Genomic DNA, 121,896 nt, shown 5'->3' on the forward strand with positions numbered 1-121,896 from the left:
CCCCAAGACAGTTGATGATGCACCTATTCCTGCGGGCATACTGGCATATACACAGCGTAGTGGTGCATATTCAAGATCAGCCGAGTCTGGGGGTGCACATCTTATCCATGAACATTGGCCCTCACAGATTTGGTTTGCTACATGTAGGGATGCACCGATCTGACTTTTTCAGTCCCGATAGCGATATGGGCTTTGGGTATCGACCGATACAGAGTACCGATCCAATACCAGTGTTTAATTAATAAGCTGTATGCCTCACTGTGTGGAAGAGATAGAGATCATTCTTTCATGTGTAAGGCAGTGCCCAAAGTGGGCCGGCCCTCAGGGGTACGCAATACCGGCACTTCTACATGTAACTCCTTGGCGTACTATTTCTTGCGTACCGGCACAAGCTACCAGTACTATATTCTGCCCTCCCCATATCAGATTCTCTGGGCGATTCACAACGCTGCTCCTGGAGCCGTATGAACAAAAAAAACAATGTGGATAGAATCTAGATGAGGCAAGGGACAGCACACTATATGTCACACTAAAGGAAAGGGGAAAAGCACGAAAGGGTAATAGGTCCTCTTTAACCTTTCATAAATACTTAATTAAGATGAGTCAAAATCAGGTCATGCATAGTATTTAATGCAATTCCCATTAATTGTATCTGATAACAATATTTTTCATTTCTGTATCCCAGGGCTTGGAGGTCACGTGTCACAGTACAGCCTCAGCTGGCTGGCTGAGAACAGCTATGAAGGACAGAAGCAGAACACCATCCAGCCACGCGTCCTCTGGAATTCAGACATCTATAAAAACGCAAACATACCCTCTGCCAAATGTGACATTTTTATGAGCTGCGATGTTGAAGTAAAGAAGTTTCTTCAAAACTATCTTCTGTACGGGGTCGCTTTTGTCGATGATGTCCCGGCTACAGTGGAGGCCACAGAGGCAGTGACCCAGAGAATCGGTCTCATCAGGTATTAAGAGCTTCTCTTGGGCTTTTTGCTACTGTGAAACTTGGTCTCCTTCTAATGACATTCATCCCTGTCCACTTATTCCTAATCCACTTGTGTTTTTTTGTGTTACCGAACCACAAGGGAGACTACATATGGAAGAATATGGACTTTAACTTCAGATTTCGCCAGAGGAGACGAGGCCTTCAGCCTGGTGGCCCTGGACCGTCACACTGACACCTCGTACTTGCAGGAACCATGTGGGTAGGTGCAGCAGAGATGAAATGAGCAGTTTTAATCTGGATATATTTTAGAACTGCGGTGGCCTTCAGGTAACCTGAAAATGCGAATGGCTCGCGCTACAGTGTTCGGTTTGACCGTTCGGTGCTCATGTGGAAACATATCATATTCCATTTCTGCTAACGGATCCTCCAAAATGTTACACACTAGTCGTTTAAACAAAACTCAAGAAAAGTTGCATTTTCTAACTCATTTTCTAATTGCCTGTTGCAGAATCCAGGTTTTACACTGCCTCAAGCATGAGGGAACTGGGGGAAGGACGCTATTTCTGGATGGGTTCTACGCCGCAGAAAAAGTACGCCAGCAGTCTCCAGAAAACTTTGAGCTGCTCGCCAGCGTGCCCATCAGGCACGAGTTCATTGAAAACTTGGACAACCACCAAAACCACCTGATAGGCGTCAGCCCCGTGCTCAACGTCTATCCCTGGAACAATGAAATGTACCTGATCCGGTATGTCAGAGCTATTTAGTTATTCATTGCTACCCTTGCGTAAATGTAATATCAAGGTTATTTTTAAATTCTGTTTTTAAAGGAATATTCTGTCGTTTTAAAGGTATGATGAAATGATGGTATGGATGATGGTATGATTTTTTCAACAGATACAACAACTATAAACGATCAGTGATAAACACAATGCCCCATGACCTTATTCAGCGATGGTATGTTGCGCATCGAGAGTTGACAACAGAACTAAGGCGGCCAGAGAATGAGCTGTGGGTGAAACTGTCTCCAGGGAAAGTAAGTAAAAGGAGTGCATTCAGAAACGCCCCCAAGCCACAAAACAAAAATTTATAAATGCTTCTCCATATGTCATTTTCAATCAATTCATTTGACAGCTTTAGGACAATTGAAAAGATACTGATGTAATTCAGTATAATCTAAGGATTTTATCCTCTCTTTTCTTCATGAGGTGATTTTCATAGACAACCAGCGTGTCTTGCACGGGAGGGAAGCTTACACCGGCCTGAGGCAGCTCTGTGGATGCTATCTGACCAGAGACGACGTCCTCAGCTCTGCACGCAGCTTCGGTCTGCAGGCCTGATCCTGGACATGAAGGTCCCTTCACCTCTGTGCCGTATCAGTTAGCCTAAAGGTTCACGGTTCATTTATTGTCACTCTACTACTGGGCAACCTCTGGGTCTGAAAAGTGAAGCCAATGCGGAAGTGCCTTAAACTTGCATTCTTTCTAATAGCCAGCAGGGGGCGACTCCTCTGGTTGCAAAAATAATATAATAATAATACATTTTATTTAGTGGCGCCTTTCTGGACACCCAAGGACACCTTACAAGAATCAATTAAAACATAGACAGATAAAACAATATAAAAACAACAGGACATGACAGAGACATAATTGTACAGACACATAGGATGGGTGATGATGAGTACTAGAGAGAGTAGGCCAGTTTAAACAGGTAGGTTTTGAGGAGGGATTTGAATGATGTGATATTGTCAGACTGCCGGATGTGTGGGGGGAGTGAGTTCCATAACCTGGGAGCAGAGCAGCTGAATGCCCTGGCTCCCATGGTGCTGAGGCGTGAGGTGGGGGTGCTCAGAAGTCCGGCTGATGATGAGCGTAGGGAACGGGAGGGGGTGTACTCCTGAAGGAGGTCTGTGAGGTAGGAGGGGGCGAGGTTATGGAGGGCTTTGTAGGTGAGCAGAAGGTTTTTGTAGTCGATCCGGGATTTAACAGGGAGCCAGTGCAGTTGGATGAGGATGGGGGTGATGTGGTCGGAGGATTTGGTGCGGGTGATGATCCGGGCGGCAGAGTTCTGAATGATTTGGAGTCTGTTGAGTAGTTTGATGGGAATGCCAGAGAGGACAGCGTTGCAATAGTCGATCCGGGATGTTACAAAAGCGTGAACCAGGATTTCAGTGCTGGAGTGGGACAGGGATGGGCGGAGTCTGGAGATGTTGCGGAGGTGGAAGAAGGCAGTCCAGGTGACGTTTTTTATGTGGGATGTGAAGGAGAGGGTGCTGTAAAATAGTTTTTTGCTGCGATATTAATGTTCAAAATGTCATATATAGAACCTTTAAGTTCCCTTCAGAAATACAGCCGTTTCTCAGCTTTCTTAACCATGGTGGAGATGTGAGATGACCATGTCGGGTTCTCTGTGATGATCATGATGTCTCCATTGATGTAGACAGGGCTTTGTGTCTTTGGGTTAATTATGTTTGCCCTGAAAGCGTTCTTTGTTCAACAATCAACAACTCTCACTCCTGCTGCGTGCTGTATTTCACTCATCTTTGTTATTTTGTAATTAACCTTGTTGATTGTTTTTGTATCTGTATCAAGTTGTGAATGTCTTCTGAATTACACTTGAAACAAATAATGTATACGTTATCAAATCACAGTAAGTTACAGCTAATTAGCACTAAACGATGTAAACGAATGTCAGTTGTTTTTCAAGTACTTTTGACTTGAAGTCATCGTCTGGGTATCATGAATGTGTGTACACAATATCACGGCAATCCATCCAGTAATAGGTGAGATATTTTGATCTATGTGGTGGACCGAATGAGTAAGTGAGTACGTTGACGGACAGCTCTGTAACGTCAACAACGCTTCAATTTAACTGCAAGTATAAAATTTCACTTTGCTATAGGCGTAATATATAATTTAAATGAACTCAGACTTTGATTCTCACAAACCGTCGTTTTGGTCAAATGAGGTTGGCACGGGTTACCATGGTTACACGTCGTAAATTACAGTTCAGTGCGTCCGAAAAGATTCATACTACTGTATATTCACACTAAAGTATGTGAAACGATAGTACACCTATTGACGACATAAACATCTAAATGATTCCCTTTGTATTTTCTGTTGCAATGTGTGTTAATGCAGTAGCTGACAGGAAGTGAACATGGACCAAGCAACAGAATGGAAATGAAAGTGTCTTTAACAGTGTTATACTGATGATTACTTCATAACAAATCATAATACTCGTGATTTATGCATGATGTATTCTTGTTTTATTAAACTTACTGGTTTATTTTGGATACCCCGGTGTGCAGTATTGGCTATTCTGTACAGACAGCTGTGCCCCACTGCTCTTCATTGTGAAGCACAGACTGGCAATTGAAGGAGAATGAAAGCGGTATTCAGCCAGGTGATGAGTGTGATAAGCAGCCAATTTCCAGAGAGGACTCCAGAGGGAGCCAGCATGCAGGTTTGTATCAGCCATCCCATCCGCCACTAACAGCACGGCCCAGCAGCCTGCTAATGCATGGCTCCTCGTGAATAGGCTTAGCAAGCTTTTGGCTTCACTTCGGCCTCTAATTCAAATAGTCGTCAGGTTCCTACATGTTTTCTAATTGAGGTGGGGCACCTCACCTGAAACAAAGATCACTTCCACTGACATAAAACATGTCAGCTTCTTTGTTGCTGAGTGTAAACAAGAGTTTAAACCAAGGGCCCCACACCACACTCACATGGGTGTTTTCACTTATTTTGGCTGCTTATTAGACCTCCTCGTTGGATTGTGGGGGCAAGTAACCTACAAATTAATAATATTGTGTTATAGGCCAGTGGTTCCCAACCTTTTTAACGTCAAGGACCCCGAAACTGTCATAAAATTAGAGGACGGATCCCCATTTAATATGATTTTCACCTATAGGGTCCCCCATTTGATAGGATTTTTGCTTTTAGATGTTTTATTACAGAAAGTGTATGACGAAAATAGTCATACATTCTGTGTTACTTATTGATGGAATTATAGTGAAATCAAATTATTCCCCTTATTGCTGGGGACCCCCTGGAATCCCCTCAAGGACCCCCTGGAGGTCCCCGGACCCCACTTTGAAAACCACTGTTACAGGTGACAGGTGCTTCTATTATTTTGTCTAAACGCTATAGGCTAAATAACAGAAACACCTCTCTTTATAATATAATACAGTTCAACAGCACCCCCAAAAAGGACCATACAGTTAAATCACCTCTGAAACACACTGACACCCTTCTATGTGAGCTGTACATCCGGGTATTGAGGTCAGGGGAACCACGCATGTGCAAAACTACTCCAGCAGCACTAATAAACTCCACGGTCCTTATATGGTTAATCCTACACTGTTAGTTTACTTTTTAACAGACAGCCCAATCCACTAGAGAAACTATGATGTGTTTAATAATTAATCTCGGCATGTCGATGAACGTTAGATTAAGATTGAAGAGGTGAAACGTTAAAGGAGGTGCGACGGTTCTCGGACGGCTCGGTGCTGCTCTTCTGGTGGCTATCATTGTGAAGTTTGGGGGTTTATTCTGTTTTGGTTCATCACGCGTTGTTTTCATGATGTTGGGCGCGTTGAAGAGGACATTAGGACTTGCGATCAGACAGGCTCAGCCTCAGCTGCTGTCTGGAGGCAGAAGCTCACAGCTGCCATGGAGACACCAGACCCGCGCCAGTACTGCGCGCTCGGTAACTTTCCAGTCCCTGGAAGACTGCCTCGGTGAGTTTCACTACATTGTAACTCAATGGATGCGTATTGGTGAGGCAGTATTAACCTCATGCATATGAAATCGCCATGCAGTGCTCAACTATGGAGGAACGCGGATGCATCTGAACTACGTGTGGCTGCGGGATCACTGCCGCTCTGCGTCTGAATACAACTCCAAGACTAACCAGAGGAACCTGGACACCGGCAGCATAGACCTCAACATCCGTCCTGCTAATACTACCGTGCAAGATGGCCATCTTGTCCTCACGTGTAAGTTAAGTTCAGTTCTACCAAACTGAACATCTGGAAATAAAAAGGCTCTGTTCAGGCAAAGCATTTTAAATAGGGCTGTCAATCCATTCAAATAGTTAATCACAATTAATCGCATGATTGTCCATAGTGAATCACGATTAATCACATGATTGTCCATAGTTAATTGTGATTAATCGCATGATTGTCCATAGTGAATCACGATTAATCACATGATTGTCCATAGTTAATTGTGATTAATCGCATGATTGTCCATAGTTAATCACGATTAATCGCATGATTGTCCATAGTTAATTGTGATTAATCACATGATTGTCCAATCATGATTAATCGAATGATTGCCCATAGTTAATCGCGATTAATCGCAAATTAATTGCAAATTTTTTTTATCTGTTCAAAATGTACCTTAAAGGGAGATTTGTCAAGTATTTAATACTTGGGCAAATATGCTTGCTTTACGCAAATGTATGTATATATTTATTGTGTTAACGCGTTATTATCTCGTTAACTTTGACAGCCCTAATTTTAATGATTTGTCCAGTCATATTCCACTGTCAGCAACTCAGAATAGATCATCCAACAATGTCAATTGAGGCGGACCTGCAATATTGCATGATCTTGTGTTAAAAGCTGCATTTAGGACTATATATGAGTTTATTTTGTGCTCATCTGGTGCATCTTCTTAAATAAATGTTGTTTTTTCAAATTGCCCCCAAATGAACTGACACAGAAAACCCTGGGTCAGTATATTACACTGTTTAGCAGTACTGGTTGGTTTACAATGTAACACAGGAAAAACACGTTTTACACAATGAATCCGATCCAATGTTATGCTCCATTGCACCTCTGACAGGAGTCGACTGCACATCACACAAAGTTAGAACAAATGAAACTATAAAATATGAAATAAGGCAACATGTAACCTTATATGTAGGTCAGATTCAAATTTACTTTTAAGTTAATGAACCAATAAATTTCATCTACAGTCTCTAGGAATATTCAGTCGCACACAACACAGGAGGGAGGAAACAGCTGTGAATGAGTCAAACATTAGATCACATGATCATCACAAGTGAAGTGGACTTTTCCCTCTGGTTGTGGTGGTGTTTGGAGTTCAGATAGACCGTGTTGTCAGTTAATCAGTTAAAATTCCATAATAACCTTTCAGCATATGGTAATTCAAGTGTTCTGACAGAAAACTATACTTTTGCACCTCCACATGGCTCTGTTTTCAGGCTTTAAAAAATCTAGCCCTTGACGGGAGACTTTAGCCAATCACAGGTCATTTCAGAGAGAGAGAGCGTTCCTATTGGCTGTTCATTCAACGGAGGCAGCCGTCTCATAAACTCCGATCAAATGGTCAAACTAGGCAGCGCTGATCAAGTATGAATTAATATTCTGTTACTGTAATGCGTATTTCTCACGTAAAATGTTTTCAGAAACATCTTGTAGTGTACTGTTTAGCTGTAACATGAGAATATTTTCTCAGGCTGGTGGACGGTGCTTGGTATTTGCTCTCAACACAAACTTTCTCGTTTTACAGCTAAACAGTACACTAAGATATGTTTCTGAAAACATTTTACATGAGAAATAGCCATTATAGTAACAGAATATTGATTCATATTTGATCAGCGCTGCCTACTTTGAAGATTTGATCGTAGTTTGCGAGTGATTGACAGCTGCTCAGAGACGGCAAGGCTCCAGTTCCAATTCTACCTACTGCTGCTTTACCCAGCACCAATCCCAGACTAGCCGGAGCCATCCCTTATTCTGTCTCAAGTACACACCCTTGCACACAAAGGGAAAAATAAACCACGAGGAATTAGGTTGCCTCACAATAATCAGTCCCACAGCAGCAGCCAGGTGTGGAAAATGAAACAGGTTTTAGCCAGTGAAACCTGCTGGATTCATGTGCACACCAGGCTCTCAGCCTCACATTTCCCTCTGCCTTGTGTGACCCCCAGCTTTAATCTCTGCGTCCCCTCAGCCCAGTTTGTTTCACGTCTGACATGAGCATGAAGATTATTACAGTGCTGGAACATTAAGTTTTTAAAACAGGGAGCACAATATGGACAGGGAGATACCATCGCTATGAGCTTTTAATATCATAGCTGTGCAGCTTGGAGATGCTCGTGCTTTCTCGCTGTGGACTGTGTCTGTCTGGCTTATGCTACTCAGAGTGGTCCCAGACTGACTGACGCCTCCCTGTGGGCTCCTGGGATGTTACAGTGTTTTTATTTATACAAAAGAGTGGCATTTAATCTTACGTAAACGGACAAATAGGGACCTGCCAGCCCCAAGACAGTTGATGATGCACATATTCCTGTGGTCATAATGGCATATACACAGCGTAGTGGTGCATATTCAAGGTCAGCTGAGTCTAGGGGTGCACATCTTAACCATGAGCATTGGCCCTCACAGATTTGGTTTGCTACATGTAGGGATGCACCGATCCGACTTTTTCAGTCCCGATAGCAATACCTGGGCTTTGGGTATCGGCTGATACAGAGTACCGATCCGATACCAGTGTTTAATTAATAAGCTGTATGGCTCACTGTGTGGAAGAGACAGGGATCATTCTTTTATTTGTAAGGCAGTGCCCAAAGTGGGCCGGCACTCACGGGTACACAATACCGGCACTTCTACATTTGACTCATTGCCGTACTGTAACTATTTCTTGCGTACCGGCACAAGCTACCAGTACTCTTTTCTGCCCTCCCCATATCAGGTTCTCTGGGCGATTCATAAAGCCGCTCCTCAAGCCGTATAAACATAAAAAACAATGTGGATAGAATCTAGACGAGGCAACGGACAAAACTTAAATTTTACATGAAGAAAAACACTATATATCACACTAAAGGAAAGGGGAAAAGCACAAAAGGGTAATAGGTCCTCTTTAACTTTTCATAAATAATGATATATAACCTTTATTTAACTAGGAAGTCACATTGAGATTAAAACCACTTTTACAAGTGAGACCTAGCCAAGACAGGGTCAAATAGCAGCATCCAACAAATAAAGACAACATTAAATCACAACAGCAACAATAGGTACGACAAAATACATTACATCATTATACAGTGTATTAACAAGGCAGCATGTTGGTTCTATGTTTAAAATCATTTGAAGAGATAAGGGTCTCAAGTCTACAGGCAAACCTGTAAGTAGTATCATAAAAAAAACAATCTGAGTCAAGATAAGGCCAGTAACTAAGCGTTTTCTTTTTGCCATGGAAAAACAGGACTTTAGCCTGTACAGAAACCCAGTGTGAATTTGAATTTCTTTGCAAGATGGATAATGTATGATTTAAAATTTTGTCCATCCAAATTCCCAAGTATTTGTAATTGTCAACAGACTGAATAGAGACACCATCAAGAGTGTTTATAGAAAGGTTTGGAACTTTTGTTCGCCCAGGACAGAAAATAATAGTTTTAGTTTTTGTTGAGTTTAAAAGCAATTTCAGATCCGACAGAGCATGTTGCAGGGTGTTAAAGTCAGTCTGTAGATTAGAAAATGTTGTCTCTGCGGTGGGGGCACAGGAATACATGATTGTGTCATCTGCATAGAGATGGTACTTGCAGAAAGCTTATCACAGATGTTACTAATAGAAATTACAAAAAGCAAGGGTCCCAAGACAGATCCTTGTGGAACACCCTTCTCAAGAGTGACCAGGTCAGACATGATGTTGTCGTGTTTAACACTCTGAGAACATTAATTCATTAAGATGAGTCAAAATAAGGTCATGCATAGTATTTAATGCAATTCCCATTAATTGTATCTGATAACAATATTTTCCATTTCTGTATCCCAGGGCCTGGAGGTCACGTGTCACAGTACAGCCTTAGCTGGCTGGCTGAGAACAGCTATGAAGGACAGAAGCAGAACACCATCCAGCCGCGCGTCCTCTGGAATTCAGACATCTATAAAAACGCAAACATACCCTCTGCCAAATGGGACATTTTTATGAGCTGCGATGTTGAAGTAAAGAAGTTTCTTCAAAACTATCTTCTTTACGGGGTCGCTTTTGTAGATGACGTCCCGGCTACAGTGGAGGCCACAGAGGCAGTGACCCAGAGAGTCAGTCTCATCAGGTATTAAGAGCTTCTTTTGGGCTTTTTGCTACTTTGAAACGTGATCTCCTTCTAATGACATTAGTAAATTGCATTCAATGACATTCATCCCTGTCCACTTATTCCTAATCCTATTTTTGTGTTTTTTTGTGTTACCGATCCACAAGGGAGACTACATATGGAAGAATGTGGTCTTTTACTTCAGATTTCTCCAGAGGAGACAGCGCCTACAGCCAGCTGGCCCTGGACCGTCACACTGACACCTCGTACTTTCAGGAACCATGTGGGTAGGTGCAGCAGAGATGAACTGAACCACGGTTTAGCACTCGGGAGAACTACGGTGGCCTTCAGGGAACCTGAAAATGAGCCAGTGTTTGGTTTGACCGTTCGGTGCTCATTTGGAAACATATATTCCATTAATGCTAACAGATCCTTCAAAATGCACACTGGTTGTTTAAACAAAACCCAAGAAAAGCTGCATTTTCTAACTCATTTTCTAATTGCCTGTTGCAGAATCCAAGTTTTCCATTGCCTCAAGCATGAGGGAACTGGGGGAAGGACGCTACTTGTGGATGGGTTCTACGCCGCGGAAAAAGTACGCCAGCAGTCTCCGGAAAACTTTGAGCTGCTCGCCAGCGTGCCCATCAGGCACGAGTACATTGAAAACTCCGACAACCACCGAAACCACATGATAGGCGTCGGCCCCGTGCTCAACGTCTATCCATGGAACAATGAACTGTACCTGATCCGGTATGTCAGTGCTATTTAGTTATTCATTGCTTCCCTTGCGTAAATGTAATAACAAGGCTATTTTTAAGTTCTGTTTTTAAAATAAATATTCTGTCCTTTTAAAAGGTATGATGAATTGTTTTAAGTTTAAAGCAAGATTATTGTGTCTTTTTTCAACAGATACAACAACTATGACCGATCAGTGATAAACACAATGCCCCATGACCTTATTCAGCGATGGTATGTGGCGCATCGAGAGTTGACAACAGAATTAAGGCGGCCAGAGAACGAGCTGTGGGTGAAACTGTCTCCAGGGAAAGTAAGTAAAAGGAGTGCATTCAGAAACGCCCCCAGGCCAGAAAAACAAAAATGTATAAATGCTTCTCCATATGTCATTTTCAATCAATTCATTTTACAGCTTTAGGACAATTGAAAAGATACTGATGTAATTCAGTATAATCTAAGGATTTTATCCTCTCTTTTCTTCATGAGGTGATTTTCATAGACAACCAGCGTGTCATGCATGGGAGGGAGGCTTTCACCGGCCTGAGGCAGCTCTGTGGATGCTATCTGACCAGAGACGACATCCTCAGCTCTGCACGCTGCTTCGGTCTGCAGGCCTGATCCTGGACATGAAGGTCCCTTCACCTGTGTGCCGTATCAGTTAGCCTAAAGGTTCACGGTTCATTTATTGTCACTCTACTAGTGAGCAACATCCGGGTCTGAAAAGTGAAGCCAATGTGGAAGTGCCTTAAACTTGCATTCTTTGTAATAGCCAGCAGGGGGCGACTCCTCTGGTTGCAAAAAGCAGTTTGATTGTATAGAAGTCTATGAGAAAATGAGCCTACTTCTCACTTGTTTATTACCTCAGTAAAGATTGTAACATTGTGAGGTTATGGTCTCAATCGCTAGTTTCAAGTCTTCTTCAATACAGCATGATGTTCATTTAGTAAATTATGGTCCCATTTAGAGTCAAATAGACAGTGTGTTTTCAGTTCATGAAAGTTAATTATAACAATTTGGTCGCCTAGAAATGTCTTATTTAGCGTTCAACCTCTCGTGTCAATTCTGGTTGCAAAAAAACAGGATGGCGACGGACAAAATGCCAAATTCGAGGTTTCAAAATGGCAGTCGACAAACCAATGGGTGGCGTCACGGTGACTATGTCCACCTCCTATATACAGTCTATGAATTCTACAGCTACCAAAATAGCTTTACATAGAAAATATTTTTTTGCTCCGATATTAATGTTCAAAATGTCATATATAGAACCTTTAAGTTCCCTTCAGAAATACAGCCGTTTCTGAGCTTTCTTAACCAGGGTGGAGATGTGAGATGACCATGTCAGGTTCTCTGTGATGATCATGATGTCTCCATTGATGTAGACAGGGCTTTGTGTCTTTGTGTCGGCTTTGGTTAATTATATTTGCCCTGAAAGCCTTCTTTGTTCAACAATCAACAACTCTCACTCCTGCTGCGTGCTGTATTTCACTCATCTTTGTTATTTTGTAATTAACCTTGTTGATTGTTTCTGTATCTGTATCAAGTTGTGAACGTCTTCTGAATTACACTTGAAACAAATAATGTATACGTTATCAAATCACAGTAAGGTTCAGCTAATTAGCACTAAACGATTTAAACGAATGTCAGTTGTTTTTCAAGTACTTTTGACTTGAAGTCATCGTCTGGGTATCATGAATGTCTGTACACAATATCACGGCAATCCATCCAGTAGTAGGTGAGATATATTGATCTATGTGGTGGACCGAATGAGTAACATATTAGAAGTTTTTGGCAGAAATCTGCATTCAAAGTTCAACAGTGAGGTGTGTGCATATAATAAAGCTTATTATATGTGTGTAGTGAGTTGTATCTCTCAGTCGAAATGCAAACTTATTTGAACATGATGATTTTTAAAATTAAATTATTAGATAAGAATCTATTTGCTGAGATGCTTATTTATTTACAAATTAATATATTTTTCATTAAGTTGGTGATTTGGCTTTTCATTGTATTTGAGTTCTACTACGGGTTGTGGTACAGTATGTGTGAAAGCACACTCTGATTTATTTTCAGTTAAAGTTTAACCTAAGGCTTGTTGGATTTATTATGTACAAGAATGTTTACAATAACCTGACTGTTGGATTTGTTATGAATAGAGTGATTGTGAGGAAAAGGGAGGTGGCAGGTGCTGTTTTCTTTTGCAAGGTCAAGGAGAGGACGGAGCCAGAAGGAGATAACGAAGAAGAAGACATGCAGCAGAAACATCACGTGCCATAACTCATGAATATTAATATTGTGTAAACCATAAAACGCTGGATCAGGGATAGCTCGGGGTTCAGACTTCGCGAACTGACCCATGCACTGTATGTTGTCAGGGACACGTAGGTTGGATCCAGATATCTGTAAACTCTTTATTTTTACTTGTGCAACATTGATTGTTCGGAATAAATTGTATTATTATGCTTTAACCCGTCTGTTTGGAAAATCTCTTTGTCACACAAGATTAACCAGCACGTAACTGGGCCTTGACCTCTCGGAGGTAGAAGGCCAGTTCCTTCAGGCTTATAAAAATGAAGGTGGAGCATCATTAGACAGTCTGGGTGTTGTCTGTGTTTTCGTCTGAGGACTTTAACCCTTTCACAGTGTTTTCAGTTCATGAAAGTCAATTATAACATTTTTGGTTGCCTGAAAACATCTATATTCAGGGTTTGGTTGTTCTTAGCTCCACCCTCTCGTGTCACTTCTGGCTGCAAAAAAACAACATGGAGACGGACAAAAACCAAGATGGCGATGGCCAAAATGCCAAACTCGAGGCTTCAAAACAGCAGTCCACAAACCAATGGGTGACGTACGTCCACTTCTTATATACAGTCTGTAGTTGAAGCTTGCCAAGATGGATTTTCGCGTGATCTCGTGACATCACCAGAATCCATCTGCCATGCAAGGCTAATGTCAAGCAGCTCAGTTAAAGGAAACATATTGAAGGTCTCTGTGCTGCCTCCGCTCTTGCTCTTGGATACTATAGCTTAGCATTAGCAGAGGCCAGAGGGGTATCCAATTTATGGATCTGGTTGTGCCAAAGAAGGAGCTGTTAAATATTTGCTTTTATTAAAGGGGAGATAAATAATATTGACATGACTATAAAATGTCCATAATTCATCTGCAGCTGTTAATAGAGTTGGTTTTCAAACCAGTGACTCAGTGATTTCTGGCCTTTACTCTCTCCTCTGGAATAAAGAGGTTTAGCAGGGTTATTATAGTAAACTAAAATGAAAATAAGCAGTGAAAAATAGTGTTAGTAAACTGAAACTAAAAACTATATCCTTTCAGAAAAACTAAAATTAAATGATATTGCCTGGTTAAAAAAATCAAATAAAAATGAATGGAAATTCATTTCAGTTTTATTTTTTTTTAGCTGTAATATATCACAAACGAAAAAAAGGAGACGGCATGATTTTCCGTCAACTCTCGTGACACTGAACCACAGAAATTGAACGGACTTGACATTCCAGGAGATGGCGCTATGTCAGCGTGAAGATGTAACGTTATGACCATTCCAACACACTTCTCCAACCATGTACTTTGTGTGTATATGTACCTACTTATGAGACATTATACTGTAACACGAAAATTAAACCGCTCTTAAAAGGGAACACCACCCAAATTAAGAGTTCCAATATGTTATTTCCATGGTCTAGTGAAGTTCAATCAATATGTGTGAACATGAGCTCCTCTCTCTCAAAGCCCGAAACCAGAGTAGTAAGTTTCAAACTTGTGATGTCATAGGGTATAAAGTGTGGAGCTGCTCAATAGACAATGAATGGGAGACTGATTTTGTGGACCAACAGAATGTTTTTCTTTTGCATATCCAAATGAGCTTTATTCTATTGTAGTGTTGTTAGTTGTGAAACAGAAAACTCAGAACATTCCCCTGGGTGCTCTCAGTCATCTATAACATCTCTCCCTATTCATTGTCTATGGAGCAGTACCTCACTTTATACCCTATGACATCACAAGTTTGAGTTTTAACACTCCAGTTTTGGGATTTAGGAGAGAGCTGTTCATATTTACAAATTTTTTTTGGACTGTCTTAGACCATAGGAATAACATGTATGAATTTAAAAAATGGGTGTAGTTCCCCTTTAAAAACACAAAACAAAGACACAAAACCAAAACGAGCAAACACACACTGAAAACTCACTAAAATTAAATCGAAAAGTCAAAACTAAAATAAAATAGAAACAAACTGAAAATTAAAAACTATTATAACCTTGCACCATTGCCATTCTAACCATTATGAGTGAATAAAAAACCCCGAAAACCTGTAGAATAATCTGACGACTAGATAAGTCTGTTCTTGATATGTAAAAGTAGGATCTCTGTCTAGTTGAGAGGTTAAGCCTTATCTTGAGAGAGAACAGCATCTAACACAGAAATCTGAACTGTAATATCCAATAACTGTAAAAAAAAAAAAAAAAAAAGGATTACATTTTCTATAGAAATTGTAATATTTAAAGGTACAGTGTGTGGGATCTGGCGGCATCTAGTTGCGAGGTTGCAGATTGCAACCAACTGAAACGTCTCCTGTGTCTCAAACATGTAGGAGAACTATGGTTTGTCCATTCTGGGCTACTGTAGAAACATAGCAGCCAGCTCTGTGAAGAGGACCCGCTCCGCATGTAGATAGAAACGGCTCATTCTAAGGTAACAAAACCACAATGATTCTTATTTCCAGGTGATTATACACTAAAGAAAACATTATTAATACTATATTACATTTCTGCCAATAGATCCCCTTAAATGTTACACACTGTTCCTTTAAGATATCTTATCATTTAAAAGACTACATTTGAATGTAGGACTATAATTTGTGTTATAAACAAAATAAAGTCTTATTATATAAAAAAAAAAGGTAATATACTGATTATTTTCATAATGCAGATTGTACTGAATTTTTTAATGTCCTATTTCATACAATAATTTTAAGTATTTGTTCTAAAATTATGTAACTTCCAATGCAGGACTCATCAAGATGGTTTGAATGGCAAATAACTAATATGAAATGTTAAAAGAAACAAAAGCACTACCAAAATTGTCTACATTCAAGCAAATGTTTAGTAAAAAAAATAACAAAACGCAGGTTCAAACATGTCATATTGATTACATGTGAGAATGACGTGTGTTAGGAGACTGAACATCCTGTTGTTCAGCAGAGTGACGTCGCTCCAGTTGTTTTCAACAGGCCTTTTTTTAGGCCTGTGGCTCATCTCCCTCAGCATGGAGGTTGCCGCCTTTGGTTGTCACGGCAACGCTATCTGAGGCTTCCTGGGCCTGACGAGTGCTCCTCCTAGTGGGCAGAGAGAGAGTTGGTATCACACAGTTGGAAGCAGGAATGACATGATGAAAACGTGAAGAAGCTGAAGTCTCACTTCATCTCGTTGGCCTCTGACACTTTGAGCGCTTTGTATTTGTGTTTCTTCACTTGGTGAGCGATGAACCACACGACCAGGGCGATCAGGACACACCCGAGCAACGCTCCGATCACTGCTCCGGCAATCACTCCGTCTCCCACTTCTATACAAATATAAGTGGATGCCTTTTTTCAGTATTTGTATTGATGTACATTTTTTGTACATACTCTCATAAACATATAAACATACCAGGATCCAGCTCTATAGTGCAAGTTGAAAATCCAACCGCATTCGTAGCGTTGCACTGGTACTCCCCAAACTCAAACTGGGATATGTTTCTGATTTCCAGTATTCCAGTTTTGGTCACTGAAGAAACAAGTGCACACATTTTCATAATTTTTTTTTTTGAATGTGCGCATGTCAACAATTGTATCACAACACACACACACATAGGCAGTACTGACCTCTTCCCAGTACAGGCCTCCTTGTCTTGGTCTGATCCAGTCTGATCCAGGTGTATGTCGGGTTGGGGCTCCCACGCTCACTGTGGCAGGTCAGAGTGACCAGGTGACCCGACTCCACATCACCGTGGACGGAGCAATAAGGAACAGAGGGCCTCTCTGACGGAGCACAAGCAGGATGCATGTTGTGTTTATTTCCCAACATTGACCGGCTCGCTGTTCATTATCCTGCTTATTACACTGCTGCTCAGTTAAGAAATTAACAATTTGAAACAAAAACGGTCCTCCAGAGTCTGAGATCAGAACTGCGTCCATAGCACAGTCTCTTACACATAGCAACGGTTAAAGAAATAACAGACTGCCGTGATTGATCAATCAGAATCAAGTATTCAACAAAGCCATGTAATAATGCATTGGATTTTATAAGCTTATTATAAGTCTTAATCTGAAAAGTCACTATGTCTTTCAAATAAATGTAATGGAGTAAAAAGTGCAATATTTTCCTCTGATATGTGGTTTGTGAGTTACTTTCCCCCACTGCTTTAAGATTGGCTCATGCTATCCTGTATATTGAATACTATCCAAGAGTGTCTGCTAAGCAATGTGATTGGTCAAAGTCTACATCAGTATGGTTGTTAATGCTGCCAGCTGATCTTATCTTATTTGTACAGTATAATCACAGCCATCCTTTCAGAAAGCACATGCATGTTTTTTGCTTTACACTTTGTACCACACCTTGTATGTATGTATAAATCTGTGTGCCTTGTAACAAAGACAACTTACAGATTCGTGTTTGTTAAAATTATAAATCTTTTTCTTGTTGTTAACCAAACATTGCGTCACGTGTCTGTCCATTGTGATGAGTCATCATCACGAGGCAGGAAGTGTGTTGGGAGTGGCCTTACTGTACACTCCACGGTGCCTGCCTACTAATCATCAGGCTTTTCAGTATATTGATTGGACAGTTCTGCTAAAACACCTTTAATAGGACATAACTTTATTTTTTATATCTACTTTGTTTTCACAATAAGGGTAAAGCTTACACGCTCATTTGTAATTCATGATAAGCTACTCACTCTGCTTAAAATATTACCATAATTCTATGTAACAGTAAGTGATGATGAACATCTTTGATCCCATGATAATGAGCCTGAGACCATCCATACATATTCATAAAGCTCTTAAGCATCCATCACATTCAATAAGTAGAAACTGTGAACTGCAAACGTTTCCATAAAGCTTATGAAATACAAGACGTGTGTTTAGCATGCAGCGGGCGCTGATATATATTCTGTATGCGGTACAAGGATGCAGTCACAGTCCTACTCTAATTTCCAACGCTGACAATGAGGAGACTGCTGCAGTAACCATGGAAACTACTGAGGATACTGAGGCCTGCGAGGTTGTCCCTGGTAACTCAGTGAATGAGGGGATTCAAACTGAATGTAATTCACTAATCACACTATTCAGGGCCACTGTTTTAGTAGATTTGTTAATGTTGCAATGCTGGTAATGGATACAGTAATCTCAGCACTGAAATATGACATTGAAATCAAAGTACTTTTGCTTTTCCTACAGTAGTTCACACTGGGATTTTATGTTAGAAACAACTCAGGTGAAAGTGAAAGAGTAGCTCACTCAGACATGACTAATGTAGCCCCACATTCACATGAAAAATAGTGATGAGGACAAAAAAGAAAAATGAGGAAGCAGAATGGATCCTTTGAGATTACAAAATAGCCTACAATTTAAAATCAAAACTTAAAGGGGAACTACGCCCATTTTCAAAATTCATACATGTTATTCCTATGGTCTAAGATAGTCCAAAAATATAAGTAAACATGAAAAACACTCTCCCTAATCCAAAAACTAGAGTGCTAAAACTCAAATTTGTGACGTCATAGGGTATAAAGTGTGGAACCGTTCCATAGACAATGAATGTTGAAGAGATGTTGTAGATGACACTGAGAGCTCCCAGGAGAATGTTTTGAGTATATGGGAACATTTTCTGTTTCATAACTGTGAACACTACAATAGAATAAAGCTCATTTGGGTATAAAAAAAGAAAACAAACATTCTGTGGGTCCATAAAATCAGTCTCCCATTCATTGCTTACGTAGCCAAAACATTCTTAGTACCAACTCGTCAAATACTACCGCTTGGTCAGTGCCCTTCGGCATCGGAGACCGACGCACGGGGTACCCCTCTTGTGTTACTTTTGACGGAGCAGGGATGACGTGTATATATTACTGTCGCTAAAGGGTGTCTCCATGCGTCGGTTTCCGAGGGGTGCTGACCAAACGGCGGTATTTGACAAGTTGGAAGTGAGAACGGGTTGGAGTAGCTCATGTTCACAAATATTGATTGAACTTTCCTAGGCCATGGCAATAACATACTTGAATTCTTAATGCAAGTGGGGTGTTCTCCTTTAAGTGTCAGTTCTTTTTTCTCTCAGGGACCAGAAACTTCAAAGAGATGATGGTGTGCTTCGGCTCTCCCATTTCAAACAGCCACACCTTTACGAGCAGCAGAATAATGGCCGAAACACCAGCACGAGGTTCAGATTTGTTCTTTTCTTTTCTCTGTCTTACTGGCGGTTTCAAACAGCACCAGCACCTCGTGCTGTCAGACTACACCCTGGTCCAAGTGTGAACACCGATATGAAAGCAGAACATGCGGACACAAAAGCAATCGGCTACTTCTGCTTTCTCTCATAATGCAAATAATCAGCCGATACTGCTAACGGGTGTGGCTTAGTATGAAATCCCCTACACACCCATTGTACACTCTCGCAGTGTTTTGCCTGATTAGACTGTAAGGATGTGTACAGATCATTATTGCTATTATATACTTTATTACTCAAACTCAGTTATTTGACTACTTTTCCTTCTACTTGAAGTAACGACCAATGGGTGAATAAACTCATAGTTTTCAGAGTAAGAGTAAGAGTTGTTTTTTTTACACTGTGTGGCGTTAACAAAACTTACCGAGAACATTCACAATGATGTTGGCCTCAGACTGTCCGACCACATCAGGGATGTTGTGAACCTGACAAGTGTAGACTCCGGCGTCTGACGACTGCATGTTCCTTATCAATATTGAGGCGTTTTTGGTCGTGGCGGGAGAAGAGGGAGGCTGGATCCTACCTTGATAAGATTTTGTGATGACATCTTCTCCTGACTGATAGTAATACACCTGGAGGCAGATGGCAACAAGTCAGACACGATAATGTTTCTGTGTACTGTTATGTTGTAAAACCTTGTTAAGCTGGTTTGATTAAGAGGTCCAGATGTTAGGATGCTAATTAATGTAACATTGTTACAATTTATAGATATACTGTAGATACTCAATGATACTCAAATTCACACTGGAGTTGTGCTTTAATCAGAGTATGGTGTCTTCTCAGAGACGTTTCATTCAGCCTCTGCTCCCTATTTACAAGGCACCACATACATTCCTTATTTCAAAGCACTTTTAGTTGTATGAAACTGTACATTTGTAAGGCAATTGGTTAAATTAGCATTGCCATAAAAGAGATTTGTCAATAATGAAAAAGAAATAAATAAATATGTTCTTAGGCCTAAATTTATGACTTTTAGTGTATACGTCCAATGGATGGTTTCCATTTTATTCAAAAAGTAACTTGAGTTTAATTAGTGATAGCTAATTAAACCTTAGTTGTCCTGTTAAAAAAAACAACTCTGAATAATAATCACACTTTTGCAATCATTCAGAATGGTGTTGTTTATCTGATTTCGTAGTCGCAGGCTTTGTTGTCTCAGTGAGGTGTGTCTCCTGACGGTTGGTCAAGAATAGGCGGCATACTGAAAAAAAAGGCGCTAACCTGTGCACAAAATGTGTTTTTGGTGAATGTTCAAGCTTTGTAATGAAGTTAATTTAAAAAATCAAAAACTTTGAATGTCTTCCAAAATTTCGAGTCCTTTCATTAGATTCCACTCAACTGGAGTGTTTCATTTCAATAACCAAGTTAAAACGATAGAGCAGTGATTTTGTCCCGCATTTGCAAACCTGAAAGAAACACAAAATGACTGATGTCTTTACAGTATCACTCAAAGCCTCGTGGAGTCATTAAACAAACACTGTGAGCGACTGGACTGAAACTCAACGTAGAGAGAGGGGAAAGGGTTGCTTTTGTGCTCAATGACGGAAGTCACTAAACCAGATGTTACAGTATAAAGCAGTGGATAATACTTAACATTTTAAGCACATTTGGTGCAAAGGTGTGTCTACCTGCTGTGGCATCAAGGAGGACGATGAAACAAAGTCCCACTGGATGTTCAGGCCGGTGGTCTCTGCAGTGGTCTCGAACATGCACTCGAGAAGGGCACTTCCACCCATCGTAACATTGACATATTTCTTCGGAGTCTTGACTGAGATCAGTTCAACAAGTCCTACAAAACAACAAAATTTAATCCAAAATGACAAAAAGCACCATCAAACCTACATATAAAAAAACCACAGAATTAAAAGAAGAAGAAGCAGAATCGTAGTTACCTATTGTGCTAATAAGCACCAACAAGCTCAGCGTGGAACACATCTTCACACAATGTCGGAGAACTCTCACAGATCTTCTTGAGAACTGAACTTTCTGGCACTCTCCACCGCCGACTCTTGCACGCAGCACCGGAAGAGAGGATAAAAACGTTAGTAGGCCTATCATGGGCAAGGTTACAGTATGCTTGGTAATGGACTGGCTGATACTGTGCATGTTGATAACACAATGTTTGCATATCCATGTTTGCCAGACTGGGTGTGTGTACTCTGTTGTTTTTTAAAAAACGAAGATTTAGCCGTTACTAATTTTGGGTGGGGGCAGATGGAAACTAGAAGAAAACTCACCTGTTCACATACAGTATATGAGTAAATACAGGGTGCATTTTAACCCTCTGAGAACTACAATAGACCCGTTTTTGTCTTTTTTAGGGGAGTACAGGTGGAGATAGCAAGTCAACAGTAGATGTCCAATAGAAGGTGGTGTACATCATCTGAAAGCTGGAACCTAAAGATTAATTTGAGATGCAGCTCAGCCCTGTGTGTCAAGTTGTTCTAGTTGTTAATCAGAAATAAACATGAATTAATTAATTCACTAAAATAAATTTTAAAAGTGTATAAGGGTTTAGTACATTATGATAGAAGTATATGATTTGTTGTAAAGTTTCATGAGGCTGTGATTATCCTAGAGGTCACCACAGCTCATTTTATACAGTGAGGTCAAGTTTAAAAAAATGGTCTCACAACAATGAAATGGCTACTTTGGGGACTAACATCATCACACATGAATACCGTTGGGCTCATTTGATCCACAAGAGTCTCAGCTTTACAGTGATACCAAATTTATGCAATTCCAAGACTGTTTAGGTACCCCAGTATGCAGAAATATTCAAACACACCATCTTTAGAATATAGGCCAAAATAACACATTTATACTGCATTCAAAAAGTGCATGGTTTTTGCCCCAAACTGTATGTGACTATCGTAAAGTGGGCATGTCTGTAAAGGGGAGACTCGTGGGTACCCATAGAAGCCATTTTCATTCACATATCTTGAGGTCAGAGGTCAAGGGACCCCTTTGACAATGGCCATGCCAGTTTTTCCTCTCCAAAATGTAGCCCAACTTTGGAGCGTTATTTAGCCTCCTTCCTGACAAGCTACAAATTAATTCCTTCAGTTTTCTAGTTTCGTCTGCTGTCTGAAACTTCACTCTAGCTCTGAAACTGCACCTGCTACAGCCTAGAAAAGACAGTAAAGTGGGTCGGGATCACGGGTCTCAGGGGGTTAAATTACAGCAAATAAAGTAGCCTAGTGTGTGTGTGTGTTTGAGGTTGTTGACTTTATAAGGCAGGTTAGGACCACAGTGTGTTGTGACACCGATGGTTAATTCATTTTTCAGCACTTTGGCAGTAGTTTCACTCCAGCTCATCACTCCATCCTCCTTGTCTTGTAAGTCATTCTGGGTCAGGGCTTCTGGCGAAGGAATTAATGTAATTTAATCTCCACCTGGCCTTTATCGCTCGCTTTGAGGAAGTGTAAGCCAAAGCACTGCAACACGCTGCTTATCATTGGGGAGTTCACTCCCTGGCGCTGCCTACTTAATAAAGGCAGTTTCACCTTTGTCGTTTTTCGCTCACACGGCGTAGAGCGCAACGCTGACGGAGAGAGAGAGAGAGAGACGGTGAATCACACATGATTAATTGTCTATAATTACCAGAAGCTGACATAAGCGATTAACAATGTGAAAAATGTTGATCAGGGGTGACTGGAGGGGTGAGGGAGGGAGGGGGACGGGGTGGATAAGAAGTGGATGGAGGCATGTGGAGCCTATTATCCGGAAGACACTAACATGATAGGATGGGAAGTGAGACGATCTCAGAGTCTCAGGACTTTGTCTGAAGAAAACAACATGCGTTGGCAGCTGTTTGCTTGGGCCTGAACTGTACGGCGCAACAACAAGAGGCAGTCTTTAAATAAATGAGCATGAGTCATGAGCGACTGATCAGAATCCAAGAAACATTTTTGAAGAATCAAGCTGCCAGCGTGAGTAAATAAGTGATAAGATTGAAAGGATGAAAGTCAAGCGGGAAAACCAAAAAGAATGAATAAAATAATAAATAATGCAAACCCGTGGTTACATTTTGGAAAAGCTGATTATCCATTCTGACATAAGTTGCTCAATAAATGATCCACTATTGGTATATGGTGGCATTTTTATTTCAAGGCAGTTCATACTTCTGATCATGGGACAGCGTATTGATATCTATCTATTATCATATTCCAAACAGATTCAAAGAAAAAAGATTTAAAAATGAAACCGTCTACCTAATTGAACATATTACATTGATTAAAGGGGACCTATTATGCTTATTTTCAGGTGCTTACTTGTATTTTGGGTTTCTACAAGAACATGTTTACATACTTTAATGTTCAAAAAGCTGTATGTTTCTCATACCGGCTGTGGAGCAACACCTTTTTTCACCCTCCATCTGAGATGCTCTGTTTGAGCTCCTCCTCCCGCATGCCAAACTAAGCACTAAGTGTGTTACTTGGTGACATCACCACGTTACGGAAAAAAGGCGGGACTTCAAGCAAGGTGTTTCAGGCTGGTCAGTAGCAGTGTTTCTGTGGGGGAGAGTAACTCCCTTTGGCGTGGACTTCGGGGTTTGTACCTTTGCAAAGATTTTACATGCACCAAAAACCATATAACAAATTAAAGGAAGGGGAAAAAGCACAAAAGCATAATTGATCCCCTTTAAATGCTGTATGTCAGTATACAATTTTTTTTTTGGTTTCCTATTTATGTGCTACATTTTCCCATTTGTGGTGTATAATTTGCTTGCACATCACATTACACAATTTTTCCAAAATAAAAAAATGATCATCTCAAAATAACAATTTTGTAGGTAATTTGTCATAAACCAAAATTATTGGACAAATTGAAAATTGATTCATCCTCTGGGCACCATGAATATCTGTGTAAAATGTCATGGCAATCTATCCAATAGTTTTTGAGATATTTCAGTGGACCAATGTGGTTGACCGACCAACCGACCAACCAACCAACCAACCAACCAACCAACCGACCAGTATACCAACAGTATCATCCAGAGAGCCATGGCTAAAAAGGTTGCTTAGAATTGGAGACAACAAATAATCTAATTGTTCATTAGATTGTTGCCATCATAGATATAAAACAGTATTGGTGTATTGTTCGAAAAATACAAGGATTATAACGACAACATCTTTTACCATAGATTCCAATTACAACAAGTGTAAAACTGGATCCAGTTAAGATGGCCGCCATTTGGTTCCATCCTGGAATGACAAGTCATTAGAACATCTACTGGTTTATATATGGTTGCCAATATCTGATTGATCACCTCTTAGCATATTATACCCTTAGTTACATTCCAATCACATTAAAGCTGGGGTCGGTAATGTTGAGAAACTAGCAAGAGTACGCAAGATTTTTTAAATTATCCAACCGAGAAACCAAGCCCAGTGTTGGTGACTATTTTCCAATGAAAGTAGCTAGCAGCATTAGCTCCAAAGGCTAATTTAGTCAGCGACACTGACGGCCCGTCGCTTTAGGCCTCCCTCCAAAGCCATTCCCCCAAAATTATCTGAATGAACGTAAACATGGTTATTGTTAGTACCCACAGCTGTCAAGCTAACAGCTTGTGGAAGACTCCGGTGACGCGCAATGAGTGCAAGGGCGGAGTGCGCACATGTATAGGCAGGTAGGCTTATTACAGTCCTGCAACAGCCACAGATACCAGATTTCTTTCTTTTTTTTTGGTCAGAGTATTTGATTTATTGATTACTGTCAGGATGTAATGAGAATTTCAATAAATACAACAATGTTTTTGTAGAAGATTACCAACCTTAGCTTTAATAGTTATTAGTAGTTACTAGTTTGAATGTGAGTGGAGGGCCGATGACGCACAAACCCAGAGAGCTGTCTCACACAGTGAAATGGTTGCTGGGCCTGGAAGTGTGTCCCACACAAACCCCCAGCAGGATTCAGTGAAATACCTCCACACACACTTATTCATCCACCCACTACTGTACAACCAGTGTTTCCCTGTCAGCAGACTGAGAGGAGGTGTGAATCAGAGCTTTGGCTCTGAAAGAGCGAGTACTCACCGGAGGTGTGGTGTTTGCTTTTCCTTTTTCGACAGACCTATCTGAAGATAGCTTTTACATTACAACAACAACAACAACAACAACAACATACAATCAAATATTTAATAGTTGATTATTGTAGTAATGCATTTATTTACAGTGTATATGATAGCAGTATGGTTTGGTTGAGATACTGTAACTGCTGTTGTGTTGTTATTATAAGGCATGCATAACAGGCATGCAGTTCAGAAGTTGGCCAGCAGATGACAGGCCAGGCTTTTAGATGTTGAGAGTGTGTGTGTGTGTGTGTGTGTGTGTGTGTGTGTGTGTGTGGTGCAGGGAGCTGGAGACAATTGATGGCAACAGAGCCAAGAGCGCCACACACTGGCCTCCCTCCTCCTCACCCTTCTCTCCTGCTCTTGGGAAAAGAAAAAAATGTAATACTCTTATCAACATGGGAGTGGGCAAATATGCTTGCTTTATTCATATCTATGTATATATTTATTATTATTCTAACACAAAAAAAAAGACTTTTTGACTATGACTTGCCCAAAACTGCATGTGACTATCATAAAGTGGGCATGTCTGTAAAGGGGAGACTCGTGGGTACCCATAGAACCCATTTTCATTCACATATCTTGAGGTCAGAGGTCAAGGGACCTCTTTGAAAATGGCCGTGACAGTTTTTCCTCACCAAAATTTAGCGTAACTTTGGAGCGTTATTTAGCCTCCTTTGCCTCACTGTAGCTTTAAAACTGAGCCCGCTACAACCTAAAAATTCCACGTTGCGTTAATGTGTAAAAGAAATTAGTGGCGTTAAAACAAATTTGCGTTAACGTGTCATTACCGCGTTTACTTTGACAGCTAACCAAACCACCCTTAAGAATAGTGCTGGTACAAAGCCGAATCATATGCGAGAACAAGACCACACAACCACAAACGATCGTGTGAAACATCATCTGACTCGCACAGAAGAAAAGGTCTCCTTTGCATTGCTTTTTTTCTCCTCCTTGGCACTCAAAGCCAAATGCAGTGACACTGAACTATCATCTCACATTGGCATCAAATGCAAGCATGAAACGCTGCTTTCACAAAGATAGACACATCTACGCAAATAAACCTATATATATATATATATATATATATATATTAAAAAGAAAACTGGAGCAGTCAGAGGTAACGTTTCCTGACACTTTTGTCATCTCTGAAGTCTGATATTGGAGAAGGTGACCTGTCACGAATGTGTCTGCGGAAGTGAGCGTGAAACAAAGGGCAGAGGAAGGGAGAAAGTTTACGTCAGCAAACAGTCTAATTGACAGCCCGTCAGTGTTGCGCTCAAGCTATAACTTTCATAAAGTGCCGGCAGTAAAAAAAAAAGAAAAAAAAAAGAGCGAGAGTTGACCCTTATTGGCATAAAGGAACATTACGCTTCCCTAAGACACATTATGTTCCCATATCCACACTGTCTAATGGCATTTCTGATCATCTAAAATCTGTCCTTCAGTGACTGACTTCAATCCAGGGAAAATGCCAAAATAAATTGAGAAGCAGGCTGTTGAGATTTGCCAGGAAAGTATAATTTTATGCGTTTGACTTTGTGATCTTAATCACAATTTGACTGAAAGATTCCACTTGGCAAGTTTGGGTTTTCCACGCAGCCTACCAAACTAATGTTTTAAAATGATTCTCACGGTGCTTCCTCTATATGGCTGATGTAAAAAACTGGAGAGAGATTTCAGCGTCTTAAAATGAGATCTTGTCTCTCGCTGATTGATATTCATGGGATAATGCAGATGTCGGAGGGCAATGACGAGCTCAAACAACGGCACGCAGTATCAATTAAAAGCGGAAATTGACTTTGACACCGATGGCATGTGCACCTCCTTAGCTACATTCATCACATAATGTGCAGGGTTTGCATTTTCCCCAGCCCATATATTTCATTATAATCTCACCTTTAACTGCACCGCAACCACCACTTTTTTCTGCTATATACCCTCGGATGTTCTAAATGATGCCCCTGAGGGGGGTTTGGATTCGGCGGTTCAGCCGTGGTCACATTGCATAAAAGAGATGTGTCTTAATATTTTATTAGACACATTATGTTTCCACTCTTCTTCATCTCTTCACTCTCTTTTCAACCCCCCAAACAAGAACTCCATGGCAACACCGATGAACATCCTGTAAGAGGAAAATAGACGGACGCACGGCGCTACAGGAGAAGCATGCTTGACATTTTATCATGTCAAAGATGATGCTTAAAGAATTCTTGTTTGGGGGGTAAAACACCAGCAGATTTAACTGTTTATTGACTGAATAATTGATGATGTTAGTGGATGTTATCTATCCAGCCATTCCAAGAAACAATCTGTTCCAGTAAATCCCTTGGAAACTGTATATCTTGCTCCTGAATCAGTGGCACCACGATGTTGTAAAGTCTACAGTAATGTTCTGGATTGGATTTAAGTATTGCACAGCTATTGCAATCATGACTGTATTGACCTATTTTATCATTTCTAAATGCTCCAAATATTCCATGAAGACCGGAGGTCAACCTTAATGCATCGGTTAGAATCAGTACAGACGATTTATTAAAAGCACATACGTGCCAGAAAGCATTCTAGGCTACAAGGCCAAAGCATCCGTTGCTTTTGGACCACTTTCCGTTTTTTTTTTTCTCTCCTCCGCAGAGTAACTGCCATCAATTCCTGACCCATGTTAATGCACCCTTTCAATATTTTATGTTTTTATATGGAGTGCTGACAATAGAACACAGAAATGGAAGGCGCATTTCGCCGAGCTACTTCACTGACTCCGTATCCATCTTCTCAACAGAGCTATGCACTCTGATGCAGAAAATACAGGCAAATTCAGTAACCGCACAACCAGCAAGATTGTACGTGTAATCTTTAATCCACACTAAACAAAAGCGTTGAAATGAAGCAGTGGTTTTTATACATTCTTCTTTTTGTTGTTGTTTTCCAAAGGTGACTTAAAGGACTTTTGTAATGAGCTGTAAAGGGTATAATTTGATCTTGATTTAATAGGTTGATCTCTGTGCATCCTTTCATGTTGGACATATTATTTATATACCTTAGCTCCTCTCAAGGTGAACTCACTTAGCAGTGTAATCAACTGTCAAAGTGCCCGGTGGAGGCGACTGAGAGTAAATTAAAAGAAATCAATTAGGTGAGACAAACCTGTGCATTAAATCTGCCTTGTATCTGTAGGAGGACATGCCAGGAGAGGATAATTACACTGGTCACAGCTACTGGAGGAAGCTAAGCATGATGAAATACACCAAACAACAACAAGAAAAGAGCTTAAACACGGAATATACCCCGTGAAAGTTTAGGCAAATAGATCTTCAGCCACTTTGGCATTAGCAAAACCCATAAACTTTAGAAGTCTAATCTATTTTGTCTCCCATCTCTCTGCTAGTATTAGTTTTAATGATACATTCAAGCGTTGTGATCAGATCACATTTAAAACAGATGCAGTAGACATTTCAGGATGTTGTTGCAATAACCTCATATTCCAAACAAGCTGCTCCACCACTAATGTTTATGACCCGGTCACATATTAGCGGCATTGATTCTGTCCAAATGGTTATATATTGGGCTTTTAGTTTCCTTGGAATAAATATTTGACCTCTGACCTCAAATCAGTCTTGTTAATATGTGTAAGTTCTGGTATTAACAGGGTTCTCCAAAGAGTAATTGTAGTTGCTGACAATGACAATTGACAATGGAGCCTCTTGTCATTAGATTTATAAAAGAAAAAAAAAAAATAATGACGCACATTATATATGCACATGGTGTATAAGAGCATGCTATATGTTGTACATTTCTTGAAAAAAAATAATAATTCAATATTGCTTTAAAAAATAATTTTCTTTTCAAGTATTAAAGTTGAGAAAGAATTCTGAAACACCACGAATCTGACTACGCATTTTGAACATTTTGTGTACATTGGTACATACTGTGTACTGTATAGACTGGAAATTTAGAGAATGATTCTCTCCTCTCTTAACTGTGCTGCTGCATGCCTTTTCTTGCCCCTATGCATTATTTATAGTAAAACAGCCATGTCTCAAAAAAGAACTGATATGGAGCAGAAAAAAGCGGAACTGGAGAAAAACAAGAGCGAGGTAGGCTGCAGCTATTAATGGCTCTTATGCATGTTTGAGGTTAGGCCTACAGCTGCTATCCAGCTTAACCAAAACGTAGTCCTTTTTTCATCATTTTTTTTTACATCGACGGCTTGTTTTAAATCCCTTTTTGAATACCTTAAAAGATTTTCAAATGAATTTTTATTCAAGACTTGACACAAAATAAAAACAACTATTACAGTTAACTCGAGCAACAATATTATTTGGCATTCTGAGTTAAAAAGCTTCAGTAGGCAGAAAGTTTTTGGCATGGTTGGACAAAAGTTCCATAATAACCTTTCAGCATATTGTAATTCAAATGTTCTGAGAGATGACTAGACTTCTGCACCTCCTCATGGCTCTGTTTTCAGGCTTTAAAAAAATCTAACTTGTGACGGGAGACTTTGACCAATCACAGGTCATTTCAGAGAGATAGAGCGTCCTATTCGCTGTGCTCCGGCTGGTGGGCGGTGCTTGGTATTTCCTCAACAGATCTCAACATGGCTGCCGGGTCACAAATTTTCTCCTTTTACTGCTAAACAGTATACTACAAGATATTTCTGAAAATATTTGAGAAATAAGCATTTGAGTAACAGAAGTGATTGGCGAGTGATTGACAGCTGCTCAGAGATGGCAGCTGGACGGCAGACTCCAGCTCGGATCTGATTGGTTGTTTTCCTCCAGTCTGTGAAATCTTGCAGATGCCATTAGGAGTACCGGAGGACATAGGCGCATGTGATTTTTTTCAGATTATCCGTCTCATGCACTACTGTCAGGATATAGTGGATTTAGTAGTGCTGTTTTGGGAATATCAACATCAACCTATCTTTTCGTTTTTCACCAAAGGTTGTTCAGTTGTACAAAAAGTTGTTTGGTGTCCTTTGCTTTTCCTCAGATACTTCAATGTAATACACTGTGTACACTATGTACTTACTTGCATATTGCGTGAATTTCGACAGGGTAGTGTTGTCTCAAATCAAACATGGCTGTTGTGCACTCACCAGAAATGCCGATCACCGCCGTTAGTTAGCTAGCAAGCAGCGTTATCGTTTGCGGGGTCGTGTCTAGAAGGTAACTCGCAAATTGCGAGAACACTCACGAGACTCTCTGCCCGACGACCTATCGTAACCTTAACTGCTGTATTCAAGGTCAATGACTAACTTTAACCATCTCTCCAGAATTTCACAATTTGCGTGTTACCTTCTAGACACGACCCTTTTGTGGTACCAAATCATTACAGACTGGTAAATTAACCCAATAAACAATACGGATGGATTCCATCGGACATCGGTATAGTGGTACTTAACTTACATTATATATTGCAGAGTTCACAGGAGAAACTGCAACCGCCGCTGGAACCTCCCCTTCCACTATGTAGCCGAGATGGCGACCATTGAGAATGGGAAGTGCCCAGCGTTCCACACTCAACTTTTTGACCGTAATGAGTACACCATCCTGGTACTCATAGTGCACTGCATTTTGCCATACTTGTCAGTGTGAAGGCACTTATGCACTCAAAATAGCAAGTACAGAAGTATGCAAATTGAGACACAGAAACTAGCCTATATCCCACACCTGAATCCTTTCCCAAATCTGCATACAGATGATGTGTAGAATGTGCACTCACGTCCACTTTTCTTTCCACGTAATAAATCCTAAACGTTGTTGCACATCGAGCTACATGTGTGTCATTTGTATGCATGTGCACCGTTCACACACGAGGCCCCGCAGGTCCTGCTCCTGACGACATTGAAGTATTAGTGTCTGGGGATGTCAACGCTCAAAAATCGTTGATGGTGGTGCCTGGTACTGATTACTATTGAAAGCCATCAATGCACAATTAACAACCAACTCTAGTATGTGTTGAATTTGGTTAAAGCCTGATCAGTGTTTTTTTCTGAACATATAAATTACAAATACACTGATATTCACAAAGGAATCGAAGATTAAGACATGTAAGGTACAACCACCAATCCATTTTCTTTACTGCTGATGCTGTTATGGGTCACTGGGGGGCTAGAATCCATCCCAGCATGCATTTGGCGTGAGGCATGGACATGTTGCCAGTCTATCACATAGCTAATACGCATGTAGACACACATTCACACCCACAGGCAATTTAGAGTCTCCAGTGGACCTAACCTGCATGCCTTTGGACTGGAAAAACCACAACACCCGGAAGACATCCAAACAGACATGGGGGTGAACATGTTAACACCACACATAGAGGCCTTCTGCCATCCATATATGGCAGAGTATGTGAGAGATGAGATGTTTACGTTAACTGTTAAATGCCTGTTTTCCAGATATGTCTACAACTGATGTGAATAGACCTTAAACAGCATCAGATGGCATTCATATTTTTGTATTAAAAGCTTATTTGGAAGTGAAAACAGATGCAAGTCCTGTGTTTTGAATTTTGGTGGTGATTTTTTTAGACCACAGTTTGTGCTTTTAAACAGGTTGTTGCTTCACATATAGGACCCAAAGGTTGGGCAGAGGTTTACCAGGACCAGTGGCCAAACGGTGGTACTACAAGTTCCATGTCCGTCACGTGATGCCATTGGGCCCAAAAATACTTTTTCCAATAGACTTACAGTGGGAAAGAGATGTCTGTAACTCGGCGGATAATTTTTTCGAGGTAAATCAACGTCCCGGAACGAACACTTGAACAACCCTTATTTAAATCATTAGGTCCTAAAGGTTGTAAAATGCACTAATACCCGAATCTAGTTATTTTCCTTCCTCCGTTCATGTGAATGAGCCCAAGACCGAGGGCTGGAAGGCGGGGTTAAAGGAAAATGCTAGTGCACTTGCTCTATGGGCTGCGGAAGATCGCCAGAAGATCAGGGTACTTTATCACTCGGCAGTCGAGCCATTTTGGCTTCATGCGCCACTGAGCAACTCTCATAGGAATGAACGGGAGCCCGCCTCCAACGCTGTATCCAGTTCCCTTTATACATCCATGGGTTGCACCCAAAGGCCCCCCAAACCACCTCTGCTATGAATCTATAAAATCAATGAGCTGGTTTGGACAGTAATACAATGCTTCCTAATGCTTAGAGGCATATGTGGGGACCATAATATGTCAAATGTCTTACTGGATCATTACTGTTCTCTGTGCTCCAGGTGCAGTCACTGTTCTCGTCACCTTCACCACCTAAACATTTGCTGTGGTTCAAGGCCAGAGTGCATCCAGAATAAAAATCCAAATGTGTTACCATATATAGCGTCATGTCCTCCACCAGAGGACGGAATGTCTTTCAACGGCATCTGTCCTTCTAACAAAACACATTAATTATCTAGTGCTTTGTAGATGCAGAACTCAAACTGCCCCAGACAAGCCTAAACCTGTACTTCCATCCCAGTTGCACAGCAGTTCGTGAAAAAGTCAAGAAATTTAATGTATTGATTTGTGTACATAGACATGAATTTCCCATTTTTTGCGTGATAGTCAGCACAAAATCAATTTGTATGCAATCCATGTAATTCTGAAACAGAAAGTATAGGTGAATGCCGTGTAGGGAGGAGGTCAGGGTGGATGGGTAGGTTAAAAAACACTGGACTTTTGCCTAGGAGACCGGTGTTCGGGTCCCATGTGAAACCACAAGTTAGAGTTGATTTATTTGTCACCTAACTTCCGTACTTAAGTTACGCCATTTCCAGTGTATTTCAACTCAAACCGTGATCTTTTCCTAAAGCTAACTAAGCAGTTTTGTTGCCTTAGCCTAACCAAGTCGATCTATTCCTAAACCTAACTAAGAAGTTTTGTTGCCTAAGCCTAACCAAGTCAATCCTTTCCTAAACCTAACTAAGATGTTTTGTTGCCTAAACATAACTAAGTTGATCTATTCCTAAACCTAACTAAGAAGTTTTGTTGCATAAGCCTAACCAAGTCGATCTATTCCTAAACCTAACTAAGAAGATTTGTTGCCTAAGCCTAACCAAGTCGATCTTTTCCTAAATCTGAGTAGTTTTATTTTGAAAAGACTGGAGCGGAAATTGACACGTGCATCACATGTTGTTGGACATTCATAGGAAAACACTAAAAATACATTGCAAGTCGTGCTGCGCGTCACGAAAAAAAAGGAAATTTGTGTCTTTGTACATGAATCAAATAGATACAATTTTGTGACTATTTCACGAACTGCCGTGAGACTGTATTGGTACTACAGTATATCATTTTTGCTCATGTTATATATGCCAACAATGTAAAAAATATACTTTTTAATAACTCCTGAATTGAAAAGGGGGCAAATATTACACTTGTCAGCAGGAGTCACTTTGCATCTTTATTCAGGAAATAGGGTATGAAAGGAGGTATATTCTCATAAACGCGCAATGTTTTGTAATCAAATTAAAAGAACTATTCTAGATTTTTCTTAAATTTAGTTTTCGGACTGTCTTCATGTTCAACAGTCCTCATCAAAAGCAAGACACCAACTAAGAGGTGAGCGCTCTGACAACAACCGGGAATAGCAATGGGAAATACCTGATTTTATCCTCTTCTTTTGCAACATTGTACTTTATGCTATTTACCTTTTGCGGACTAATATTTGAAAATAAATTAATAAAGAGTCAAATAAAACAATGTAGTATATTAGTCCTCAAAGGGCAAATGAAAAGACATTAACTTTCTTTACTGTATAAGCCTTTATTTGTAAAAAGTCTGTTGTTTGAATGATAACCCTTTTTATACCACATACTTGAACACCTTGTATTTGTAAAAAACACATTTTGTTCAAACACCTAAAAAAGCTGATTGACACTATAACATTAATTTGCACTGACAAAAAAAAGAATACAACTTCATACTACACAAATGTTGATTCCATGAGTACTGATACTCCAAATGAAATCAAACACCTTATTAAACAACTGAATCAAATAAGCGCCCAATGTGAACAAAACAATTACAGTACAAAAAACCAAATGCATTTTTTCTTCCAGTGCCAGTATATCAGATGAATTACATTTCCTTCTTATGATAAAACAACAACAACAGTAAGAATAACAATCCATAACAAATGCAACAAATACAAGAAAATCAGAAATGAACACAGAAATGAATCAAATCATTTTTACTAATTCATACTGAAAAATAAATGGGCTGTTGGTCTTGTGGGTTTTCCTTCTTTACGTTGCCAATTTTTATAAAGTGTTGGAAAATCTTTCTGGTTAAACATGAGATAGTCTCCCTGGTATGCTCTTCCAAAGAGGGAGGTGTACTGATGTGTAACTGGGAATCAGCACAGCTTCTCATCATACAGTAATCAACAACAGACCATAATCAGAGGCAACTTATTAAAGAGAAAATACAGGGAACACCCACTCAGTGTGCAATCACATGGCTTACGTTCAGATGCTACTGGCGAGCATCCTTTACATCCTTTGTAGTTGAAGGGCGATTGATGTTAATGCTTATGCTGAACCTGATAAAACTACAGCATGCACTTGGTGCATCTATTCCAAATTGTGTGATTTACAGTAAATACATTGTATTGTACATATTCATAATTCGTACGAATCACACCATGTACGTCCTCTACGTTTACATTTTTTTTTTTCCTCCAGTTTTACTAACAGTTTGTTTCACAAAGATTTATAGAGCTGGCTGTAAAACAAGTGCAATTTGAGCATGTAAACACTGGATCTTTCTTTTTCCTGGCTGTGGAGATGAATCGGATGGCGTGGAGTAAAAATATATGAAAATAAACCTTTCAAAACTCAGGTCATGCAAAACAAAACCTACAAGGTACAGACAAAATAATGAATGCACCAGCAAAAGTTCTTCCAACAGCGAGGAGTCTGTCAGCCTTGTTCTGGTGTTTGGTGGATGAAATTGTCTTGCATGTTTGCGGCCCACTCTTTTGTTAGGGGGTTAGCCTCAGTGCTATTCATAACTCACAGGACGGTTTTGTGTTCACAGGATCGGCCCATCATGCATATCTTTTATCGGGGGAGTTTTTATCTTTGCATTTATCAAAGGGGACAATTTCCTATCGATACCCTCACATAGCTAAACATCAACGTATCCTCATACAATGGTTCGTATGGTGTCTTATGAAAAGTTTTCCCTCACTTTCCGTGCGTTCTCCTACGAATTTCCCGCAACAAGTCTCAAGTTCTGCTCGATAAATGATAAAATCAATTAAAGAATTTCAAAATAAACTTGCAGTCTGTTCAAAATAAACTTCCGTCTTTACAGGAAACAATTTGGTTAGGATTAGGAGACAAAACTACTTGGCTAGGTTTAGGAAAATATCATCGTTTGGGTTCAAATAACTCCGGAGGTAGCGTAACTTAAGTACAGAAGCTATGTGTCAATTTCTGCTCGATACATTTAAAAAAATAAACTTTCGTCTTCACAGGAAACAATTTGGTTAGGATTAGGCAACAAAACTACTTGGTTAGGTTTAGGAAAAGATTGTGGTTTGGGTTAAAATAACTCTGGAAGTGACGTAAATTAAGTACGGAAGTTATGTGACAAATAAATCAACATTGAACTTCTGGTTTCACACGAGATACGAACAGCGTTCTCCTGACCCCGACCTCTTCCCCTCCGCGTTTGCCGCTCTTTATACTTCCTTGTTCTCGATTACGTGGATTACATACAAATTGATTTTGTGGGATATATACGAATTACAGTGCATTACTTTTTCGTAGCTACGAACAGTGCATGAGACCAGCCTGATTTACTTCCCGGGGACAAGACCGCACAGACATCGACTTCTATTGTTAGCAAGTGAGCAGCTGCACTTGGGCAATTGGCTAAGTGCCTTGCTCAAGGGCACACGTGACTGTCTTATTGAGGAACAGGAAAGAACATCCCACTCGCCTTCTTAAGGCTATCCTGCTCCTCTAGCCTCTATAAGCCAGCTAGCCGATCATGCCCTTAATATTTGTCGCAGATTCCTGGACGATTTGGTGATTGGTTGATGGCTGAGGTAAACGCTGCAGGTACACTGTGCTGAAATCCGCCGCAAACCCTAAATTCGGGTATGGTAAACGGGAAAGCCCAACTAGAGAATTTCATTCAAGATGGCACCATCCCATTTGCTGACAGTGAACCAAGGCATAGTGTAATTTCCAGGGATCTCCGGCAGCATTAGCATTAGCCTTGTTCTCGAGGGAGCAGGTGAACCAATGCGAGCTCAGAGCCACCAGAAACTCCTTCACTGTGAGAGGACTTTGCATTGATTTCTCCATTATTTTGTTCACACCATGTATTTCTTGTGTTTCATTTTTTTTTTTTTTCAGGTTTCGTTTGCAGAAGTATGCCAATGCTAGAGAAGCTGTCCATGCCATTAGCAGTGAGGCTAGCTGGTATTACGAACTGCCATGTTTTTGTTCATGCATTAAGAACTATTAAGTGAAAGATATCATATTTACAGTACAATTCACATGTAATTACACATATACACTAGAGGCAAGAAAATTCACATTGAAATCAGTTCAACACTTTTTTTTCTCCTCCTCTGCTCCTTGAACATATGTGTCAAAAGAAATCGGTCTTCTCTCTTGTATAAGCAAATATCCTAAAGGAAAAGCATAGAACAGAAGATCCTCACAGCTTTTGGGATGAATGTGCTGATTTCATGTCCATAAAGCAAGTAATACATGTTCTGAGTGAAATGAGAGGTGAGTATATTTTGCGAGCAATGCAAAGGGCTGCTTATGTTTCTCCTCTGTATGTGTTTGGAGTACTTTAAAGATATGCATCAACTATATATATATATATATATATATATATATATATATATATATATATATAAAAAACAAAAGTTAATACCTGAATAGGCATGTTTGTATTCATTTCTGGGAATAATCCGACCTGAATGAGAATCTGATACTTGTGTTAGTTTGCGTTACAAAATGTTAAGTGCAAAGTTGAAACCACAGAGTAGATGGATTAGGCTTCTTTCTGGTCAAACATGTTCCATTGTTTTAGGTAAAATAACAATTATGGTTGCCCATATCTTTACAAATAATCTGTGCTTGTCTTGCACTGGAACAAATAGTATCCTCTAGTGACTCTACTCTTACCATCATATTGCCTTTGAACAGTTTGGCAAACTGTTAGTGTGCAGACCAGGATGAAATGATGCAAAAAAACTACTTTGTAAAGGGTATTATTTGAATGAACTTGCATTCATTATCCACTAACTATTACCGCTTTCCATTATTTTTATTCTAAAGGACAAGGTTACCTGAAAGTGTGAATGTGCACCTCGGTAATCACCACCTCAAAAGTGCCTGAATACCCCTGACTCAGACGCTTCTATCCACATCTAAAGGCCTTGACACACCAAGCCGACGGTCAGCCGTCGGACGGTTTGGGGCCGTCAGTGCGAGTCCGTCGGACAACTTTCATTTGGTGTGTCCTGCACCGTCGCCTCTAGTCCGCCCGTGTCAAAGTTTTTTCGGCCGATTCAGCATGGCAGCGCCTGTCGGTCACTTTGTTTCATATATGTATCATAACAACGGCTTGTATATCCGCTGTCCTTTGTCTTCTGGTTTATACTTCCTGGTTCACGATTACGTGTTATTTCATCTCACGCAGGCGCAGAACATACGATGTAGTTGGCCGTCGGCTGTAGTCTTTGCGGTGTGTTCGAGTGCAAATTTTTGGCCAAGTCAAAGGCGACGTGCGGCGACGCAACTGGTGGCCTTCGACGCCACTAGTTCTTCAATGTCGGCTTGGTGTGTCCCCAGCTTTATACACCCTTGTGCCAACCATGGAGTAATAGATACTGTGGGAACACAATCTACTCTTTATCTTATTGCAAAAACCAATTGGCAGAAAGAGAATCACATCTCGTAATGACTTCATTGCAGCGTCTCAAATGAGAAGTTAGAATTGCAGCATGCATATCTCAGGGATGTCGATTGTTAGTTAAAGGGGAACTCCTCCGTTTTCACTCGCCAAAGTCTGTTTACAGGTCTTGGGGGGGACTGCATATGTGGAAGCAAAAGTGGTATAAAGCCTTTTGTGGCTCCAGATGGAGCCTTGTGAAGTCTGATAAATGTCCTCAAGTGATGTCACTTGAGTCAGCGCCGGTCGGGTGTGAAGACTGCAGGTTTGACGATGAAATAAATCTGGGGTTGTGGAGTTAGAAAGAGGTGAGCTCACCGGACCGCTCCTCAGCTGTGCTCGAGGCTATCGCGCTCGAGGCTACATTAGCCGCTACTAGCATAACACGTCCACGTCGAAACAACGGATGCTACTGTATTCAAGTTCATTGCATTTCAATCTCGACTCGCTTCCTTTTGGCAACTTTTTGAAGAACTCTGAATTTGTGCACGTGTGCCACCGTTTCAGCTTTAACCAGTCACTTAACAGCATATAATACTGAATATGTATTCTCTATATAACACAATAGAAAAGTTAAATTGTGGCACTCGTTGACTCATTTTTCATAAACAACAACAAATTGACTTTCTTCACATTTATCACTATGTTTTGGTCATGTAATCCTTTGGACCTCACAGTTGACTGAGAGACAAACGACAGATTGTTCAGCTGCAGACAGAAACATAACACTCAGCTCAGTATGTCGGCCTATTACTCTCATCCCGTCTTCATGTACATTTTTTGAGATTACTGGATATTTAAAGGGGATCTTTTTGTCTCTTTTTTTTTTTTTCCTTTTGCTTCTACAGTACAATGATGACTATGCATCAAATTTAAACAAAAATAAATACTAAACTTGGGCCACATCACTGCACAACCCTTCACTCTGACTTACTGAGACAAATTGGTTTCTGATCAGTATTCCTTTTTCAAGACATCTTATGCATACTACACCCTGCGCTCCAGAGGGGAGTGGATATTTCTGATGATAAATTGATTGCTCTGCAGCCCTTCCATCTTCCTCTTGTCCCCATGTGTTTGTGTACTGTATATGAAAATGTCCTCTTTTCAATTCGTATTTCTCAGGGATCATGCTGCGCTGTGTATTCTAATGAGTCAATCGTTTTTGTTGTTGCTACGGGACCCAATGCTAGATTTGGTTGTGTAAGTTTTGCTCAGAGCCTCCCAGTAGAGTCTGTTGTGCCTAAAGTGAAGATGACACTGAAGAAGATGCTGATCTGCACTTCAGCTGATGCTAAACAGGCACGGGAGGATTTTTTAAATGTGTTTTATTCCCTACAATGTCCATCTGCCTCAGTCATGGTAGTGCTCTGACTTCACCTTAAAGGCCCTGACACACCAAGCCGACAGTCGACCGTAGGACAGTTTGGGGCCGTCAGTGAACGTCCATCGCCTGAGATTTTTCAGTGCGTCCCGCACTGTTGGCTCTAGTCTGCCCGTATTGGAGGCTTTTCGGACGATTCAGCATTTTGAATCGGCGGCAGCGGCGTCCGTCAGTGAGAGAAATCACTCTGATTGGCGGTTCAGCTTAAACGAATCAATGCGCGAGAAGAGAAACAGATAGCAAGCACAGAAGGCTCTTCTCACTTTTCATCTTCATCTCATCCGATCATTCCAATACACGGATATTTTCTCAACAACATTTGGAATGAAGCTAAGTGGTGAGTGAAAGTGGTGAGAAAATGGTCGGCAAATGTCACTTTGTTTCTTGTACGTATCATAACAACGGCTTGTATATCCGCAGTCCTCAATCATCCGGTTTCCCTTTTTGAATGACGAACTACCCCGACCTGCTGGTGTGGAGAGTTATTTCATCTCACCAAGGCGCAGAACGTACGTGGTTGTTGGCCGTCGGCTGTAGACTTTGCGGTGTGCAACTTTTTGGAAAAGACAAAGGCGACGTGAGGCGACGCAACTGGTGACCTTCGTCGCCGCTAGTTCTTTGACGTCGGCTTGGTGTGTCTGGGCCTTAAGTTCTTCAACTGTTATCTGGTGGCTGATTTGGATTCCACAACCTATAAACATGTGATTATCCAGTCTAATTTCCCAAAAAAATGTCAAGGTCCTACAGTACTTTTTTTTCCTCCTTTGCAAATGAACCTGAGCAGTGGAAATGCAGTGTGTGTCTGTGTGTGTGTGTTTCAGAGCAAAACAAAACATCAATGCATATGGATTATAGGCCTTTTGGTCGTTATTTCAATTCATGGCTATTTATCACACATTCCCCCCCCCCCCCGAAGAATCACTACATCGTTCCTGATTAGGTTGATGTTTCTGATCCTCGGGGGTTTCGGAGCATTTGTGTGACGGCACTGATCGCGTTTTGAGTGTGAAATGTTAACTCCTTCTGCTCACGTCTTCTGCCACATCACTATCCCAATCAAATAATCTTGCCTTCACGAACTGCGACTCCAACACGAATGCTCAACGAACGAACAAAGAGATACCGAATGACAACTGGTCAAACTGCGGGCTGATATGTTGACTCTTTTTTGAATATAAATACATGTCCTCACATCTTTTTGCTGTGGTCAAACGAATCACAAAAGCAATCCTCCCATTTTCCTATTAGCGAAAACACAAAGCAGGATATGACGTCAATGAACTCTGCGTCTAAAGAGCATGAGAATCAATCAATAGGAGGAAATAAACAGTACAAGTATACTTTCATGAGAATACTGAATGATAGAATGTATAGAATATGTTTTTTTGTTTTTTTTCACACAATCAAAATGAGTAATGCATACCTTTGACTCTTTTATCTCATAATGCCCTAGCTCTAGAACATGTTCCAACACTCTCTGAAATCACAGTATTTTTCAAGACAAAATCATATCTACAATAATCAGCACTTGTTTTCAACCATAATGAAAAATACCCCCCCTCCCACTCCCACCTGCAAGGACGTGTTTCTAAAAATAACATGAGAAGAGAAAGGAACACAAGTTTGCGTTGACTCTGGCGCGGGAATGCGGCGGTCAAACATCCCATCCACACAACCCCTCTAATGGAGCCCATTAGGCCAGAGCTGATGTCTGATAAAGAGAACGATATCACTTCAAAAAACCCAAGGAACAACACATAATCCAAACAAGGTTGCTGTACATAGTAGAACCGGAGATTTCCGTGCATGTTATCCATGGGCGATGGGCAGGGTCGTGGGGGGGTTTGGGTCGGCGGAGGGGCGGGAGGGGGTGTCAAGGATCTCACTCAGCTGATGCCTGAACAGACGAGCCACCACTGATTTCATGAGCTGCAGTAGAGGATTTTTGATTACAATAAGTATCAATAAAAAGTCGATGGGACTCTGAGACATCTTTTCTCTCTCAAGAGCTTCTCACTTTTCTTGTTTTGTTTTTTTAGCAAAAATATCATGCAGTCTTTAGTTCCAAAAACCCCAGGTGGGGTCTCGTGTTTGTTCGTTTGTTTGTTTCTTTCTTTCTTTCGGGCGGAAAAAGAAACTCAAAGCCTTGAAATTCTTCTCTCACAATTATTCTTAAACATTCAAGTCATCCTATTAATACTTTGTACAGCAGAAAGGTCCTTCAGATTTCACACGTGTATATATAAATATAATATATATAAATATGCATATACATATGTTCAACTTGTATATGTGTATACATATTTTGGAACTGTATCAAAGCCAATTTAATGTGCTCTCAAAATATGGCCCATGATTCCTAGTGGGATGCACATCAATTCACATAGTACAACCAGTAGATTAGGTTGAAAAATCCAAAGGTGATAGGGAAAATGACCCGGGACCACTTGTCAATGGTGCTAACATCTGACAGGTTTGGGATTTTCAACTTGAGCTTGGAGGAGCGTCGTCGTAGCCGACAGTTGGCCCTGCTCCGCATGGCGCTCCGGTCCAGCGAGTGGTGGCTGAAGCCATCTCGGGGCGCCATGGGCTTCCTGAATTGGACCCCGGAGCTGTCGAAGGACATGACTGAATTCCGAGAGTCACTGACGCTGCTCCCCACATCAGAAGGCATCACTTCGTTGTTCATCTCCAGTGTGGTGAGGAGGATGTTTCCGTAAGCATCCACCTGCGAGGAGAGGCGAAAGACACAGAGAGTCAGGGGGGGCTGAAATGTCGAGCAATAGCCCCAAAATTCCCCCAGTAATGAAACTTAATGTTAAGCCCCCCCTCCCGTCCCCAGAGCTGTCAAAATGCAGGGATGATATGGAACGTCAAAATAGTTAACAAAAGTTTCTTTACACAGATATATCTATTAGTGACTTTTCACTTGCAAAAACACATCTGACTTTACTGTGAGGGCTGGCCTACAGCTGATATGATTTCTAAATACATGTACCCCAACTTTTCTTTGTTCCTCGAGATACAGATTTCTTCGCTGTGTAAATGACCTGAAGGTGTTGGTTTGAAACGGCACGGAAATGGAGTCCTTGCAATGTGAAAGAAAAATGAAGAGAACATTAAAACGGCTATAAAATTCTGGCAAATAAGCACATTTTCTCAAAATTACACAATGCATAACACATAAAGTTAACAGTAAACAACTTTTTTGTAAGCATAGCATTTAGTTCTTCACACACACAAAAAACAGGTTGGGCTTCATTCACTCTGTCCACTTCGGCATCTACCAAATCAAATAACCGACGCCTGTGCATTTTGATGTTTTGTCAAGTTTAGTTTGAAAATTAAAATACAAGGTAGCAGAGTGAGAATGAATGAAGCCTACAGCATAAACATAGACAACAACCTAAATAAGAAATGAGAATGTTTACACCACCGTTGAGCCTAGATGAATTCGCTATCTCAATGAAAAGGGCTATGCTCGATTAAAAAGCAGTCAGTGCTTGAGGTAGAAGCAATGGATGATGGTAGGTGAATACGTATTGGGCTATGGTGGCATCAGTATGCATCTGGAAGATTACTTCAGGGAATACTGCATGTGTGTCTGTGGATAAAACGGCTATGGCTAGAAAATCTTATGTGCAGACCGTTTAGTACTTGAACCCTGACTGACACGGAGAGTAAAAAGAGAGGTAGTAGATGAAGATGCAAACCTGTTCCCTCAGGCGCTTCTCTTCGTATCTTGTGCGCTCGTTGTTGGCTTTGTTCAGCCTCTCATTGATTTTCTTCTGTTGCGCAGGGCCCCGGCCAAAGAACACGTAATTTACAAAGGCATATTCGAGCAGGGCCAGGAACACAAACACAAAACAGCCCATGAGGTAGACGTCGATGGCTTTCACATACGGAATCTTTGGGAGAGTCTCCCTAAGGTGGGTGTTAATTGTTGTCATGGTAAGCACCGTTGTCACACCTGAGTACAGCAGCACACACAGACACAAAGAAGTTATTTAGACATCATCTGACTTATACGCTACTGTAGCTCAGAGATGGAAGAAGTGTTCAGATCATTTAGTAAAAGTAAAAAATACAGCATTAGAAGTAAAGTCCTGCATTCTAAATTTGTAAGTAAAACTACAAAACATATACATTTATTAACATAAAATAAAAGAGCAAAAGTGGTCATTAAGCAACAGATTGGCCCCTGTCGGTGTAATATTTTCATTAGGGCTGTCAATCAATTAAAATATTTAATTGTGATTAATCGCACGATTGTCCATAGTTAATCGTGATTATTCGCAAATTAATCACACATTTGTTTTATCCGCTCAAAATGTACCTTAAAGGAAGATTTGCCAAGTATTTAATTCATGGGAGTGGGCAAATATGCTTGCTTTATGCAAATGTATGTATATATTTATTATTGGAAATCATCTAACAACACAAAACAATGACAAATATTGTCCAGAAACCCTCACAGGTACTGCATTTAGCATAAAAAATATGCTCAGTGTGCTGACTTGACTATGACTTGCCCCAAAACTGCATGTGATTATCATAAAGTGGGCATCTCTGTAAAGGGGAGACTCATAGAACCCATTTTCATTCACATATCTTGAAGTCAGAGGTCAAGGGAACCCTTTGAACATGGCCATGCCAGTTTTTCTTCGCCAAAATTTAGCGAAAATTTGGAGCGTTATGGAGGCTCCTTCGACAAGCTAGTACAACATGATTGGTACCAATGGATTCTTTAGGTTTTTATAGTTTCAAATTATAGCACTATCTTCACTCTAGCTTTAAAACTGAGCCCGCTGCAACCTCTGGAAGATCAACATTTCAAGTTGCGTTAAAGAAATTAGTGGCGTTAAAACAAATTTGCTTTCATGTGTTATTATCGCGTTAACTTTGACAGCTCTAATTGAAATACTACTTATCACTCCACATAGGACATCATATTTGGACAACATGGACATCAGTGTGTTTACTGTCAGTGTTTACACAGCACTAGTTGACTTGAATAAAGTTGACAGTTTCATGTGCCAGTAAATGCAGACAATGCACGCAACAACACTGAAAATGGGACATGCTGTTAGTTCTGCTGGGTTTTAACAGGGACAGTTGGAAGTATAATAATGCTGTGGCGGTGGTGGCTGTGTCTTACCCAGGGCCACCCGAGCTGCAGAGGCATCATAATTGATCCAGAAGGAGACCCAGGAGAGGATGGTGATCAAGATGGACGGCATGTACGTCTGCAGGATGAAATATCCAATGTTCCTCTTAATCCTGAAACTCAGCGAAAGCCTTGGATATGAACCTGTAAAGGAGAAAAGGATGGAGTGATCGTTTGGAAAAGAGCAGGGGCAGAGTGAAAACACATCAGTGAAAAAAAAAGGAGACAAGGTGGAAGGGGGGGGCGGGGGGGGGACATTGGCACAACTTAAGAGTTCCAAAGTCTGCACTTTGACAACGCGCAGGGTAGTCATTTCTCCATTTGTTCAGATGGAGCACTTAATTTCCCCAAAGCGATGGATTCCTTTCCAGGGACAAGTTCGATTCCAATTAAACATGGCAGAAAGTCGCAAACACGGCAGATTTTTCTGCAACCCCCTATCTCAGCAGGCAGCTCCAGCATCCCTCTGAGAATTGTCACAGAGAGCTGCTCTGCTGTTCTTTCGCACTTTCTCTGTCCTCTAAACATTACCAAAAGGCCATTTTAGAGGTGCATAATTGCAACGCATGCCTTTACACTAAAAGAGGAAAGGAAATATATACAGTACGTGGTTGCAAGGTGGTAATTCCATTGTGCATTTTGCAGGGGAAAATATCAGCGTGGTTGTGCCAAGACATTAATTGGTCTTTTGACTGCACTTTAATTTAAACAACCACAACAATACGATGCTGATGCAAACAGCAATATACACATCAAGGCAGGATCTCTCCGCTTCAGCTATAAGTAGATATTTACGAGGTTGGAAACAATACAAATTGCTCTAAATATAGTTAAATTCCATTCTGTGCGTTCTATCTACAGTTTTATTTCCAATATGTCACCAAAGAGAAAAAAGGCTTCAGATAAGCGTGATGGTTTTAATCTAAAAGGCTATTTGCTATGGGGGGAACACACAATGATGAATGACCTCATCATCTCCAGGTTCCTGTAAATCTTTTAATGAATCAATACCTTAGCATACATACTTCATCAAACCCGAGACAAGTGGCTTAGATCACCCAAGTACATCCCAGATTAATGGCGGCGACAAAAGTTCACGGGTTTCATTAAACTCAAACATGAGAATCACACTTGATTTCTACTTTTGTCTTTTTTTGGTAGCTGAGGTTAAATAAAATGAGACTTACTGTTACTAACACGTCACTTTTGGTTGCTTTATTTGTCTTTTTCACTTTTGAACTTGTCTAAAGTCTGTGCACCATCTCTATATACTGTAGTATGTCAGAGATTAACATATAGAACTGAAAGCATACTGCATGCCATCACCTCACCCTAGTCAGTGATGATTGTCAGTGATTTAAGTCATGATTCTATTAGGACCAGTGATGATGAAATATGTCAGAGAGCATTTACTGGAGCTGTCACGAGTCAAAGTTTGGTACTTCAGTTGCACTTTGTTTTTTTGTTTTTTTGCAAGTCAGTGCACATTTTATAAATATGTGGAAATGGCCACCTACAATCTGCTGCACCGAAAAGGAAATTGTCTTCCTGCACGACCCAAATATAATCATATTCCCCGCAGTGACAATGACGTATTTACTGAGGCTCCCACTCACAGAACTCACATTGGCGACACGGATCCAGAGGTGTTCATACAGTATGGGAGAATATTTTTTTGTATGCAGTGGACACTTTCCGCCTAATTAGAAGCATTTTTCTACAACAGCCTTACCTGTAGTAAACATGACCTCCCTGGACACCAAGCGGATGTCTACAATGGAAAACTGAGGTAACTCTAACTTGTCGACTCCCGTCACAGCGCTGTCTCCTCCTTGCCAGAAAAATTTGATGTCATCTGTGGTATATCCGTCTGTGTCGAGGTCAGGGCAAATTCAGGGGGGAGAGAAGAGAGAGGGAAATTAAACGTGTGGTAAAGAAGCAGTCATTAAAGATAACCATGTTTCTATTTATAGTCTATTCCATGTGTATGGAGAATAAGTGGAGGTCGCTTTGACAAAACAAACACTTATTTACAGTAATTCGGAGCTAAGCAACCTCACAACATATTCAGTCTTGGTATTTTTATATATTGACTTTTAGAGGCCGTTGCATTGCAAGAATCTGTGACTACATTCTAAAATGGCTAGTTTCATCTTAATCTTAACCCATCGTAAAAAAGGAAAAAATATGTAGGCAACGAAACTACCAGGTTAGGTTTAGGCAACAAAACTTTTCTGTTATGTTTAGGCAACAAAACTACCTGGTTAGGTTTGGGCAACAAAACTACCGGTTTAGGTTTGGGCAACAAAACTACTGAGTCAGGTTTGGGCAACAAAACTACTGAGTTAGGTTTGGACAACAAAACTACCGGGTTCGGTTTGGGCAACAAAACTACTGAGTTAGGTTTGGGCAACAAAACTACTGGGTTAGGTTTAGGCAAAAAAACTACTGGGTTAGATTTGGGCAACAAAACTACTGGGTTAGGTTTGGGCAAAAAAACTACCGGGTTAAGTTTGGGCAACAAAAAGACCGGTTTAGGTTTGGGGCAACAAAAAGACCGGTTTAGATTTGGGCAACAAAACTACTGAGTTATGTTTGGACAACAAAATTACTGAGTTAGGTTTAGGCAACAAAACTACCAGATTAAGTTTGGGTAACAAATAGAGCGGGTTAGGTTTAGGCAACGAAATGACTGGGTTGCTGTCGGTTTAGGCAACAACACCACCGGGTTAGGTTTGGGCAACAAAACTACTGGCTTAGGTTTAGTAAAAGTGGTCAGATGTTGGGAGGAGATGGGGTTTAAGGAGAAGTATTTTCTCCAGTAGGACCATGCAAAACCAAAGACAGCAGTAAAACAAAAAAAAATCATTCAGTGGAAAACATTTCTACCTAAGACTTAAATCTGGCCTGCAATCACATGCTCCACTGTCCAGACTCTCGTGGAGCTTTATATCACTGCATGCATTACCTGCTGCATGAATATTTATTAACATGTGTCACTTGGTATGGCGCTCCCACTCATTCTCGACTGGCAGCGCAATTGAAAGTGACCACAGCAGAAGATTTACGTCAATAGGCCAGTATGCATTCACTGCAGAGCAATTCCTCAGTCCGGGAAGTGTTACTACATTTCACATTCTACTACCCCACGTCCAGACCTCGATGGCATTAAACTCACTAAGGGACCAGGATTCATTACCATTAAATCTCCCTCTGAGGTTACAGGGTAAGGAAATGTGACATTGTTCAAGAAATTGAAACAACTGCCTGCCTAATCAATCAAACTGATGTTTAATGTGCATGACTCCCACTAGTGCAGAGAATTCCAGGAGCATAAACAGCAGATATTCTTGCAACTTTTTAAATTGGTGGCATATCCATATTTCATTGCCTGCTGATGTCCCCGAGGGTAAACACTCTGCAGTTTCATCTTGAACAACAGCAACCACAAATATCTGCTGTATTGAGCAAGTGGGTTGATTGATGGAGTGGTCGATGAAAATGATCAAGCAAATACAATTTTTAATTACACCACTAGCACATTTTTCTCCTGGATATTGATTTATCTAAATTAAAGCATTTGGAGAAAAAAAAGACATGAAATGTCAATAAAATTATATTGTGTGATATCATGTGAAGACTGATATTTTATCTTAATTTCATCCTTATGTATGTACCTGTTCAACAATGACTTCTCAGATATACATGCAGAACATTCCTTTTAAGAGTCAAGCTACCAGTTCACGAGCACGATCCGCATCTTTTTTAATTCAATTATGATCTTAAAGGGTTACTCCGCCGAATTTACATATAAAGGCCATTTCACCAGTCATGGGGAGTACTACTCAACCCCTGAAAAGAGTTGGATCATAACTGCTGTGGGTCGATTTAAAAAAAAAAATACAGAACAAATCTGGAACAGAATTGACCCTTCGCTAAGTCTCACCCCTCGAACGCAGACTAGCCAATCATAGCATAGCATCAGCCAGCTCTGACCAGGGTCCGACAATTAACCGGCTCTGCTCCATAGACTCTAATGCAATCGTTTCAGATTTTCTTAATTTTCAGGCTGGTTTTGTGAATTTCGAGCTAGTCATGGTTAAACATTGTGCTTGGTGCACAAGTAATAGTGATCGTTACTCGAAGAGGTTAGAAAGAGATATACGTTTCTAAAATGGTTTACGGCTTTTAGCTGGTATCACGTGTAGTTGTCCGGCAGATTAAATGATCAATGGCCAAAATGTCCATTGGGAAATATGCCAAATAAATAAATGAATTGATTAACAGCATATGAAATAGCTTAATATTGTAAGATATGTTGCCAAGGCAACTAATCCAGTACAATTTAAGTTACTGTATCTGAGGACAAACTATTAGATACTATCTTATTGAAGCAAACATCTGGATATCTACATACTGACCACATCCTTAATGAATCATTCCTGATTAACCATGTGCTAAATGACACATAACCAATAAGTAATCATTACTTCCTTGTTACTTACATATTAGTTACTAGTTATGTGTTCCATATGCAAATATTCATTGAAATTATTATTGTGGATGTGATGGGTGAAACTTATGTAATTTAGGGGCTCATATTGAAGGTGAAGTAAGGTCCCCAATATTTATGTTATCATTTTGCCTTGACCACTCAAAGACCCAGTGGTGGCCCTGTCCATCTGTCATACTGAAGGAATAGTAATCAATGCACATCATCAAGTACTATGATTCCTTCACTATTTCTCAAGGCAAGACGTCAACTGCAGAGGTCAAACGTATGAAAAATGGCACGCATTGGCAAAGACGTCAAATATTTCACTAATGGCACCGCTAAATCATTTCACACAAATGTATTTACCACAAAAATTTCACTTAATTACATGTCATTTTCAGAGGTGAGGATTTTAAGATCAGTACAAACAGCTTTCTGGCAGTCATGCTTTATTGCGTTTTTGAAGGCTGCTGTAAGTTCAGCGTAAAGATCTCTGTCACGAGAGACAAATACTCACAGCTTTCAATTTCCAGGGTGCAATTTTGTTCATCCAGAGGGTACCTCCTCAAGTCCATCATGCAAGCAGCAGTGGTGGTTATTCTAAGAAAAGCAGACAGAGATTTAGGTGATATCACAAAGACGTGGATACACAAGAACACAGACAAATGTGTGTAATGTTTTCCCACAAATGAAGGAAAAGAGGGAGGTCATGGTGTGTGACAGATTAACTTTAATATGTTGCACAATATGATGAACCACCAGTGTGTCTGGCACTTACTCAAGTTGCACTTTCAGAGTAATTATTTTGTGGCTGTTTGTTGAAAACATGAAAGCACCGCAGCAGTTCAATAATTCACGCCAAGCTTTTAAACTTATATTACTGAGAAGACATTTTTCCAATATCGCATGCATCTTAGTGGGTTTCAATGTGTAGCACATTCGTGGTTCAGGGTCGTGGGAGCTGCAGACTCTGCCTGTGTACATGTGGCAAACCATTGCTCTCTTGTATTAGAAGGGATAGTTTGTTTTTTTGCGGGGAATTTTCCACAGTATTTTTCTTCCTTTTCCAGAGACTCTTAAATATGATTTATTCTCTATGTTTCTGTGAGTAGTCTGGAGAAGTATTTCCTTTTATATGGATCGCTAACTGCTCAGCATCTGCGATTTTGTCAATGCAGGTTATTTATTGCTAGTTCCAAGATATGCATTTCTGCAAGGTGGCTTTAGAAAATATGTATGCATAGCAGTTTATTAATATCAATAAATCCAGTCGCCCAGGAAGAAAAAAAAAAACAGCTTTGGCTACAAATTACACATGTAGGGGTCTTTGGCATTTAACTGAAATATTTACCGGTGCAGCACATTTTAGTAATTACATTTCTGCTGTTCATACCAGCTGCTATGTGTTCATCATACTAGCTTTCATTCGCTTACTGCCCTCCTGTGTAAATGAAATAGAAAAATTAATTTTCAGCTCATCATCTCGGTGTCAGGAGCCACCAGCTCGTTCCCCCGGTGGCTCCTGACACAGAGCATGATGAGAGTAATGTGAAGTTTTACCCTTTAAAACACGTTTCGCATTTTTGGATACATTATCTATCATGTTTAAGTCAAAGCCACCTATTGCTGCGAGAGCGTGTGGTTTTACATTGACGCTGTAGAAGAAAATGTGCACCACCATCTACAGTACATAGAATTAGTATTACAGTAGATAATAAGCTGTTTGCATTGGAAATATATTGCTTGAACACAGAGTTTGTAAATTGGTCATGGTGGGGTGAACAGAGTGCTGTCGGCGGGTAATTGGAAAACAAAATATGTTCTGCTAAAGCTGATTGGGCCAGATTAACACAAGCATGTGGGGCCTCTGGCTCCATGATAGCAGGAGGCACCAGAAGGGTAAAGAAAATAATACATAAACAAATTGTGTGACCGGTATATATTTATTATTCACAATGACACTGAGCTGCATTCTGCTGCACAAGCATTAAGCTGCATTCTGCTCTGCTCTACTGTACCGTACCTCCCTGCTGCCTCGCAGTGCTCCTCTGCTCTGAGTGTACAGCAGGGCTACAACTGACACACACTGGGAGGAGATAGCATCATGCCTAATTACATTAATACCAAAGGTCACTTGCAATCATGATTTTTCCAGACAAAAAGTTGAAGAAAAAAAAGCTCTTTTCCATAATGTTTCTCTTCGGAGCGGTGGACGTCGGTGTGAATAAACGGCTATGTTACTAGCTACTATACATAGAGGGAAAAAAAAAGAAAACAGAAATCTCTAATGTGAAATAATCAAAATTGTTTGGCATTGAATCCAAATGTATGATCCTATCATTCAGAGTAAGAAGCTGATTGAGAAGGTTTTTAGGCCAGGGGCTTTAAAGAGGACCAATTATGCTTATTTTCAGGTTCATACTTATATTTTGTGTTTCTACTAGAACATGTTTTACATGCTTTAATGTTAAAAAAGGCTTTATTTTTCTCATACCGGCTCATTTCTCTCATACGAGTCTGCTCTGAATGGTCATCTGGCCTACTCTGTTGTGACTGGTCAACCGAACCAAACTCTTCAGACTCTGCTCCAGCTCCGCTTTAACTAGCTTTGTTTGAGGGCGTGCCAAACTAGCCGCTAGGCAGGTATTATGCAAATTTATTACATGACTTTGTTGAATACTCAGTTCTGATCGGTCAATCACAGCATTCTACAATCTCTTATGTCTTTATAGCAGACCGTTGCTATGTTTAACAGACCGTTGCTATGGACACAGTTCTTCAAAACAATAACCCGCTAGCTGTACATTATCCCGCTTATTACACGGCTACTTACTTAAGAAATCAATCATTTCACACAAAAATGGTCCGCCAGAGTCCGACATCAGAATATACATAGTAACGGTCTGCTATAAAGACATAATAGACTGTAGAACGCAGTGACTGACCAATCAGAACTGAGTATTCAACAAAGCCATGTAACATCACCCAATACAGAAGAAAAGGCGGGACTTCTAGCGAGGCATTTCAGACAATTCAGAAGCAGTGTTTCTGTGGGGGAGAGTAAATCCCTTTGGCGTGGACTTTGGGCTTTGTAACTTGGCAGACCTTTTACATGCACAAAAAACTACATAAGCACACTAAAGGAAAGGGAAAAAGCACTAAAGCATAATAGGTCCTCTTTAAGTCTAAGGACAGTAAACTATAGAAACCTCCAACACATTATAACCACAGCCTTTTACAAATCTACCAAGTAACCTTGGCCCCAAAAAGTGAACTAGAGGTTACACAAATACATCACCAAAAAAAGAAGTGTGCCAAAGTTGCATCTTATTGTATCCAGTGAAAAATGGAACAACGTAAAATATGGAGAAACTAAAATGTTCTGCCTGAAACCCAAAGCTGTAGAGCGGCCCTGTGTCCTCCGTGATCATAAACAGAAAGACATATCCTGTCGAGACACAGTTACTGTTCTTAAAAGACAATACCCCTGGTAGCACAGTGAAGCAGCGGAACCCTGGCAGCAGCTCGGAGTAATGGACAGAAATTAATTCTTTACCCCCTGGCAGAGAAGAAAAAAAAAACGGGACGAATAAAATTGACTTTATATGTGACAGTTAACAAGTCAGGAGAGAATCCTCATTGAGTAGGCACAAGTTGGGACGGCTCACAGCGAGGGCCTGGGATTTGGAAATGTCAGCAGATGTAGGTCAGCAACTTACAGTCCCACCAGAGGCGGTCAGCCAGCAGACCTGAGCAGGCACTGCAATCCCACACTCAGCAGTCTGTTTGCTTTGGTTTCAACATGATATACGATATTAGTCGGGTTGTAATGTTTTGTCATGATCGCTACTGTAAGAGTTTGAGAATCATTTTTTTGCAAATGTGACTGCTTTAATGTCCTTACAATGCAAAATAAACTAAACTCATCATCAATCATCATATACTTTATTTAACTAGGAAGTCCCATTGAGATTAAAACCTCTTTTACAAGTGAGACCTAGCCAAGACGGGGTCAAATAGCAGCGTCCGTAACATAACAAGACAACAACAATGAATCACGGCTGCAACAATAGATACGACAAAGTACATTACATCATACAGTGCATTAACAGGGCAGCATGTTGGTCATGTGTTTGTTAGTTAATTGAAGCAATTGTAGCTAGCAGTGACCATTTCCTTTATTCTATGTTTAAAATCATTTAAAGGGATAAAGCTCTCAAGTTTAAGCTTGGCCTGCAGCTCATTCCAGGACCAGGACTATAGTGGAACAGGCTTGTTTTGCCAGCTTCTGTACTGATAGGAGGCACTTTAAAGGTCCCGTATTATGCTGATTTTCAGGTTCATACTTGTATTTTGTGTTTCTACTAGAACATGTTTACATACTGTAATGTTCAAAAAACTCGTTATTTTCCTCGTACTGTCAGCCTGAATATGCCTGTATTTACCCTCTGTCTGAAACGCTCCGTTTTAGCGCATTTTGACGGAATTGCAACAGAATTGCAACAGAATTGTGTTGCTAGGCAACAGCTTGGGTCCATGTGTACCTCCTGTCGGCTGATGACATTCACATACACTACACAACCAGGAATAAACTGGGACACATTTAGAATGTTTACGTTTAAAATTGTTTCGGGGGTCTAAATATTGTATATTCGTGACATCACGAATGGGCAGAAATCCAGTTTCAAATGAAGAGTTTCTGAATACGAGCTGTGTGTATTTCCCTGTGGATTGAGTGTTTTGATACTTTCACAGTATTTATATAGGACTTAAGCCTGCTTTATAATAAAAAAAAAACATGAACATCTCACTTTTTTATAATATGGGACCTTTAAACTGAAGCCATTTGTGTGACCTAAGACTATAAATATTTTGCAGAAATACAAACTTCCGGCTTAAGTAAGAAGGAAATTTGCCAGAGATGATTTTATAGATTAAAATATTCCAATGCTGTAACCCACGAAAGTGAGGGATGACCATCCTACCATGCTAAGGTACAATGATGAGTCCTGAAGCTAGAATTAGTGACATACCTCAAAAAGGTCAGGAAATGCCAGCATCTAAGCGTTTACTTGATGCCATGGGAAAAACAGGACTTTAGCATGTACAGAAAAAACAGTGTGAATTTTAATTTTCTTTGCAAGATGGTCAATATGGTATTTCAAATTTAGACTTGTGTTCATCCAAATTCCCAAGTACTTGTAATTATCAACAGGCTGAATAGAGACACCATTAATAGAAAAGGTTGGAACTTTTGTTCGCCCAAGAGAGAAAATCATAGTTGTAGTTTTTGTTGAGTTTAAAAGCAATTTCAGATCCGATAGGGCATGTTGCAGGGTGTTAAAATCAGTCTGCAAGATTAGGAAAATGCCATGTCTGGGATGGGTGCAGAGGAGTATATGACTGTGTATTAGTTTAGCTAGCTTACTAGTAGGCGTAGGAAGTAAAAAAACTTTTAATTCACAAATAAAGGTGCATTCCACTCGTGTCTACAGGCCACTCTTGGCTTCTCAGACCGTGCATCGTGCCAGCATTACGTGGCAACTAAAAGCAATCCGGAGGTGGATCCCAGAGGCTCTGCGCTACAGACAGACAGACAGGCTTTCAGATAATATGAGCAATAGTTTTGACACCTACACAATCTACTCCTGTATCCCTCTCTGCGAGGCAGCTTGCTTACCAAAAGAAGATCATAGTACTACACCATGGTTTAATAAACAGAGGAACACGAGATGGGAAGAGAGAAACCACCATCTGGCAAACGCTTAGCTCAACAAAGCCTTCAATGCTCTCAGGACCCGGTGCGCTACCAAACTGGATCGTCAGCCCGCTAACAATGATTCAGCCTCTCAACTCACTGGTCGAGTTAGAAAAAAAGCTGCTCTATCATACACAAACAGGGCTGGACACTTTCTACTGACACCAACTTCTTTTATTGATGTTTCCAATGACTTTGTTTGTTTGCAACACTCAATGCTCTCCTGCACCACTCAGCAGTCTTCAGACCCGGCCCACTCCCTCCTTCCTCTTCACATAAAAATAAAATCTAGCGACAGTATATCTCAAGTAAACAAAAATGACATTTTAAGCAAGGTTTGCAAAAGCAACATCATTCTAGGGACGTGGTTGGGGGCAGTTTTCCAGATTCTATTTGAATTTTGGACCTGCAGTCCATCATCATTCCTGGCCATTCCTGGGGAAAGGCATATGCACATATGGACCAATTCATAGTCTCCAATCCACTTTGTTTATATGTCATTGGCAGCGGTACTCAGATTGTTTATTTAAGTACCAGTACACCGATGAAAAATGTTCCATTACAGGTAAAAGTCCTGCAATCAAGTACAGACGTATTATCAGCAAAATGTACTTAAAGTATCAGACGTAAAAGAACTTGTTCTGCAGCAAAATGTCCCCTGTCAGTGATCATTACATTGTCACCCGATTAGAATGTTATCAGCATGCGTTATCGGTCGCTAGAAGCCTCATAGATGTGGGTCAGTAGGGGCTTACTATGTTGTAAAAGTGAAAGTGAAACTTAAAAGCAACACGTTCTAACACGTAAAACTGAATGAAACATTTTGAACACCAACAAAACAGCTTCTTTAGGTTTAGGCTACAAATTGCCCATGTGAATCGATGATAAAACCTACTAGTGGGTGTATTAGGCCCCTTCTGACCCACATCTATGAGGCTTATAACCACTGAAAACACTCACTTAATGACCTGATAACAGTCTAATTGGCTGACATTGTCCGAAATTCCATACTGACATGCTATACGCTATAACAGTATGTGAGACTTTTTAGTATGTCTGAAACCTTAGTATGAAACCAATAGTACACAAATTGCACACTATTTCTGGTGAAATATTACAGAATGCAATGCTGGTCACTACAGCGGCATAAATATCCCACAACGTAATGCAATAGTGACGCCAATGCTCATAACGGACGTTGACAGACAGCTCCGTAACATCAATAAACTTTAATTTAACTTTAAGTATAAGAGGCGTAATGTCGTTTTTAAATTAATTCAGACTTTGATTCTCACAAACCGTCGTTTTTCTCACCTGAGGTTGGCATAGGTTACTATGGTTACGCGTCTCAAACAAGGAGACAAGTAGGCTATCAGGAAGTGACGACGTAAATTATTGCTCAGTGCGTCTGAAATGATACTTACTACTGTTTATTCACACAAAAGTATGTTGAACGATAGTACACATATTGAGCATAGTGCATAGTAGGCTATGCGATTTCGGACAAAACCCTAGTTTATTTCCACCACTGGTCATTGGACTGTGGGAGGAATCTGTGCCACAGAAACACACATAACCACAGGTACCAGTCACATTGGAAGGACCGGGGCCATGATCTGAACATTAGAACTTTGACTAGGCAGTGCTGCTGAGTACTGTGCCGCCCGCTACCCCAAACCACGATCAATGTATATGGAAGATTCAGCAATAAGGACAACTATAAACTAAGTCCATGTCAGAAACAGTCAGAATCAGATCTGATTTTAGTTAATTAAATGTGGATTTCTGTTAATTCTGTCACTTAAAATCAGTCTTCACTCACAATTGATTGCCTACATATGTCTATGTTTGTAGAAAAATAAAACAAACCTGGCGAAAACTGATGCAATCTAAAAAGCTGATGTAATCTGCACGGTTTATCCACAGAATAAAGACCATTCTATGCTCAACACGAGATCAGCGGGTAAAACAATGTGGACACAGTTGTGAAGTTGAGCTTGTACTTAAAATGAATACGAAAATAGAAGAGTTTGATCAAGACAAATCAGCACAGCTCAGATTAAAATCTCTGTAAGTACTAGTTGGGAATCAAAGTAAATAATGTTTGTTTTTAAAAAAAAAAAAAAAGGGCAAACACCAGTATCAGCACATTTCACAGTGAGTGGATAGGTGAGAGCGCAGCACTAGGTGCAGCAGTGTGTGTAATGTGATTGTCCACAGTTTGCATTCTACTGTGCTTGAGAGTAGCACGGGGGGACGAATTCAAAGGGGCGTTTTTTACAAGAAAACGCATTTAAGAAAACCTCAAGTGGTCAAACTTGAAAAGGCGCAAGGTTCAAATGAATTGAACTGAGAACACAAATCTATGGTTGCTCAGAAAAAAATAAATGTCCACACAACCCTTGCGCAAAATTAACCATTTTCACAAAGCGATTTAATTGCATGCTTTACAGGAGGCTTCCTGAAATCACCATAGCATGTAGATTATGCACTGCTTCTAATTACTGTACACTGCTGAAAAAATGGTCTGGAGGACACATCCAAAGGCCTGACGCCATCTGCCTTTTATACCATTACTGCAGTGGGTGATGGTAACAGTAAGCCCCTGTGCAGTATGCTTGAAGATGAGATGTTGGAGGATGCTAGTGCCCCTAGCAACAGTCTTGTTTCATGCGGGCACAAAGCCAGCAGAGGTGCAAATGCAGGTGTAATGCTATTTTCTTCTGGCTCGAGTCCATTTTGGGCTACTATGCTTGTGCCTGCTTGGTACTTTTGTGGCTTCCAAAAGAAAATTGGATGTGCTGAGGTACGTAACGCTGAGTGGAGCAGCTGGCAATGTTTATTCAGATCAGGTTTGGTGTCATTTTGGCACCAAACGGCGTGAAATTGATCCCGTTCCCACCTGCTTTATTTAGTGGAGGCACACGTATGTGAAGTTTTTCATTTAGCACACATTTTAAGACAATCAAAGATGCGTTTAATTAATTGATTGATGCCGCATTAGCATTTACACAAATGGGTTGCTCTTACTTATAATGTTATCTGCCTGTAGGATGTATGAGGTCCTTCTGTTACAGCCGTTAAACAGCAGCAGAAGGGGGATGACAGAAGGCGATTTGATTGGCCTTTATTGAAGCATGCCCCAATGGGTACCTGCTGACGTATTTCTCTAACAAATGATATACTCATCCTGCTCCAGAACCCTCTCAGGGTGGCACCATACTGCTCCAACAACATATACTCACTCCCAACTCGTCAAATAGCCTACCGCCGCTTGGTCAGTGACCCTCAGCATTTGAGACCGTCACACGGGATAAGCCTCTTGCGTTACGCCTGGGCTAGACTGGGCACGTCAGCAGCAACTACTGCGTCTCTCACGCGTGTGGCGTCCACACTGGCAGCGTCTTTCATAATGGCCATTTCACTTCATCATAAATGTGATTTATATTTATTTTAGACAGAAAAGGGTTAAAAGGAGTCTGCTCATTTGTAAATAACAGTAATAATCCACATTTAAAACCCGGTACTTTATTCATTCATGGACCCCTGCAAGTCATTGCATTTTCTACAACACTGCATTTCATTTCAGAATAAAAGCCTTAACAAATGAAGGAATTCTGTCCACAGAAAAAAGTTGAAGTTAAAAATAAATCTTTACTTTTTCTGTAACATATTCTACAGATATAAACATTAAAACTTTATTAATGTTGTTGTTATGATACAATATACTGGTCAATATACTGTCAAAAGATCACTGTCTATTTTTGCCGTGCACGGCGCGCCACATGCTACTGACGTTCCCAGTGTGCCTTACTGTTGGACGGACCAGGGACGGCGTGTCAGTATACGCTCGTTACATGCATAGTGTCCTTTTAAAATAAACTTCTGTTTTCACAGGAAGTTGGATTTTGGCAACTCAACCACTTAGTTAGGGTTAGAAAACGGTTGTGGTTGATGTTAACGTTAACTTCACGCGACCAGCAACTTACGTGAGTCACGGGACTGACGATACTAACGACTCATGTAACTACTGACTCGCATGACTCATGTGACTTATGATATTAACGAATCACATGACTAAATAAGTCAATGTTACTTTTAGTGTCACACAGGACAAGAACGCCGGGCTCTTGGTTGAAAGTCTTGTGTTTGTTTGACCCATCCACCACCACTCCCGCCCGCCCTTTGTGGACTCTCATGCTATTAATACTACGTCACTTGCTCTGACCGTCGAATAACGCCACGGGTGGGTTTACATTGGACTTAGCTGAAAGATTGGTTCGTCACAACTGTTGCTAAATGGTGCATCCGTACATCGGTTCCCGATGCCGTTGGGCACTTACCAAACGGCGGTATTTGACGAGTTGGGAGTGAGAACGGGTCGGCTTACATTGCCATGCCCATGTGCCACTATCACAGAGGGTAAAGAACAAACCTTAAAGATTCATCTAGCAGGCAGACATTTGCAGCGTGGTCTTCAGCAGCAGTGAGATTGCATTTCTACAAAGTTGATACTTTGTGAAGAGTCATAAAAGAAAAAAGAAAAAAACAACTTTTGCCATCAAATCTCCTTTTGTGTCAGCACCAATTCAGTAATTCAGAGTTTCTGAATACTGATTATTGCATTAATAATTCATTACTTTGTATGATCTACGCCTTGTCACTGCCATTTTCTTTTATTCATGGAACAAAAACACGTTCCCATCTTCCTCGCCTCCATCAAACTACTTTATTTTAATGACTTGTGTTAAGAAAAGCAGCGATCCGTTCTGAGCTTGAACAAACCTCAGGACGCTGTCGTACTTTTAGCCGTCCCCGGGGGATTTCAGATGGGTCCCTCTGTTCACATTTACTGTTGACTGAATTGTCTAGTTTGTCAAAGTGATCTGGGACGTTGAGGTGGTGAGTATTTTGAACCTTTTTTTAGCCTTTCTGGGAAAACGAGTCTTGGTTTTAATGTACCCATCTCCCTCCAAAATATTGTTGTTGTTTGTCCCGAGTCACACTTAGAACTTTGTGGACTATTAACTTTATAAATAAAGCTTTAAAGGCTGTTTTTCTTGCCAGAAATAAATCTGTCATCATTCATCCTGCCATAGGACCTGAACACTAGCAACAGTGATTTTGTTTTTCTGTCGCCACATGTGAGGTCATCAACATTTTCACTTGCTGTATTACTGCTGCATGACAGAGACGAATAATAAAGGCAGCAGTTATCTAATTAAAAGTTATCATGAGTATGTCTGGGTCTTCAGCAGTCTGCTGTTGGCAATTACACTAAGTTCTCTGGTCTAATATTTAATGAAGCGTTTGCTCCTGCTCTAGATTTCTATCCATTTCTGTATGTGCTAATGCTGTTTAGGTTCACGGAGGGGTAAGCCCTATCACTGCATGAATTAAATATTTTTCCTGTATATCCATATTTCCTTCTGAGGCTTCATCTTCTTGCATTATTAAACCTTTCCAAAAGTACAATTTAAAAAGACACGAAAAATCCATCCATCCCTTCTCTATACCATATACCACTTTGCTTTTTTAGGGAACTCCCAGCATGCACTGGGCAAAAGGCAGAGAAACACCCTGGACTAGGTTTCTAGTCAATCGCTGGGTACAGGCAGACAAACACTCATAATAACATCCAGTGGCAATTTAGATTGTCCACTTCACCTGACCTGTTTTGTCTTTAGCTAACATTTGCCACCATAAGATTCTTGTCATATCAGACCAGTAAGGCTGTAGCCGCCAAACCCCTCAGTGTATTGAAGTGAGCAGTGGTGGCTTTTAATGCGTATATAATTTAATTTGTAAGAGGAAGAATGTGTGAGTTCGTCTTTAAAAAGTAACATAGTATTGCTTTTACCCACATTATTTTAGTTCAAACTTGCAGTCATGCATCTAACTGTAAAGCAAGGAATCACTGTCTGTTTGTCTTCCAATCTGTCTCTCTGTATGTCCCATACATATCTCAAGAACCTCTCATCCTATTGACTTCACACTTGGCGGTTGTATTGCTCAGGACCCAAGGGAGTGCAGTGTCGAATGTGGTGCAAATTGACCAGATAGTTGCGGTATAACAATCAATGATACGTTTTGGCCTGTAACTTAACTCTGAGAAGCAAAATTCTGTGGGATGAGACGAATCTATCGATATAAGCCACGCCCAACTGCATCTAGATAGATTTTCCACCATTTTGAATTGTGTCCAAATCTGTTTTTTCGCTACTTCTCCTACAATCATCACCAAATTTGGTACAAAACATCTCTGGACCAAACTGGAAAAAGTTACTTTTTTGAATTTTTGATGTTCCATACAGTTTTGTTATAGCTAGCTGGCCCTCAACCCTGAACACTTTGTGCGTTTGGGACCATATTTGGTGAACATGTGTAGATATGATGTCTGAGTGACCATGACAAATTTGGTGCCATTTGGCCAATAGGTGGCGCTGTAGTAGCATCATCTAGCTATAAAGGAAGGAATCTCTGTCTGTCTGTGTATGTACTGTATGTATTTATGACTGTCTTTAGCATTACTCTAGAACCATTCATCAAATCAATTTCACACTTTGGCACAAGCAGCCATTGCACTCCTAGAAGCCAAGCACTAGTTTACAATTAACACTGATCATGTGTTGCTAAATCTGTTTTCTCAACAGTAATGACTTTTGTGGTGAGCAACTGTCAGTTTGTGTGAATTAACAAGTTTTTTTTTGGCTGCACAAAATCTCGACAGCCGTATCATTCTTTTTCTTTGTGTAAATCATCTCTGAAAAGTGCAACTAGTACCAGTAGTTCAGATTCACCCAGTAGATACATGTAGAAATGGAAAAAACAAAACAAAACCGGATGGAAAACGACAACAAATTTACAGTATTGATTAGCCACAAACTACAATAAGAGTTGCAGATTCCAGCGTTCTTACCTCAGCCCGTATAAGACAGTGCCGTCTGGGTGCAGTCGGATCATACGGTTTTTTACCGTCACACCGTGAAGAAAGGACTTCTTGTCATTAAGGAAGTAGGTGTCAGGGAGCCAAAGCTGGTCTGCTACACGGTTGTCCAGAGTCAGGTTTAGCTTCATTTCATTATAGGCCAAACGCTTATCTTGCCAGCTCTGCTGGAAATACATAGTGATGGTGTAGTCCTGGGGAGGAGGAAAAACTCATATGAAGTCACAGACAAAAAAAAACAATTCAGTTGGTCATGAGCTATGGGAACAATTTAGCAAAAAAAAAAAATGCTTTCTGTTTTGTATTTATGTTATTGTTTCCTGCCAGTGAGCCCTTCATAGTGGGCACAGTTATCAAACTGGGAGTTTGACTCATTCTAAGCTAACGGAAAAAAAAAAAATTCTTTGTTTCAGGTGATTAAACACTGATGAAAACATAGTTATGAATATTATATTTCATTTCTGCTAATAGATCACCGGAAATGTTACACACTGTTCCTTTAAGTGGAGATATAATGTGTGCCTGCTAATGCATCGTTGTCCCTCTGGTCTGTAGTCTACGGTCAGACTCATGAAAGATACACATTGGCTTCATTTTCAACCTACACAGTCCAGTGATTTGAAATATTGTGCGCCATTCAGATCAGATCATTTTTAAAAGTTAAAATAGCATCTTCAAATCACGCTTCATGTGTTTAAGCATGATGCATGTGAAGACAGCTAGTATCCCTTATGTACATCCTGTTTTGTAGTTAATGATGCAATGTATTTTCTTTTGAAAAGTATCACTCATGATTAAGTGAATGAACACAGAGGTCTTAATGAGCGCTCAACCATACTACTGACAAACAACTCAATCAACCCATTAAAAAATGAGCAATCTCAAATGCATATTTGAGGAAAGACGCTCTAAATTAGTTTGACAAAAACACAGACAACTGTTATTGACACTTGACTGACTATGAGAAGAGCAAGCAGTTACAAACATTGACATTTTGTGTGCTTTTTGTTTAATCAGTGAGAACATTGTTTTAATACCCTACTGTACATGAAATTTTAAATCCATGCAATATGAAATTCAGCATTTGAACATTTGACTTATCGTTAATCAAAAGTGTTCCTCTGAACTCCACTGAATGAGTCAAAGATGTACAAGAGCGAAGATATCTCAAGCAGATCATGAACATATTTAAAACTAGAAGGGCACTCGGAGAGCGCAGACCTCCTCCAAGGCCAAATTTCCTATCTCGCAATGTTAACAATAGTAATTCAGATCTGCTTCCTTGACCTATGCTACACCCTTCCACCAAGTTTCATGAAAATCAGGCCAGTAGTTTTTCTACAATCCTGCTGACAAACAGACAAACAAACCAAAAACATAACCTCCTTGGCGGGGGTAACAAAGTCTGCTGTGGATTTGATCATTTCAATCAATATTTTGATCACTCCAGGAGTAAAAGTGAGACAAATAAAAAAAATAAAAAAGAAAAGCAGAGAGGGTGAAAGAAAAAACTCAAACATTTAAAAAAGGAAAGCAGCCTCAGCATATGGGAGGAGTCACGCTGAGTGAAATAAAGAGTGTTAGAGGACTGAATGACGTCACTCAGACAACGGCCATATTGCCTTCTTCACAACTCAGCCTGCATTCCTGATTGCTCTCAAGTCTGTGCCAGAGCTAAACAATATGTGCTGTCTGGCTGAGTAGTATGGGGATTACACTATGAGCAAATTATTAGTAGTTAAAGACAAAAAAAAGGTAAATTGTCATGTTTAGCGTGAAAACTAAGGTTTCATTCAGTGGAAAGATGTGTAAATTTCTTGCCCACCACCACAGATACTCTGTAGAGGTCATTCAGTCCAACAATCACAATGGGCAGTAGTTGTGGGTGGGAAGCCAGTGAGGGATCATAAGACGAAGAGGCTCGTAACTTACCATGTTTACTTCTGAGATGGAGTCGATGCTCGCTATGTTGATGCTCATTCCTACGGTGACTGGAGGACCTGAGGGAAGAGAGAAAAAACTGAAGTCAGTTAAAAAGCACTACAAGGACAACATGAAAATACTGTACGTCAAATGCACTTTCGACTGCGCCAGGCAGAGTAAATTGATGGAATAGTAATAATGTTAAATTCATTGGATTTCTAATCGTTGCCTAATCTTAAATTCCATGTATGTTCTTTGAGTATTTTCTTTTCTTTTTTTCTTTTTAAGTTTCAAATTCTCACTTAAAATCAGGGTTATCAATTGATTAAAATATTTAATTGCGATTAATCACATGATTGTAAATAGTTACAATACCATAGAACCCATTTTCATTCACATTACTTGAGGTCAGAGATCAAGGGACCCCTTTGAAAATGGCCATGCCAGTTTTTCCTCGCCAAAATTTTGCGTATGTTTGGCGCGTTATTTAGCGTCCTTCGCGATAAACTAGTATGACACCGATGTACCAATGAATTCCTTAGGTTTTTTAGTTTCATATGCTGCCAGTGTCTTCACTCTACCTTTAAAAGCTGAGCCTGGTACAACCTCAAAAACGCAAGTTGCGTTAATGCGTTAAAGAAACTATTGGCGTTAAAAGAATTTGCGTTAACGTTTTATTATCGCGTTAACTTTGACAGCCCTAGTTAAATTCATTGGATTTCTAACCTTTGCCTAATCTTAAATTTCACGTATGTTCTTAAAGCATTATTCTTCTTTTTCTCACTTAAAACTGTTTGATAACTTCAGTTGCATACCCAGTCCCATCAGATTTGTATACTGGTACATTTTTGCAACTCTGAAGAATGGATTTCACCCATACATCTGATTTCAATATTCTTAGTTAAAAGACCATCATCAGATAGACGACTTGCATTATGCATTATTTGCACATGCTGAACTACAGTGATGAAAAATTTAAATGTGCTTTTGTTGCTCAGAGAGTGTACGTAAATCAGAAAGTAAAGACCAGTTACTCTCAGCTTATGCTTACGAAACAACACTGGGGAAGAATGCACTCATCCATCCTAATTTCTAGGCTGACAAGGAACGGGAAGAGCAGACTGTGCCTCATTTACATGATTACAGTACATGCTGTAGACATGTAAACAGCTATGCACATCGACTCCCTTACATGTTCAGATAACACTTAGCCCACTTCAATATTCACACAACTTAAGGTTTACAAGGATTATCCATTCACAATGCCCCATGTACCCACAGTCACTGTAACCAAGAGTGGGTGGCTTCAGACACACTGTGTGACTGTGTTGCGTATGATCACACAGATAAGATTATGTTCAACATTGTCTTAATTTTAGGGACTTTTTTAAAATATTCAATTACATGCTTCACATCTGTGTGCTTACAATAAATAACTGCCATGATAAATGACCATTTTTGAGCAGCCTGGTCGCACTAAATGGGGAATGCCTGACAGGGTAATCGCAAGTAATTCAGCGTGCAATAAGAATGCCGTTCTTGCTTTTGGCGTGTCATTTGTATGTCATGTAATCTGTATTGACTGCAATGTAAATGCATCCACTTAAATATGCTACGCTTAGAGCTAGTGACGTAGAATAAAAAGTGAGAGAGACTGCTTGTGGTGGATGGGTCCAACAAACACAGGACTTTCAAGAAGGAGACCGGTGTTCATGTCTCAAAGTGTTGTATATGAAGTTACGTTAGTAACGTGTTTTTTAGTGACTTTTGTGACGTGTTTTCCGTACTTCTGTTACGTTGTTTCTGTACGTATTTTACTTAATTTACATATAATTATTTTAAGCCCAACCATGATGTTTTTCCTAAACCTAACAAAGTGGTTTTGTTGCCGAAACATAACTGCGGTTGTTACTGTAGTTTTGTTGCGTGGCGTAAAAATTCAACACAAAAGCAGCGTACTCATGACATGTAAAAATGTCCTTGTAATGTTGTGCTATTTAAACACCTTCCCATGAGATTGGGTTGAGCTGAGAAGCGATGTCTACGACCAGAAGTAGCCGGTTTACACTCAGTTAATGTTTTATTTATTAGCTAATAATAAGCTAAATGTCGACGATAGCCGGTGGGTTCCGAGATTGAATTTTATCCAATGAGTTCGGCCACTTTTGCTCTCCACACGGACTGTTTACCTGCATGAAACCAAATCCCGCTCAAACATGATTGATCAATACTACTCAGACTACAAACAGACTTCACACGGAAAACAAAACGCTTCCGTTTTTTCCGATTCTCGTTGCCTACAGATTCTGCATTCATATGCAGATATCAGAGATAATACTACAACCACATCTGCTTGGTCAACACAGATGCAGAACTGCAGAGAGGGCTGGAGTCTATTCAAAGTTACTTGTTTTTCTTCCTTTTATCTGTTCTTTACTTGATATGTTTTCTAGCAAGCAGCAAAATAAAGGAAAGCAGCACCCACCACTTGAGAAGCTGTTACCCCAGGCGGTGGATTTTGTGAGTGAACAGATTAGTTGAGACTGATTCTCAATGTTTTATCATTGCAAATTCTTTCTCCTTCTATGCATTTTTAGCCCTATAACGTTATCCTTAACACTTAAACACGCTTCCCTTCCCCCGTCCCTTCCTCTTCAAACTGTGTCAGCCTTACATTGCTTCAGTGAGAACGATCAGGCCACAAAATATGAAGTGCTGACGCAGAGAACAGAAACAGCAGAGACATTTCAGTGATTGGTTTATGAGGCGGTGCTGAATCAGTACATTCAGATAATGTTTCATGGTATTATAGTGGAAATGGCATTAGCATAAGGATCATAAACAACCCAGAAAAAAGCTGTACTTCAATATGTACTTTTTGCGTGTATCATCACAATCAAGAGGTGCGGAACCTACTTTTACTCCAATAGGATTTAAACTAGGGCTGTTAATCATAAATTAACATTTTTTATCCGTTCAAAATGTACCTTGAAGGGAGATTTGTCAAGTATTTAATACTCTTATGGGAGTGGGAAAATATGCTTGCTTTATGCAAATGTATGTATATATTTATTATCAGGAAATCAATTAACAACACAGAACAATGACAAATATTGATACAGAAACCCTCACAGGTACTGCATTAAGCATTAAAAGTATGCTCAAATCATAACATGGAAAACTCAAGCCCAACAGGCAACAACAGCTGTCATGTGATCATCATAAAGTGGGCATGTCTGTAAAGGGGAGACTCGTTGGTAACCATAGAACCCATTTTCATTCACATATCTTGAGGTCAGAGGTCAAGGGACCCCTTTGAAAATGACCATGCCAGTTTTTTCTCACCAAAATTTTGCATAAGTTTGGAGCTTTATTTAGCCTCCTTCGCAACAAGCTAGTATGACATGGTTGGTACCGATGGATCCATGCATTTAAATGTGTGCAGTAAGTGTAGTTAGGGATGTTAATTTGCATTCATAGGATTTTTGCCTCTTAGGTTTTGAGCGAACAATGCTTAAGGTCAGAGACATGTCATCAGTCATTTATGATGCGTTTTTCCAACAAGCATGACATGGTTGGTACCGATGGATTCCTTAGGTTTTCTAGTTTCATCTGATACCAGTATCTTCCCTCTAGCTTTAAAACTGCTACAACCTAAAAAGCGCAAATTGCGTTACTGCGTTTTCGCGTTAACTTTGACAGCTCTAATTTAAACATTACTGTTTTTGTATATAGGTCATAATAATGTGAGATATTTTGCACATTTTATGTTAACAGACCAGGGTATGGTACAGACAGTTATGGGCCAGTGTGACTCATAGAGGACGGGGTGATTCATCTCTACGTTCAGCTGATGGATGTACTGCACAACATCTTGTCCGCATAGTCTCCGTTTGACCAGATCAGATCTACAACTTTCCCTTTCTTCTGAATCCTCTCAAAATACAACGCTTTGAAATGCAAAAAAGAATGGAAAGGAAAGATCTTGACAGTTAGTAGACAGCATGTGTCATGGTGATGTCTATGGGTTGCAGATTTGCACAGTTCAGATGTCAAAAGTATTTTTGACAATGTATAAAAATTGCTAACATAACCCTCAATAAAGAATCTAAGTGCATGAAAAGGCCATACAACTATACTTCTTTTTCTTATTGGATATGGCTAAAAATACAGTCCAATCAAAGCTGTCAGTCTGCACTTTACCCTCACTAACTATAGTGTTGATCACTGTAATGACAGCAGAGACACGCATACCGTGTGTCTGGTTTCAATTACTGAGAGCATGGAGCTCATTGTACATTATACTGCATTAAATAAGAGAGGAATGAGCACATTTGACCAAAAGGATCTTGTTTGAACAAAAATATTAATGAAAATATTTTTTACCAGCATTTGGTTTGATGAACAATTAGCCAATGGAAACTCTTGCACTGATGAGTAAAACTTCATCAAATAGGTTTTAAGAATGGAGAATGATCAGTTTTAAAAAAAAAATATTTTAATATATATATATTTGACTGATATTACAATATGGCTTGTGATATTAGAGGGGATTATATTCTTTTCCATCAGTATCCTCATTTTCATTGAAAAACATTAAAATAATTATGGTATGAGTTTTGCGGGGATCTGTACCTAACAAAGGGTTTTCTTAAGTCTGTAGAATATGATACTTAGGCAAAGACATCTCTGCAGCACCACAATATTTTATTTAAAATGGTATTTTGACACACATTTCACCTTAACTCACAAACAATTGCACGTATATTGCGATACATTTTGATTAATAGTGCAGCCCTAACATGGGTAACTTTACCAAAGTGCAATATCGACTTAGTTAATTAAATATTTCATTGCACATTGAATCAGAACATTTCAGTTCATCAACTAGGGCTGCCCTCTCTTCGTCGACTGAGAATTCTTAAGTTGATTTGTTGTTTTTCATGCTGAATGACTTATTTCTAAAAAATAAATGAGCACATCTCTGGTAAACACAAAATTTTATGTGGTGCTTTTGTGTGATTCTTTGTGGAGAAACTCAGTTTTGCAGAATTTATTTGATTGAGGGCAGCCTTTGTATTACAACACTCCAAAACAAATGGAAACTACACTTGAATGTACAATGGGGTCCAAGCACCTGACGCAAAGTCCAACCAAAGTTGAAGCCAAGACCAACTCTGAATAAGCCTTAAACAGGTGGTTTAACACACGTTTGTTTGCAATCTTGGGCAGGCTTATATAGACGCCCTCCTGCAGGGCACACTGCCAGAATCTGATCCAACTTTGGACCACAGGGACTGTTGAGTCTGTGTCTGCACTAAAACTATTACAAATAAATCATTCACCAGTGAAGATGCGTGTCTCTTAAGCATCGTTCGCTTAAAACTTACAAGGCAAAAATCCAACGAATGCACATTAAAATACCTAACTACACTTTAATGCGCATATTTAAATGCATGGATCCATCTGAACTTTAAGTAGCTATTGTGGCGCAGCTTGCAAGTATAAGTGGATTGGCATACATGTGCTAAAACACCACCTGGGTGTATAGCATTGCTAATTGCTTGAAAACCATGTAGCAGCTGCGTGGTGGGCAATTTATGCATATATTAACAAGTCGACAGAGTGGTATTGGTGTTCTCCAGCGGCCTCAGTCAATCAGAAGTAAGTAAGTTTGTTCTCAAGTTGACACTGTACAAAGACACCAACCACTGCATTTTGATGGAATAATGTGTGCAGGAGTTTTTTGCCAGCAATATCAGCTGATTTAATTTGAGTAAATGGATCATATAAATATGTTATTAATCGGGCTGTCAAAGTTAACGCAAATTAATTTTAGCGCCACAAATTTCTTTAATGCAACTTGTGATTTTTAGATTGTAGCATAAAACAGGCTCCATACTTGCACTTCATTTTGGCGCGAAAAAACTGGCATGGCCATTTTCAAAGGGGTCCCTTGACTTCTGACCCCAAGATATGTGAATGAAAATGGGTTCTATGGGTACCCACGAGTCTCCCCTTTACAGGCATGCCTACTTTATGATAATCAAATGCAGTTTGGGGCAAGTTATAGTCAAGTCAGCACACTGACACACTGACAGCTGTTGAGTTTGCGATGTTATGATTTGAGCATATTTTTTATGCTAAATGCAAAACCTGTGAGGGTTTCTGGACAATATTTGTCATTGTTTTGTGTTGTTAATTGATTTCCAATAATAAATATATACATACATTTTCATAAAGCAAGCATATTTGCTCGCTCCCATGTTGTTAAGAGTATTAAATACTATCCCTTTAAGGTACATTTTGAACAGATAAAAAATATGTGATTAATTTGCAATTAAACGTGATTAACTATGGACAATCATGCAATTACTCACGATTAAATATTTTAATCGATTGACAGCCCTCATAATATGTTATTAATTATCTCAACTGGAACATTTGGTTTAAAGCTTTGATAAAACTCTAAATTAGAAAATTATGATCACAATTGGGTCTTTATTTGTGAATTCTGCTGCAAACGAAACAATACACGATCCAATACTACTATCCTGCGCTCTACTGATTCTGAGGTATTAGGGTCAGGAAATACTCCCCCGAAGCCTGGGGGGAGACAGTCGTGACTGTACTCATCTATGACATCACATGTACAGGACTTCTGATGTAAAACTCTGGGCTCTTTCTGTTTCAGTTCAACACTACTGAACGCACCATTGGAGTGGACACTGACCACCAATCACCAATAGTGAAAGACAAAAATTGTTTTAAAATGGTATGAAATGGACTCAAATCAATAACCACTGTTAACACGTACCCTGATTCATCTTAAAAATCATTTCTTCCTGCAGATATTGGTTAATTATGATGTTTCTCTTCAAATACTAGTACTAACAGATTTACCAGCGAACCACTTGACCGAATAGGCCCATCTATCCTCTCTCTTACATTCTGTAATCCTATTCCCCCCCCCCCCCCCCCCCCCCGCTACGCTAAATGCCCTGAAGCTTTGTCATATTCCCTGACCCATCTCTTTTAAAAAAAAAAGGGAAAAAAGTAGGGCCATTTTCCATCGCACTTTGTGAAGACAACCAGTAACAGTTTTCCCCAGAGATGTCAAAGTACATTTGTTTGCTAGATGAAAACAGAAAGAACCAACTCTCAGTTTCACTAAAGCTGGGTCAAAATATGCAGAGAGAGAGACAGCGGCACTCACTTTGTCACCACAGCTTTCTCAAAATAAAACCGCTACCTGTACTTGCACTTCACAAGTTGGGAGAACAACAGCGCTCCTTTACATCTTTAAATAAGCACATCTCCAGTCATTGTCAACCCCCATTTCCAACATTGTCAAGGAAAATGCTTGGTTTTCTCCACATAATACTTGGCTATTCTTTAACAATAATACTGATAACAGGTGAACAAAGTGCAAACTGCAGTCATCTTTTTAGTCTATCCTTTTGTCTGGATTTGAAAATAAAAGGAAGGAGTGAGTGAGTGAAAGAGAACATGCCGTCCCCGGGCAGACCATATTGTCTCTGAACAATTATCATATCAGTGCTACTTTTCCAAGAATCCACCAAATGTGTCAACCGGCTCCAGATTTTACACCAATGTCGGGCCAATATCACAATAGGAGCAGCTTTCAAAAGATGCCTGATGACATGCTGGATGTAGATGTGAGTACATTAAAACTAAATAGACAAAGAAACAAACAGTGATCTCCAATTGTTAACCAGTTTTGCCTCTTGACTGAACCCAGCGTGGGACTCCCTGCAGAACTGGGCACGGCGACAGCGCTCAAAGGATAGAACAGATTTACTGAAATTTGACTAAATAAAAGGTGCCCTGTGGGGTTTTTGACCATTTGAGGCGTGGAAGAGTATAATGATTACGTGTTCTACCAGCATGAACACGAGAATGCACATGCTCGCCATGAGCACAAAGAGTGGTAACAGCTGTGGGAAGAAAAAAATGCTGCAAAAGCACAAGTGCACCAATAATAGAGGAGAAGAGGGTAACTAATACAGGCTAGGCCTTTGAGCAATAAAGACATTTCACTTTGGAAGATCATTTCCATTTCCATGTCTTTCTATCATTTCATGAAAGGACAACCGACACGAACATCTATACATATATATGCAAATTTCTACAAGAACATGTTTACATGCTTTAATGTTAAAAAAAAAAGCTTTATTTTTCTCATACCGGCTGTGCTGCAGCACCTCTTTTCACCCTTCGTCTGAAACGCTCTGTTTGAGCTCCTAGCCCCGCCCTCCTGAAAAGCCCAGTCTGCTCTGATTGGTCAGCTGGCGCACTCTGTTGTGATTGGTCAACTGAACCAAACTCTACAGACTCCGCTCCAGCTCTGCTCGAACTAGCTTAGCTTGAGGGCATGCCAAACAAGCCGCTAGGCAAAGTGTGTTACTTAGTGACATCACCACGTTACAGAAGAAAAGGCGGGACTTCAAGCGAGGCATTTCAGGCAGTTCAGGAGCACTGTTTCTGTGGGGGAGAGTAATTCCCTTTGGCGGGGACTTTGGGCTTTGTAACTTGGAAGGAATTGACGTGGTAATTACAGTTCAGTGCGTTCGAAAAGACACATACTACTGTTTATTTGCACAAAATATGTTGAACGATAGCTCACATATTGGGTATGTAGTACATAGTATGTGATTTTGGACGCAGCCAAAGGCTTTCTAAGCTTCAACCATCATCTCAAATTTGCTCAGGGCATATTAAGATATTCCGACACTCTTCCACATGTAAGTTTACTTCCACATTACAAGTTTACTACAGCACTGGAGCTCCTGGAGGTGGACATCAAGTCAGGATGTACAATTTATCCTCCAGCTTTCTCTATGGCAACAGAGGTGACTATTATGAAATAAAATGTGAGAATTAACTTTGTGAGCAACACAATCAAGTCATGAAGTACATTCAATTCCTATAGAGCTGAGAGACCGAGAAAACTGATGTATTGACAGTCAACGTGAAAAAAAACAACCACCACCATGTAGTTTCCCTGCCAATGAGATATTGATCGCTAAGTGCAAAATGATTGAGACACTGCCTTATAGTTTTCTTAATGGAGGGGGGTATTTTCCACCTTTCTTGACAGAGTGCTAGTACTATTGTATGGTATCTGTTTTCACCTGAGCTGTTTTGTATTTTATCCAAAAGTCACCTGGTTTCAGGCTGTTTTTCGGCCATTTACTTAGAGGACATTTAACGAACACAAACTAGCCCTTTAATAAAAGCATTATTTATGATCGATCAATCTGATTGCGTAGCAGTATTGCTGGCTTCCCTGGATATCATTACCTCATCAGATCCCCTTACTATTAGAGTATAAATTATGTGCTAATGACTTTGACAGTACCTTGTCCCAAAAGAGCCATCTAGCAGAACTGTAAGTGATCAATTAAACAACATATCAAAAACAAATGGTATTTTTATTGCGTAATAAAATGGCATTCACTGTTCACAAAAGTAATGATGCTTGATGGAATCGTGTACGTATTATAAGCAGGGAAATAACTACTGCTTAGCCTTCTGGGGTGTCATGGGCCTAATTCCTCTTATCTTTAATGGGTAATGCCTATTTAATAATACGGACATAACTGCATTTTGAAACTAAATGCTGTAACGTGTACATTATACGTGCTGCTTACTGAATGGTGCTGCCTGCCTGATGATCCCCATGGTAACAGTTTACAATTAGTACATCATCCTCACAACGTCTAAATTGTGTTTCTGCATCGGATGATTGACCTGGATCACGGCGGAGGGAATTATCAGCAAGGTAGGGAACTTTGCGATGACGATAGCTGCTGCGTCGAGGAAGATTCCCCAGATTGTTCAAAAACCAGCCAGTCATGCATCTCGCTGGGCTTATTGTGTTTTCACTCCTTGTTGACAGTTGCTTTTTTTTATTTAGCCTAGCTGTCCCCTCCTTTGCTTGTTATGTATGTATATGCTGTCCTCTCAACTCCAACAGTGTGTCGCCACATTCAGCTTTAAGTCTGACAGTCTCATCCAGCCTCAGGGCAGACGAGCTAAACTGATGTAGTGGGCGGTGAGGCTGCCCTATTTAATGATTTCCTTGGTAATGGCAGTTCATATTGAAACAATAGCAGTTCAGTGCCAAGGAGTGGTGATCTTGGTTTTCAAATTTTAGCCACCTACCACAGTAGCTGGACCTTAGATATCTAACATCTCCAAATCCCATGGTGTCCTGTCAGTGTTTGTAGAAATCTGACAAATGCTTTAGAAATCATTCTTGGTTGTACACTTAAGCAAACAGACTTAAATAGCCAATCCATGTCTTGATCCAATCTCATGGGAAGGCATATATATAGAGTTTTACAAGAATGAGTCCTAAAACATGTAAAACACTTTGGGACATGAACACTGGTCTCCTGCTAGAAAGTCCTGTGTTTGTTGGACCCATCCACTATAAGAAGTCTTTCTCACGTTTTATTCTATGTCACTAGCTCTGAGCGTTACATATTTACGCAGATACGTTTACATTGCAGTCAACATAGACTACATGGCCTACAAATAACACGCCAAAAGCAAGAACGGCGTTCTTATTGCATGTGCAATGACTTGCAATTACCTTGTCATTCTTACGCCATTTAGTGCAACCGGGCTGCACTGTATAGACAATGGCAGCTATATCCTGGGCTGTAAGGAAGGCTGTAATGGGTTGTCATAGTTTGTAGTTAATGTGGTTCTTCTTAGTCTGTCAGAGAGTAACTAGCTGGGTGCTTGACAAATTAGCAAAAATCACTAAGTGCTTCCATTATGGATTGTCAATGTCAGCCAAAGCTCCTACTGCACACTTATTATTTGTTCCTCAGAGACAAAATATGTGTACATGAACAGCTTCATCTTCTATCTCTGACAATCTGATATTGGTTTCGTTATAAATAGGTTAGAATGATGTTAATGAACGAACAAACAAACTTGCACTGCACTGAAATTAAATGAAATACTGCATGATGGTTCATATGTTTGCCAAAGTATACCTGTATATTAATTTACTGATAATCAAAGCATTATTCAATTTGGAGATTGGCATTGTTTTCTCGACGAGGCCTTTGCTGAATCCGGCCTTTGTTAGGGGTAACAGCTCGTTATAGTCTCTTGAAATGTAATATAAGATATGCATGCCATTTGAAACATTTCTGGCTTCATCACATGTTAGGGGACCAACCCACTAACTGTGAAATAAGACAACCCAGTCAGTTTTTTTTGTGGGCTGCCTAGATCAGAAAACATGTGATTCAACAAGCCATTCAGATTTGGCTCCCCTTCCTATGTCACATGCAGGCTCATTAGAATATATCGTCCACAGATTGAGAACTACCTTTTTTTTTTTACCATTTTTCTCGCTAGCCAATCAGAGCAGCCTGGGATTTTTCAGGATTTTTTAAAGAGACAGGCGCTAAAATGGGGCGTTTTGGACAGAGAGTGAATACAGGTATATTCAGACAGACAGTATGAGAACAATAATGTGTGTTTTGAACATTATAGCATGTAAACATATACTAGTAGAAACCCAAAATACAAGTATGAATCCCTGGAAATTAGCATGATATGTCCCCTTTAAGACTACATGGACACTGAGGAGGATGCAGAGAGAGTCAGACCTTCCTGTTCATAGTCATTGCTTGTGTTTTGTATTTGGCAAACTTTTGCAAACCTCAAAAAGGTATTACATTATCATCTTATTGGGCTATGAATGTTAATAATGTCTGCTTTAGACATTGCAGTGATTTTCAACACACCCTTTAATTTCATGACGTGTCTGAAAACAAAAGAAAGGCACACTGTAAAAGCAGTTATTTAAAAAATCAACAGATAATAATAAAATATATTACTTTCTCTACTTATAAAAGGCTTAATCAGTCTGATATCTGAATGCAACCACAAGAGGGCAACATTATGATATTCCCTCACATTCTGCACTGCTTATAAATGGGATATTTTAATAAATGGAGCAGCATAAATTACCAGCAAACAGGTGCTGAGATTAGGGGCTGAGTTAAATCTTTTGGCATATCTGGGTTGATTCTGTACTTGTGCCAAGAAAAATGAGTTTTCAGCAGACGAGAAGACATCTCGTTGCAGCCCATACAGCATCAGTACGTGATGAAATCTGATTAAAGGGTCTCCTTAAGGAAGCTAGACAGTCTCAGATATGGTTTTGTGGGGTATACATAGGAAGGAGAAGCACTTCTTCTCCCCAACATCGATGTTTACCAGTGAAGCCTTTCATGATGTTTACATTTCATGTAAATATGGAGAGTTTGAATATTCAGTATGCTACAAATTCCAGTCCAGAGAGCATGAACACATCAAACTGGATAAATTGCGTTCGAATCGTGGACAGCGTTGTCATGTTATTCCACAGATCCTGTCAGTTGTAAAAAACCTGTCAGTTCTGAAAGCAAATTTGGTGGACAGCAAAGAAAACACCACTCTGCCTCTTATATAAAAAAAAAACCTCTGATAATCAACCCATTGCCTAGCAACAGAGGGTTCCATAGCAACTGTGCAGCATTTTCCCTACAGTGTTGCAAGAGAAGCATGATGATTTATCCAGTCGAGTCTGTGTTTGCTTTTGTTTTCAATGGCTACTGCCCTCATGAAGCCCTTTTTCTCAAGAAATTAACAAATGGAACAACATGTTACGTCGCAACCAAATTCTTCCTCTGCATTTAATACAGCGGCCTCGTCAATTATTCCCATCGTGGCAGAGAGCAACCAATACAACTGCAGAGAATGCCGAAAAGGCTGAAAAAAGCAAAGGGACGCTTTGATAAGCATCGGCTGTGACCAAATACAGAAGATCTAAAGAGGAACGATCACGAACACAGTGTTTATGGCAGGTCTACTGAATTCATCTCAATGATTGTACAATGGTAATGGATTTATGTGATCACTCAGGAAAACACATCTATGCTTGGCAGTGAAGAATTTATCGTCAAGTTTGGACGCTTAAAATATTCCGATTGAGCTCTGCGTGAAAGTGAAAAGTTTGAGATCTACCAATGTGTGAACATCTTAACAGCTGGTTGGACTGTTCCAGGTCATTAAATGGGCCTTATCAGTGGTTAGAAGCCTCATAGACGGTCAGTAGGTGCCTGCTACACCAACAAGTAGGTTTTATCATCGATTCATATGGGTGATCACAGAAAGAAGGAATAAAAGAAGATGACAGCGACCTCTGAAGACCGTAGTAATTATGACGGGAGGAAAATCGTAATTCAGGCACTATAGTATAGACAGTGTGAAACCCTATATGGGGTGGAGGTCGGGGGCAGTACTTTCACTCAGGAGACCGGGGTTTGCATCCTGTGAGAAACCGACAACATGTAGTTGTCTTTGTGTTCACAACCTTAAGTTTCACTTTTCAAACATAGTTATTTTAAGCCAAAAAAATGATCTTTTGACATATACTAAGTGGTTTTGTTGTGTGTTGCCAGTCTGGGGCCATCGGTGAGAATCTGTCGGTCTAGTTTCCCACACCGTCGGCTCTAGTCTGCCCGTAGTGGAGACCTTTTGGCCGATTCAGCATGTTGAATCTGCGACAGGGCTTGTCCGTGAGAGAAATCACTCTGATTGCAGCTTACAGTAAGCAAATCATTGCACAAGAAGAGAAAAGGAAGTGAGGAAAGCAAGTTAACGAGTAAAGTCAAGAGGAAAAACAGAGAAGGCATGAGGCAACGCAACAGGCGGCCTTCGTCGGCGCTAGTTCTCTAATGTCTGTTTGGTGTGTTTGGGCCTTACACCTATAGAAGTTGTAGTGTTGTTGCCTAAACCTAAACAAGCTGTTTTGTTTGTGTTCAAAACATAATGTTTCATTCAGTTTTACGTGTTAGAATGTGTTGCTTTTAGGTTTCACTTTCACTTTTACAACATAGTAGGTGTAGCAGGCCCCTACTGACCCATATCTATGAGGCTTATAGCGACTGATAACGTACATTTAATGAGCTGATAACGGTCAAATCGGGTGCTCTTAACATCTTTACCATTAACTATGTGAACACTTCCTAATACCCTAAAAGATGGTTGGCAGTTATATACAAAAAACGTTCACTGAAATCTGAGTATGTGGCACCTAAAGGCTGGGTACATTTAACATATTTTAAGTCATCATCACAGGTAAATATCAATAATATCGGCCTAAAAAACTAGGTGGTGGTATTAACATCAGTGGATTGCATACATTGAGAGTAAATTGAGAGTGAGGTAGTTCCACAGTTTTGACACGTTCGTCCACAAGGTTGTGAATGTAGAGTGTCTTTATGAATGAAGCTATATAGGTCACCAAAGGGAGCTTCTGCCTGTGCTGGCTGAATTTATTCATGGTGCACCCTCAAGACCTTAAATATCCCTAAACGTTAACAGAATACTTGTGTTAAATTCAGAATTCAGAAACCAGTAAAAATAAAACATTTTCAACTTCACCTCTAAAAAAGAAAATAGTTTTAAATGCAGTTTCAGAAGTAACATATAGTTAGGTCAGGCATGTACGCTCTTATATTTCTTTATAGCCACATATATTTAATACATATTCTTCCATTTTCCACAAGCTCCTCTTCAGGCTTGCGAGGTGCTGGAGCCTATATCCCAGCATGCACTGGGCGCGGAGCGTACACCCTGGACAGGTCACCAGTCTATCACAGGGCTAACACGCATATAGACTGACAAACACATTCACACCTTCGGGCAATGCAGAGTTTCCAGTTGACCTAACCTGCACGTCTTTGGACTGTGGGAGGAAACTGGAGCAGCCGGAGGAAACCCACTCAGACGTGGAGCGAGCATGTAAACTGCACACAGAAAGATCACAGTCTTGAACAGATTGGCAGATTGGAACCCGCGACCTTCTCGCTGTGAGGCGACAGCGCGAACCGCTGAGCCACCATGTGGTCTTAATAAAATATTCAAAAACATTTAAAAGTCGTGTAATCGTCTCTCCTTCACAGTGCTCCCTGGTAGCCGTTTCAAAACAAAACGCTTGCTTGCTGCGCGGTAGTATAGAAGGTAAAAAACTGGAAATATTACCTGTACACTGTCATTTGTTTACAATAATGCAGTATTGTTTGTGTATTTCTCATATATGGACATTCAGCAATCATTGTATTTCACAAAGTCAATGCCGTTCAAAACAACATAGAGTAATAAACACAAACATAGATATTTAACTATACAAACCAGGCTAATGACATTGTGTGCTTTTAACTTGATGAATATGTAATATGATGTGTGTCTATTGTAGCGTACAATAATGTATATATAATATACAAATATAGGCCTATATAGTAATATATTACACCTAGCAAAGTAGAATCTTATATATTTACATGTAATTTGAGGTATCATTGACGTTACAGAGCTGTCCGTCAACATCTGTTATCGTCCGTCAATGTTGTCATCACTACCACATTGCATTGTGGGATATTTATGCCACAGTAGTGTCCAGCTTTTTCATACTGTGATATTTCATCGGAAATAGTATGCAATTCACATACTATTGGTTTCATAAGAAGGTTTCGGACATACTAAAATATCCTCACGTACTGTTGTAGCGTACTAAATAGCATGATAGTATGGAATTTCGGACGCAACCGTTGTCTTAAAGGGGAACCCCTCCTAAATTAAGAATTACAATATGCTATTTTCATGGCCTAGTAAAGTTCAATCAATATTTGTGAACATGAGCTCCTCTCTCTCAAATCCAGAAACCTGAGAAGTAAGTCTCAAACTTGTGATGTCATCGGGTATAAAGTCTGGAGCTGCTCCATAGATAGAATGTTTGTTTTTCTTTTTTATACCCAAATGAGTTTTATTCTATTGTAGTGTTCTCAGTTGTGAAACAGAAAATGTTCCCATATACTATAGAACATCTCCCTGGGTGCTCTCAGTATCATCTATAACATTCATTGTCTATGGAGCAATATACCTCACTTTATACTCTATGACATCACAAGTTTGAGTTTTAGCACTCTAGTTTTTGGATTTGGGGGAGAGTTGTTCATGTTTACTCATGTTTTTGGACTGTCTTATACCATAGGAATAACATGTATGAATTTTGAAAATGGACTTAGTTCCCCTTTAACTTGAACATGTGTGGGGTTAGCTTTTACTTTGTGCTGCATGCGGTACAGCATTAAGGTTTCTATTTGACTGATGATGCAAACATGGTGACGAACAGGCTGAGATGTATTGGTTGAGACGTGGTAAAAATGTAATTAAAAAAAGATATACACTTTTCAGTCTAGAAATCAAAGGGACAACACTCTTATTGTTTAATAATTTCAGCATAGCGTCCCCTGTGTGATTTGATCTAAGCCTTGCTGTTCAGTTTTATTGGCCAACAGGCCAGCAGGAGACCTAGCGACTTGACACGGCAATTCATTCTGCAGCTCTGCCTAATGTTTTTCTTGAGGCCTAATTAATCGCGTCATATATTTCCAACTCCAGTCATTTGACCTGGACACTTTCCATATCCATCAATTCCTTTTTTTTTTTTAAATACATTACATAAGTCATGAAATCACGAGTGTTGCTTTTCAGAAAACACAAAACTACCTGCATTAAAATGCTTCAAAATTATCGTGTCACTTTATATTTGCCTTTGAGCCAATAAGATCATTGCCTTACCGATGCTTTCAGCACTGTTGGTCCCACCTTGAACAGAATATCACGTGCATGTAATAGTGAATGATTCGGTATATTTTTCATAGGGCTGTCTAAGTTAACGCGGTCATAACGAATGAACGCAAATTTGTTTTAATGCCACTAATTTCTTTAACGCCTTAACACAATCGATCTTTCGAAGGTTGTAGCGGGCTCAGTTTTAAAGATATAGTGAAGATACTGACATCATATGAAACTAAACAAACTAAGGAAACCATTGGTACCAACCATGTCAAAAGAGGTTAAATAATGCTCCAAACTTATGGTAGATTTTGTTGAGGAAAAACCTGCATGGTCATTTTGAAAAGGGATCCCTCGACCTTTGACCTCAAGATATGTGAATGAAAATGGGTTCTATGGGTACCCACGAGTCTCCCTTTTACAGACATGCCCACTTATGATAATCTAATATGACAGCCGTTGTTGCCTGTTGGGCTTGAGTTTGCAATGTTATGATTTGAGCACATTTTTTATGCTAAATGCAGTACCTGTGAGGGTTTCTGGACAATATTTGTCATTGTTTTGTGTTGTTAATTGATTTCCAATAATAAATATAAACATACATTTGTATAAAGCAAGCATATTTACCCACTCCCATTTTGATAAGAGTATTTAATACTTGACAAATCTCCCTTTAAGGAACATTTTGAACAGATTAATTGTGATAAACTATGGACAATCATGCGATTAATCACGATTAAATATTTTAATTGATTTACAACCCTAATTTTTCACTATAATTATTATTGCTACCTTACTTAAACTATTTTTTTTAATTACGTTCTTCGGTGCCTTGTATCATTTTTTAAATAAAAAGTTACATGGCATCATTGCAGCTTCCGCCATTATCTGAGGATGATAACCAAAGTGTAAAATTTCTAACACTATACTGAACAGCTATGAATATACAGCGGGCTGTTACGGCAGCTGCTGTATGTAAAGAAACAGCGAAGTAAGATTAGTGATAGCTGGTGAATAAAGGGAAATCATTAAAGCAGCTGTGGCACGACGGGTGAAAAAGGACAGAAAAGAAGCAAAAAGAAAATGATGAGATAAAACAGGAGAGCAGAGGCAGTACATCACAGGAAGCCAGAGAGACAGGGGATAAGTAAAGGTGGCCTCATCTTATCGTCCTATCCTGTCACAAACCTCCAACCTGATATATGAAACCTACTTAGATTCCGCACTCAGAAGCTGCATGTGAACATCGCTTCCTACTTGCATACACAGATTTTGTCAGTGAATTATGAAACACTGCACATATTACCGGCTGCCTTTCCGTCTCGTAAATTACAATCCCATGAGGAACATTATTAAAGTACTCCAAAGGGATGAAGAGTGAATTACAGTACACGGTTTAGTTTGATTTTGGTTTAGTCACGTATAAAAAATATTGTTCGAGTGGAAAACAACCAAGGATTTTGAGCTATTTTGCTTCCGTAGCATGTAATCTTTCAGACTAGTGGAAGGAAAACATCCAAAATATTAGGTGTTTATTTTACTACTTTGTCTATTTATGTCTGTAGATTTCTCCTAAGTTCACCTAAAGTTAGCGTCAGATAATGTCTCATTTGCATATTTAAACATACAATTTCAGAAAACTTGTAATACAAAAAATAATTGACTTAATGTAAGTAATCAACTGGGGAAGTTTCACAGTGATATATATGTTATTTATTTTTTTTACCCTATTCACCTGTAGTGTCTTGCAAAATGGATGGAATTTTACAACACAAATCTTTAAATGCCGTTTTCTCAAAATATTTTTTTTTCCTCAGACTCTGAGCCAGAAATCTCCATTTCAGCAGCACATACATCTACCAAACTTTACAGTTTCATTCCTATCTATTTAATGAAGGTTTTTGCTGAAGGGGTTTGTTCATATATCATTTATACCCTGATTTATAGAACAGTTTATTCCTAAAAACATGTCGGAAAATGGATATTTTATGACTGTTGGCAATATTTTCTGATTTATGAAGTGAAAAAGAGATATCCAAAATTCCCTGTGTAAAAACCTTTAACTCTAATATGTCAATAAAATGAAACAAGAATTCTGAACCGGCTTTATCCAAAACTAATATAAATTAGCACATATTCAATATGATAATGCCTCATTTGCATATTTAAACATACATTTTTAGACAACTTGTAATTAAAAAAAAAGTGTCTTAATGTCACTAATCAAATGGGAACGTTTCATGGTGATATCTATTAGTTCCAGTTTTTTACCGTATTCACCTGTAGTGTTAAAATTATAAAGTAAATGTTCAGTGAAATTGTAATGCATGAGATGCCAAATTACTAAATCCATTTTGTGGAAATATCTAAAATGCATGCCCACTCTCTTTAAAGCTTAGGTTGAACAGTGAGATGTCTTTAGTGGAGACAGCGAAAATGATGAGGGGAAATCAATTGGACGTAACATTATAATACCACAAAATGATGGTTCATGCCGTTGAAAGATGAGCAGAGCGGGATATGTCGGCCATGTACTGCACAAACAGAGGACGGTATGTACAGTACAAGATGATGTCATGAGTCATGATTCTGTTTTAAAATAAAATGTAAAATGAAAAAAAAATGTAGATGTTAATTTCTTTATAATTTGTTTTTAAAAAGGCAGCATACTGATGGACAGTGTGGGCATTTGAGGACAAAGTGTGCTCATTGCAGGATTTAACCTGAAGCCATTAGGAAACATATTGGCTAAAGAAGATTCATTTATGGTCCAACTTATAATTTATTTACTTATAGACCTAATTTATTCAGCAAGTCCCACATTGGCAGTTTGAATCAATGCCAACGTTTCCGTGTCCCTTTATGATTTTAGTGAGAATTTTACAGTATGACCAAGTGGGAAAGGTAAATATTTTTAGGCATTAGTCTCTGTCTCTTTCAAAGCTAATCTCTTGAGTAACCCTACATGTGCAGTAAATCCCAGTTACTTCAGTGGCGTGCCGTGTAATGGTAAGTCCTGCATAATTACATTAACCTGAGGTAATTATGTGTAGATCCTCCTCAACGATCATGGCTAATGTGTCTCAAGAGAGCAGGATTCATGAATTAATTCTTTATTAACACATTAATTTGTGGCCAGTACACTGCACGCGAGGGAACAGGGGATCATGTTGTCGGCTGACATTTTGACAAATACGTTTTTATTACCCCTGATTCTTTTTACTCGCTCATTCAAGCTGTTATGACGATTACAGCAGCCAATGAGCATTTTTAAGAGGACAACCGTAGACCATAAAATGTGAAATATTATGGGCGTCTTGGAAGCGTAGGGGTTAAGGCGCCGACGATGAATCGCAACGTCCTTGGTTCGCGCCTGGCCGAGGACCATGGAATGACATCCCCCATATATTTCCCCTCATTGCCTGTCATATCTCTAATGCCATGATGACAGACATTATAAAACTGGATTCTAGGTGTTGCTTTTACTGTACATAAAACAAACCATATCTACATAGTCCTGCCATAAAGAAATGGCCAAAATGAAAATTTACAAATGCCAAGAAAAACGACAAAATAAATATTACTAACATGTAGTGCTGAACAATTAATCGAATATTAATTGCGATCACAATGTTGGCTTCCCACCACTTAAGTGAACATGATCGACTGCGATGTTGATGTTTAAAATGCTCTGCTCATAGAAAACTCTGCTGTATAAATCAAGCGCTTCCTAAACTAACAGCTATAGAGATGCACCATCAATCAGCAGCTGACCGAAGCAGGCCTGTTTTCACTTTGCCACATGATGGTTTTAAAGCTACAATTTGTAACATCTGTAAGTGTAGAATAAGCAGTGTAGGAACAACCTTAAAAACAATTGGAACAACTAACTTAATCAGAAACTTATTATGTTGTAATTCATTCCCATGATGCTGCTCAGAGTGATCACAGTGACCGGCTCGTCTGCACGAAGCACATTATGATGCATTCAAGCTCTACTGAGTAAAAATGAATATTGGGCGATGGTAAATTCTAACCCTATCATGATACGTTCAAGTGTAAACTTGTAAAATGTAGTTTTTGGTGAGAAATTTGAATATATACACTAGTTTGAAGGAGCTGTTTTCACAGTAATATAAAATAGATATTAGACAGGGAATTATGACCTGTTTAGCTTCCTAACACTAGCTTTAAGTAGCTTCTAATATACAATTAGAACTACTTATGCCAAGATTTTTTTAATCAAAGGAAATATTTTTAATAAAAATACAATAATTTATTTCCTAATTATTTGAATTAAGTGTTTTAATGCAAATAACCACTATAGATGACAATAACAAAGTAAAAGGATATCATTTAGAATTTTTGACAGTTGGAATCTAGCACAACATGGAAGTGAAAACAGCGCTCTGTTTATATAAATGTAAAATTGTAATAAAAATATTTTGTCCCTAGAATCTAGGAATAATCGTGATAAATAATCATGATCTCAATATTGATCAAAATAATCGTGATTATCATTTTGGCCATAATCGTGCAGCCCTACTAACATATCATAGTCCGTTGACCAGTGCAGGATGTAAGTGAGGTATACGAGAGTTATGAAACCGAGAAATCACGTATTAGACTTATCTTTTATACGAATCTGACTAATACCCTTTGCTTCTCCTGCACTGCCACCTAGAGTTTAGAGTTCATTTATTTGCACATGAAATAATGATACACCAAAGGAACAGAGAAAGTCACATTGTGCAGGTGAGATAAAAAAAGAAACCAAAAGAAAAATCTCACCTCAAACGAAACAACAACGTGAAATAACAAAAGTCAACAGAGCTGAATAACAGACTCTAAATGACAGACTCAAAAACAAGGAAAAGATAGTAGATCAAAAAACAAACCGCATAAATGTAAAGTCAGGAAAACAAAATAAACTGGCGCAGACCAAATGAAAAAAAGTGGAATCAAAAGGAGAAGTGACAGTGGTGTGTGTTCAAAGACTCAAAGGATGGAGACGGAAAGGAATAGAGAAGGTGTGTTGTGCGACTAGAGGAAGACAGTTTAGCTCATCAGTCAGTTGATTCGTACGTCTATACTTGAACTGTACAGGCATGTGGCCTTACGGGCAAAATGGACGGATCTATTCCAGATGCTTTTAATGGAGACCGCACGTATAAATTATAAACTAAATGAGCACTTTGCAGGTAGTATGGCAGTCCAATAGACATTTGACTTTATAGATAAATATATGTATGACATATACAGCAGGTATGCTGTGAAAAGGACGGAATGCCCAATTATATAAGGAGACCATCTATAGGCCGTCTGATTATGAACCACATCAGTAGATAAAAGCTGTGGTTGACACAATAACATGTTTAAGTAATAAATGTTAAAATAGAGGTCTTTGAATGAAACTGATGACTCAATAAGAGCAGCCACTGTACCCGCGACGTCAATGTACCCACCCGACAAAAAAAAAAGAAACTTGAATAATGGATCATCTTTTGAAAGCATGCACTTAAAAAACAGTGCCGACAAACAGCCAACACTGCGATGACAAAGCTCAATATTTTCAGCTTTGTTCTAAGTTAATGACTGTAACACTGCTGTTGTTGCAGGGTGGTTATGTGGAAATGATCACATAACACAAAATGTGCTGTATGTGAGTCAAGGTAAGGTTCTATGCAAAATCAATATGACAGCCCCTCAGTGTCCCAATACATTACATGGATAATCATTGATGCAGAACATTGCATGTAAGTAATAAAACATAAAATGGTGTCTAGGATATTTTCTATATTGGAGCACCTCAGAGTGCATTATCATGATCATACCATGGTCTACGCAGCACAAAGCAGAAGTGCTGTTGCTATGGTTACCCGAAGTTCAATATACACTGCGCTAGGGCTGCCCCCTCTAAGTCGATTAGTCGACTAATCTGTTGTTTTGGTCTTAGTCGACTAAGATGTCGATTAGTCATTTTTTATGCTTTTTCATGCTGAATGACTTATTTCAAAGAAATTTATGAGCACATCTCTGGTAAACACAAGATTTACAGATCTGTCGAGTAAATCAACTGAGCGATTAGTCGACAGAATCGTCTAAGTGTTTGTCGACTAAGAATTTCTTAGGTCGATGACAGCCCTATATTGTGCACTGAATTAGAATGGTCACCAAACTGTTTGAGACATCCTGAATTTTTATGTCCTTAAAGGAACAGTGTATAACATTTTGGGGGATCTATTAGTAAAAATATCTACATTGGGAGCGGGTCGTCTTCATGGAGTCCACCAATGTTGCTCCACCATGTTTCTACAGTAGCACAGAAAGGACAAAACCAAACACTGGCTCTAAAGAGCGCATTCCGTGTTTTTAGGTTACCTGAAGGCCACCGTGGTTCTCCGACACGCTTGTGTAACTGCGGTAACATGAGTCACAGAGTGCAAAACCGTGGTACCGCCAGCCGCAGTCTGACTTCCGTTGCTCCTAAAGTAGTGTTATCATGGTACGGATGGCCTCTGAGCGAGGCCAACGGCATTACCAGGGTTTTGCACTCGGCGGCTCACGTTATCAGTCTTGGAAAGGGAGGAGTGAGTGGAGGGGTACTCAGTTGGTTGCAATCTGCAACCACACCCCTAGATATCGCTAAATCCTACACACTGTAATTTGTTGAAGACTGGGTAAATTGCCAACGCAATATTTTAGACATGACACTGCAAATGTATTAAAACCACAGATGAAATGTTTATTTCCTTTTTGAAAAATGTTCCTGTACATGCTGAGCCATCACATACTCATAAGAGTGGTAGAACTTATCTCCACCCTGCTGTAAAGTCACAATAGATAGTAGATACTGTAGATAGATACTGGTAGACATAGTAGGCCAAACATCAGAAAGGATGCAACAACAAAAGGTCAAATAGTATTAAGATATCCGACCTTAAGCATATTAGGATACCATAAAGTCTAGCTTTTATATCTTTAATGTTTCTCTCATATTGTTGACTTCAACATCTACTCTCTCCCATCTTGTTTTTTCCTCCAGCTCCGCATGAAGCACACATCATTTTTATGTGGGAACCCGTTTTACGCGGCTGGGCTGTTGTAGTTCAATAATGAGATGGGCTTTTAAGCGTGCTTCCCGGTAGTGAGGACGACCACATCTATCTCCTGATGCTGTAAATGACATTTCTTTCCTTGTTTATCTATGTGAAAACAATTGGATAGCTGCATCTTGCCCTTGGCCAGCGTATCCTGGCCCTGTCCAAGGGCACACCTCCCATCAATCACCGCAGGTTCAAAAAGTGAGTCACTGGGGACCTTAAGAGGAGAGTGGAAATGAGGGGAGGGGGGGGGGGGGGAAGCCCAGCATGCAGGATGCCTTCCCAATGTCTGACCTAGGGTTTTTGTACTTTGCAGTCCGCCGTGATACATTCTGGTGCAATTCTATCAGCATTTTTTCTCCTTCATTTCAAAGTTGCTGAAAACAACACTTTGAATGGGAAGATGAAGTATGTCCTTTCTCCTGCATGCTATCTCTCACCACCCTTGCCCCCCTCTGCCTGCCTACATACACACCTCATTTAATTCAAATAGAAAATCTAAGTGAAGGGAAAAGGGAAAAGCGCCCAACTCGAGCATTTTTTCCCGTGTTTCCTCGGAAATAAATCACTGGGCGTTCTCTCTTCATCAGGATAGATACCACTTGTTCATGCCCCAACATCCATCCTGGGATTCTGACAACACACTCCTGTTTTTTGCGCTGAATAGGCATTACTTTGAGACTGAGTTACGACGGCCCGTGCTTTCGGCGCCCGTATGCAAAGCGGTCCGCCATCTGACATGTGGCGGTGCACAGACTAAGAGATTGTCCTCAGTATTGCAAAAGTGTCCGCCAATCTCGGAAGAACTGCCGCCATACATCACTTAATGGCTGCGGCCGCCAAAACGCAGGTTGCAGCTGATGTCCTGCACGCATCAATCTGCGGTCATGTTCGCAGAGGGTAAAACTATCGTGTGGGAAGTGATTTGTGTAAAATAGCTGCACGCATACAATAGGTGAAGAGCATTTAGTCTGTTACCTCAGAGGATATGAAGTGTGAACTAGGATCAATTACACTTACATTACATACAGTACAGTACATTAGAAACTGAATACAAAGTGCTGCAGCTAATGCTTTTACCCGTATGTCCGGGCTCTCCCTTTTCATATTCGGTCAATTAAGTGTCTATTCTACTCACCAGTCTCACTGCAACTGATCTGCAGTTTCATGGCTACATTTACTGCTTTTCCATTACAAACAAGATCACGCTGCAGCTGGGGCTCATTTGGGTCAATGGGAAATGAGATCAGTAAAACGCTAGGCTGCGTGAGGCAGACAGGGGCAGGTGACCGTACTTTGATGACAGGATGAACTGGCAGCGAGCTGCATCAGAGTGGTAAAACGAATGCCGCCTATATAGCTGGGGATCAGGTGCTTACAGTTACGGCCACAAGCTGCCTCGCAGATAGAGTTAGGCTCTCACATCCCCGGGCACCTGGCACCTATTGATGCGTTTTAATGTTCGGGATCGTTAAACTGCAAAATATACGCTAATGCTCCTTCAGTTGGAACCATTAAAGGCTCATGTCAAATTCCTTTACAGTGCATTATGATAAATGCTCAGAGCCCTGACAGATAGCTGCGCTGTTGTGGAGAAGTATGAATACGGCGTTATGAGCTGCTATAGAAGCCACACGACTTTCAACGTACTGTACATTATGGTATTTTAACATGAGCTGAGGTTGCCGATACGTACAGTTGGCGTATACATGGACAATTTAATATGTAGTGTATATCTAGAATTTGTGCAGAACCAAACCTAACCAACAGGGCCTTTAAAATCATAGACTGTATATAAGAAGTGGATGTCACCCATTTGTTTGTGGACTGCCGTTTTGAAGCCTTGAGTTCGGCATTTTTGGTTGTCGCCATCTTGGTTTTTGGCCGTCGCCATCTTGGTTTTTGGCCGACGCCATCATGGTTTTTTGCAACCAGAAGTGACACGAGAGGATGGAGCTAAGTGCAACCAAACACTGAATACGCCATTTTTTTGGCAACCAAAATGTTACAATTAACTTTCATGAACTGAAAACACAGGTGGCACAGCGGTGGTGAAGTTTAATAAGTCTAAATATCACATTTAATTGAAATAAAGAGTTAAATATTTCAAATAATAGAGTTCTGCCCCCTAAGTAGAAAACAAGACTATGTAGTTTGCATGTTTTCCCCGTGTCAGCGTGGGTTTTCTCCGGGTTCTCCAGCTTCCTCCCACAGTCCAGAGATATGTAGGTTAGGTTAATTGTTGATTCTAAATTGCCCGTAGGTGTGAATGTGAGCGTGAATGGTTGTCTGTCTCTATGTGTCAGCCCTGTGATGGCGACCTGTCCCGGGTGAACTCCGCCTTCGCCCAATGTCAGCTGGGATCACCTCCAGACCCCCCGCGACCCTGAATAGGATAAGCAGTTACAGATAATGGATGCATGGAACTGAAAACACACTGTGAAAGGGTTAAAGTTAAAGACGAAAACACGGATAACTACCAGACCGGACCGGCAGTGGTAGCGACCTGTCAATCACAAGGTAGCCACGCCCTAAAGCATACCCTGCTATATGGTCTAATTTACTAAATGAACATCACGCTGTATTGACGAAGACTTAAACTAGTGATTGAGACCATAAACTCATGTTTACAATATTTACTGAGGTAATAAATCAAGTGAGAAGTAGAAGTATACAATCAGACTTCTTTTTGCAACTAGAGGAGTCGCCCCCTGCTGGCTACTAGAAAGAATGCAAGTTTAAGGCACTTCCGCATTGGCTTCACTTTTCAGACCCGGAGGTTGCCCACTGGTCCGAAGGTAACAAAATCCACCTACCAACACCTCTAAATCTCACTAATTAATATGTTATATCTGGCATGTTTAATCCATATAAAAACTGACATGTTAAAGGAACACATTAAGGTTTTAGGGAGAGTTATGTGTGGGACTATTTCTTGGTCAGGCGCAGTGATTTCTTGAAGTCCAGTCGTCACCGTGAGGTTGCAGTGTGTCTTCTAAATTAAACAACAAAATACATAATTTGTCCATGCCCTTTAGAATGACAGGTACGTTTTTTTTTCTGAGCTGACACCACGTGAAATTTGTATTTATTACTGTTGTTGTATGTTAAGTTTACTTCTGCATTGGCTTCACTTCTCGGAACTGGAGGTTGCGCACTGTTTAAAATACAAAATCAGAACTCAGACCCATGAATCAAACTATCCTGGTGGTATTTTTTTTTTGTTATAATTCCATCACCTGTTTAAAACTCAAATGTATTTTGACAATAACAACATCTAACTAACTATTTCTTTTTAATTGGCTACATACAGGGTAAATACTTACAGAACCACACAACGTAACTCAATAGCTCAGCAACATTTGTAAAGCTACATTCTGTTGTTGAGTTATTGTGTTAAACTCCATGGTATTTTTAAGGCTGTATTTTGTGATGTTATACTGTCATGGGTTCCTATTTTTTTGTCCACTCATTGCATATTTACAGAATTTCTTGCTACAATATGTCTTATGTTTTTGGGTTGGGGTAATGTCGACATCTAATGTCTTGATGAACAGTACAAATGAAGGCGTTGAATTGACAGTGGATAGGACTTTGTGGGTCCATGTGTGACACTACAGTCCAAGGACAGGACACATTATTTCCCATCCTTTTTGCCTACAAGTGAACTTCATGAAAACATCCTGTACAGAAACATGTTGCATCTCCACATGCAGCTCTGAAGCCCTTCATTTAAAGTTATCCAAAATAATCACAGAACAGATTTTCCACTTTTGAGCAGTCACATGGATTTCTGAAATCTGCAGGGCTATCTACAACAATTGACAACACTTCATAAATCACCCCAGTACAGCACCTTCTGTTAGACATTTACAGGCTCTCCAGTTTCTTTGTCATCCTGTTTATGCACATCTACAGTATGCTCGGCGAAATTCATTTTCCCTCCGTCGCACAACTGACAGAATACCATTTAATACACACTAAGCCCGTATCGCTGTTTATTACGCCAGACAAGGACAAAGTAAGGAAGGAGAGTAGCTTAGGAAAGCATCAGAGAACTGTATTTGTGCTGATAATCTAAATTATTTTCCATGTTCAGTATAGGGCAGAGAGAAAGACAATGTAAATGCTGACATAATCAACAAACACTGCAAAAAGAAGCTGAATAGTATTAAAAACATTACATACAATATACAAATATGACTTCTAGAGCCATCGTGACTGCTGACTGAAGTGGAATTATTATCCACTGCATCGTCGTGGTTTGCGCAGTCCATGTTTAAATTTTTACAGTAGTCAGAGTCAGAGTTAATTCAACTCATCGGTTTAGTTGCAGCTGATGGGTTGAGACTGACTTTCCACTAAGCAGATAGTTAGTCATTAAAAACCAAAGAAATTCTTAGTCGAAAAACACACATACGATTTTATCGACTAATCGTTTAGTTGATTTAATCGACATCTGTAAAACTCCAAAAAGAATCACACAAAAGCACCAATTTAAATCTTATGCTCGTAAGCTTCTTGGAAATAAGTCATTTAGTATGAAAAAAGATTAAACAAAATGACAAATTAACTAAAGAAATCTTAGTCAACTAAGACCAAAACGACCGATTAGTCAACTAACCAACTAAGAGTGGGCAGCCCTATTAAAAACCTACCCAACCAGCTAACTTAGTTTTTCTCTGGCTTGGCTATGTAATGGAGAGGAGAAGATAAATGTGTACTTTAATCAGTTAAAGAGCTTCAAACCCATGGCTGAGTGATTTCCCCCTGTAATGTTGCGTGTGGTGCAACTTGCAGTAATCACATTAAACACTGTGGTATGTGCCGTACATTGATCATAGGGAGAAGAAACGTTCACATTTTTTAATGTAGCACCTCCCACTTAAAGCAGCAGTGGGTAGAATTGGAGCAAATATGATTAAACTAAGTTATTTTTATAAAACGGTCACTATATCCTGACAGTAGTGCATGAGACAGGTAATCTGAAAAAATCATGTGCCTCTGGTGTCTTCCGGTGCTGCTAATGGGATCTCCAAGATTTCATAGACGGGAGGAAAACAACCAATCAGAGCCAAGCTGGAGCCTTGCCGTCTCCGAGCAGCTGTCAATCACTCGCAAACTCCGATCAAACGGTCAAACTACGCAGCGCTTTTCAAATATGAATCAATATTCTGTTACTGTAATGGCTATTTCTCACGTTTAATGTTTTCAGCAACATATTTGAGTGTACTACAATACCAAGCACCGCCCACCAGCCGGAGCAAACTTTCTCATTTTACAGCTAAACAGTACACTAAAATATGTTTTACACGAGAAATCGGCAGTAGAGTAACAGAATATTGATTCGTATTTGATCAACGCTGCCTAGTTTGACCGTTTGATCGGAGTTTGCGAGTGACTGACAGCTGCCTCTGTTGAATGAACAGCCAATAGGAACGCTCTCTCTCTCTCTGAAAAGACCTGTGATTGGCCAAAGTAGATCGATTTTTTAAAGACTGAAAACAGAGCAATGAGGAGGTGCAGAAGTCTAGTTTTCTCTCAGAACACTTGAATAACAATATGCTGAAAGGTTATTATGGAATTTTTGCCCAATGATGACAAAAATATTCTGCCTACCGAAGCTTTAATGATGCAAATAATGATGTTCATTAGCAGTTTTAAATCTTTTAATTCAAATCAAATTCAGGTGGCGTCTTCATGTCAGAAAAAAGGATGATTTATGTTTTATATATTGTATATATTTGTACTGCGTACATCAATGTACTATTAAATGACTTGAGTGTAGTCTGGTATTCTACAGTGTACATTCTCTCAATGACTACAAGCTCATCCCAAAGTCACCATTTCAAAAGTGCTTGCCTCAGAACACCCCCTGGACATTTGTCAACTATATTTAGTGGGGGGAGAGAGGGGGGTCATCAGCACTTGTATTTGAACACATATTTTGCTTTGTACCAGCTATATACAGTCTTCTTATCAACAAAAAAAAAAGATCCCGTAGCACATATTACTACGTATCTATAAAATTCTGTAGTGCTGTGTGTAGATGAATAAGAGTTTTAACAGATTTGGCTCTTTGTAGTCCAGACATGTCCAGCACTTGGTTAACACTCAGCAGGAAGAATGGCATGTTCACAGCATTTGTGATATGTCACCCTTCATGCTTTGTTAATGGTGGAAGCTGAGATCATAAAATCCATTCCTGTGACGATGACAGCTTGATTTGAAATATGTCCTCCAGAAGGACGAATGTGTGACCGAGGTGAGAACCGAGCCGGGTCCTGTTATCTCTTCCAACTGACTGGACGGACGTCACATTTGTGTTTTTTCTTTTTTTTCTTTTTCTTTAATATTGAGATAAATACGGTGAATTTCTGAGCAAGAAGTCCCATTACCCATTACTCTACATGATCCCAGTTCCCGTGTGCAAATCAATAACAGCGACAGAAGCAATGTCAGATCACCCCGCCCTCTTTCCTGACCGCACCCTCCATGACCCCTGGCAGCAGAAGTGCACACGCAAAGAAATAATCTCTTCCTAGATCAGATGCAGAAACGGATATAGACATACGCATGACCTTTAAGTAAGTGGCACAAGTAACAGACTATCAAACAAGCTATCCTGTGATTGGCATCTGCTTCATGGCCAAAGGCTGGATTTTTTTAATTCTGGAAACAAAGCCAACTGCGTATGCTGACTGGGGGGGGGAGGGAGGGAGGACAACAAGTATTCCAGGAGTCTTTTCATGCAGTAATGAGCAGAGAAGACAATAGCTGTGTACTGTCGGTGGAATAAATGCACAATTTGTCTGGAGAAGAACTTGAAATGTTACAGGTAACAATGATTAAAATGCTCAGTATACGTACAAAGTAACACCATATTTTTAAATGTATTGAGAGACTGGTTAATAATTAAATGGGCCTCTTATGAAACTGATTTTGCTAGGTCATGTATTTCATTACTCCACTTAATAAATGCATTCAGATACATTTTATGGGACTTTTAGGAAAAACCACATCATAACATCCCATCGTGCCACATGTATGTTGAGCGTGGGTCAGAGAAACTGTGCCATACGTTTGTTTGTATATATCAAAGTGGACTGTGTTGTCCAGCAGTGGCAGCATTTCCAGTCGTGGCATCATTGTAGTGGCAGACAACTCGACCGAGATACAATCACTTGATGCAGAGACATGCAAGGTCTACTTATAGCACTTTCTATGACGCTCCATGTCTGTAATGCATTATATAACATACTTATAATGCGTTATAATCTGCTTATAGCACTGTATAATTATAGTTATTAGCACTCATACATATACACAATGCATTATACAAATAACCATAACACATTATAAAGCATTTTATAATGACTTATAAGGTCAAGTATAATACTTCATAATTGCAGGTCACTCACTGACATTTTATTTACAAGGATCATTATAATTCCCATAGTTTTAATATGTTATAATCTTTTTATAATGCATTATAATCACTGGATCATCAGGAAGTTTATTACTTCACTTAAAGCACCCAATAACCACTTAGAATAATCGCATTATAATGCATTATAAACATACTTGTAATACATTATAATCTACTTATAGCACTGTATAATCATATTTATAAGCACTCAAATATATTCATACAATATCAAAACAATAATAACACATTATAATGGATTCTATAATGACTTATGAAGTATTATGGTACTTGATCTAATAATTGCTGGTCACTCAATGACTTTTTTTTTGCAAGGATCATAGTGTATTATAATTCCCATAGTTGGAATAATCTTTTATAATGCATTATAATCACTCTTATAATGCATTATAATGTGATTATTCTAAGTATTTATTGGGTTCTTCAAGTGAAGTAATGAAATGCCCTGAGGTGTAGGGATATTATAACAGTGATTATAATGCATTATAAAAAGAGTATAACGTATAATAACTATGGGAAATATAAAACAGTGTTATGTGGGCGTCATAGAAAGTACTACCTACCGCATAGTAGTATTAAAAAAACAAACATTGGTATTATCCTCAAATAATTATACTTTCCTTGCCGGGTCTGCTATGCTCTGGTTACCTTGCTGAATATAAATATGCGTAATGCATCGTTCAGGTTACATGGGGGTTGAGGTCTATGATTCAGCTCTATGGCCATGGGCAATTTGTTAGGAGGTTACATCCAAGGGCTATAATCCCAACAAGCAGATAATGAAAGAGAAGAGATACATACACCATTTGCAACTGATGCATTAGTCGGGGGAAAATATCACAAGTTTTTCTGAAACTATAATTAAAAAACAATTCATGAATGCTGGGATAGCTGCCGTTTGGGCGTGTGTACCATTTCTTGAATTCCAGTTTGGCTCGCAGATCAATGAGGGAGAAGAGGGCAGGGTCTGAATAGAGTGGCTGCAGAGTGGGCTTTTCATCTGGATATTCTGGTGGTTAAGACCACAACGCATTAGGAAAACCCTATGGCATCACTCTTGGCCACCTCTTTCTGACCATTCAAACTCGTCTTTCTCCATTAATGTACACCTTTGAGTTAGTTTTTATTTCAAATATGGGTGTCGGCCAGGCCGTTGGGAGCCACAGTCAGTGTCCAGGGTTATGCCAAATTAAAACCCTCTTTGTTGGATCTCGAGAGCTGAAGGTCGTCAGCAGTGTGTGTGTCACGACAGAAGTAGCTGACTGATGTTGGAAATATCAAGACATGATGGACTACAGCTCCCTAGCCTGAGGGTAAAGCACAGCTCCTCTCTGCCTGGGATACTCACTCTTTAAAACTTGCTCTACCCACTCCAGTGCATTCACAGGCTGCAGTAAGACAATAGCGGGCTACAGCCAACAAAATATTTAAGCGAGCAACACTGAAGTAGAAATGTTTGTTGAAATCATCTTCAAGTCAAGGTAGCTGTAAAAATGTTCAAACCTGCCAGTAATGAAGTATAATACAAAAAAATAATTTAATCTAGAATCAGACATCAAAACAATTCCTCTTTCATGTCTTCACATTTTTGCTTAGAACTCATGTAAAGTGATATAAAATGTGGTACTGTTGCATGATTTGTATTCAAACATTAGTTGCTTCTTTGATATAAAACATGCGTATTTGAATGGTGAAATGATACAAACACCAACAGTGCCAATATTTGAAGTATTTACGGAAATATACACAGAAATATACAGCATATATGCATCTTTTACACAATCTTATGCTCATAATTAATGCATAGTTTCATCATTCATTGTGGACAAGTTGCGCATTTTGAACTGTTGGGAGTGATTTTATTAAAAAAATATATTTCTTTCAAATCTGCTGGTTGTTTTTAGTCAAAAATGTATCAACTAGGACTGTCAAAGTTAACGTGTTAATAACGTGTTAACACAAATTAGTTTTACCGCCACTAATTTCTTTAATGCATTAACGCAATTTGGGATTTTTAGGTTGTAGCGGGGCCAGTTTTACAGCTAGAGTGAAACATATGAAACTACAAAACCTAAGGAATCCATTGGTACCAACCATGTCATACTAGTTTGTCGCCTACGAGGCTAAATAACGTTCCAAACTTACGCAAAATGTTGGCGAGGAAAAACTGGCATGGCCATTTTCAAAGGAATCCCTTGACATCTGACCTCAAGATATGTGAATGAAAATGGGTTCTATGGATACCCACGAGTCTCCCCTTTACAGACATGCCCACTTTATGATAATCACATGCAGTTTTGGGGCAAGTCATAGTCAAGTCAGCACACTGACACACTGACAGCTGTTGAGTTTTCCATGTTATGATTTGAGCATATTTTGTTATGCTAAATGCAGTACCTGTGAGAGTTTTCTGGACAATATTTGTCATTGTTTGGTGTTGATAATTGGCTTCCAATAATAAATAGATACATAAATTTGCATAAAGCAAGCATATTTGCCCACTCCCATGTTGATAAGGGTATTAAATACTTGACAAATCTCCCTTTAAGGCACATTTTGAACAGATACAAAATGTGTGATTCATTTGTGATTAATCACGATTAAATATTTCATTTGATTGACAGCCCTATAGTGTTAATTCATTAATTGTTCTCTTGATATAAAATGTGCATATTCAAAGCATTGCACAACGGTGAAATGATACAGATAACCAACTGTTCCAATATTTTGTTTACAATGAGAAGTATACACAGCAATTTACAACATACTGTACATGTATATGGCTCTTTTACCCAATCCTATATATGCTCATAATTAATGTATAGTTTCATAATTCATTGTGGACAAGATGTGGATTGTCAGTTTGTTTTAAATTGTGCGATTTTATTAAAAAATCTTTTTTAAAAATTCATATCTGCCAGCTTTTTTTATTGGAATATTTATCAACTAAAATGTGCCACAAAATTTGAGCAGTTCTTGGTCACATTTAGTCGCTTTGACTTGTAGAACAAGCGACAGCACTGTTGCTGATGAGGAAGACAATAAAGCCTTTAAAATCATTTAGATTAGTTAAAATCGCTGCCAACTGTCATGAATGAACTACTTGAAATGCCTTTAGTGGGGCAGAGTAAAGAACGAATATGTTATAGAAGCATACTGATGACAATTCCCCGACTGAAATCGGCTGCAAATTGAAAATTCTGAAATGTGAAATGTTGTTGTACTACTGTCGAGCATCATACGGTTGATTCAACTGTCTGAAACAGCTGTGAATGAGACATTTCTTTGCCGCTCGCTCTCATTTCCTTCCACTATGAATCTATGAAACAGCTCTGGAATGGCAGCGCTCCAAAACACGGAACGAAGACGTAACCTCAACTATAACATATTTTTTACAATGGCTAACATCAGGCTAACGCATTTTGGCACATAAGCCTTCATCAGAGCATCTGTTTTTGGCAGAGCAGCCAACCAGAGGAAGGTTATATGAGGAGGCACACCTGCTATATGTTTTTCACTGCTTGCTCTCATTCTCATCAAGTGGGATGGAGACGCATGACTGACAAGCTGCTGCCTGCAGCCTATTTAAAAAAAGATACAGGGGAATAGTACTAATACTTAATAGTCACACATTAGATTGTATCTGTTTAAATAGAATTATAATCAGCCAAATTCTGTCCGCAAAATGTTAATTTATCTACATTTGAAACTGAATATTCGAAAAATTATATTTAGCATTACAGAAAAAAAGCCAACCCGCCACAGTGAATTAAATATGTGAAGTTCTTGAGGCAATGAACATCATCATGTATCATGTAATCATTGCATGATTTTGTTTAATGTAGTCCAGCTTCTTTTTACAAGGGCTTTCAAAGTCGACGCAATAATAATGTTATGATTTGAGCATATTTTTTTATGCTAAATGCAGTACCTGTGAGGGTTTCTGGACAATATTTGTCATTGTTTTGTGTTGCCAAATGATTTCCAATAATAGATATATGCAAACATTTGCACAAAGCAAGCATATTTGCCCACTCCCATGTTGATAGGAGTATTAAATATTTGACAAATTTCTCTTTAAAGTATATTTTGAACAGATACAAAATTAGCGATTAATCGCGATTAAATATTTGAATCGACTGACAACCCTACATTTTACACATGGCCTATAGCACATTCAGAGATTTTGTAGGTGAGTCATGCCACATTATCTCTACCTACCATTCATTAAATATTATTTTTTTCAATAAGTTGAATCTGTTATTTCTGACTATTAATTAGTAATCGTGGCTAAACAAGGGATGAGCATGATTTTATGCAAGCATGGGGTTTCCCAGCATGTTGATATATTTCCATATACTGTAGATTTTTTGGCCATGACACACTAGAGCTGGAGCAAATTAAAGTGTCGACAGACGTACTATTGTGTTACTCGCTCTCGTTAAATCAACATCACACTCCGCTAACATGCCCTGGAAGTGAAAAAAAAAAAAGCCTCCTTTGTTCTTTGTTTTTGGATGTACATAGCCAGAAGCTTTTCTGAATACAAACTTTTGGAACACATGTTTACAGCATGGTGCTGAAATGAATAGGTACAATCATATAGCATGTTCAATTATAGCCATCGCTGAGGTTGTCAGTCAGCGTCGAGTCATGACGTCTTCGGTGAGGACCAGGCCCCAGATGTTCATGTCAGAACGATGAAACAGGAAACATCCTCCAAAACTTCTCCAAACTCATAATTTGACATTAAAGTAACCCGATCCTTAGCTATTAGCAATAGGCTATAGCATGCTGTTAAAAAATCCAACTATTTTTATACTGCTTAACATCTATTGTGGTTAAATAGTTTCAGTAAAACAATCAACCCAAATGACACACGCTAATGACTCGTCCCCCACGCCTTCTATTTTCAGCAATTATCAAAATAACCATTATTCTAAAGAGCGGATGTTAAAAAGATGCACAATTTCCAATAAAAGTTAATGGGGCAAACGTGTTTTCCCTCATCTGCAAATCAAACGCTCAGAATGTGAAACACAAAGACGCCATAAAAAAACACCTCCAATCGGAAATTATTAAAAATCAATACATTCACTATATCCCTGGTCTGTCTGTCTGTCTGCTCTTCTCCGTGTGTGTGCCCTACTTCTCGAGGAGCAGCCATCTTCGATATATGTGAATAGATGCATAGTAATGACATGGTAGCAGTCACATAAAAGCCGTTGCCTATATTTTGCCACGGGGCCCACTCTTCGACAGATTTCAGGAGGAGTGACTCGTGAACATCACTCTGCACACACGTTCATACCCTCGAGAAACCCCCCCCAAAAACAGATGTGGCCGCAACACGTACCTCCAAAATCAGGCCTTAAACGGATGTCATATCCCTTCAGCAACTTGTCCACGGTGGCCTTGGCCACAGACATTCCGGTGCTTCCAGTGGAAGAGCTGAGGGCACAAATCACAATTGTTAGAGCCATTTTAAGCAGCAAAAACAGATGGTCTAATACTTTTGTCATGGACATTTTGTTTCTCCACAGCACACCTAGAGTACTGTACGATAAATGGTCACTGCACTCTGTTCTCAACATTAATGACATGAACGCCACCTTGGAGGAGGTACGTCAACGTGGTGAGGCTTTGACAAAAGGGAAAGAGGCTGCATTAAACATCACAAATTCATCCATGCGTTCAAATTTCTTCACATTTTGTCTATTTCAATCACAATTTTAGTGAACTTCAGTTGAAATTTCGCATTCTGGGCTGTCACTAGTAAGAATAAACATTCACACTGCAACACATTTTTTGCTGGTAGATGTATTTTTTTCTGTATGTTGCAGTCAGTTGTCAGACAAATCAGGGCGTTGTATGTGGATTTATTTGTAATTTTTTATTATTAACGTTTTTGTGTGTTTGCTTGTCTCTCTTTTTTTGTCTCGTTTTGCCTTTAGTTCCTGGTATTGTTATGGTCTTTTGTTGTTATATATCTGAAATAAGGCACTTTACAGAAGTCTGAATTACTGATATGCACATGAAACATTTGAAACAGTTGTCAGACACATATTAAAAGCATGCTGACTATTGTGTTGTCATGGAGAGAAGGTTAAGAAATGTGTCTTGTGTATGCATTTCCCCCCTTGTAACCACACCTGCAGTAAATTCATCTAAACAGTTGAGGGGCTGGGATGATGATACACCTGTCGAGCATTTTATTGATGCAAAAAAGTGGCTTTTAAAGTAACAATGTCATATTTTTTTAGGTAGGAGCCCAGTCTCATTCGTGGTATTTAAATAAGCTCAGTGTTATAACACGGCCTCCCATCATGCTGTCAGAGGCTTCGTCGGTCTGAGCCTGGACTGGAGACAGACTACATCCCCAGGAGGAGAGCAGATAGTCCGCACTAGTCTGACTGACATTTATAACATTGGTGCCATGACCTGCATCACCTGACCGAGACCGGCTCTCCAGCTGAGGTTCCTTGTTACTGGGAGGGTGTGGAATGAGCGTATAGGGTGGGTTGGGGGAAGACTAAGGGAGGAAGTGGGTTAAAATTGCTCCCCTGATAGGAGCACTATAGCCCTGGGCTCAGTCAGGGAAGCACTGTTCAATTAGCTCATAGGTAGTGCAGCTGTTCATCAAGCTGGCCGCTTACAGGGCTTGTGGGTTTGACACCTGAGTGCATCGTTATGAGGGGGATATCTATGACAACCTGAGACACATACGCCCCTTTCGTTTGTTATTATTTATAATATAAAGGGATCAAAATGGAAAAAAATAGTGCAAGCCAGTTCTCAATGAGCACCTAAATCTCAGGTTACTGCAGCCAATAAGGAGGCCATGAGGTGATATGGAGCCTTTAAAACAATAAAGGAATTGATCTGGAGATTGGAACTGCATGTGATGATGCTCATGAAGGCCTGATGTGCACTAATTCATACTGTAAACATGTTATTGAAACGTTAAATCTCACACCCTGCCATCCTGTCTGGGGGGAAGCAACAGCAAGATGATGATGACCTGCTGCTGGGATGATTTTTTTTTTTCGATTTGAAATCGATTTTGGTTCGAATCAATAATAAATGGGCAATTAAGAAAGATTATGCGAATAGGAATATTATAGTGTGCGTTTATTGAGATGAATGCAATGAGTGGGCTTTCAGACACAGTGTTGCTCCTCCAGCCAGCAGCAGTGGAGACTCTATACATCTGGCTGCTTAACCCTGGAGTAATCAATCGATCGATCCTATCAGCTAATCATTACAGTGAGGTGAGGGCTGTCCTTTTTCAGACTGGAAGTCGCCCTTTCCAATATGTATACCCCCCCTCCATCCCATTTTGATATCGGGAGTAGGTTACGTTTCACAATAGGGCTCGATGCCGTGCACGCGCATGTTTTTACGCTCGCGCGCGCAACAGCTCCGTCTAATAGAGCAGATATCGGCAGCAATGCCTCTTAATAAGGAGGCCCGGGTACCACGTTTAATGCGATTTGCCACATCTCAGCCTTTTATTGAGCGATAATCACAGCCTGTTGGTGTGAGAGTTTTTTTTTTATTATTATTATTTATTATTATTTGATTATTTGTTTCTTTTCTCACCTTTGAGCAAAGCAGAAGAAGGACAAAGCCGTCAGAGCAGAGAAAATTCCACATAATTTATCTTCTTGACGACCCAACATCTCCACAAAATCCTTAGATATAGTTTCTATAATCCAACCAGTCCAGTGGTCCTCCAGGAAAAGTAAAAAGTGGCAATTAACAAAAAAAAATAATTGCCTTTTTTTTTTTTTATTAAAAAAAAACAGGTGGAATAAACTACACCTACATGCGATGTGTCTTCATTAAAATTTTTAAAAATAATAAAAAAAGAATGTGGTAATTGTGGCTCCCTGCTGTTTTGCCCGGCTATGGAAATCCGTGCAGGTCACAGAGCCCCTCGACCAACACCAGAAGATCAGACATCTTGCTCAAAAAACAGCATACACAATACTTTTAAAAGTGATGACAAGTATTCTTCCTCTTAAAAAAACAAACACTGGCATGAATGAGTGAGCGGCAGCCTCTCGACGCTCAAATCGGCGGATGAAATTTCCCAGTCCAAATCTGCAGAAGAGGCATGGTTCCAGCGATGCTCCGGCTCCAGACTACTCCACACTCCACACCAGCCGCGATGATGTTGTTAAAAGATATTTGTTTGAGCTGGGAAAAAAATCGTCTGAAGAAGGGGAGCGGTGGGTTTCCAAAAAAAAAAGAAAATCTTCATTCCCTGTTTTTTTTTTTTTTTTTTTTAGTCCCCCCCGTTGCTGCTGCTGCTGCTGATGATGATGTAGATCAGCGCAAAGTCACTGAGGGGAAAATGCACATTGAAAAAGCACTGGGTAATATCTGATGCAGACGTCAGAGCAGGCTATATCACTCCTCTGGTTGGAAGAAAAAAAAATTAGATGCCGAGAAAATATGGATGGCCCCTTATATACGCCAATGCATATCACGGTATCATCTCACACAGATGCTATTTGGAGAAAAAGTCCACTTGCCTCCGCTGTCCGACGGTAAATGGCGTTTCAACACGTTAATGTTGGTGCGCTCTGCTTCTCCTCCAAACACTGAGCACATGACAGACATGCAACAGTCCGATGAGACATGATGAGGATGTCTTCTTTTTTTTTTTTTTAGTTGAAATTAAAATGATGTCCTATCCTACTGGAGGGGTGGGGGGGGGGGGGGGGGGGAGAAGAGGAAGAAGAAGACACCTAAGGTGAATTCCTTAGCGACAGCCTGTTCATGCGCTGTCTATTCTCTCTGAAACCCATTAGGATGCTGGGAGTGTGTGTGCCCGTGCGTTTTCATGCATTTTATTCCACTTTGCCAAAAAAAAAAAAAAAAAACACACGCACCCACACATGAACACGCGCAATATTTTTTTTTATTATTATATTGTATTTATTTATTTATTTCATATTCCTTATTACGCACCAGGAGTCGCTCTTTTTTTTTTTTTTTTTTTTTGGAGATGTGAGACATAAACATTTCCTTTTGCTGGAAATTTGGCTAACGCGCACTTCACAATTCGAGAATCACACACACACGAGCTTGTGTTTTTTATACAGAGGAGGAGGAGGAGGTTTTCTTCAGGGATCTCTGTGCTGTCCAGTTGCTAAGCAACCCCAGCCAGCACTGATGCAGTTGTGGTGGTGATTCGAAGGCTATGCAGCAAAGGCTCATTTAAAGGAGTAGACCCGATGCTGTCACCACCGCTGGGGTGTCAGTGGGACAAAAGCAGATACAGCAAACTGATGTAGCATGGAGCCATTTCTGTTATGATAGGGAGGTGGTGGTGGTGGTTGGGGGGGGGCGCCATTTAGCCTACAGTAATACATGTAAAAGAAATGTGGCATGTCAGGGATATCGCACTACTTTTGCTCCATCATCATTGTCCGACTCCTCATCATCATCCTCATCACCATCTCTGTCAGGGCCACTGTGATGAATCAATCCAGTCCATAGCCTCAAACATGTTAATACTCAACAGGTATTTGTTGCTTTTGCATATTCTCTGCTGTCTTCCATACAGGAAAAAAATGCAGTTTGTCCCTCCCATATAGGTGATGTCACAGCACTGAGAAGAAAAAAGGATATGAATTGGCAAAGAAGGAAAAATTACAGTTATAGTGATGTTTTATGGTTTGGACAATAATGTCACCCTTATTTCAGTGTCAACGTTAAACACAAAAAGTAGAATAATTCTACATTTAGTTCTTTCTGTGCTCGAGGTTTAGAGGAGACATGGCCTATAAACTGGACTACTCAATCCTCTGATCATGAGACTGACGTAATTTTTAAAAATGAAATGGCATTGCAATTACTGTACATCAAAGAGCAATACCACCGAATGACTGACCATGACCTGGCACCCAAGGGTGACCAATTAGCATAGCATGATCTGCAAGACTGACAGACTGGCTTTCACAGTTTACACTTGTTGCATCACAGCAGTGAATACAATACTGTCATAGTTTGATGGCTGTAAGTCTGTGGCAAAATGTTAGAAACTATAAATTGAGTGTGAAAGTTCAGTTGTGACATTAATTGTTTGACAAAAAACAAAAACAAAAAAACTTACTAGCCGAAGAAGACCATGACATGCGGTTAAAGCTTTGGAAAAAGCCATTTAGTGGACTTAGAATTAAAGGAACAGTGTGTAACATTTCGTGGGATCTGTTGGCAGAAATGGAATATGATATTAATCACTATGTTCTCACTAGTGTATCACCTGAAACTAAGAATTGTTTTGTTTTCGTTAGCTAAGAATGAGCCGTTTATGTCTACATATCAAGAGAGCCCGTTCTCATTCCCAGGGCGTTAAATACAGAGACTTTGTCACGGCAGTTGGCGTTCGGTACCGCCGCACGCGGCACCCTTTGCGCCGGTATGAAACGCACCGGGAGTTCTATTAACTATAATATAAACCCATCGGCGGCAAGAGTGAACGCTCCAAGAAAGTGTGCCGAAAGTGTAGTGATGTAGTTTAAAGAGCGAAAGTGACACACCAGGCGAGCGGGAGGGGAGGTGGATGGGTCCAACAAACACAGGGCTTTCATCCAGGAGACCGCCATTTGTGTCCCGTGCGTCACTTTACAATCAGCTGTTCGTTCGTGTCCCATGTTCATAACTTTCAGTGTCATCTTCACTGTACAATCGCAGTAGTTTTAAGCCCAACCATGTATTTTTTCCTAAACCTAACTGTAGTGGCTTTGTTGCCTAAACCTAAATTGGGGTAAAGAGGGTAACTATAGTGGTTTTGATGCCGAAAATAAAGTGACGGCAAAGGGCGGGACACAGTGTTGGTATGTGACGAGTTGGGATGAGAACGTGTTGAGGGAGCGAATCCTCTTCACGGAGCCGGCCGTCACGTTTCTACAGTAGCCCAGAATGGACAAACCAAACACTGACTCTGGATAGGGTCATTCACGTTTTCGCATCGGCCACCGTAGTTCTCCTTCACGCTTGGCACACAGAAGTTTCAGTTGATTGCAATCTGCAAACTCACCGCTAGATGCCACCAAATTCTCCACACTGCACCTTTAAGATTTTTTAGTACAACTAAATCAGTTGAGTTCTTTAAAGACTATTTGTGCAAAATAGTTTGCCTGCAAACTGGTCTTCTTTGTGCTTGTCGAGTGTTAGTCTAAAGTTATAATCTGATTTTAAAGGGGCCTTCAGAGACAGCACAGTATCTTGTCTACAACCTCTAAGGAAATAATCTTAAGTGATCTACACAAAATTTTGAATTTGTAATATTGAATGAACTAATAATTGTCCTCACATCGAGAAAAAAAAAAAAAAAAAAAGCTAAAAGGAGAGTGATGTGAATTTTTTTTGGGAGAGCAAGAGAGGGTCTTTAATTTTTCCATGCCCCAGATTTACATTTTATGTCATCCTTTTCTTGTGGGATTTGCTGTAAAAAAAAAGATTGAATAGATCAAATCATCAAAATAGTTGACATCAACAACAGCCTTTTGTGGGCTCAATGGATAATAAAGTTGCATTTTGCCATATACAGGGACAACAATCACTCCTCAGTATCAGGGCTTTATTTTCTAGTAGCTAGTCCGACCAATAATAGATGTGGATCTTTAGCGTTAGTAGGGATTGAAGATTATCTCTCTATAGAGTGAGACCTTTTTTCACTAGCCAACAGTCACCTTCACCTTATTCTGCATTAATGATAATAAAGCATTATATTATCTAACCTTTAATATAATGCCGCTTCAACACAACCCAAACTGTTCTACTAATGGATAAAGCAAAAATATTACACTGGAGAAATTATAGGGGAGGATGTTGAATCTTTTTCTAAGTCAAAAGGAGGATCCAAAGAAATATTAATAACGATGGAGAGTGTCTTGTTTTTTTAAGAAGTGAAACACCCCTCCAACAATTTTCATACAATCCCTAAATGGAGAGAAATACTGTCCATTTGTAACCGTGCAAAACTAGTAATTCAGTGGGCTTTCACCTTTGAGTCCATGGTAGATACTTAACTAGTACCAGTCTGGTTTTCAAAATGGGATTCAGTGATTTAAATGCAAATTATTCACCAGGCAATTTGAGAATAAACTAGCTTGACGTACTCTCGTTTTTTTTTTAATCAGTCTATTCATGCATAGGTGCCAAGGCAACAGTAATTGTGTGCTGGATAATTGCTGAAAAGGCAGACTTGTCAAATATATATATTCTTAGAATACAGGCCATCTCCCATTGGTTATGATAGTGAGAGCCAGAATAGTGTCATTACAGTGGAGTTAGTGGCACCATGCTAGATGGATCCCTTCGATCTCTGGGCATGCTCAGTCGGTGTTTTCCGCCATAGTTGACCTCGCTCACAATAGTGCTTCCATTCACAACATTCCCTGATTACTGCAATTAACTTTAATTGGCATCTCTGACAAGGAGATCCAAGCCCCTGAGATGTACCATGCTCTTTTTTTGCTCCATTCATATGTTGCATAACACATGTGAGTTACTGGGTCACCCCATGCTCCTACGATATAAATAGTATCACATGGTTAATGCATTGGTGCCTTCCAGTCACTCCCTGTTCCTCTTGCTGTTCATATCTGTCAACCACCCCAATCGACTAAAGTAACGGATGATATATTTAACTGACGTGTTCGGAGATGTCTCATCCTTTCTTCACGCAACTTCACCAACAGTGTGTGACATAAGTGAATATATGTGTTTTATAAAAGGGGCTGACTTAATGAGGGTTTGCTTAATGTGTTGTGGGACTGTGTGTACTCCCTTTGATTAGAGAATACAATCTAGGCTTCTCATGAAAAAGTTACGTTTCATTTAAGGCAACGCAATCTGTAACTGTGAGGTGAAATGACAGCTCTAGGTCATGTTTGGTCAATCTCAGTGTGAGATGGCTCTCCTTTACTGGTTGAATCAAATCTGGTATCACAGCTGTCTCCCCTTGGTTTGTTAAAGCAGAATAGGAGACCTCTCTGGAGAGACAGAGACTGCAATATTGGCCTGAGTCAAGTCTGAACTTGATGACCTGTGTCTTTACTGTATTGTGTTACCAAGCCTTGACTTACCTGGATTAGACTAGATCAGACTTGTTTTGACTGGGCCCACTCACATCTATTATAATTACATTACCGTTTCTTACATTCCTGTGTTTAAATTTGTAATTTAAAAGATAAATAGACCTACCAATCACATACAAATTTAATATAAATCTTACATACTTTATCTGCTCGGCTCGAAATCAAACCAAATTCTTAATCTGGGCTTTTGGCAGGCTAGGGGCTACTCCGGCCAATTGTTACCTCTCAGGTTTTAGACTGATTATGTGAACTCAATATAAGAAGTGGATATAGTCACCAAACCCATTGGTTTTACGGACTGCCGTGTTGAAGCCTCAAGTTCAGCATTTTGGCCGTCGGCATTTTGGCCGTCGCCATCTTGTTTTTTTGCAACCAGAAGTACAACCGAACGCTGAATAAGACATTTTTAGGCGACTAACATGTTACAATTAACTGTCATGAACTGAAAACACACTGTGAAAGGGTTAAAGTTCTAAGACGAAAAAGCGGACAATTCCCAGACCGGACAATGCCGTGGTAGCAACCTGTCAATCACAAGGTAGCCACGCCCTAAAGCATACCCTGCTTTATGGTATATTTGACTCTAAATGGGACCATAATTTACTAAATAACATCATGCTGTATTGAAGAAGACTTTGAAACTAGCGACTGAAACTATAAACTAATGTTTACAATGTTTACTGAGGAAATAAATCAAGAGAGAGGTAGATTAATTTTCTCATAGACTTCTATACAATCAGCCTTCTTTTTGCAACCAGAGGAGTCGGCCCCTGCTGGCTATTAGAAAGAATGCGAGTTTAAGGCACTTTTCAGACCCAAAGGTTGCCCACTGATTGCACCTTTAAACCAGTTTTCTCGTCATATAGTTGGTTCCAACTAAGGTCCCGCCTCTGACTGGGCAGATAACCAATTACAGTTAAGGATAATGGGGTGGCACCTGGGTTGGCCAATCAGATTTCAGGCCACTACCTGGACACGCCCCTCTAGATGGAGGCGTGGGCGATGTGACTTCACCACGACAATTACAGCAAACTGTCCTGGAGATGGAAGACATGACAGCTCCTCAAAAGTGAAGCCAAAACATCTTTATCACCCCCTGGTGGCTGGCTGCAGTATAGGTCATAAAGCTTGCGCCCTCCATGTTAGACGATGGGACATGGGCCAAACTAAAAAGTTAAAGTACATCAAATAAAGATGGTTTCTGTCATTTTAGGTAGTTCTTATCACAGTGATGTATGTTCAAGTGATAATTTTTCTGATAAGTTTGGTATTAATTAGTTATTTGATGCCATAAAAAGGTCACTAATGTGCAGACTCTGGCTCCAAATGATGTAAAAATCTCAAGATGGCAGCTCCTGTATCTATGATCCACAGGTGTTTTCAGTTCTGTCGGTTGCCACGGCCAAACACAAGTTAAAACCCCACTGAAATTGGGAGCTTAGTTGACCTCCTGACTCATGACCTGATTAACTGACTGCAAACACTGTGCCAGGTTCTGTAAATAGGAGTTAAACGGCAGGTGAATCAGCTTTAATCTGTATAGAGGTACTGTATGTATGTACTGTATGACCAAACCTCATGATTATCCACTATTCAACATGGAATCTAACACTGTGATCATCCTAGCAGGTCAAATCAGCACTGCAAGAGCTCACCTCCCTCTCCACCGTGTAACAGTGCACCTGACAAGCTTTGAGAAAATGAATGTTCGACTTCAATGTACATCACGCCATTCATTGACCGCAGTGACGAGATTGGAGGCTTTGAAAACACACGGCACGCGGCTCTGAAGCACCACCTCGAAGCAGGCTACCAGGCAATTGTTGCTATGCTACCGCAGAAAGCCCAATCAAAGTGCAGCGCGTTGCTCGTCGAGGCTGAACTGCACCACAATGTTCCAAATACTTGTGAGGAGCGCTGTTTACACTCGAACCGTAGAAAGCACACAAGAGAGGAGGAAAATGCATGCTAATGCTTCCGCTTTGTCCATCTCAGGTTTCTGCAGGAAATCATGTAAACAAGCCAGACTGATGCATCACATGAATAATATCCACTATTGATCATTATACTGTATGGGGTGTACCACAGGATGGCAGATGGAAATCCTGTATATGATTTATGACCACAGACTGAATGACATCCACTCGTGATTATTAAAGGAACAGTGTGTAATATTTCAGGGGATCTATTAACAGAAATGTAATACAATATTCATAACTTTGTTTTCATTCAAACTAAGAATCATGTTTTCCGTTAGCTTAGAATGAGCCCTTCATATCTACATAGGGAGCGGAAGTGCGCCATGTTGCTCCGCCAAGTTTCTACAGTAGCCCAGAATGGACAAACCAAACACTGGCTCTAAAGAGAGCTTTTTGCATTTTTACATTACCTGAAGGCCACCATAGTTCTCCGACACGCTAATGAAACTGTGGTAACGTGAGCTGCAGAGGGTAAAAGCGTGGTACCGCCAGCCGCCGTCTGACCTCTGTTGCTCCTATAGTAGTGTTATTATGGTATGGATGGCCTCTGAGCAAGGCGAATGGCGTTACCACGGTTTTGCACTCTGCGGCTCACGTAACCGCAGTCTTGGAAATGGAGGAGTGAGCGGAGGGGTACTCAGTTGGTTGCAATCTGCAACCACACCGCTAGAGGCCGCCAAATCCTACACACTGTACCTTTAAACATGGTCATAAAAATGACAGACATTCAGCTTCAACATAATTGGTTTCATGCTCGATTGTTCAACTCCGACGTTAAATTGCTCACAGCAGTGTACCAATGTTCGAACATAATTGGGAATTCACGAACATGTTCTCCTGATTGACCGTAAACAAGGAAGTGGTGGCCCTTGAAGAAAGGCAGGGAAAATGTAATACATATTTTAAAAATGATCAATAATGATGGCATGAGGTGCTTGTCCTCAGGGGGGTCTGAACAATACTAATCAGACAGAGCAAAGGTTAGATGTGTCACACCAACCTCTTTGTATTTTGTGCAATTACATGTAATGTGTGTCCACAGCCAGCTTAAAGCAGCAGTGGGTAGAATTGGAGCAAATATGATTAAAAAAAGTTATTTTTATAAAACGGTCACTATGTCCTGACAGTAGTGCATGAGACAGGTAATCTGAAAAGAATCATGTGCCTCTGTGTTCTCCGGTGTTCCTAATGGCATCTGCAAGATTTCACAGACCGGAGGAAAACAACCAATCAGAGCCGAGCTGGAGCCTGACGTCTATGTGCAGCTGTCAATCACTCGCGATCAAACGGTCAGACTAGGCAGCGCTGATCAAATATGAATCACTACAATGCCTATTTCTCACCTCAAATGCTTTCAGAAACATCTTGTAGTGTACTGTTTAGCTGTAAAATGAGAGTTTTTGACCTGGCAGCCATGTTGAAATCAGCTGAGGAAATACCAAGCACCGCCCACCAGCTGGAACAAACTTTGTCATTTTAAAGCTAAACAGTAAACTACAAGATGTTTCTGAAAATATTTGAGGCGAGAAATAGGCATTACAGTAAAAGAATATTGATTCATGTTTGATCAGCGCTGCCTAGTTTGACCGTTTGATCGAAGTTTGCGAGTGATTGACAGCTGCCTCCATTGAATGAACAGCCAATAGGAACGCTCTCTCTTTGAAATGACCCGTGATTGATTTTTTAAAGCCTGAAAACAGAGCCATGAAGAGGAGCAGAAGTCTAGTTTTCTCTCAGAACACTTGAATTATAATATGCAAAAAGGTTATTATGGAGTTTTATTCAGCTTACTGCAGGTTTAACACACAGTCTACCTGAGAAAACGAAGGGCTCGCCCCCCTGCAGGCGCCACTCAACTAACTGACCTGAAACACTCATGTGTCCCCTCCACCGGAGGAGTGCACATCTCAAACAGTCACATGGCTCCGAAAAATTTGCATGGGCGAGGCGCAACACTTGATGCTAAATAGCTATTGATGGAGGACAAACACTAATACTAATCTGTAATTCCGTCCCATACCTCACCCATGTCCCTTTGAAACTCTCAGTGTGTTTCATTTATGGAACATTGGGGGGGGGGGCGCATATTTAACCGGACCCTTGTGGCCTTTTATCGATACAATCAAAATAATGAATTAAGTGTTTGTAAAGGTCTGATGTGAGGTTAATCTTCTCAATGGTTTATCAATATCAAAGCAGCGCATCTGTGATGCATACGTCGTTGGGCAAAGTCTTTAGTCGGTAACGGCGTTACCTCTCTTCTCCCTCTTGAGAGCGAGCGTATGTTAGTGTGCTTGTTTGTCTTTGCATGTGTGAGTAGGTACATGTGTTTGTCATTGATTCCTCGTCGTTTTTTTATACGCCATGTATCTTTTATATTACACTTGTCTTTCAGCTGGGTGGGTTTCAGCATGCCATTGAGTTATCTTTTATCAAACACAGCATCAATATATTTCTCCCTTAAAGCTGTAGAGGCTCCATTTGGTAATTTTTCTTATTCCTCTGGCAAAAGGGTAACTCATGTAATTCCCTTATTTGCATTCAAAGTGTCCTCATTTCAATTTTGTGTCCTTAAATTAAAATGTCAAAGCCTGACGCAACAGCCCTTCAGTCGTCTCCATAACACAGAAACAATGAATGTCAACACCAGAGCAAACACACGGATTCACCACTACACACCAAAAATATGTAGCATTTCATAAATAGTAGTATTCCGTCAAAAATAGCACGGTAGCATCCCTTCCTCTTTTCCCTATCTGTATTCTACATGGGATTTCTGCACGGAACTCCTGCGAGAAAGGGTTAATGAATTCCTCACACAGATAGATATTGCCATGGAAACAGCTGCGTGACTGCTTGCAGCTTGTATACACACAGGAGGGAGAAAAAAAAAACAATGGTGCCAAAGGTATTTTAAAATTCAGCAAGCAGAGGCTTTCCAGTGCACATAGCTGCATTTAAGATTTTTTTTTTTTTTTTTTTTTAACAAGCACGGAGCCACAAAGGAGTGAGGAGTAGCCACCTTGCACCCTCGCCCCCCCGGTCCTCCTCCATCACTCTTTCTCTCTCTCCATCTTTGAAATTCAAAAGGAATGTGATTGGCATTGGAGATGCATTTGCAATAGCCACGGAGTTAATGCATTCAAAAATATGAGGTCTGGATGTGGTAGATGGGAAATAATACCATGCTCTGTCATTTCCTTTGCAATAACAAAGTGCACGCACACAGCCACTAAAACACACGTGTGCGCGCACACACACGTACGCACGCTCTAACACAATTCCAGCAGAGAATAATTAATTCACAATATGAAACAGACCTAAGGCAATGTGCCTCGCGGTTGAGCCGAGAACGAAGGATGGATTGAGGGCCGTGATGCTTATTACGCTCTCAAATATAAAAAATTTACAAATATACAAAACCACGCATGGCTGCACACGCACACACATTGTGCACATGTACATGCAATAATTATTCGTCCCTTAAGATTATACAATCCTTTCAAAATAGGTGGCACAGTACACCGTGAGCTGGTGGGATAACCTAATCCATTCCCCGCACAAAAACATGGTCTTTCAGTGCCATTAGCCATCCTCCCAATAGCGAGTCAATAGTTCTCGGCCCAAATGGACTTTTATGCTTGAGTCTGCAAATATGACTCTATAGGTCGGTTTCTGCAGCATTCACTGCCGGCACTCAGTTGCTGAAGCAAAATAACTGTATTTAGATTCATAAATATTTTGAGGTGCATCGAAAAGCTTTTAGGCCCATAAAGAGGAGTTAGCATAGTGATGCAAGGAGCTGTAGATGCAGAAAGCACACAGCGTGGATGGAGTGTTCAGTAAACAGACAAACAAAGAGAAAAAAGATAAATAAACAGGGCAAGCAGAAAACATTAAAACACTTTTTTTTGTGACTTGCAGAAATCGTGGCTTTCCGTCCATTTCGGACTAAAAGGTTCTCATTCACTTGTTTTTTTTCTCCTCCTCCAATCAGAAATAAGAGCAGGGAATTCTCCCTGGAACTGAACCACATTCCATCAGCATGTGTCCTGTCCATTAAGCTGGATGTAGAGTGTGTAGTATACGCTCGGTTTATTTAGGTACATACTCCATATTAAATGGCAACCATACAATTCTTCATGCTTTATAAGTAAAAAGCAATGTGGTCATGTAAAGTAGTGCAGCTGTAAGAAGACAAGACGGCCTTTCATTTGTGTCAGTTCATTCTATTATTTTCATATTTGTTATTTTGAGTTATTGTGTCCATTGTAATCTGGGTTAAAGGGGACATAATCATGCCCATTTCAGGTTCATACTATTGCTTCATTGGAGTCTATGCGGAGGCAGAAGGAAGTTACTGCTTTTATTGTTGTTTGAGTAACGTCATATCCGTTCCGTATCCGTCAACCAAAACAAACCACAGCTGGCCGCAATGAGGAAGTACAAAATGGTGGAGGGTCAGCATTGATACGACCTGCACCCTCACATTTTAAATCCAACGTGTTATACACTACACATACAGTAAAGTATGGAAACACATTGGGTTTCACACATTGCCAGGAAAAGCAGAGCTAGACATCACGGCTAAAGCTGCATGCCAACTCTGTTATGGGACAACAGGAAACGTTATCGTATTGCGGTAACGTCGGTTAAGCCAGCCATCACTCTCATCATCGTGGTCAAATCGGTCGACGCTACAACTGTAGAGCACCCATATACTGACATTTACTGTATGTTAAATACATTCAAACGGCCCCGATGGAGCTGACCATGGATGTATAAAGAGAACAGAGCTGACGGGATATGGACTTGGCGAAGTTAGTTGAAGTATACGCTGTGACTACGTCCAGTTTTCAAAATAAGGTTAACAAAGGGAACTGTATATAAAAAATACATATATGGAAATAAGATTGATTGGATTATATTCACCAGAAATATAAAACATGACATGTTCCTTATAAATTAACAGGAAAATACCACAAATTTGTGAGAAAAATGTCTATTATTTGATTTGTGAGTTACTGGAAAAAATTAATAAATAATGTCTGACAATGACTGAAATATTTGACTTCAGGACATCTCTGAAAATCAAACATTTTAATGTAGATTTTAATTTAGATATTTTTCAAATCAAAAGTCCCTAGAAGTGTATGATTCAACTTTTTCCCCATGGTCTAGTGTTAAAAAGGTTAACAAAAATTGCAATAAATCATTATATCGATTCACAATACTTGTAGAATCGCAATACTTAAAAATCATGATACATATCAAATCGGCACTCAAGTATCGTGATAATATCAAATCAGGAGATAGGTGCATCATCCCAGCCCTTTGCACAAGCACTGAAAAAGTGAGTCTTTCATTATATGTTCCCTTTTAGATTGCCCTGCAAAAAAGGACATTTGCTTAAACCCACCTTTAAAAGAGTCTATGATGTTGCTTTTCGTTTGTTCCCTGTTGACAATGCGATCAAAATGAAACGTAAAAATTAATTCAAACAGGCGCAGATGAATACGATCCCGTCAAGTGTTAACATTCGCTTGACAGAAATGAATTCAAGCTATTTTCAGAAATCAACAAACACCGGCTATAATTAGTCAGGGAGTGTCACAGGCTGGGGGGGCTCACACGGGATCAGTTGATTCATAATTTGAGCTCAGACCGACACATCGGCCCATTCTGTTAAGTTTTTGAGCCACATTCATCCAGGTTAATTAAAAAAAAGATGGACTTCAGCAATCCCCTTGTGACACAGCAGGACGAACTGTGGTCAAGTATAATTACACAGCTGTAAGCAGATCATAATTGGATAATAATTTTTTAGCAATTCCTTTCGGGATCCAATCCTCCACTGGGAGTTTTTTAATTGATGAGATAGCTCACAGCTGCCAAGAAGTTACAAGATTAGGTGACTATCATAGCTTATCACGCAGGCACAGAGAAGTAAGTCATAAAGTGAATTAGTGGGAGGCTGTGTGACTCTGTCAGGCAGGTGCGTGAAGAGATATTATCTTATTTGCTAAATGAGCCATGGATGGACACTATTATTTTTTTATAGCCAGACATTACACGCCAGGCTTAGCAGTGACATGCAGGTAAGATATTAAAGGAGCATTTCTTACAGTAGGCCTTTTCAGTCTAAAATCTCAACGATTCTATTTAACACAGATTTTTGACAAAATAAAATGTGAAGGTCCATGACAAAACTGTGATAGTGTGCAAGACGTCAACCTTTTCTTTCATAAGCATTACAATTTGAAAATCTACAATGTATAATATCCTTTTGTTTTTAAGTTTCTCCACAAGCTAAGGATGTCACCCAGCTCATAAGAACTCGCGTTCCTACACAAGAGAGCCCAAAAATTAAACGCAATTTGAAGACATGTGGTCGTTTAAAGGTACACACTTAACTCAAGGAAATAGATAAAAAAAAATAGCTTGACATTTTGGGAAATATGCTTGTTCACTTTCTTGCTGAGAGTTAGATGAGAAGATCAATACCACTTTCATGCCTGAGAAGTAGGCTCATTTTCTCATAAACTTCTATACAATCTGACTTCTTTTTGCAACCAGAGGAGTCGCCCCCTGCTGGCTGTTAGAAAGAATGCAAGTTTAAGGCACTTCCGCATTGGCTTCACTTTTCAGACCCGGAGGTTGCCTGCTGGTCCGAAGGTAACAAAATCCACCTATCAACACCTCTAAATTTCACTAATTAATATGTTATATCTGGCATGTTTAATCCATACAAAAACTGACAAAGGAAGGAACGTATTATAGTTTTAGGGAGAGTTATGTGCGGGACTATTTCTTGGTCAGGTGCAGTGATTTCTTGAAGTCCTGTCGTCACCGTGAGGTTGCAACATGTCCTTCAAATTAAATATCAAAATACGCTATTTGTCAATGCCCTTTAAAATTAAGCGTACAGGGTTTTTTTTTCTGAGCTGACACCTCGTGCAATTTGTATCTATTACTGTTGTTAAACTTTTTAATCAAAAGGAACTTTCAAATCTCAAAGAAAATGCACGAGAGAGTAACAATCAGAGATTCAGTATTCATTAAAAAGGGAGATCACACATCAAACTCACTCTTGAAACAACTGCGATGACTAAGCATTTAGCGCCTTAGATGTCAGACTGACACAAAAAAACTTCTCTGATTACATTAGGAAATCAGCTGTAGAAGTTGCTGTGACTTGTCGCACCGTCTTTCTGCAAGCAGGAGGTTCTCACCAATGTCCCCGGGTCACAAGTCTCCATCACCCACACCTCCAGAATAACGACTACCAGCTGTTGGGGCTGACATAAAGCCACATTCAGAATTCCCAATTATTTCTGAGACACTTGAACCACCTAGGAGGTGGAGTTGCAAAAGAAAAAATATAATGATTAGGTAGTATACAGTAACACGAAGAAAGGCACTATTTCTGGTTTGAGAACAAAATGTCTTGTGATGCCGGTCGGTTGCTCATAACACCGTCCTCCATCTTGAAGCAGGTGAAAATGGAAGTAGGCAGGAGGGAGGAAATGTCGTGAGATTCCAATGAACACTTCCAAAATAGAGAGGAAATCTCTGCACCTGGTGAGTTGTGTTGATTCACTTGCATTGATCAATAATCCTATCAACCCACCGCAGATATATTATGGTCATTTTGTGCGATGGGGCAGTAAAATCTTACTTATTACCCCTTTACAGTAATGTGGAGCCGTTATTTATTGCAGCCATTATTTAACCTGATATTCGCTTTTGAATCCGCTCCGCTTGTGTGCTGACCTTGAGCCTCTGTGTTATCGCCACCCTTCTTTCATTATAAATATCTCGGACGTGTGGCACACAATCCTGAAATTAACATAAATTTTACTTTCCAACGAAAATATATGTTCGCTGAATTAATAAAGCTGAGGAATTCAAATAAAGCTGTGACAATGTTCTAGTGAAATGAAATGTCAGTGAAATTGATGGCTTATATTTCAGTGGGCGTAAAAGCTATCTACTTCTTTTTATGCAGCTGGTCTGTAGCATCTGGAAGGAAAAGTGCTGTCTTGGCATTTTTTTTTTTTGCTTCACTGAAGCAGTCAGTACATTTATTATATGTAAAGGATACCTCTGTTAACTATGTGTGCGTCAACATTATTTTGTGAATTTAAAGTCGACACTATTAAGTGCTAAATGAGAAATCACACCGTGAACAGAGCACTACACACACACAGTGGGTGAACCTACAACACACCAGATCCTAAAAATAAAATACTTTTCTCCATATTCTTTATTTCTATATTTGTTTTGGGCCTTAGAGTTTTTATGCTGGTGGTTCTCATCACCTTTCACTGTCATCTAATTTCAGTTACAAGAATGATTTAGTTTAAATGATCCGACAACACAATGCTTCCCATGTCCTAAACCTAAATCATCCAAAAATGTCAAATGCTTCCTGTATTGTACCAGATTTCGGACTGGTAGCAACATGTACTGCATGTTCCTGATGATATAATATGTAGAGTATATATATATGCATTATTTTACTTCTATTAACAGCCTGAGTATACCACTAAGACAGAAATGTTGCTGTATTATTTCTGTAAATGTCACCTACTGAGGAGTTGTTTATGCTTTGCAGTATAATTTTCCATCTAGCTCAAAGATGCCGGGATAACTCGCCACCCAACTTCATAAATTCCTCTTTTGTTTTTCGTTCAGGTTCATCTGGTTCTTTGTCAGTTGAATCAATTTGCACATTTGTTTGTGATGTTGACGGGTTAGTCAAACTTTTCATGTCTAACAACATTTGTTTCGCCACTGTGACTCTAAAACAGATGCTTGCGCGTACACGAGTAAACGCACCAACGCAAGTGCAGCGTTGTCTCGTGTAGTATCGTAATGCAACAAATATTTAATAAGTATTTATTTTGGGGTGCACGTTTTGCTGTCTGCTGTCCCTATATTTTATATGTTAAAAAGTGGTTTGCCACTGATGGCAACCAAAGGCCAAGAATTGGTTGCCAATTTCTCAAAACGGTTGCAACCTGGCAACCATTATGGTTGTTGCATAGATACTTTAGTCACATAATGTTAATCAATGAAAACTGGAGTAATTGTGTGGTTTTATGGAACGGTAATGTGCAATACACGTCATGGTTCAGAGCATTTCTTCAGACACAGCAGTCTGCTGACCTTCAAACCCTTGCCTAAACCAAACAGTCAATCCCAGCCGATCTGCTAACATGCCCACTTCTGTCCATACGTCCACTTCTGTTGACACACCTACCAGTTTATACCAAAATGCCCATGTTTCAGGGCTGCAGCTGGCTGTACATATACCCATAGATACCTAGCTGTATATGGGAAAATCCACTAGAATTTCAAATATCATCTCGGGGGCCTAATAATTAAACTTTATCATGTTGCTTCAGTTCTGCTACAGGCTCCAACCAGTTTTTTTTATCAGGGCTGAAGCTATTAATCACATCTCAGTCTACAGTCCAACCTGCCTTCATGTGCTTCCGTGTGGCCTTGCTGGCTGCTCTATTGGTGCACCTCCACAGATGGCTAGAAGACATCAACATTTTCCATCCTCAATTACAATTATTCCTGTTTTTCCCGACCTTGCCAGCAAGCTAAACCCATCCTTGGGCACTCCCAAGAATGCAGTTAAGCCTTCCTTGGCTGAGAGTTTGATGAGACGGAGACTCTGGAGCCTCCAACAGAAACCAGGCAGGCTAACTATTTGCCCCCCCGCCCCCAAGGCCAACCGTCTGGTAGCAGGCGAACCCATGCTTCTTAGGAAGGCCTTTGTAACACCTAAGCCACTCCGCTGGACAGATACATTACTGTGTCCACACACTCAGAACCAGAACAATGAGCTTAGCCGTTGCACTCCAGACTAGCTATTGTACATTATGTTACTGGCTGACCTGTACCAAAGGTCGGTCACAGGAGAGGAACACCGAGCCCTGGATGGTCATTGTAATCCAGAATCTGTTTAATATAATAATATTTAATGGGTGAGGGAGTAGCAGAGACAGTGGTGGGCCACTGTTGCAGATGGCTTATGCATAATGACCCACAATAACCACCACTGTGGAGTGCAATGGAGTCAAGAGTACTATTCAGCCAGCAATGGACAGAGTCCTGAACAAATATGACAGCCCCGGGGCCACCGGTCCAGGTTAACTGTAATCGCTATTAAAGCTTAGTTGGCTATCCTTAGCTGATCTATACCAGCATAACAATATGAACTGCTAATAAACCCAACTGATTATATTAATCTATTTCATTGTGTTTTTACTGTCACTTTTTTTTTTTACAACAGCCGCCATTTTGGACTGAAAACACGTATCATATTTATAATATTTTATTGTTCAACACAGGCCATTTCAATAGAATATGACAATAGAATATAAATAATTTTGTTTAACTTTTGTATGGCACTTTTTAAGCAGACGTTTTACTGGCGTCCGGTAGTCGCTTTCAGTCCAAAATGGCAGAGGCGTAGCTTTGCTGATGGGCGCTGATGTTGCAATGGAACGAACAATTGACTTTCACTTCTTGGTAATAAAGGTTCTTTGATTCAGAAAATTGTGTAAATGACCTGCATAAACATGATGAATGCCACTTGTGCGTAAATGAGAATTGTAAATTAGCCTAATTAACGTCCCAATGATACCATATAAGGCTATGTGTCTTGCCCCATTCACCTGTGTCTGCCAATATATCAGCACGCTGTCTAAAGACGCGCTCTCTTCCAAGATATTTTATACAGTTTATGGGCCTGACGCACATCCAAAAAAGAACTTCCCGTTGACCTTATCATATCAGAGAGAAATTAACCTTTAATTAGTGCGTAATTTAAGTCGTTTTGCAGTTTGAGACGTTCATATTGATATTGTAGTGTAATACCATAGCCAATTTAAATTAATGATGAGATTGTTAGGCTATATGAATAGGCTTCTGGTAGAATTCCTCATCATCCAGTCAAACAGGATAATGTCAACATAATTATGAAGTGTATTCATATAGGATTTTCAAACTCAAAATTGCTTCAAAGTAATGAAGTATTCAATCCATTAGTGAAAAACTTAGGTTTGGATAATAGCAGACTAATTGACCATGACTCCTAAAACAGGTCTTGACCACTCGTAAAATGTGTTTGTGCCTAAGAGAAAAGTTATAATATGAGAAAAAATTGGTGAATGCGACAAGTTCTCCTAAATCCCTCGTAAAAGCCACTAACATAACACACTCTTGGGCCTTCCTTGACCTCACTTGGTCTTAGTTCCATGGACTCTTTCTGGACTATTATCTGATCCTGAATCCACTTGTGGATATTTCATTCGTCGTACGGATTGATACGACGAATTGCACTTTTTTGTTCGTTGGTTTTGTTTTATTTTGTTCAATTCTGTCATGTCTATTTGTCTGCTTTTGTTTTTTTGTATTAAAGGGGAAATCTTCATAAATAAAATATGTTAAAAAAAAAGAACGAATCTGTTCGTATGAGTGGTTCTTGCATGAGGCCCATTGAATTTTTCTTGACTCACACTTGCTGCCAAACCCTCTGACCTTACAGGATGACTGGTTACCAAAATGCTATCCAATCAATATGTTGTTCAATCCTTAATCAGCAGTCAATAATTTGTAAGATTTTTTTACAAGCATACTTATAACTAGGCAGTTAGCCT

General features: G+C 39.9%; 4 protein-coding genes across 5 annotated transcripts in view; 2 read left to right on the plus strand and 2 right to left on the minus strand.

Annotated features, from left to right (window-relative positions):
- Nucleotides 1-2,482, plus strand: part of LOC141753089 (trimethyllysine dioxygenase, mitochondrial-like) — a 5,454-nt gene extending 2,972 nt beyond the window's left edge. The window contains exons 3-7 of the mRNA XM_074611431.1: nucleotides 686-965; nucleotides 1,086-1,205; nucleotides 1,455-1,691; nucleotides 1,841-1,979; nucleotides 2,152-2,482. Of these exons, the coding sequence (XP_074467532.1) occupies nucleotides 686-965; nucleotides 1,086-1,205; nucleotides 1,455-1,691; nucleotides 1,841-1,979; nucleotides 2,152-2,283 (908 nt within the window). The 3' untranslated portion in view covers nucleotides 2,284-2,482. The remainder of the gene's footprint in view (nucleotides 1-685; nucleotides 966-1,085; nucleotides 1,206-1,454; nucleotides 1,692-1,840; nucleotides 1,980-2,151) is intronic.
- Nucleotides 2,483-5,368: 2,886 nt separating this feature from the next.
- On the plus strand, nucleotides 5,369-11,950 carry LOC141752920 (trimethyllysine dioxygenase, mitochondrial-like). The gene is made up of 7 exons (XM_074611190.1): nucleotides 5,369-5,684; nucleotides 5,766-5,942; nucleotides 9,754-10,033; nucleotides 10,180-10,299; nucleotides 10,526-10,762; nucleotides 10,922-11,060; nucleotides 11,234-11,950. The coding sequence occupies exons 1-7, from the start codon at nucleotides 5,525-5,527 to the stop codon at nucleotides 11,363-11,365; spliced, it is 1,245 nt and encodes a 414-aa protein (XP_074467291.1). The 5' UTR covers nucleotides 5,369-5,524; the 3' UTR covers nucleotides 11,366-11,950.
- Nucleotides 11,951-15,687: 3,737 nt separating this feature from the next.
- On the minus strand, nucleotides 15,688-21,251 carry LOC141752667 (V-set and immunoglobulin domain-containing protein 1-like). The gene is made up of 7 exons (XM_074610774.1): nucleotides 21,132-21,251; nucleotides 20,868-21,028; nucleotides 19,604-19,811; nucleotides 16,620-16,775; nucleotides 16,405-16,521; nucleotides 16,174-16,318; nucleotides 15,688-16,091 (listed from the first exon to the last, which is right to left on the minus strand). Exons 1-7 carry the CDS (start codon nucleotides 21,172-21,174, stop codon nucleotides 15,995-15,997), a joined length of 927 nt encoding a protein of 308 aa, XP_074466875.1. The 5' UTR covers nucleotides 21,175-21,251; the 3' UTR covers nucleotides 15,688-15,994.
- A 16,250-nt stretch (nucleotides 21,252-37,501) lies between these two features.
- Nucleotides 37,502-103,909, minus strand: gabrb4 (gamma-aminobutyric acid type A receptor subunit beta4). Of its 2 annotated transcripts, XM_074610966.1 has the most exons (10): nucleotides 102,724-103,907; nucleotides 100,478-100,572; nucleotides 63,904-63,971; nucleotides 61,945-62,165; nucleotides 49,785-49,867; nucleotides 46,505-46,642; nucleotides 44,764-44,916; nucleotides 43,319-43,575; nucleotides 42,604-42,693; nucleotides 37,502-42,333 (listed from the first exon to the last, which is right to left on the minus strand). In XM_074610966.1, the coding sequence occupies exons 1-10, from the start codon at nucleotides 102,801-102,803 to the stop codon at nucleotides 41,980-41,982; spliced, it is 1,539 nt and encodes a 512-aa protein (XP_074467067.1). In that variant the 5' UTR covers nucleotides 102,804-103,907; the 3' UTR covers nucleotides 37,502-41,979. The 2 variants fall into 2 exon arrangements, with proteins under 2 accessions (XP_074467067.1, XP_074467068.1); XM_074610967.1 differs by lacking the exon at nucleotides 42,604-42,693 and having other exon boundaries at nucleotides 102,724-103,909.
- Between the last annotated feature and the right edge of the window lie 17,987 nt (nucleotides 103,910-121,896).

The sequence above is a fragment of the Sebastes fasciatus genome, chromosome 16 (assembly GCF_043250625.1).
Source record: "Sebastes fasciatus isolate fSebFas1 chromosome 16, fSebFas1.pri, whole genome shotgun sequence".
Taxonomy (NCBI): Eukaryota; Metazoa; Chordata; class Actinopteri; order Perciformes; family Sebastidae; genus Sebastes; species Sebastes fasciatus.

What these genes read in the sequence shown, in the direction of transcription:
- LOC141752667 (XM_074610774.1), bottom strand. Translation starts at nt 21,174, where the DNA reads ATGTGTTCCACGCTGAGCTTGTTGGTGCTTATTAGCACAATAG. An exon ending in GGTGCTTATTAGCACAATAG is followed by an intron (nt 21,029 to 21,131) that starts GTAACTACGATT and finishes GTTGTTTTGTAG; the next exon opens with GACTTGTTGAACTGATCTCA. An exon ending in TCAGAGGCCAACGAGATGAA is followed by an intron (nt 16,092 to 16,173) that starts GTGAGACTTCAG and finishes TCTGCCCACTAG; the next exon opens with GAGGAGCACTCGTCAGGCCC.
- gabrb4 (XM_074610966.1), bottom strand. Translation starts at nt 102,803, where the DNA reads ATGTTGGGTCGTCAAGAAGATAAATTATGTGGAATTTTCTCTGCTCTG. An exon ending in CACCCTGGAAATTGAAAGCT is followed by an intron (nt 46,643 to 49,784) that starts GTGAGTATTTGT and finishes ACCTCGACACAG; the next exon opens with ACGGATATACCACAGATGAC. An exon ending in AGAAGCGCCTGAGGGAACAG is followed by an intron (nt 42,694 to 43,318) that starts GTTTGCATCTTC and finishes TCACATTGCAAG; the next exon opens with GACTCCATTTCCGTGCCGTT.
- LOC141752920 (XM_074611190.1), top strand. Translation starts at nt 5,525, where the DNA reads ATGATGTTGGGCGCGTTGAAGAGGACATTAGGACTTGCGATCAGACAG. An exon ending in GTCCCTGGAAGACTGCCTCG is followed by an intron (nt 5,685 to 5,765) that starts GTGAGTTTCACT and finishes ATCGCCATGCAG; the next exon opens with TGCTCAACTATGGAGGAACG. An exon ending in TACTTTCAGGAACCATGTGG is followed by an intron (nt 10,300 to 10,525) that starts GTAGGTGCAGCA and finishes TGCCTGTTGCAG; the next exon opens with AATCCAAGTTTTCCATTGCC.